This window comes from Pantherophis guttatus, chromosome 2 (genome assembly GCF_059756535.1).
Source record: "Pantherophis guttatus breed Tessera chromosome 2, ASM5975653v1, whole genome shotgun sequence".
NCBI lineage: Eukaryota > Metazoa > Chordata > Lepidosauria > Squamata > Colubridae > Pantherophis > Pantherophis guttatus.
This window is the reverse complement of record NC_142064.1, coordinates 287540266-287684444: the sequence shown is the minus strand read 5'-3', so window position 1 is coordinate 287684444 and position 144179 is coordinate 287540266. Positions and strand designations below refer to the sequence as shown.

The window sequence follows — 144179 nt, the reverse complement described above, 5'->3', positions numbered from 1 at the left end:
GCTGGGAAGAGATAGGAGTGTGTAAAAAACTGGGAAAGCTTTACTATTACCAGAGGAAATATCTCTTCTGCTTTTTAATTAGGATGTATCCTTCTACATTTATCTTTCTAGGAACATCTAAGTCAGGGGTGAAATCCAGCAAGTTCTGACAGGTTCTGGAGAACTGGTAGCGGAAATTTTGAGCAGTTCGCAGAACTGGTAACGGAAATTTCGAGTAGTTCAGAGAACCGGCATATGCCACCTCTGGCTGGCCCCGGAGTGGGGAGGGAAAGGAGATTTTGCAATATCCTTCTCCCAGGAGTGGGGAGGGAATGGGGATTTTGCATTATCCTTCCCCTGCCACCCCCACCAAGTCATGCCCACCAAGCCACGCCCACAGAATAGGTAGTAAAAAAAATTGGATTTCACACTGATCTGAGTGCTTTGAAACTTGAGGAATCATTTTAGGTCCACCTCCTGGGAAGATAGTTTAATGCATTCTACATGGTCTCCCCTTGAGGATCACTCAAAAGCTGTTACTGGTCCACAAGGAGGTAGTGTGGACAGTTAAGGTTGCATTTTGTTGCATCCTTATTACCACAGTTCCTAGTTGCCATTCCAAATTGTTTTGAGGACTAGCTTTCTCAGCCAGCCATCTTCACAAGATAGGTATCTTGTGAGTCCACTACAGTAAGAAGTACAATATGGCAGAACTCAGAATATTTGACTAGAAAGATAAATTGATTCATTATTCACCTCTAATAATGTAGGTTTCTATGAAGGTTCTGCACATTTCACAGAAAATCATCTGAGTCCTAGGATGTCACCCAATTTCATAGACCTTAGCTATATATATATATATAGTAGAAAAATCATATTATCATCTTTCTGTGGAGACATTAAGCAATGCATCCAGGAAAAAGCTCCTGGTATCAGCTTTTATTCTAAGAAGGTACTCCTTAAAAAATAAAAGGACAGAATGTTTTTTGTTTTTTTTTAATTATTAGTCATATTTCTATGCCGCCCACTCTCCGAGGACTCTGGGCGGTTACACCAAAGACAGTATACTAAATAGCATATTGCCTACAACAATCTGGGTCCTCATTTTACCCACCTTGGAAGGATGGAAGGCTGAGTCAACCTTGAGCCTTGTGAGATTTAATCTCCTTATCTGCTGAACTAGCAGTCAGCTGAAGTAGCTGCAGTACTGCACTCTAACCACTGCGCCACCTCCGCTCATAAAGAAATGTTGTTGTTTTTGTTTTCTCAGATACATCCAAATGCACCAAGTGTCCAGATGATAAATATCCAAATGAGGACCGAATTCAATGTAACCCAAAAGTTACAACCTTCCTGTTTTACAAAGAATATCTGGGCATCATCTTGGTCTCTTTTGCACTACTGTTGTTTCTAATCTCAGGCCTTGTTTTAATCCTATTCATCAAATACCTAGAAACTCCCATTGTTAAAGCCAACAATCGAGACCTGTCTTATATCCTCCTTGTCTGCCTCCTGCTTTGCTTCTTGTCTCCTTTTCTCTTCATTGGTCAACCAAGAAAAGCCACCTGCCTTCTCCGACAAATGGTTTTTGGCATCATCTTCTCAATTGCCATTTCTTCTCTCTTGGCAAAAACAATCACGGTGGTGTTGGCTTTCCTGGCCACAAAACCAGGAAACCGAGTGAAGAGATGGTTGGGGAAGAGCTTGGCCAACTCTATCATCCTTTCTTGTTCTGCTGTCCAAATTATCATCTGTTCCATCTGGCTGAAAGTTTCTCCTCCATTCCCTGACTCTGACCTCCACTCCCAGCATGGAGTGATCATCCTGCAATGCAACGAAGGATCAGTTGTCATGTTCTATATCACCCTCAGCTATTTGGGCTTTCTGGCTTCCATCTGCTTCATGGTGGCTTTCCTGGCCAGGAAATTGCCTGGGGCTTTTAATGAAGCCAAGCTGATCACCTTCAGCATGCTGGTCTTCTGCAGTGTCTGGGTGACTTTTGTGCCCACCTATCTGAGCACCAAAGGGAAATACATGGTGGCTGTGCAGGTCTTCTCTGTTTTGGCCTCCAATGCTGGTCTGCTGGTCTGCATCTTCATCCCCAAGTGCTACATTATCCTTCTGAGGCCAGACTTGAATACGAAGGAGCAGCTTATGATCAGGGCCAATGATTTTGCTTGAAATAATTAACGGGTAGCTGGAAAATAGTGTCTCCCATTCCAGTCCAGTAGATTCACAATTTGGCAACTGGTTTTTTTTTTTTTTTTTAATCAGTCTAGCCGTCATATCTGTCCTTTGCTGTCCTTAGTCTACCTGAGACCTAAAGTGCCCTACCCACTTATTTTAAACATGATAAACATGACTTGTGCAATAGGAATCTTGTTGATATGCCAGAAATAACAGTTGGGAGGAGGGGGAAGTCTAAAAATACTATGATTTTAGTTGTATTATACTTTATGTGCAATTGGTATCCTTTGCAGTACTAGACTCAAGATTTCAGCATCATCAGCACAATGAGAGTAGAGAGAGACTTTCCAGCCAAATTAGGAGGATAACAATCCGGATTATCCAACTGGTCAACTAAATTCTTACATAGAAGTTAAACAAGGGAAGATTTGGTTAACTAAATTATTATAGCCTGGCACAATGGTTAGAATGCAATATTGCAGGCTAACTCTGCCCTCAGTCAGGAATTTGACCCTGACCAGCTTACAGTTGACTCAGCCTTCCATCCTTCAAAATTCAGTAAAACAAGGGGCCAAATTGTTGGGGAAATATGCTGACAAAAAGTGATATAAAGCACTATGAAGCAGTATATAAGTCTAAATGCTACTGCTATTGATATGTAGAAGTTAAAGAAGAGAGGAGCTAAAATATAGCCTCGTAAATTTTCTAGAAAATAATTCCTACAGAATTATATCATTTACTGTCCTATTGATGTGGTGTTAGGGAGAGAGGTGAGATTGGGCCTTAAACATCTGGTCAGAGGTTTGTTTAACTCATACATGTCCATTTTTTGTTTGTGGACACTCCAGAAGTATGTGGGTGGTGACTGGGAGATGAGGATGGCTGTAGCCTGATCCAGAGGGTCATTGGAAGAGGAACTGCTGGTGGGGGGGGGCTGCATGGATTGGTTGAGAGTTGGTACTGTCTCTGGTTGGCTGTGTGGTGGATTTGGATTCTGAGAGGTTCGTAGGCTGGTTGTAGGTCAATGTGTCTGTTGATGGAATTGCTTCTGTAGTGCCAGGCTTCTATGAACTCACGAGCATGGCGGCTGGTAGCATGGCCAATTATTTTTGTATTGCTCCAATAGAACTGCGAACTTCTGACAAGCAAAGTCACTGGGGAAGAGAGATTCACTTAACAGCTGTGTTACTAACTTAATTACTACAATGATTCACTTAACAAATGTGGCAAGAAAAATGGGGCAAAACTCACTTAGCAATTTTCTCATTTAGCAACAAAAATTTTGGGCTCATTTGTGGACATAGGTCGAGGGCTACCCACGCTTTTTTATTCCTAAGCCTTGAGCACAATGGCTCAGTGATTAAAGATGCTGAGTGTCAGGGTTCCAAGTAACCCTGATATTTGGGGGGCCATCTGCCATCTGCAGCCAGCAACAGCTGCCCATCGCCCGGTGCATTCCCACAGAGAGGGCCTCCTCAGGGTGCCATCGGCCAGACAGTGTCAGCTGGCGACTTCCAGGGGGAGAGTTTTCTCTGTGGGCGCACCTACCCTTTGGAATCAACTGCCCCTGGAGCTCCGGGTGGCCCCCGACCTCCGCTCTTTCCATCGCGACCTGAAAACGTGACTATTTCGTTTGGCTGGCCTGGACTGATGGGGTTTTTAATTTTTAACTTGTTAGTCTTTTTTTTTTCCCTCCAATTTTTATTTATAAGTACAAACTAAACAGAACAATGAAACGTACAAAACATAAAAACATATAAACATCCATTTCAATACATGTCCAGTTTATCTCAACTATAATATACATTTCTCTTTGTATTTTGACTCTTCCTTATTTGGTCCTTCCCTTTTGTCTGTCTAATATTGATCTTTGTTGACCTATTTCTGTTCTTTGTTTCCATCATATTATATTTGGTCATTTTGTTTACTTCCTATTGCTTCATCTCTTTCCTATCTTTCAACCAACTATACCACTTTTCCCATACTAAGTAAAAGTCATGTTCTTCCCTATTTTGTAATTCCTTTGTGAGTCTATCTAATTCCGCACATTCCATAACTTGTTAGTCTTAATTGCACTTTTAACTGTTAAATAATGAGATTTGGATTTAAGTTCTTTTTAACTTTTTCATTAGATGTTTTTTTATGTTGTGAGCCACCCTGAGTCCGGCTGGAGATAGGGTGGCATATAAATCTCATTAATAAAAAAAATAATAAATAATAATAAATAAACACCCCCAACGAAAGAAGACTCCGAGGCTTGAGTTTGTTGTGGGTGTTACTTGGAACCCTGACACTGAGTTTGTCAACTGGAAAGCTGACAGCCCGGGTTTGAAACCTGAGCACAACAAATCAGAGCAAGCTTCTATTACTTTCCCCAGTTCCTGCCTGCCTAACAGTTCGAAAGCATACAAATCAGGGGTGAAATGCTCCCAGTTCAGACTGGATCGCCCGATCTGGTAATGATGGCAGTGGGTGGTTCGGAGAAACGGTAGCAAAAATCCCTGTGCCCCCACCCCCCATGCCCAGCTGAGCCACACAATCATCAGAGGCTGGTTTTTTTTTTTTTACTTTTAAAAGCATTTTTTTTCTACAACCTCTTTGGCCGAAAAAATGCTTTTAAAAGTAAAAAGCCTCTGATGATCACGTGGCTCAGCTGGGATCATCAGAGGCTGTTAAAAGCATTTTTTCTACAACCTCTTCAGCCGAAGACGTTGTAGGAAAAAAAATGCTTTTAAAAGCCTCTGATGATCCCAGCTGAGTTGCCTGATTGTCAGAGGCTTTTAAAAGCATTTTTTTACAACCTCTTTGACCGAAGAGGTTGTAGGAAAAAAATGCTTTTAAAAGCCTCTGATGATCCCAGCTGAGTTGCCTGATTGTCAGAGGCTTTTAAAAGCATTTTTTTTACAACCTCTTTGGCCGAAGACGTTGTAGAAAAAATGCTTTTAAAAGTAAAAAAAAAAAAAAAAAGTTGGCCACGCCGACCCAGTCACATTAACCACCCCAAGCCATGCCCACAAAACCAGTAGTAACAAAGTTTACATTTCACCACTAATACAAATGTGAGTAGATAAATAGGTACCATTTTGATAGGAAGGCTAACGGTGTTCCATGTGCCTTGGCAAATAGCTACATGACCATGGAAATGTCTTTGGACAATGCTGGTTCCTTCGGCTAAGAAACGGAGATGGGCACCATTCCCTAGAGTCAAATACAACGGAACAGTGGAAACCTTTACCTTTAACCCTCTTAAATATCTTTCAGACTTGCCCCCTTTTCAGGTTTATCTTTATTTTTTCCTACAAAAATATAGTCACCACTAGTAAGAGCTCATTTTAAGGGAGATTTTACCTTGATAGAATCCAAGATTTGATTTAGCAGGTTTGAAATCCATTGGGCTTGGGCATGGATTTTTTTTTTTAAATGTTGTACCATTGCCTCTTCCTTTTACTGAGTTTTTAAAATAAAGAATAAACACTAATTTTTATAAACCATGTTTGGATTAGGCCCTCTGGAATGGCATCTGTCAGCTGACAATTTATGCTTGCTGTGCTTTGCTGTTATGAGACGATAGACTGCCTTGAACTGTGGGGAAGGGAGATGAGTAGAGGGATGTTTGAAGAGTCAAAAGTAGAGAATGTACCTCCTTGAGACACTGCCCCAAGGTCATCTAGTGTTGTGGCCCCGCCCTCTGAGCCTGTCCCATCGGAGGAAGAAAGCTCCGAGCATGAGGAAGAGGAGTCAGCCAGGCCTCCCTCTCCAGGCCCCTCCCCTCTGGCATTGTCTCAAGTGCCGGTCGAGGGAGAGGAGACAGCTGATTCCAGTCAAAGTGATAATGAGACATCATTCCTGGACGCACGCCTCCGAAGGCGTGATAAACGTTTGCAGCAGTTTAGGAGGCGTGCTAGGGATTAGCACTGAGTCACTGGACCACACCCCAGAGACCACACCCCAGAGACTATATAATAGAGAGTGGTGGTCAAGGATCTTTTGTGACGAACAAAGCAAAACCTTGGAGTCACTAAAGCCTCGTCCGGAACTGCTGGGAGGAATATTATTTCTGTTTGGACTTTCTTGAACGTTCGTATTTTATCTGTCTGTTTGTGCAAATAAAGTCCCTTGGCAGACGGTGTGTCTATCGCTGCCAAGTCGGAGATAAGAACTGGGTGCGTTCCAAAGTGTTTCCTTAACCCTCGACTGGCTGTGTGTGTGTGTGTGGGTACGGGGACAGATCATCTTGTTCGTCACCCCATACTCCATCGTTAACCCACGATGGACCAACAGCTGCAGCAGCAGATACAGCAGATGCTGGAGGCCAATCAGCTTCTGCAACAGCAAGTAGCACAGCTAACTGCCCAACTTGCTTTGGGAAATGCTCCTGCAGCTCCACCTCCTCCCCCTCCCCGTCCGAGATGCCCAGTGAACGTGCCAGATAGGTTTTCTGGGCAGCAGGAGATGTTTCCGGCCTTCTTGGGACAATGCCAACTGTTTATGGCGATGAGGCCGGAGGATTTTCCGGATGACCGGGCTCGGGTGGCATTTGTTATCAGCTCCCTCTCTGGCACTGCCGCCCGATGGGCCACGCCCCTGTTGTTGCAAGATAGCCCCTTGCTCCTGGACTTTCAGGGCTTTTTACAACACCTGCGCACCATGTTTGAGGACCCCCTCCGGGTGCAGACGGCAGCGAGGCGCATCAAGGACCTCCGCCAAGGCAAGCGCCCCCTGCAGGACTATATTGCAGAGTTCCGACTGCTAGGCCAGGATTCGGCTTGGAATGAGGTGGCGCTGATGGACGCTTTCCAGGACGGCCTTTCCGACGAGATGCAGGACGAGCTGGTTCGTGTGGAGGCGCCACCGACCCTCGATGCGCTGGTGACCCAATGCCTGCGCATCGACGCCCGCCTGCAACAGCGACGGCCCCGTCGGGCTCTTCCGGAAGCACCGACAGCGTCGGCACCCCCGCGTTTCGCACCGACAGCGCTCCGGACCGCACAGCGTTTTGTGGCGACGGCTGAGGAGCCCATGGAGCTCGGAGCAGCCAGACCTCAACTGACGGCCCAGGAGCGGATGCGGAGACGTCAAGGGGGGTTGTGCCTCTATTGCGGCGAGGCGGGACATTTTGCCGCCTCGTGTCCCCGGAAGCGGAGTGGACCGCTCAAGCCTGTTCCGGAGTCTCGACGCGACCAGCCGGGAAACGGGCCAGGCCTGGCCTAGGGGAAACTCTGGGTCAGGCACGTGACCATGCCCCGCCGGAGTCGGCGGCTGTGGACTGTGAGCCCCCTCGGCACCTGATTTTGAACACCCGGGTGTTGTTGGCTAACCGGTCGGAGGGGCTCCAGGCGCACGCGCTGGTGGACTCGGGGGCCACCACGAACTTTATGGACCAGGCCTTTGTGGCCCATTACAAAGTCCCCTTGGTTCCAGTGGACCCTCCGTTGAGGGTCGAAACTATAGATGGGCGGGAACTCGTGGCGGGACCCATCAAAACCGCTACCCAGCCCTTGCGCCTCGCCATTGGAAACCACGAGGAGGCGATCCAGTTTTACGTAACGGCGGATCTGCACTTTCCCTTGGTCCTGGGGATGGCCTGGCTTCGGGCGCACGACCCTCAGGTGGCGTGGTCAAGAAACGCCATCTCGTTCCCGAGCCTGCAGTGTGTCGACCACCTTCGCCACACCTGCGCCGGCCAGGACGTCTCTGCCCCAAACGCCTCCTTGCCTCCGGAGCTGACGCCCTTCGCCGACGTGTTCAGCGAGAAGGAGGCGGATCGCTTGCCCCCGCACCGACCCTACGACTGTGCGGTGGACCTAATGCCCAATGCACCCCTGCCCTCGGGACGCCTGTACTCCATGTCGGAGCCCGAGCTGGCCGCCTTACGGGACTTTCTGGAAAAGAACCTGGCCCGTGGGTTCATCCGGCCTTCGACCTCCCCGCTCTCGGCCCCGGTCCTCTTCGTTAAAAAGAAGACGGGGGACTTGCGCCTGTGTTGCGACTACCGGCGCTTGAACGCCATCACAGTGCGAAATCGCTACCTCCTACCGCTGATCCCAGAGCTTATGGAGAGGTTGCGGGAGGCCTCGATCTTCACTAAGCTTGATCTCCGAGGGGCCTACAACCTGGTGCGCGTGAGAGAGGGGGACGAGTGGAAGACGGCGTTCGGCACTCGGTACGGACACTTCGAGTATACCGTCATGCCGTTCGGATTGACCAACGCCCCCGCGGTCTTCCAGCACTTGATGAACGATGTGTTCCGGGACATGCTGGATCGGTTCGTGGTGATCTACTTGGATGACATTTTGATCTATTCCCGGACCCCGGAAAGTCACCTCCAGCATGTCCGCCAGGTCCTGCAACGCCTGCGGGAGCACCAGCTCTATGCGAAGTTGGAGAAATGCTACTTCTTCCAGACTTCCATAGAGTTCCTCGGGCACATCATCACCCCCGAGGGCATCGCGATGGACCCGCGCAAGATGGAGGCCTTGCGCAGTTGGGAACCCCCGCGTCGGGTGAAGGACGTCCAGTGTCTGTTGGGATTCGCCAACTACTATCGGACCTTCATCCCGGGCTTCGCCACCCTGACCTTGCCGTTGACCCAGCTCCTTCGGAAGAAGGTCCCGTTCCAGTGGGGGCCCCCACAGCAGCAGGCCTTCGAGGTCCTCAAGCAGGCCTTCCTCACGGAGCCAGTCCTGAGGCACCCCAATCCACACCGTCCGTTCGTGGTGGAGACGGACGCGTCCAACGTGGCGATTGGGGCGGTGCTACTACAGGCTCCGGTGGATGGCGGCACTCTTTTTCCCTGCGCATACTACTCCCGGAAACTCAACCCTTCCGAGCGCAACTACACCATCTGGGAAAAGGAGTTGCTGGCCATCAAGGCCGCGTTCGAGGCTTGGCGACATCACCTCGAGGGGGCCCGACACCAGGTGGAGGTGCGGACGGACCATCGGAACCTGGAGCACCTCACCACGGCCAGGAAGTTGAACCAGCGGCAGATCCGGTGGTCGTTGTTTTTCGCCCGGTTCAACTTCCACGTCACATACATTCCGAGCAACCTCAACCAGAGGGCGGACGCGCTATCCCGTAAGCCGGAATACTTTTGCCCCAAGGACTCCCTTCCCCCCCGGACGGTGCTGCCAGCAGACTCCTTGGCCGCGGTCCAGGAACCGGTGGACCTGCGGGCTCAGGTGCTGGAAGCGCAGCGACAGGATGACTGGTCGCAGCAGCGGAGAGCGGACGTCGGTCCCGCGTCCCCATGGACCGTGGAGGAGGGCTTGCTCAGACACCGGGGTCGGCTGTACGTGCCCACGAGTCCGCTCCGAGCCCTCGTCATGAACCAGTGCCATGACAACCCCGCAGCGGGGCACTTCGGCTTCTTTAAGACTTTGAACTTGGTGACGCGGACTTTTTGGTGGCCTCGGGTACGGCACGACGTGCACGCCTACGTGACGTCCTGTGTGACGTGCCGACAGGCCAAAGCCGCGTCCGGTCCCCCTCCCGGACTCCTCCAGCCGCTGCCGACACCGGAGAGACCGTGGGGAGCCATCTCCATGGACTTCCTGACAGACCTGCCCCTGTCCGCTACGTACACGACCGTCCTCGTGGTGGTGGATGCGCTCACGAAGATGGCACATTTCATCCCGTGCCGCGGCCTGCCCTCGGCCCGCACCACGGCTCGCTTGTTCCTGCAACATATCTTCCGCCTCCACGGCCTGCCGGACCGGGTGGTTTCGGACCGCGGGGCCCAGTTCACGGCCCGCTTCTGGAAAAGCCTGATGGCTGCGCTGGAGGTGCAGGTGTGCCTGTCGTCGTCACATCATCCGGAGACTGACGGGGGCACGGAGAAGGTCATCGGCATACTGGAGCAGTACCTCCGCTGTTTTGTCAACCAGCAGCAGGACAACTGGGCCGAGTACCTTCCCCTGGCGGAGTTCGCTTTTAATAACTCCCAACACACCTCCACCCAGATGACCCCGTTCCATGCCAATGTCGGATACCATCCACGGCTTTTCCCGTTGACCATCATGGATTCCCCTGTTCCCGAGACCCGGGACTTCCTCTCAGAGCTGCAGGCGGTGCAGCAACTGGTGCGGCGGCAGCTGATCCGGGCGAAAGAGGATTATAAACGGTTCGCCGATCGCGCCCGCCGGGCGACACCACCGCTGGAAGTAGGAGATCGGGTGTGGTTGTCCACGAAACACCTCCCCACGGACCGGCCGGTACGGAAACTAGCCCAACGCTTTATCGGTCCCTTCCCTATCGAGGCGGTCATCAATCCGGTGGCCTACCGGTTGACTCTACCCCGCTCCATGCGACTCCACCCTGTTTTTCATCGGTCCCTCCTGGTCCCTGAGGCCCCCGCGAGCCATCTCCGCCGCCCGCCGACGCCTGCCCCCCCTGCCGCAGCCGACGAGGACGACGCCTCGACGTATGAGGTGGACAGTATCCGGGACTCCCGTTGGCTGAAGGGGCGCTTCCAATACCTCATCGCCTGGAAGGGGTACGGGCCCGAGGATTTCACCTGGGTGGACGCGTCTGCCGTTCAGGCCCCTGACCTGGTGCGGGCTTTCCACGAACAGTTCCCGTCCCGACCCCATCCCGACCGTCAGACCCGGGGGAAGGGCCCTGCGGTGGGGGATAGTGTTGTGGCCCCGCCCTCTGAGCCTGTCCCATCGGAGGAAGAAAGCTCCGAGCATGAGGAAGAGGAGTCAGCCAGGCCTCCCTCTCCAGGCCCCTCCCCTCTGGCATTGTCTCAAGTGCCGGTCGAGGGAGAGGAGACAGCTGATTCCAGTCAAAGTGATAATGAGACATCATTCCTGGACGCACGCCTCCGAAGGCGTGATAAACGTTTGCAGCAGTTTAGGAGGCGTGCTAGGGATTAGCACTGAGTCACTGGACCACACCCCAGAGACCACACCCCAGAGACTATATAATAGAGAGTGGTGGTCAAGGATCTTTTGTGACGAACAAAGCAAAACCTTGGAGTCACTAAAGCCTCGTCCGGAACTGCTGGGAGGAATATTATTTCTGTTTGGACTTTCTTGAACGTTCGTATTTTATCTGTCTGTTTGTGCAAATAAAGTCCCTTGGCAGACGGTGTGTCTATCGCTGCCAAGTCGGAGATAAGAACTGGGTGCGTTCCAAAGTGTTTCCTTAACCCTCGACTGGCTGTGTGTGTGTGTGTGGGTACGGGGACAGATCATCTAGCTCGAAGAAGCTAGCTGCTCTTGGACCAGTGGTGGATTGCTACCGGTTCACCCTGGATCAGGCGAACCAGTAATGGCGGCAATGGGAGGCTCCCCCCACCCGCTTGAACACTTCTGCACATGCACAGAAGTGTCACATATGCACGCAACTGCCCATGTGCTCATCCAAGACCAAGTGGCTGTGGTTTCCGACGTCCCCATATAGTCAGTTGGTGCCATCACTGACTATTGGGGGTGAATCATTGGCTCCCATGGAGAGGTCGTGCAACTTGGGCGTCCTCCTGAATTCACAGCTGTCTTTAGAAGAGCACTTGACGGCCGTGACCGGGAGGATTTTTCATCAAGTTTGCCTGATCCGCCAGTTGCGTCCCTTTCTGGATTGGGACTCCTTACATACGGTCACTCATGCTCTCGTCACCTCCCGCCTGAACTATTGTAACGCTCTCTACATGGGGCTCCCCTTGAGGAGCACCCGGAGGCTCCAACTGGCGCAGAGTGCGGCCGCGCAGGTGGTAATGGGAGCGACATGGCGTTCCCATGTATCACCCCTCCTGCATGAGCTGCACTGGCTCCCGGTGGTCTTCCGGGTGCGCTTCAAGGTTCTGGTTGCCACCTTTAAAGAGCTCCATGACTCAGGACCTGAGTACTTGCAGGACCGCCTACTACCACCAATAGCCTCCCACCGGCCGGTAGTCTCCCATAGAGAGGGGCTCCTCTGGGTGCTGTCGGCCAAACAATGCCGACTGACGGCCCCCAGGGGGAGAGCCTTCTCTGTGGGGGCACCTACTATCTGGAACAAGCTCCCACCAGAGATACGGAGGATCCCTCATCTGTGCACCTTCCTCCGCGCTCTAAAGACCTTATTATTTCACCAGGCGGGCCTGGCCTAATTTTCTCCCTCTTTTATAAAAGAATTTTTAATTTTTAATATTTTTTAGTATTTTATATATTCAAATTTTAAAATTGGTTTTAAATTGATTGGGGTTTTAATTTGTCTGGGCCAAAACTATTTAATTTGATTTTAATTCTGCTTTTTAAATTTTGTATGTATGTATTTTATTGTTTGGCTGTGCACCGCCCTGAGTCCTTCGGGAGTAGGGTGGTATAGAAATAAAATAAAATAAAATAAAATAAAATAAAATAAAATAAAATAAAATAAAATAAAATAAATAAAATAAAATAAAATAAAATAAAATAAAATAAAATAAAATAAAATAAAATAAAATAAAATAAAATAATGAGCAAACCAGTAGTGACAGGTTTTGAAACCTGCCCCTGGCTTGGACTGACCCTTATGAAAACATCTTGCATGGACTTGATTGGTTACTATGGAGTGAGGAGCATAAAAGAACTGGGTGGAAAGTAGAATTTTGCTGCACAATTCAATGCTGCTTGATCTCTAATAAAACAATATATTTCTCAACAAATGGAGCCAAGGATTGTTTCTGTTTATAGGCTTAAGTTATGGGCAGTCTGACAGCAGCTCTATTGTGTCACCCAAATTTAAGGGAATATCTTTAAAAATGGGTAACTTAATCTGGTTTTGGGTGGCAGCTCAGGTTGAGCTTGAACTACACGCCATCAGGATGGCTCACATCAAGAGATGGATCAAGATGGAACAATAAGAGGATTGTGAAGATGAAAACTCCACATGAGTTTTGCTGCTTTATTGAGGCAATTTCCCTCACCAAGTCCTGTCAACATGGAGGCAATTCCAGGCAAGGGAATGCATCATGTCCTGTTGGCTGTCAAGGTTCCAACTAAGAAACCCAAGCAAATCAGAACTCCGAGGCCACTTGCTTTCTCAATGAACTTCTTTATTGGGTACATCATATCGGCACACTTAATGGAAAACCAACTCGGAATCTTTCCCGCGGTTTCAGCATAATTAAAAAACAGTAATAACCCCTTTCCCCAGTGTCACTGGTGACCATTGGTCAATTAGATTAATTGGCAGACTCTTCAGGCACTCTTCTCCACCTTCCTCTATCACCTAGGAGATGACCTTGGATCCCACGAGAAAGATCTATGTTGTGTCTAGTAAAGCATTCTGATCTCCACCCCCCTCTCATACTGTGTGGCAACAATGAACTAGGAAAATGGTTTCTGCCAGGTTCAGTTCAGCGATGACATTGGCACTATCTCATAAGCACCCAGAGTTTTGCAACCTACATATGGCCGCTTTGGTGTGAGATGTGAACAAGGGCTGTGAATTGGGAGAGGAGGAAGCAAATTGGATACTCCGCCATTTGGAGCTTCCTTCAGAAGACCTTCCACCATAATTTTAATGCTGCTTGCCCTCTCTTTGATAAATAAGAAGGGTTCCTCAGGCAGGCCATGGAGATTATTTATTTTATTTTTATTTTTATTTTATTTTATATTGGATTTCTATACCGCCCTTCTCCCTGAGGACTCAGGGCGGTGTACAGCCAGATTAAAAAAACATGCAGAACAAATATTAAAAACAATTAAAAGATATATAAATTTGGCCCAATTAAAACTCATTTACCAATTAAAAACGTTTAAAACATTTAAAAACAGTTAAAAATTTCATCTTAAGCCAGCCCGGCTTGTTTAAATAAATGGGTTTTAAGGGCGCGACGGAAGGCACTGAGGTCTTGGATTCTCCTTATCTCTGGGGGGAGCTGATTCCAGAGGGTAGGTGCCCCCACAGAGAAGGCCCTCCCCCTGGGGGTCACCAGCCTGCATTGTTTGGCTGATGGCACCCCGAGGAGGCCCTCTCTGTGGGAGCGCACGGGTCGCTGGGAGGTCGTCGGTAGCAGCAGGCGGTCTCGCAGATAGCTAGGCCCTATGCCATGGAGCGCTTTAAAGGTGATAACCAACACCTTGAAGCGCACCCGGAAGACAACTGGGAGCCAGTGCAGCTCGCGCAGGAGCGGTGTTACATGGGAGCGCCATGCTGCTCCCGTCACTACCCGCGCTGCTGCGTTCTGGACCAGCTGGAGCCTCCGGGTGCTCCTCAAGGGGAGCCCCATGTAGAGAGCGTTGCAGTAGTCAAGGCGAGAGGTGACGAGGGCATGAGTGACTGTGCACAGGGAATCCCGATCAAGAAAGGGCCGCAACTGGCGAATCAGGCGAACCTGACAAAAGGTCCCCCTGGTTACAGCCGTCAGATGTTCCTCCAAGGACAGCTGCATATCCAGGAGGACTCCCAGATTGCGAGCCTTCTCTGTGGGGGCCAATGACTCGCCCCCAATAGTCAGTGATGGAGTCAACTGACTATATCGGGATGCCGGGAGCCACAGCCACTCAGTCTTGGAAGGGTTGAGCTTGAGCCTGTTCCTCCCCATCCAGACCCGTACAGCCTCCAGGCACTGGGACATCACTTCAAGGGCATCGTTGGGGTGGCCTGGGGTGGAGATGTACAGCTGGGTGTCATCAGCGTACTGGTGGTATCTCACCCCAAAGCCACGGATGATCTCACCCAGCGGCTTCACATAAATGTTGAACAGAAGGGGCGAGAGGACCGATCCCTGCGGCACTCCACAAATGAGAGGCCTCGAGGTCGACCTCTGCCCCCCTGCCAACACAAACTGCGACCGGTCGGAGAGAAAGGAGGAGAACCACCGCAACACGGTGCCTCCCACCCCCAACTCTTCCAGCCGGTGCAGCATGATACCATGGTCGATGGTATCAAAAGCCGCTGAGAGGTCTAACAGGACCAGAACAGAGGAACAACCCCTGTCCCGAGCCCTCCAGAGATCATCAACCAACGCGACCAATGCCGTTTCTGTGCTGTGCCCAGACCTGAAACCCGACTGGAACGGATCTAGATAAGATGTTTCCTCCAGGAATTGCGGAAACTGTCGTGCGACCACACTCTCAACAACCTTCGCCATAAAGCGAAGGTTGGAGACAGGACGATAGTTGGCCAATATTGCCGGATCCAGGGACGGCTTCTTGAGGAGAGGCCTCACCACCGCCTCTTTCAAGGCGGTGGGGAAGTAACCCTCACTCAACGAAGCGTTGATAACACCCTGGAGCCAGCCTCGTGTAACCTCCCGGGAAGCCAGTACCAACCAGGAGGGACACGGGTCCAGTAAACATGTGGCCGCACTAAGTCTCCCCAAAATCCTGTCCACATCATCAGGAGTCACAGCATCAAACTCCTCCCAGATAACATTCTCAAGACTATTCCTCGTCACCCTGCCCTGATCTACCCAGTCAGAGTCCAAATCCCCCCGGATCTGGGCGATTTTGTCATACAGGTATTGTCCGAAATCCTCCGCCCTGCCTTCTAAGGGATCCTCCCGCACTCCTGGATGGAGCAGGGCGCGGGTCACCCTAAACAGGGCAGCCGGACGATTCCCTGATGACGCAATAGAGGCGGAAAAGTAGTTAGACTTTGCCGTCTCTATCGCCACTAGGTAGGCCTTAATATGCGACCTTACCAGTGTTCGATCAGATTCAGCGAGACTGGCCCTCCAACCGCTCTCCAGGCGTCTTTTCCGGCGCTTCATTTCCCTCAGCTCCTCAGTAAACCAAGGAGCCGCACGGGATCGGCATCGGGTCAGAGGCCGCAAAGGCACAACTCGGTCCAAGGCCCCACCAGCCGCCCGATCCCAGGCGGCTACCAGGTCCTCGGCCGAGTCATGTGCTAGATCCTCAGGAAATGGCCCAAGCTCCGTCTGGAACCTATCAGGATCCATCAGGCGCCTGGGGCGGATCCATCTAATTGGATCCACCTCCCTGCGGCGAGGGGTCGCGGTTCGAAGATCTAGGCGAAGGAGTGAGTGGTCAGACCATGACAAGGGTTCCATGTCTATATCCCCTATAACAAGACCACTCAACCACTGGCCAGAGACAAAAATCAGATCCAGAGTGTGACCTCCCCTGTGAGTAGGGCCATGAACTAACTGGGTCAGGTCCATGGCCGTCATGGAAGCCATGAACTCCCGAGCCACCTCAGACGTTTCACCGACGGATGGCAAGTTGAAATCACCCATGACTAAAAGCCTGGGTGTATCTACTGCCACCGTGGCTATCACGTCGAGTAGCTCAGGTAGGGCTGTTGCCACGCGGCAGGGAGCCAGGTACGTAAGCAACAAGCCCATCTGAACCCCACGGCCCCACCTCACAAGGAGGGACTCACATCCGGCTATCTGAGGCACAGTGGTCTCCCTCGGACCCAGATTTGTGTTAAGAAACATAAAAATAACATATGCAGCCCACCCCCTCAAAGAACAATTTTGGATTGTTTGAATGAGTACTTTAGGACCATTTAAATGAGAATTTTCACTTTGGACCATTTGAAGGGGAATTACATTTGATAGGGAATTGGGGAGAGTAGGAATCTTCAGTCTCCTTTGGAGAACGTCTGGGTGGAGGGAAGAGTTGAGTCTCTCCCAAAATCTTCCATAGGCTACTTTGTCTATTTGTCTATGGTTTTGTTGCACCAAACCATTAACCACTGCTGGAACCATTCATATAACACACCTGAAGCCAAGATCTAATGAGCTGGTGGCTGAGCTCACAATCCAAAGGACCCTGTCTGCTTCCTGAAGCCCAATAGGTTCAAGTTGTTCCCAGATGACCAAACAAGATGCCTCCACAGGCATCTCCTCTGGCCTTGCAACAAAGCTGGCATCCAAATGTGAACAGGTCTAAGCAACTTTGTCCAACAGATGCTGAACAAATTCCTCCACACAAACCTGCAAGTGATTCTCTGAGACCCTCTACCCAAAAGGGCTTGTATCAACTAAAAAAAGGGTCTTGGGGCAAATATCAAAGGACACAATAAGGGTGGAGAAGTACTGGTGCTTTGACTCCCTTACCACCACAAGATAGCTCCTAAAAGCAACTCTAACGTATCTTTGGTTGAATTTGTATTTTGTTGACACCAACAATATTCCAGACATTTTTTTCTCTCATTTCATTTCTCTGAATGGTCCTCAATGATCCACAGAGAGTGATGAGTTTTCCTAGAGGAGAGAGTCACATGGACATGATCTAATCTAATCTAATGCCTCATCTGTCCCCCTTATTCAAATGTTTCAGATAGATCATCCATCAGTAGAGCTCAGTGTCATCAGCATATAACAATACCAAACAACAAGGATGGGGGATGACCTTGTCCTATCAGGGGCCTGTTAATATTGAAAAGGACAGAAGGGAAGACACTATCCAGAAGGACATCAAAAGTTTTTCACCTGGGCTTAAACTCTCATTTTCCAATGATAATTTCCTAACATATCCCAGTAGGAAAAGCCAGAATAACTACGGAACAATGCCCCAGGTGTTTTATCTATGATTTTTCACTAACATACTGTTCTCCATCTGCCCCTTTGCACATTGAGCCCCAAATGTCTATGGAGATTCTTAGTCATCCAGGTCATGGTTGTCCCAAAGGTACTTTTTCAAGAAGCAACTGGACTTTTTTTGTTTTTCTTTGAAGACGTTTCGCTTCTCATCCAAGAAGCATCTTGGATGAGCTTCTTGGATGAGAAGCTACTGTAAATGTTTTCAAAGAAAAACAAGAAAGTCCAATTGCCTCTTGAAAAAGCACCTTTGGGACATTGAGCTCCAAAGTGCCGTGCTTGGCTATCATAATATTTTCAACTCACTTATCAGCCTATTAATCACTGCCTTATAACAGGAATCCCAGAATTCCACATTTTATGTGGAAAATGTCCCCACAGAAGTTACTTTATAAGAACAGAACAACTCGTCCTCAACAATCTATACATTTCAACAATCTATACATTTACGGAGTTTCTCTCCAGAGTAAATTCTTCTACAACTAAGGCATCAGCTCAGCCTGAAGCTCTTTCCAACACTCCAAGTGTTGGCAGTTTCTGCTCCATTGTCGATGCTTCTATAAGTTGCCTTGTGTTCAATGAAATTTTCTGGTTATCCATGCATTGATGTGTTTTTTGCTCTGTGTGGATTTTTTCATGGTAATAAATAGAACATGTAGCAGGATCCAATCTGGGTCGATAACTGGGACCAGAGATTTCGTCTTCTGAGCTTTTGGAGTTATGCTGGAGGTCATCTTTAGGGAATTTCTCTCCAGCAGAGTGCGTGCTTTGGGCTATTCTGTGTATGGTATTTATATGGTGTCCAGGAAAGAATGACCCAAACTCCATTGTTTATAGAGAAAGGTACTTTTACTAGAAAATGAAGTGAACCCAACCAAAGGAAAGCAGAATCTAAGGCAATAAGTGCAAAAATTGCATATAGAAAGCATCCCCTCCCACTGTCCACCGTAAATCATCCAATCCAAAGGTCTCCCAGGGGTCAGGTGGAAGCACACATCTGGCAGCGTCATCAATCAGGAATGCCACGACCATTGGCCTGATGGCAGCTTCAAAGATACAGTCCGGTGGTTTAACTATCGCTTTCGATTCCTCCAGCACGCTTTCCCCCCCATGCTACCTAGCTCTCCCCCCTCCCATTACTATGGCAGCCAAAGCAGTAAAGGCGGAGGCTGACATATGGTATATGTTGTATGTGGCTTTTTAATGGTTGATTGGGGTGTTGATGGCTAGCAATTAAGTTGTTGGCTGTTGTTTCCTTGTGTCACCAAGCCCTCATCTCCTAAGTACTTGATAAATTTGTGGTAAATCAGCACTCCTGTTGACTGACAAGGGCTCATATCCCAGGCTTCAATCACTTCCTTGGCTGTGTTTGTGCCTGCTCATTCAACAATCTTAGTAGCTGCAAAATTGAATGTATGTCCTTGTTCATTCATCCCATTCTATAGAAATTCTTTTCTAAAAATCTAATGGGGCAGTATGTTACCATCTCTCTTCTTTAACTTTTTTGATGCTGTGACTTTGTGTCCAACACTGCAAAGAACCTTAATTGTAGATACACTAAAATAATAGCATTTTTGGAGCCCCAAAAATAATCTCTGGCATACCCATAAAATTCCCATTGTACAAGTGTTATGTTTCAAATATCTGGGAGTGGTATTTTAGGCCTCACATAGAGTAAGGACAAAGGAAATATATGATGCCTTTCCTTCTCAGAAGAGTTCAGTGGCTGTCTTGTGATTCTATTATTCAAGGATGAGGGACAATACCTTCCAGCTGCCCTTTAATCATTAATAGTTAGCTCACTTATGTATGGAGAACAGCTTGAATTAATATCTAGGATTGGCCTACTGGAGCATGTTGAATAATGAAATTCCTTACATTTTTACATTTCTTTTGGTTGTAAGTTGCTCCTTGGTATTCATGCCTGGCCTTAGAATAATAATGAAGCATTTGGGGATGAAGATGCATACCAGCAGACCGGCACTGGAACCTAAGATGGAGAAGACCTGCACAGCCACCATGTATTTCCCTTTGGTGCTCAGATAGGTGGGCACAAAGGAGACCCAGACACTGCAGAAGACCAGCATGCTGAAGGTGATCAGCTTGGCTTCATTGAAGGCCCCAGGGAGATTCCTGGCCAGGAAAGCCACTGTGAAGCAGATGGCAGCCAGGAAGCCCATGTAGCTGAGGGTGATATAGAACATGACAACGGATCCTTCGTTGCATTGCAGGATGATCACTCCATGCTGGGAGTGGAGGTCAGAGTCAGGGAATGGAGGAGAAACTCCCAGCCAGATGGAACAGATGATAATTTGGATAGCAGAACAAGAAAGTATGATGGAGTTGGCCAAGCTCTTCCCCAGCCATCTTTTCACTTGGTTTCCTGGTTTTGTGGCCAGGAAAGCCATCACCACTGTGATGGTTTTGGCCAAGAGAGAAGAAATACCAACTGAGAAGATGATGCTGAAAACAGTTTGTCGGAGAAGGCAGGTGGCTTTCCTTGGTTGACCAATGAAGAGAAAAGGAGACAAGAAGCAAAGCAGGAGGGAGACCAGGAAGATGTAGGAGAGATCCCGATTGTTGGCTTTGACAATGGGAGTGTCTCGATATTTAATGAATAGGATTAAAACAAAGGCTGTGGTTAGGAACAGGAATAGGGCAAAGGCGACGAGGATAATTCCCAGATGTTCTTCATAGGATAGGAAGATTATTCTTTTGGGGATACATTGGACTCTGTTCTCAGTTGGATACTGATCTTCTGGGCACTTGGTGCATTTTTCAGTATCTGAGAAAACAAAAAATAATTATATTTTTATCATTCCTCAAGTTTCAAAGAATTCAGGTGTTCCTAAGAAAGGCAAAATCAAAGGACACTTCAAAACTGACAAGTAGAAAAGAGATTTCCTTTGATAGAAGTAAGCTTGCCCAATCCACAACATCCTTCTATTATCTTGCCTTCTCATCCTTCAAGATATTTTTGTTATTTCTTTTTTTTTTTTTAATTTGATTTATATGGTGCCCTTCTCTGGAGACTCAGGGCGGTTTACAATGCATTAAGCAATAGCCTTCATACTTTTGTATATATTCATACAAAGTCAGTTTATTGCCCCCACAAACCGGGTCCTCATTTTACCTACCTCGAAAGGATGGAAGGCTGAGTCAACCTTGAGCCTGGTGAGATTTGAACTTGCAGTAATTGCAGGCAGCTGGTGTTAATAACAGTGCTTTAGTCTCCTGCACCACCAGGGCTCTATTTCTACCATTATGGCATCATGTTGAAAATTAAGTACAACCAAATAGTCAAGTTTAGATGTGTCTCTTTTAACATGCACATTGATCAAAATACTCTGGAAGAATCCAGCACCCTTTCCTCTGGGGTCACTCACCTTCCTGAGTGGAGAAGGTCCCCTCTGGACAAGGAACACAGTCATAACAGCAAACTGGCTCTCCTTCCCGAACTTGTTTGACAAATCCAGGATGACAATTTTCTACACATTGGGACTGAGGAAAAGACTAAGCAGAAAACCAAGGATCATCAAAGAAAACAAGACAAATCATTAATGGAAAATGGTAGTTGACATAAACATTAACAAAATAGTCTCTGGGTTTCACTTTAGGTAAACATGACTCTCTAAAAGTTTAAGCTACTGATGTATTACATTACAACATAGGACTTTTCTTCTTAATAAAATATGGTAGGATGGAATTGAGAAAATATTTAACCATTAAGTGACAACCAGTGAGTTCCTCTTATGGCCACATTAACATGCATTCCTCCGTTCTTTATGTATCCATGTTTAATTAATATTAAATTTTAGAATAAATGTTATTTATTACATTTATTAACTTCTTATTCTGTTAGAGTAGGGGTGTCAAACCTGATTTCATTGAGGGCCGCATCAGGATTGTGTTTGACCACAGAGGGCGGGGGGGTATGGGGCTTGGCCAGGGGGTGTGGCCAGGGTGGGCATGATATGGAACTCATGTGGGGGGCACCTGTGGTGGTCAAGTACTAATGGAGGACTTCACTGAGACCCTCACTCACTCTCATTATACAGGTAATCCTCGAGTTACGAATGTAAATAGAGCCTGCCAATTACATTTGTAACCCAAGTATTTGTTTGATTGAATCATGTTAAATGAACGTGATCACTCCCTGCTTTCCCCAATGCATTTGTTACTCGATTGCATAGGGGAGGGAAGAGCATGCGGGGCCTAGTGCTAAAGCAGGCCATCCAAGGCCTCCCCCCAATCTACTGAGATATTTTATGTTCCTCTGGAGCTCCAAAAGAGGCTAACCCACTGGCAGAGAAGCCAAAGTGTCTGTCAGGTTTCGATGTCATCTCAAATAAATTGCACTCAATTTATTATTCAGATCAGGGGTGGGTTCTACTTACCTTTACTACCGGTTCGCAGTGGGGCTGCACGCAGAAGCATTTTGATGACATCAGGGACAGTGGGCGGAACCTCCCGCCAGTTTTACTACTGGTTCTATAGAACCGGTGCGAACTGAGGGCAACCCACCACTGATTCAGATGATGACGAAACTGTAAGAATGTGAAATCTAAGGAAAACATTTTTGCCAGCTTTGTGATAAAAGACTTCAGCTTGGGGCCATGTGGCTAGCAGGCTCTGGTAGTAGAAAAGGCCTGGGCGAGGCTACAGCAGCCTCCTGCTTCAGGACAGCTTCAGGGATTGAGGCAGCAGTGGCAGCGGCAACCAATCAATGAGGAGCTTGTTTTCTTTGTATCATCAGGCTGAACTGCAAGACCTTGTTGATTGGCTGCCACACCCCACTCCTTGAAGCTCCTCATTCGAACTAGCCAGTCAGCAGCAAGCAGTAGGTGGCCCGTTGCCGGCTAGACTGTGCCCAAACTAAGCCTGCAGGCCCTCATGGCAGAGAAGCCGGTCTTTTAGTCAGAAAGCTGTTTTCCTTACATCTCACATTCTTACAGCTTCTTTACAATGTGGGTCAGCCTCTTCTGGAGCTCTTCGAAAAGTAAGTACATGTGAAATGAGGTGGGGAGGAATAAGTGGAATCTGGGATGCTAGCAAAGGGGGCACAGTCTGTGGAGAGGGCTGAATGGAGACTCAGAAGTCCATGCCCAGCACACGGGGGCTCCATTTATTTATTTATTTATTTATTTATTTATTTTAATTTGTATACCATCCTTCTCCTGTTGGACTTAGGGCGGTACACAGCCAAAACTAAAAAAAACATTCCAATACAAAATTTAAAATTTTTTAAAAGAATTACACAACTTTGGCCCAAAATTTAAAACTTCTCAACTAAAACCCATAGACAATTAAAAATCTAACATCTCAAAAGGGGAGGGGGGGTGACACCAGCCCTGCTTGGTGGAAAAGGAAAGTTTTTAGGGCACGGCGAAAAGCCCGGAGATCTGGTATCATGCGTATCTCTGGGGGCAAATCGTTCCAGAGGGCAGAAGCTGCTACAGAGAAGGTCCTCCCCCTGGGAGTTGCCAGCCGACACTGCCTGGCTGATGACACCCTGAGGAGTCCCTCTTTATGGGAGCATACTGGCCGGTGGGAGTCTATCGGCGGCAGAAGGCGGTCCCGCAAATATTTGTTCCTATTTCTATACCCAAATACCCAAGTCCTATGGCATGGAGCGCTTTAAAGGTGGTAAGCAACACCTTGAAGCACACCTGGAAGACCACTGGAAGCCAATGCAGCTCATGCAGGAGAGCCGTCACATGGGAGCGCCCCCTCACTCCCATAATCCCCTGCACGGCTGCATTCTGCACCAGTTGGAGACTCCAGGTGCTCCTCAAGGGGAGCCCCATGTAGAGAGCATTGCAGTAGTCCAGGCAGGAAGTGACGAGTGCCTGAGTGACTGTGTGTAACGAGTCCCGATCCAGAAAGAGACGCAACTGGCGAATCAGGTGAACCTGATGAAAAGCCCCCCCTGGCCACAGCCGTCATATGCTCTTCTAAAGACAGCTGTGCATCCAGGAGGACACCCAAGTTGCGAGCCCTCTCCATTTTGGCCTCTAATGGGCCAGGGAAGGCCTCTGGAGGCCCTATGCCCCATTTTGGCTGCCAGAGTGATGCAGGAGGCTGTCCACAGTGAACATGGGGCACAGTGGGACTGCATTCGGTCCCTTGTGCCCCATTTTCACTAGCGGAGGCACAGCAGACCGATCCTTTGCTATTTCCAGGCCAGCCCTGTGGGCCAGATCTAAGCATCCCACAGGCCGGATCTGGCCTCTGGGCCTTGAGTTTAATACTCCTGTATTAGAGTGATTGACATAGAATAAAATTGTGAGGAAGAAAGAAACCTCTGACAGGTAGTTCTGGAAAGGTTTCCTCTAGACTGCATGTCATATCTGGTATCTTCAGCTCTGCGCTTTGCTGGCATCCTGTCATAAAATGTTAAGGGGGAGGGGGCAATTGGAATATAGAGATTAGAGATGAGAGGAAAGAGGGGTGATAGGTTTGATGGAAACCAGAAGTGTGAGAACCAGCCTGTTCCAGTCTTCAAGGACACCTAACTTGGAACAGAATGTGAAATTGCACCAAGTGGCGCCAAACATCCAAGCTGTTCCCAAAATACCTAAACAGCATGCTAGTGGACAGAGATGGACCAGTCGATGGGGGAAAGCTGGGGAAAGAGGGGGAAATGTAATGTTTTGCATGGGAACTTCAGATCTAGCCTTGCTTTTGCTGCAACCACTAATCCTTAGTAAAACAACCTATCACTTCAACTAAATGGGGTTGAGGTTCCTTCTTTCCTAGGCAGATCTGACACTACATAAAACATTGCAAAACTATTCCCCTTTGAAATGCAGTACATTGGCTTTTTAGAATTATAAGTGTTCTGCTCCCCACGTTCAATTCTTTGGGAAGGTTATCCACCTTGGTGACTAGGGTTAGCCCACTTAAAATGGGATCTAAGGCTTTGGAAAACAAAGAAAAGATGTCAATATTTCATGCACCTCATTGAGCATCTTTAGCTGTGAAAGAACAACTTGGTTGATAATAAGTCTCTGCCTTTTAAATCTCCCCAGTTGCAGTGTGATGGGATCTTTCTTGGGGAGAACCACGATGCTCTGGATGTCCAGATCTGCTGCTATGCCTCCATTTTTGTCCAAGTAACATTTGAATGTGGAAACATTGCAAAACTCATTCTTCTTCAGGAAGGGATGGAACTAGAATTGAAACATACAGGAATTTTAAAAGCAGAAACCTTGGCTTCTTATCCCACCCGGTCTTGTCACATTTGATTGTTCTACAATTGCTAACTTGCAAATATTCTTAATTGGGAGAACAACAGTATCTTCAGAAATGAAAACCAGAGATTTAGCAAACTTTGTCAGTCATATTTTCACAAAATATATATTGACAAAGTATCATTTACAAAATCTCTTAGTCACCAGGAATATTCTAGAGAAAATAGACTCATAAATGCTTTCAGAACAAAGGGGAAAGAATGAGAAAGAATGGATTTATTAAGGAAAAAATTGCCAGGCAAATCCTCTCCAGATTGATCAGGCAGGAATCAAGAACAGATGAGCTAATTCAACTTCATTGTAAAGCTACATTAAGAGAATCTTGCAAGTACAAATGTCTACGGAGATTCTCAGTCATTTAGATCATGGTTGTCCCAAAGGTGCTTTGATTGTCCCAAAGATGCTTTTTCAAACTTGCCAGTGTTTATGAAGTGGTTGTTTTGTTTCCCCAATGTACAGATCTGCACATAGCTCGTTCCATTGTACTGCATATACCACATTGCTTATTTTGTGTCTGGATGTTCTATCCTTGGAGTGAACAAGCTTCTGCCTTAGTGTATTCTTGGGTTTGAAGTGTACACATATGTTATGTTGGCTGAAGATCCTCCTGAGCTTTTCTGATATTCCTGCTATGTATAGAATGACAACATTGCTTCATTTATTGTTCTCTTCGTTGTCTGTTATGGAGGAGCTCCTGTGGGGTCTTTTTTGAGATTTGATGAAGGCCCATTTGGGATAGCTACATGTTCTGAGGGCTGCCTTGATTGTTTTTGTTCTTTTTCTTTCCCATCATTGCTGGTAGGTAGGTCTTCAGCTCAGTAGTGTAGAGTTCTGATGACTCCCATTTTGTGCTCCAATGGTGGTGGGAATGCAATACTGCATTCTAGCCACTGTGCCACCACAGCTCTTATATATAATAATAGATAATAGATAATAAAAACTTCCTTTCAAATGTACCCAAATAATTTTTCATTTTTCTCAATTAATTAGGCATATAGATAACAATTAGTCATTATCATCTATTCTTCTATGTTGTCATTAATACAAACAGGTACAGTTGATAGTCATGCTACTGTGATGGAAGATGTGTACCCTAAGACAAAGCAATTTTGACTTCTTTTTTTAAAAAAAATACCGAGCTCCAAGAAAAAATATTTATGATTTCCTGATACAAAGAGATCTTCTTCTGTCATATCTGTCATCGGACGTTGGCAATAATGTTGGCGATTCTATTTTTATCAACAACTGCATAAAAAATTGCTGTTGAGTTTTGTCCAAACCAGTCCCTTAGATTTTGAAGCCATGATGTTCTTCTGCCTGGACCTCATTTGCCTTTAATCTTTCCTTGGAGGATTAAGTGAAGATGCATAAGTAAAGTCCAGTAGATAAATAACTGAGTTTTAGAAACTTGGACTTGATAAAATATGATATCTCAGATAAGAAAAATGAAATGGCTCCTACAATGTAGATCTTTCTTTAAGATGTCATTTATATTTTTTTTCATATATTATATATGTATACTGGTCATTAATTATAATAAATTAGTAGTAGTAGTAGTAGTAGTAGTAGTAGTAGTAGTAGTAGTAGTAGTTTAAATATTTGGTAATAATTATATAAATTATGATAATGTCATTAAAATTTTGGATGAAAGGCAATTTCATGATATCATAATAGTTGAATGTGTAACACAGAATCAGATATAAAATTTAGAAAATATCTTGATGGTTTATTAAAATGGCTAAAACAAAGAGAAAGAAATCTAAGAGAGAGAAAGAAGTAAAAGTTCTCCACTAAAGGAACAAGAAAACAGAAGAAACACAAGAGACACCAAATGTGATAATATTTGCAAGAATGGTCTCAAAAGAATAGTTGGTTGCAATTTGAATGTGAGGTGGCAATGTGATGCTCATGGAAAGAAGGTAAATACAACCATGGGACTCTCTAGAAATGAATGCTCTGGTTTGAGAAGATCCCAGCTCAAAGCAGGTCCCCTTGGAAGTACCACTCTTGGGGAAGAAAGCTAGATCAGTTTTAGGGAAGGGCAATGAAGCTAAGGAAGGGATGAAAGGAGCTGTTTATAACTTTGAGTAAAGATAACAAGATGTTTGATGTTGATCTATGGAATCTGACAGTTATAGGAATTCTGGGAACACCTTTTCCAACTAACACAATCTCTTGGTTGGAGAAGGGAGGATATATATAAGAGCCTTGGTGGCGCTGCAGACTGTTAAGTAACACCAGCTGCCTGCAATTACTGCAAGTTCAAATCTCACTGGGCTCAAGGTTGACTCAGCCTTCCATCCTTTCGAGGTAGGTAAAATGAGGACCCGGTTTGTGGGGGCAATAAGCTGACTTGTATAAAAAAGAACACCCCTTGTGGGGGCCCCCGAAAGCCCTACTAAGCAGGTATATACAAAAAGTATGAAGGCTATTGCTTAACGCATTGTAAGCCGCCCTGATTCTCCGGAGAAGGGCGGCATATAAATCGAACTAATAAATAAATAAATAAATAGCACTCTTCCAATAACTGAAAGATGTTACAAAGAAGCTTGAGCTCTGTTTGCTGTTTTCCCAGAGTGTCAGTTGTGGAAAAATGAGTCCAGTCACAAGAGACTGAGCATCCTAAAGGGATGCTAAAAATCCTAAAAGGAGGAGCAGTTTTAGAACTGAGCCAGGGAATCAAAGTTCCGTTTCCTCTTCCCTGATTGTCTTAATTCAATTATTGAGTAGCCATCAGTCAAAACAGCTTCAACTGGGATTTGTGCAAAATAAAGATGAGCCAGCAATGTGCTTCAGCTGCCAAAAAAGCCAACACAGTTCTAGGCTGCATAAACAGAGGGATAAATCAAGATCACATGAAGTGTTAATACCACTTTATAATGCCTTGGTAAGGCCACACTTGGAATACTGCATCCAGTTTTGGTCACCACGATGTAAAAAAGGTGTTGAGACTTTAGAAAGAGTGCAGAGAAGAGCAACAAAGAGGATTAGGGGACTGGAGGCTAAAACATATAAAGAACGGTTGCTGGAATTGGATATGTCTACTTTGATGGAAAGAAGAATTAGGGGTGACATGATAACAGTGTTCTAATATCTCAGGGGTTGCCACAAAGAAGAAGGAGTCAAGCTATTTCCCCAAAGCACATGAGGGCAGGACAAGAAGCAATGGGTGGAAACTAATCAAGGAGAGAAGCAACCTAGAACTAAGAAGAAATTTCCTGAAAGTTAGAACAATTAATCAGTGGAACAACTTGACTTCAGAAGTTGTGAATGCTCCAACACTGGAAGTTTTTAAGACGAGATTGGATAACTATTTGTCTGCAATGGTATAGGGTTTCCTGCCTAAGAAGGGAATTGGACTAGAAGACTTCTAAGGTCCCTTCCATTTCTGTTATACTATTCTAATCCTAAATGGGTTCATTTAGGTGTCATTCAAATTTATAAATGTAGAATTGTATGGTGCTAATCACAGACTTCTACGTACAAGAATTTATTTAAACAACATGAATCTTTTTTCTAAAATTACTACTGTTTAATATAAAAATATATCTATCATGGTGCCATGTCTTTGTAACTTTATGGCTTGAGCAATTAGATTGGTCAAAACTTATGTCCTATTGTAGCACAAGTAGGTTGTCAAGGTTATCCTTCTGTGTTGGATTCCACCAGTGGTGAAATCTGAACTGGTTTGTTACCAGTTCGCTGGCCATGCATGCACAGTACTTGCCCAAAAAAGGCTTGAGAAGGTAAGTAGAAACAGTAAGTAGATCAGCTGTGGCACATGATTTAGCTTTGCTAGAAAGCAGGATTTCCTGCTTTCTAGCAAAGTTAAACCCCATTGCACAGCTGATCAGAAATACCAGTTTGGAGGAACCGGTAGCTTTTTTTAACTACCAGTTTGCCCAAGCAGGTAGCTAACTACTGCTTCACCCGAACCGGTAGTTTTTATCACTATCGGGTTATTTATTTATTTATTTATTTATTTATTTATTCAATTTATATGCTGCCCCTCTCCGAAGACCCAGGGCGGTTCACCCGAACCGGAGCGAACTGGTAGCATTTCTGCCCTGGATTCCACCTGTAAGGGAACTAAATATAATGGGATCCCATACCTGCCATGGATGCAGTCTTGGGGTTCCCAATCTCTCTTCACCCCGCTTTCTTCTCCTCCTGGATCTGGACGAATATGCAGTATGCAAGGCATGGGCCAGAGTCTTAATGACACTGTAAAAATGGTGGTAGCTTATGATCTTGATCGTGTTCCTTTTCTGTCGTGTCTCCAGTGGTGCTTTCTGGCTGCATCTTCTCCGGCCTTTGACAGAGAAGACATGCTTTATAAAAGAACAGTGAAAAGACTGGTCTCCAAATGGTGGTTCCACAAAGAATTTGGGTTCAAAGGTATCATCTTTTAGCCTTTGTTTTCCTGAAAAAGAAAAAGTCCAGACACTATGGATGTACTTGAGAAGTTTGTGTTTTTTCATTCTTTGTGCTCCGACCATTGTCATGATCCAGACTTTCCTTTCAATGTATCCGGGCAAAAGTTCAAATGTTAAATGGACAGGAAGAATTATGTCCAAAAATGAATCAAGTTCGATGAATAGAAAAAAGACATTGACTTGTCTCCAGTTAGAGATGGCATCCATGAGAGATGCTGTGTGTCTAGTTTTTGAGAATCTTTGTACTATCACAACACAGATTCCATTCCTGAAAAGCAAAGGAGTCAAAGTCCTCATGAAATTGTCTCCTATTTCTGTGTCTGGAGCAAACAGACCAATCAAATTCCATCCGAAATGGAGAAGCAATTGAATCGTTGCTGGGTAGAGGATCCCATTTTTGGGGAAAAATGGGTGGTAAAAGGGCAATTGACTTTTATCATGCAGAGACTCTGAAAAAAATTCAAAAGAGACCTGGAAAAGCAATGAAAAATGCTGTATCATATTTCCAGTCAGTTCAATTCCAAAATATTAGTTTTTAATAAATCCAACTTGGATCTCATGAACATTTTAGAATAGGTTATTGTTGATTAGTCTTTAGGCCATATTAAAATACAATATATAACAACAAAGAACATTAACAATATCATACATAAAAATAGAATAAAATAAGTTAAGTAAAAGAGAATAAGAATGATCATATTTCTGTATCACCCTACAATTCACCAGAATCACAGGAGATATGCAAATCTGAACTGACATTAAAACAATAGATGTGCTATGTCTTATACCTCTGGAGTTCCACAAATACAAGTCTGTTCATTGTAAGGGATTTGGTTAATTTTCCATATTTAACCATTGTGTCCAGCTTCTCAAATATTTCTTGAGTAAATACTGCTCTAAAATATTTAGGCATTTCTGCATTTCAGAACTTGGCAATTTGGAAGCTCTGATTGTAGCAGCTCCTCCATTTCAATGCCCCAACCTTAATTGAGTATATTAGAGTAAAAATAAATGATATGGTCACTAATATGTTTGTAATTTTCTAAATAAGCTGGTTAATTAATGATAGCAGCCCACTATGATTTCATAAAACAAATGTGGGCCTAATGGTGAAGATGCTTGCTTCCCACCCAGAAGGTTGAGAGTTCAATCCTAAGTCGTGGCAGATATTTCTCTCCTAGGAAAAGCAAAAAAAAAATAAAAAATAAAAAAATCTGCCGTGAACTCCACATGATGTCGGGAAGGGAATCCAGCCAGTAAATTTATTTGTATTTTTATTTTTATATTCTCAGCTCCATGCAGTCACCCTCAAGTGTACCACAAATTAATGGATTAGAGAACCATAGAAAGGGAGTTTAAGGGGTCCATGCCAGAATGCAGGAATAACACTAGGAAGAAAAGAGGTAGGAATTGGAATTCTTTACATAAATCTGGGATTTGTTCACCATTCACAATATCATTATTCTGGCTCATATGATGTACAAAGTATGTGTCATCTGCTTATTTGGACCAATATAAACAATATCATCAACATAAACAAGAACTATCTCATATATATTATCAGATCTTTTTGTAAACATGCATTCATCAGTTTCATGTGTTCAGTTTTCAGTGTTCACTTTATCGTTCAGTTATTGGGTCACTGTTGTATATTAGTAGTTGGACTAGACCCGACATTGCACTTAGTGTTAATCTCTTGTCCCGACACATGGGTAAGGCAAGACAGTTTCATTTGACATGTGTTAAGAAATTATTGAAATACCTAAAGCACACTAAAAATATGAGGTTATTGTTAGAACCAACACATACTGATTATGCAGAATTATGTTGTTATGCAGATTCTGATTGGGCGAGTGATAAGAAATCACGTAAAAGTACTTCAGGTTATATGATGTTCTTAAATGGATGTCCTGTTTACTGGCATGTGCGAAAACAGAATTTTGTTTCTTGTTCATCTACTGAGGCTGAATATGCTTGTGTTTCAGATGCATGTAATTTTCTAACGTGGTTTGATGCTTTGGTCACAGATATCTGGACACACCTGAACCGACTGATCACTGTGATGGAAGACAATGAATCTGTGGTTTATATTTCTGAATCACGTTTCGCAGGTTCTAGATCCAGACACATTGACATCCGTTATAAAAATATAAAACAATTAGTGAAACAAGGTTTTGTAAAATTGCACTATGTACCTACACATGATCAGATTGCTGATATGCTCAACAAACCACTTCCAGCAGCTCAGCACAAGTATCTGCATAAGAAGATGTGCCTTACCTGATGGCTATACCTGATGTATGCTCAACTGACAAAGAAGGGGTTGTCACTGCATTATGTATTTGTCAGCTGAGCTTCCATCCTAAGACTTACGGTAGTCTGGCCAAGAACTTTATCACGTCTCTGTAGCAACAGAGATAAGACTGTCTTGTGATTTCTGAGCTACTGCGCATGTCCAGGTTTAAGGAAGAAACTTCCTGCTTTCTTTTTCCTTTGTCCATCTATGTTGTAAAACTGCCGGTATCAATGTAGTTAGTAAGTTTGTTTTATTTCTTTATAATAAAATGTTTCTTAGAATATATTTCGGGGTTTCTTTCTTTAAAGTACACAGCATGGAAAAACAAGATCCATCCATCTCTAATCAAGTGCAATTACCCCAGGGGGGAGTATCGAAGCTTATTTACGCTCCGACAGTATGTGCCTTCCTTTGATGCCGGAGACCTTTTGATTAGACACAAATCTCTCTTCATCTTCACCTGTGTGCAACAGAAGCCCCTCAAAGCAGTGAAGATTTGATATGGATGCTTTTATCCTTGCTCCCTTCACACTGTAGAATGCAATCCCTAGCCATGGCTAGGGATTAAATGCTCATAGGGAAAAGCAGTTCTTGAATTCTACAGGGAAGATATAGTTGAATCCATTACTCAGCTGCCACCACCCTGTTCACTTTACCTATAGAGAAACACAAACCTGAGGTACTTTGTAGGTGCCTACTAATGTTGACATCTGAATGGAGATGTCACTGGCAGCTCCATCAATAAGAGTCAAAAGGTTGTCCTTCCTTCCACAGCTGTAATTGGGAACATTGGCTTCTCCAGTAGAGAGCATGTCCAGCAAAGCATCTGAAGTTCCAAATGTGTTCAAATAGTTGTCATGAATGTTGTAGCCAAGTGTGAAATTGTGCAGGAGTCGGTGATCCTTGTTGATGACTTGAATAGCAAAAATGTAACGTAGTATTCTTAGCTTGTCTGAAGGTAAACTATTGCAAAAATGTGTTCATCTTATTATCATCATCATTAACAGCAATAACAAAACACTTATTCAATTTAATCCTCTGTCTCCAAAAGACCTCAGTGTTAAAACAAAAAATGATCCAATACCAGAGACAAAGGATATTCACCCATCCCCATTTCATTTCAAGAAGATGAGACGAAAGTTAAGAATAATATATGCCCCATTATATATAGCAGTACTATTTTTCATCTTCCCAGGAACCAGGATTCCAAATCATTCAATCATTAAAGTAGAACCATCATAAAAGAAGGAGACTGTTTCATATTTGACCCAGAATAGCAATTCTAGAAATAAGTCTTCCTTTATTTGCTACAATGATCAGGTATTGAATATAAACGAGCTGTTGTAAAAATATTGAGAAGTCTGGATAGAGGCAACTATAACCCTTTCAACCACTACTTTAGACAAATGTTAGCATTCAACTGATAAACTGAGGATTGGATGTAATCTGACTTCTTTCATGTTTTTTTCCCAAATCCATCTTTGGATTTGAGTCTCTTTCTCAAAATGAGACAAAAGAGGGAAGTTGTGGAAATGAAAACAATTCAAGAAATTTGACAGGTCATGCAATTTAGAAGTACATAAATTAGAAGAAAAGAAGAAGAGTGTTACAAGTGGAGGGGATGCAATTCCATCACACTGAAAGACTTACAATTGTATCTGATTGTAAGGAACCATGTTGAAAGGCAACATTACACGCAATATTTTTGTGGCAGAGAGGACTACATTAATGAGATGGTCTCCTGGTCTGTAATAGCTCCATGGCCTTTCTCCATCCTGGTGCTCCAAATGCAGCAGGCACTTCGTTTTATGTCTCCCAGAGATTGGCAGAGACATCAACAGCATTAGAAGCAGGAGCAGAAGCTCCATAATCCATAGGACACTGAATCAATCCGTTTCTAAACAAATACAAGGTTTAGAAGAATCCAAAGCACTCTTGCAAGATGGAAAAGCCAGTGAGTTTCCTAATTGAGACGTAGAGAAACTCAGCTTCACATGGAAAGGAGAGAAAGATACATTCAAGAGCACAGCCCCTGCCTGTCTCAAAATGTGTGCCACACAGAGTTCATATAGCCTTTGGTGATGCAAGATCCTCTGCACATTGCTTCAATCTGATGTTTACATCAAAGGAAGTCACTGGAGCAGTGGCAGAAGATGTCTCAAAGATCAGAATGGTGATCATTGTAATAAGAAGCAATTTCTTCTCTGGGGATCCTGAAGTACTTTTGGGGCCCTGTGTGCAGACGTTACATGGAAGTTCTCATTCATCCAGGTCCTGGTTGTGCCAATGGTGCTTTTATTTTAAAGGCACTTGGATGTTCTGATTTTTCTTTAAGATGTTTCGCTTCTCATCCAAGAAGCTTCTTCAGTGCAAGGCAGCTCCCTCCCTGGAGGCAGCCAGCAAGCAAACAAACAAATGTGGCACTCTGGCTGGGAGGTGGCAGCAGAGACCCCACCTCTGGTTGGTGAGAGCAGAGCAGAGCAGGCAGGACACGCACCTTCCCTGCCACCGCCCAGCCAGAGGCGGTAGCTAACATCTACATTGATTGTTAGTGTTAAATATTTTTTAACACTAGGAGGAGGTGCCTAAAATGGCCACCACGGTTTTTTGAGCTCCGCTGGGGATGGGGATGGGGCGTCCTGATGGAATGTAGAGGCTTTAGGGGGGCTTTGGTTATGTCCCCCGATATGGACTGGTAAGGGGAGCATTTGAGGCTTGGTAGGTCCAAGTTTTACCTTTGGAGGTTCCCAGGAGACGCCAAGCATCCCAGAGTTGCTGCCCCATGAGGCTACCCGGACAGTGGGTTTTTTTCACCGCAGTCTTCGCCGCGAGTCAGCTGGGTGATGGTGCGGCGCTGTGATGGTGGGGTGCGGCGAGGTAGAGACCCCCGTGGACCCCAATTCAATGTCGTCTGGCTGTATGGCTGGGGAACCGCTCGGCGACGGCCTCCCTGGAGTCAGCTGGCACCCGCCGAATGGGAGGAGGTTGCTGGTGGCGTGTGTGGAGGACAGTCAATGGCGGAGCGACCCCATCCCAGGTGCGGCTTAGTGGAGAAGAGGCCAAGCCAAGAGAGACGAGGGGAGCTGTGCACCGAGGTCAGGCTCCGTTTGCCTGAACTTAGGGGAGTCTCCCCCCCCTTCGCTGTGGACCATAGCGTCTTGGGGCCTGTGGAGCCGCGAACTGGAATTTGCTGGTCCACCTGTGGAGGGAAGGTATTCAGGGGGCCTGCTTATACCATCCAAGCTGGTTGGGCTGGGCTGGGGGTCACAGGCGGTTGAAGGCTTTGCCTGGATGTTCCATTTCTGCTGCTTTGACCCCCCGGATTGTCTCTGCTACAACCGCCTGGACTGGTTATGGCATCAAGAGCCCTTGACCTTCTTTTCTCCAGCCCTATAATGGTCAGTTCTTTGGGTGTGCTTGCCCGCTGCCATGAGAGGGCGGCTGTGGACTTATTGTATGACCAAGTCATGTTGCGTTGGGAGAGCATCAACGACGTATGGATCCTACCCGGATGATTCCTACCTGGCCTAGGAACCTTGCTGAGGTGAGAGAGCGGTGAGGATTACCATCGCCTGTCATTTTCCTACTGCTGTGAGAGGGCTTCTGGGAATGCAGGCTCCTATTCCTATTGCTAGGGCAGACTTTGGACTTTAGACCTTGAACTACTGACCTGTGATCTTGATAGGCCACGCTACCATGGACATTCCCATCTCTGCGTTTGAGGATGACTCTACGAACTTATACAATCGTGGACGTGGTCGCCCTGAGAAATTCCCCCCATTCTTGAGTGTGGCCAGTGGGCCTTGCAAAGACTTACCTTAATGATAGGTCCTGGGACCCCGAGAGGGGGCACAAGGGTTTTAAGGGTTTTAGAGGACATAAATTGAAGAGTTTTTTAACAAAATTTTTAACGAAAATTTTAAGGGGACCCGGGAGGGGGGAGGGGGTTGTAGAGAGGGACCTGGGGGGTTCATATAGCTACTGTACGGGATGGTGGGTTGGATGGGCGCAGCAGAGGGTTTGAGGAGAGTAGTTTGACTGGGGAGCTGGGGGGTTAAAGGAAGGGCAATTCAATTGAAATAATAAGTGGGAGGGGCAGGTATGGCAGGTGCAGGGGGCCATATCATGTTCCGGGGGTGCGCATGCGCTGTCTACGAGCGATTGTGCACTCCGGCCCCCAAAGCGCAGCTCGTGTCCTGGGTTGCACAGAGTCTCAGGCCCTGGGTCCTCGGCTGATGTTATGTAATGCCAGGTTGGTAGTTAATAAAGCCCCCCTCATTTGTGATCTTATTATGGAGGGAGGTGCGGACTTGGCAGGAATCACGGAGACCTGGTTGGGCCAGGAGGGGGGGGTTCCCCTCATTGAAATGTGCCCTCCAGGTTTCCGTGCATTTCATCAGCTGAGGGCTCAGGGGAGGGGTGGGGGAGTAGTGGCAATTATAAGAGAAAGTCTTTGTCTGAGGGAGGACACTGTTCCTCAGATAGCTGGATGTGAGTCTCTTTTTGTGAAGTGGGGTCGTGGGGTGCAGATGGGTTTGCTGACTGCATACCTGTCTCCTTGCCATGTAGCGGCGACCCTGCCTGAGCTACTTGATGTGATTGCCGGGGTGGCAGTGGACACCCCCAGACTTATTGTCATGGGGGATTTCAACCTGCCATCCGCCGGTGAGGCATCAGAGATGGCTCGGGAGTTCATGGCTGCCATGACGGCCATGGACCTGACCCAGTTAGTTCAAGGCCCCACTCACATAGGGGGACACAATCTGGACTTGATTTTCATCTCTGGTCAGTGGTTGAATGATCTAGGTAGAGGGCACTTAGACATCAAACCCTTGTCATGGACAGATCATTCCCTCCTTCATTTGGACTTTCGAGCCGCTCCCCCTTGCCGCAGGGAGATGGAACCAATCAGATGGTTCTGTCCCAGGCACCTGATGGACCCTGAAAGGTTCCTGATGGAGCTTGGGCCGTTTCCTGAGACCCTGGCACATGACTCAACTGAAGACATGGTAGCCGCCTGGGATAGTACGGCCACCGGAGTTTTGGATCGTGTCGTGCCTTTGTGGCCTCTGACCCGATGTCGATCTCAATTGGCTCCTTGGTTCTCTGAGGAACTGAGAGAGATGAAGCATCGGAAAAGATGCCTAGAGAGCGTCTGGAGGACTAGTCAATCCGAACCTGATCAAACACAGGTGAGGTCTTATATCAAGACCTACATAGTGGCGATAAAAGTGGCAAAATCTAATTATTTTTCCGCTCTTATCACATCTGCAGAGAACCACCCAGCCGCTCTGTTTAGGGTGATCCACTCCCTTCTGCCAGGGGGGCAGGTGGAGTGCGGGAAGATCCCTTGCAGGGTCGAGCTGAGGATTTTGTGCAATTCCTGCATGATAAAGTCATTCAGATTCGGGAAGGCTTGGACTCCGATTGGGTGAGTCTGGGGAGGGAGACAGGGATTGGTCTTGAGAATGTTATCTGGGAAGAGTTTGACCCTGTGGTTCCTGAGGACATGGACAGGATTCTGGTTAGGCTTAGTGCTACCACATGTTTATTGGACCCGTGTCCTTCCTGGTTGGTACTGGCCTCCCGGGAGGTTACACAAGGCTGGCTCCAGGGGGTTATAAATGCTTCTTTGAGTGAGAGTGCCTTTCCTGCTGCCTTGAAAGAGGTGGTGGTGAGGCCCCTCCTCAAGAAGCCTTCCCTGGACCCGGCTGTATTAGCAAACTACCGTCCAGTCTACAACCTTTGTTTTGTTGCGAAGGTTGTTGAGAGTGTGGTGACACGACAGCTACCCCGGTACCTGGAGGAAGCTGTCTATCTGGACCCATACCAGTCGGGTTTCAGACAGGGGTACAGCATGGAAACGGCATTGGTCAAATTGGTTGATGATCTCTGGAGGGCTCAGGACAGGGGTTGCTCCTCTGTCCTGGTCCTATTAGATCTCTCAGTGGCTTTTGATACCATTGACCATGGTATCATGCTGCAGTGGTTGAGGGGGTTAGGAATAGGAGGCACCGTGCTATGGTGGTTCTTCTCCTTCCTCTCCGACCATTTGCAGTTTGTATTGGCAGGGGGGCAGAGGTTGACCTCGAGGCACCTTGCTTGGGGGGTGCCACAGGGGTCGGTCCTCTCGCCCCTTCTGTTCAACATTTATGTGAAACCACTGGGTGAGATCATCCGTGGTTTTGGGGTGAGAGTCCATCAGTACGCTGATGACACTCAGCTGTACATCTCCACCACAGACAACCCCAATGATGCCCTTGATGTGATGTCCCACTGCCTGGAGGCCATGCGGGTCTGGATGGGGAGAAATAGGCTGAAACTCAACCCTTCCAAGACCAAGTGTCTGTGGCTTCTGGTGTCCTGGTATAGTCAGCTGGTGCCATCGCTGACTATTGGGGGTGAATCCTTGCCCCTCACAGAGAGGGCTTGCAATCTGGGTGTCCTCCTGGACACACGGCTGTCTTTAGAAGAGCATATGACAGCCGTGGCCAGGGTTTATTTTTATCAGGTTCGCATGATATGCCAGTTGCGCCCCTTTCTGGATTGAGACTCCTTATGCACAGTCACAGTCATGCTCTCGTCACTTCTCGATGGACTACTGTAACGCTCTACATGGGGCTCCCCTTGAGGAGCACCCAGAGGCTCCAACTGGTCCAGAATGCGGCCGCGTGGGTGATTATGGGAGCGACATGGTGCTCCCATGTAATACCTCTCCTGTGTGAGCTGCACTGGCTTCCGGTGGTCTTCCGGGTACACTTCAAGGTATTGGTTCTCACCTTTAAAGCGCTCCATGGTTTAGGACCGGGTTATTTACGAGACCGCCTTCTGCCACTGATAACCTCCCACTGGCCAATATGCTCTCACAGAGAGGGCCTCCTCAGGGTGCCGTTGGTCAGGTAATGTCAGCTGGCGGCCCCAGGGGGAGAGCCTTCTCTGTGGGGGCACCCGCCCTCTGGAATGAGCTACCCCCAGGAATATGACTGATCCCGGGTCTCTGTACTTTCCGCAAGGCCCTGAAGACTTTTTTATTTCAGTAAGCCGGGCTGGCCTAAAAGAATTTTAATGGGTTAGTTTTAAATTTTATAGATGAGGGGTTTTAAATTGGGAGGCCAAATGATTTAATTATATTTTAAACTATCTTAACTTTTATATTGCATGTATTTTAATCTTGACTGTCCATCGCCTTGAGTCCTTTGGGAGAAGCGCGGTATACAAATTTAATAAATAAATAAATAAATAAATAAATAAATAAATAAATAAATAAATAAATAAATAAATTTGCTCTACTTAGGTGATCCTGAGGGCAGAGATCAAAGTGGCCTCAATGACTCTCTAAAACAGGGTTGTCAAACTCGCGGCCCGTGAACCTGATGTGTTACGTGCTGGCCCTGCTCCCACCTGGTTTAGCAAAGGGGAAAAAAGTCACAATATGTTATGTGTTGCCACTGTGACGACATGAGTTTGACACTCCTGATCTAAAAGGATGCAAATGACCAGATGTCTGCAAGGAGTATAAATCCTTACATTCCCCACCATTCAGTCAGAGCTGAAGAAGCTTCTTGCATGAGTAGTGAAATGTCTTCAAAGAAAAAGGAACAGTCCAATTATCTTATTTATTTATTTATTTATTTATTTATTTATTTATTTATTTATTTATCAACTTTATATACCGCCCTACTCCCGAAGGACTCAGGGCGGTGAACAGCCAAGATAAAATACAGACAATACAAACATTAAAAACCCATTAAAAATTTTAAACGTTTTGGCCCAAGAACAGATTTAAAAACACCCAATTTATAAAACAGATTAAAACAATTTAAAATTTAAAAATTTAAAACGGAACATTAGGCCAGGCCAGCCTGCTGGAACAAAAATGTTTTGAGAGCACGACAAAAAGTGCACAGATCCAGGATCCTCCGTATCTCCGGGGGGAGCTCATTCCAGATGGTAGGTCCCCCACAGAGAAGGCTCTCCCCCTGGGGGCCACCAGTCGATACTGTTTGGCCGACGGCACCTTGAGAAGCCCTTCTCTATGGGAGCGTACTGGTCAGTGAGAGGTTATTGGTGGCAGAAGGCGGTTTTGTAGATACCCCAGTCCGATGCCATGGAGTGCTCTAAAGGTGATGACCAAAACCTTGAAGTGCACCCGGAAGACCACCGGGAGCCAGTGCAGGTCGCATAGTAGGGGGGTCACATGGGAGTGCCACGTCACTCCCATAACCACCCACGCGGCCGCATTCTGGACCAGCTGGAGCCTCCGGGTGCTCCTCAAGGGGAGCCCCATGTAGAGAGCATTGCAGTAGTCCAGGCAGGAAGTAATGAGAGCATGAGTGACCGTACTTAATGAGTCCCAATCCAGAAAAGGATGCAACTGGCAAATCAGGCGAACCAGATAGAAAGTCCTCCTGGCCACAGCCATCAAGTGCTCTTCCAAAAACAGCCGTGAGTCCAGGAGGACTCCCAAGTTGCGAGCCCTCTCCGTGGGGGCCAATAACTCGCCTCCAATAGTCAGTGATGGCTCCAACTGACTATATCAGGATGTCGGAAACCACAGCCACTCGGTCTTGGATGGGTTGAGCCTGAGTCTGTTTCTCTCCATCCAGATCTGCACAGCCTCCAGACACTGGGACATCACTTCAAGGGCATCATTGGGTGGTCTGGGGTGGAGATGTGCAGCTAAGTGTCATCAGTGTACTGGTGATACTTCACCACAAAACCACCAATGATCTCACCCAGCGGCTTCACATAAATGTTGAACAGAAGGGGTGAGAGGACTGACCTCTCAGGTTTTCAGGCCATCTTCAAATAAATTGCGTCTCAAACAAAGTCTTTTTTGAAACAAACTTCCATTTTATTTAGCACGGCAACTTTTACACTGACTCCATGCAGCCAGCACTGACGTGCTGACCCCAAATCCCTCCTCTTCCTTCCCCCACTCCACTGCATTCATTGGCCATCTTCCCAATCATTCACCCCTAATCTACTGCTCCAATTCAAAGAATTTCCCCCCTCCCATCCATCTCCTAGGGGACATTGTCTCCAGCTAAAATAAGTAGGTGAAAGGCAACCGTCCCGTTGCAGACACTTGCGTTCTCCTTCTTATGTCAGCACTAGGATAAATGCATCTTGACGTGCTGACACGACCCTTGTGGCACCCCACATACAAGGGGCCTCGGGGCAGACCTCTGCTCCCCTGTCAACACAGACTGCAACCGGTCAGAGAGAAAGGAAGAGAACCCCCACCCCTAACTCCTCTAACCGGTGCAGCATTATACCATGGTCGATGGTATCAAAAGCTGCTGAGATGTCTAATAAAACCAGGTCAGAGGAACAACCCCTGTCCCAAGCCCTCCAGAGATCATCAACCAATGCGACCAATGCCGTTTCCATGCTGTACCCAGGCCTGAAGCCCGACTGGAATGGATCCAGATACGACGATTCATCCGGGTACTGGGGGAGCTGTCACGCTACCACACTCTCAACAACCTTCGCAACAAAGCAAAGGTTGGAGACTGGACGATAATTTGCCAACACTGCCGCATCCAGGGAAGGCTTCTTGAGGAGGGGCCTCACCACCGCCTCTTTCAAGGTGGCGGGGAAGACACCCTCACTCAAAGAAGCATTTATAATCCCCTGGAGCCAGCCTCGCGTCACCTCCCGAGAGACCAGCACCAGCCAGGAGGGACACGGGTCCAATAAACATGTGTCTGTGCTCAGTCTACCCAGTATCCTGTCCACGTCTTCGTGTGTCACAGAATCAAACTCTTCACAGATAATACTCACAAGTCCTGCCTCCGTCCTCCCCCCTGAATCTACCCAGTCAGAGTCCAGGTGTTCCCGAATCTGAGTGATTTTCTCATACAGATACTGTACAAAGTCCTCGGCTCTACCTTCCAAGGGGTCCTTCTGTGATTCCTGGTGGAGCAGGGAGCAGGTCACCCTAAACAGGGCGGCCGGGTGATCATCTGATGATGCAATAAGAGTGGCAAAATAGTTATATTTCACCGCTTTTATCGCCACCAGGTAGGTCTTAATATGAGACCTTACCAGTGTTCGGTCAGATTCAGAACGGCTGGCCCTCCAACCGCTCTCCAGGCATCTTTTCTGGCACTTCATCTCCCTCAGCTCCTCAGTGAACCAAGAAGCCAGGCGAGACCAGTGCCAGGTCAGAGGCCGCAACGGCACGACCCGATCCAAAGCTCCAGCAGCCGCGCTATCCCAGGCGGCCACCAGGTCCTCAGCTGAGCCATGAGCCAGAGCCTCAGGAAATGGCCCAAGCTCCATCTGGAACCTATCCGGATCCATCAGGTGTCTGGGGCGGAACCACCTCATCGGTTCCGCCTCCCTGCGGTGGGGTGCGGCGGTTCAAAGATCTAATCAAAGGAGGGAGTGATCCGACCATGACAAGGGCTCAATCACTATATCCCCTATCTCAAGATCACTCAACCACTGACCAGAGTGTTGTGGCTCCATCCTCCGAGCCCATCTTATCAGAGGAAGAAGGCTCCGAACATGAAGGAGAGGAGACAGCCAGGCCTACCTCTCCAGGGCCCTCCTCTCTGGCAATGCCTCAGGTATCTATATATTTATATTTATATTTATTGAATATCTATACCTCCCTACTCCTGAAGGACTCAGGGCGGTGAACAGCCATGGAATAAAACACATACATATACAAAATTTAAAATTGAATAAAATGAATTAAATAAATTTGGCTGAATTAATACCCATAATTTAAAATACCCATATTTTAAAACACATTAAAATTTAAAATTTGCGCTTAAAAGGGAGAAGACTTAGGCGAGGCCAGCTTGATGAAATAAAAGAGTCTTCAGCTCGCGGCGGAAGGTGCGCAGATCCAGAATCCTCCGTATCTCTGGGGGGAGCTCGTTCCAGATCGTCGGTGCCCCCACAGAGAAGGCTCTCCCCCTAGGGGCCGACAGCCGACATTGTTTGGCCGACAGCACCTGGAGGAGCCCCTCTCTGTGGGAGCGTACTGGACGGTGGGAGGCTATTGATGGTAGTAGGCGGTCCCGTAAGTAACCAGGTCCTAAGCCATGGAGCGCTTTAAAGACGGTAACCAGAACCTTGAAGCGCACCCGGAAGACCACCGGGAGCCAGTGCAGCTCGTGCAGGAGAGTTGTTACATGGGAGCTCCACGCCGCTCCCATAACCACCCGCGCGGCCGCACTCTGCGCCAGTTGGAGCCTCTGGGTGCACCTCAAGGGGAGCCCCATGTAGAGAGCGTTACAATAGTCCAGACGAGAAGTGACGAGGGCATGAGTGACTGTGCGTAGCGAGTCCCGATCTAGAAAGGGACGCAACTGGCGAATCAGGCGAACCTGATGAAAAATCCTCCCAGTCACGGCCGTCAAGTGCTCTTCTAAAGACAGCCGTGAATCCAGGAGGATGCCCAAGTTATGAACCCTTTCCGTGGGGGCCAATGATTCGCCCCCAATAGCCAGCGATGGCGCCAGCTGACTATATTGGGACGTCGGAAACCACAGCCACTCGGTCTTGGATGGGTTGAGCCTGAGCCCGTTTCTCCCCATCCAGATCCGTACGGCCTCCAGGCACTGGGACATCACTTCAAGGGCATCGTTGGGGTGGTCCAGGGTGGAGATGTACAGCTGGGTGTCGTCAGTGTACAGATGGTACTTCACCCCGAAACCACGGATGATCTCGCCCAGCGGCTTCACATAAATGTTGAACAAAAGGGGCAAGAGAACCAATCCCTATGGCACCCCACATATAAGGGGCCTCGGGGTCGATCTCTGCCCCCCTGTCAACACAGACTACGACCGGCCAGAGAGAAAGGAGGAGAACCACCGTAAAACGGTGCCTCCCACCCCCAACCCTTCCAGCCGGTGAAGCATGATACCATGGTCGATGGTATCAAAAGCCGCTGAGAGATCTAACAGGACCAGGTCAGAGGAGGAAGGAGAAGAGATTGGCCAGGAGCCAGGTGTTTCCGAGCCGTCGGATAATGATGAAGAAACATTGTGATATGATTAAGATTGATTAATAGAAATAAAAATGAGTGAGTTAATTTGAAATTAAAACTTTATTGATATAATAGATTTGTTTAGATGATGATGTTAGAATTTATCTTAAAACTTGTTCTTACAGGTTTCGAACTTTTACTGTAGAGCTTTGACTAAATATTCTTCTATGTTTTGATTTTTAATTTTAAAAGATATAATGGGAAATTGTGAATGGAGCCTTTTTAAAATGTAAGCAATTGTACCTATTCATGACCGGATCGAGACTTCGCTCTCGAAAGAGATGTATTTTAAGTGTTATGTTGGGAAAAATAAAAAATATTTTGGGGAAAAAAAAAAGAAACATTGTGGTTGGACCCACGCCAGCGTTGGAGAGACAAGCGTGCGCAGCAGAAAAGGAGGCGTGCCAGAGATTAAGCTGAGTGGTGGTGGCCATTCGGACTCTGTGATGGACAAAGCTAATCTCTGGCGAGGCACTTTGCACCTTTGGACACAACGCCTATTTGCTGTGGATTTAATTACAAACTGGACTATTCAAACTGTGTGTATTTTTGTCTGTATGATCGGAGTAAAAGTTCTTGGCAGGCAGCAACGGGGTTGCTGCCAAGTTCCTTATCACTGACGTTGAGTGTTTTGAAGAGTTTATTTAACCCTCGGCTGGCTGGTTGGGTGTGCAGGTTAAAATCCCCCATGACCATAAGCCTGGGGGTGTCAACTGCCACCGCGGCTATAACGTTGAGCAGCTCAGGCAGGGCCGCCGCCATGTGGCAGGGAGCCAGTATGTAACCAGCAATCCCATCTGCACCCCATGACCCCACTTCACAAGGAGGGACTCACATCCAGCCATCTGAGGAACAGTGGCCTCCCTCGGACCAAGACCTTCTCTAATAACAACCGCCACCCCGCCCCTCCCCTGTGCCCTATCTCTTGGAAAAAGCACCTTTAGGACATCACCATACTTCAAATCTACACTTCATCTGTAGTCTCAAATGATGATGAAATTGAACAAAACGAAACAAAATAAAGGGCTAGTAGACAGGCCTTCGTTGAAAGGGGTGGAACTTCCATTTCACTGGGGACAGAACATTTAAAAGCATTTTTTTCAGCTGAAGAGGTTGTAGAAAAAAAATGCTTTTAAAAATAATTAAAAAAGCTTCTGACGATCAGGCAACTCATCTGGAATTATCATAGGCTTTTAAAAGCATTTTTTTTTGGCCGAAGAGGTTGTAGAAAAAATGGTTTTAAAAGTAAAAAAAAAAAGGTTGGCCATGCCCACTCAGTCACATTACCCCCACCAAGCCACGCCCACAGAACCGGTACTAACAAATTTTACATTTCACCACTGCCGAGAACCTTTATACTTTGAAGTGTCTTTGTCTCTGATCGCACGGCTTAGCTGGACATGGGGCTGCGGGGGGGGGGGCAGGAATTTTTGCTACCGGTTCTCTGAACCACCCGCCAACATTGCTACAGGATCAGGCAATCCGGTCTGAACCGGGAGCATTTCACCCTTGATTCTCGGTGTCTAACATGAATACTGAAGGGCAAGTATAAAGAAAAAAAAGTCTATCCCAATGATCCAGTTGGCCAATTATCTATTTCCAGACCCTTTGTCTCAAATATCACCCCAAAGTTGATATTTCTAAGGCAAATGAAATTTCACTATCGCATGAGCAATTTTAAAATCATTTCCAATTTGTGATTAATATATGGAAATCTAATAGAAAAGTAAATTACAAACAGATCCTATTCGTAACATTAGGCACTGTTCACAGTTACAGATTTTTTCCTTAAAATTAGAAGACAGGTAGTATTAGAATTAAGCGTCATCAACCTAAGTGTCAGGGTTCCAAGTAACAGCCCCAACGAAAGAAGACTCCGAAGCTTGAATTTCCTAAAAGTTCCATTTTATTAGAGATGTCATATTGGCACATCTGGGAAAACCCAAATCAAAAAGTTTCCAGGTTTTCCCCACCCAAAAGGAGGTTCAAGTCCCTGCCCAGCACCCATCTTTCAATCACATGATCCAATCAGGCACCATCCAAAACTGGAGATGCCACCCAGTCACCTCATTGCAGCTGCAGGGCAAGGTGGCCTTCACTCTCTGAGAAAAGAATGTTATTTTGACTACATATTTCCTGTACTCTATGCAATCCCCCCCCCTTTTCCCACAATAGAAATTGTGGTGGGCCTGAAGGCCAAATGTAAAAGATGGCTTCCACGTATGACACTAAGGTGGAACCACACTCTATAGTTCTGGGTGACCTTCCCCACGAGTCTCTGGAGACAAGAGACTACATTGAAGGACAACACCCAATTTCCTGGATGTCAACTATCTTTCTTCAGCATTACTTTCTAGACATGTTCAGAAAGGAAGGACCACAACCACTCCAAACCAGTGTTCTCTAGGGGTACATCTATGATTTTTCACTATGCTTTTCTCCAGCTTCTCCTCTGCACACAGAGGCCCAGAAGTAGTTCAGGATTCACAGAGGAGATGTTGCTTCATACGGTATTATTAAAATCCTGGTCTGTGAGATCTCTCCTGATATTTCTCCAGTGATCACCTTTGATGTAAACATCAGACTGAAGCAACTTGAAAGCGATTTTGCATCAGAAAAGGATAAACGTCTCAGGTCACACTCTGTGTGGCACAAATTTTGGGACATTCAGGGACTGTGCTTCTTGAATGTACCTTTCCTTTCTCTCCTTTCCAGGTGAAGTTCTGTTTATCTCTCTCTCAGTCAAGAAAGTCACTCTCATTTCCATCTTTGAATGGGGGTGCTTTCAATTCTTTGAGCTCTTGTTCTTCCTTAGAAACAGGAAGGGGATTAATTCATCCCCATGAATTATGGACCTCCTCGTTCTGCCTCTGCTGCTGCTGATGTCCCAGCCAGTCTCTGGGAAGCTGAGAAAGAAGTGCCTGCTGAATTTGGAGGAACATGAGGGAAGAAAACTACGGAGCTATTACAGGCCAGGAGACCACCTCATTGGTATAGTCACCATTGCCACAATAATATCCCATATAACATTGTCTTTCAACACAGCTCCTTATACTCAAGCTCCCTCGTAAGTCATTCAGTGTGATGAAATTCCCTTCATTCCATTTGCAGTCCTAACACTCTTCTTCATTTCTTTCAGTTACTCCTATATTGCAGGACCTGTTTAATTTCTTGAATCATTTGGATTTCCATAGCTTCTCTCTTATGTCTTATTTTAAGAGACCCAAATCCAAAGATGAAACAGCCCCGCCCTCCAAAGTTCAAATTATTCTCCCCTCTCATAAAATCCTGACTTAATCACAACTAGCTTATTGAAAAGTTTGTAGTTGCCTCTGCCCCACCCATTCCCCTATTTTTATAACCATTCATTGATATTCAGTGCCTGACCCTGGTATGGAATAGAGGATGGCTTGTTTTTCGAATTGCTTTTCTGGATCATTTATAAGTCCTCTTTGCTGATGATTCTATTTTAATGATTGAATGATTTTGAATCTTGGTCATTGCATAAATTAAAAATGAGCACTATTACAAATAATGATATATTTTAAATATTAAATCTCTATCTCGCCTTCTCAGCACTCATAACAATTAAATGGTGATGGGTGACTATAATTTTATTCTTATTTTGGACACTTTTGGCTTAAGACTGAATGGGTTTGTGGAGAAAAAGAGGAATAAATGAAAATATATTTTGTTGTTGTTGTTAGAGATGATGTTATCATGAACATTTTTTTACAGTCATTCAATTACTGATCCAGCAACAATCCTACGCTTCATTTTTGCCATTCAACAAGTCAACAAGAAATCTCAGCTTTTGTACAATCTCACACTTGGCTACAACATCCATGACAATTATTTGAGCACCCTTGGGACTTCAGATGCCTTGCTTGACATACTTTCTACTGGAGAAGCCAATATTCCCAACTACAGCTGTGGAAAGAAGGACAACCTGATGGTTGTTCTTGATGGATCTCCTGATGACATCTCCATTCAGATGTCAACATTAGTAGGCCCCTACAAAGTCCCACAGGTTTATTTGTTTGTTTGTTTGTTTGTTTTTGTTTCTCTATGTGTCAAAGTGAGCAGGTTGTTGGTGGGTGGGTAATAGATTCAATCATATCTTTTCTATGGAATTCATGAACTGCTTTTCTCATGGTCTTTGTCATGGGTAGGGACTGGGTTCCAGAGTGGGGAGGAGGTCTAAACAATTACTCAAGCAAAACTTGAGCAGCTGGACACAATGTTAAATATGGAACATTTAAGCAAATCTCTAAAATGAACTGATTTCCATTTGCAGTGCTCTAGAGATAGAAGACATAGCATGTCTATTATCTGGATGTCAATTTTATTAGAAAAGAGAAAGAGCAGTATCTTAGACCTCAGATTAGACAAATGATTATATTCAATCTTGCTAATATTCTGCATTTTGTATTCTTTATCTTGATATGGCTTAAGGGTTAAGAACAATAGACTGTTCCAGTGGACACCAACCTTTCTGAACTCAGGGACCACCAAATTCATAATTTTAAATCCTGTGGACCACTAAGATGAATTTTTAAAAAAATGATATTTAGTGCAATATAAAAAGGCAAATAATTTTTCGGCAGACCACCAAAATTTTCTTGCAGACCACCAGTGGTCCATAGACCACCAGTTGGTGACTGCTGGACTATTCTAATATGTTTGTGAGAACCACACTGGATATGTTAAAAGCTTACATTTTGGACTTGATCAGATCTAAACGTAACACACCATTCTTCATTTCTTCTTCAGATCAGTTATGGAATTGTTTCAGATGCTTTGACTGACAAAAGTCAAATGCCTTTATTCCATCAGATGCTTCCCAAAAATGGGATCCAGTATCCAGGAATTGTCCAACTCCTCCTCCATTTCAGATGGACTTTGATTGGTCTCTTTGCACCAGACACAAAGGAGGGAGAGAATTTCATGAGAACTTTCACTCCTATGCTTGTCAGAAATGGAATCTGTGTAGTTATCTCACAACAATTCTCAATGAGTAGACCTACAGAACCCCTCAGAAATGCCATCTCTAAGTGGAGAAAAGTCAATGTCTTTGTTCACTCCATAGAATTTGCTTCCATTGTGGATAGAATTCACGACATTAATTTAGCAATTGAAGGTTTGCCAGGACCCATTGAATGGAAAGTCTGGATCACCACAAATGTGCAGAAATTGACAATTAAAAGGGATAAACGGTTTAAATATATCCATAGCATTTGGGACTTTCCTTTTCAAGAAAGAAAATGGTCAAATGACGATGCCTTTCAACCCAATCTTTTTAAGGATTCCAAATTTGAAGTCCAGTCTTTTCGCTGTTATTTTTCAAAGCATGTCCTTTCTGTCAAGGGCCGGAGACGGTGCACCCAGATAGCACCACTGGACATGCAAGAGAAAAAGAATAGAATTCAGATACAAAATTACCACCGTTTTTATACTGTTGCTAAAACTCTGGCTCATGTCTTGAATGTTGCATATTCCTCAATATCTAGGAGGACAAAAACAGAAAAGAAGGAGAGATTGGGGGCTGCAAGGCTAGAGCCATGGCAGGTATGGGCTCCTGACAAGGATCCATCAAACCTACTAATCCAATGCTGATGTAGGGGAACCATTGTTCTACAAAAACGTAACAGGTTTGGCCAAGCTGTGGCCAAATTTAGTTCACAGGATTATGTTCTAAAGAGCAGGCACTGTGACAATTATATTTTGATATTAAACACTGCTATTATAAAATTATTTAAAATGTATACATTGTAAATAGATTCCTGTACTTATGTGTTTGTAATTAGTATGATAGAATTTTATATTCATAAATTTCAGCTAAACCTGGGAGCATTTCGCTTAACCCCTCCTCACTGCAGGAATCCAATTAAAGCTTTCCAGAATGATAGCTACTCGGTCTTTACATTTAGCTATGCCATTTATGTGAATGCTAACGCTAACGCTAACCCTAACTCACTGCTCACTGCCAGGAGTTCGATCCTGACCAGCCAAAGTTTGACTCAGCCTTCCCTCCTTCCAAGTTTGGTAAAATGGGAACCTAGATTGTTGGGGGCAATATACTGATTCCATAAACCACTTAGAGAGGTCTGTAATAGCACTGTGAAGTAGTTTATAAGTCCAAGTGCTGTTGGTATTCAGGCAAATAGTAAAGAGGGGACTGAACATCTCTTATTCACTAGTTCAGCTTTAAAATGGCTCCTCCTTTTAGGATGTTTCAAGTTGCTTTCAATATTCCTGGATGTTTCAATTCTAGTTCCATCCCTTTCTGGAGAAGAATGAGTTTTGCAATTTTTCCTTGGAGAAACTGTACTTGGACCAAACTGGAAATGTAGCAGCAGATCTGGATATCATAAGTTGGTTATTTTTCCCCGAGGAGGATCCCATCCAAGAGCAACTGGGGAGTTTTGAAAGACAGAGGCTTATTATCGACCAAGATGCTCTTTCACGGCTAAAGTTGCTCAACAAGGTGGTTGAAAATATTGGCAATTTTTCTCTGTCTGTATGTTTGGTGTTAGGGTCCCATGAAAGAGCAGGCTCAGATATTTTTTAATAGCTCATATCTGACCACAGTTATTCATGCTTTTGTTTCACCCCTCTGGGATAGACCTCCTGCTGCTAGGAAGGTCATCCAAGGTGTTCAATCAAAATGGAACCACTATGACTTGTCCGATATGAGATAATGCCTTAAACTAGAAAAATGAAGGACTGAAAATTACCTTGACTGTTCCCCCCCCCCAAGTCTTTCTTGACACTTGTAATAATGAAGGTAAATTTGTAATAAAATGCTACTTAGATTTTATCTTTGGCTTGTAAGCCATCTAAAAACCCATTTAATGGAATTTATTTATCTTGATTGTCAGCTACCTTAAGTCTTCCACTGAAACAAAGATTTCTCCAAATTTAAGGAATAAATAAATGTGGATCTGTCTTTCCATGTCATCTAATTGTAGTTCTAATTTTGGGAGGCAGTGGAGGACAGGGAGTCCTGGAGTGTTATGGTTCTTGGGGGATGAAAGAGTTGGAAACAAGTAGCGACTTACAACAAAACTGTAATTCTTCAATGGAAACGACCTTGTCTTGAATCCTTCAGTTGCAGAGGTTGGTTGCTATCAGTTTGTGAGAACTGTTAGTGGAAATTTGGTGTGGTTCCCCGAACAGGTAGTGACCTCTGTCTGGCCACACCCCCGAACCGGTCCCTGCTTGCTCACCCCACCCACCTGATGCTCGCTCACCCTGCCTGCCCACCCGCTCTGCCCAACCACTACTTGCAGAATCTAGCAGCATACTTCTGCTCACCGCTGTTGGCAAAGGTAAGGCCGAAGGGCATTGGCCAGTGGGTGAGCAGGGGAGGGAGAGCTGGTGGAGGGGAGACATCAACAGTGGGTGGTGGACCAATGCACGTGGGGAGGGAGGAGAGCATGTGGGAGATCATGGCACCAGAGTTCTTCCTGTGTGTTTCCAACAGCCCAGTCTGGCCTGTGAGGGAAGCACGTGGGAGATCCTAGCTGAAGTTTACTTGTGAGCAATATTGGCCGGGAGAGGAAGGGAGAAAGGCCAATGATGCTCACAAATAAATTGAGGCTCATAAGGGGGGGTTTGAGCCTTCCCACCCACAACATGTTCACCTGAGGGCATTGCTGGCAGCCACTTCCTGCACCTCCCGTCCTGTGCTCTTCCCGCTGCTGCTTGGCCTCCTCGATGCACAGAGGCAGGAGGCGGCAGTTTCTTTCACTGCCTGCGAGCTGCTGGCTGTGAGCAGCAGATTGAGTAAACCAGCGATTTGCCGACTGCCTCTATTCTGCAGTTTACTTGTGAGCAAGTTTACTCATGAACATGGTGCTCTCAAGTAAACTGCAGATTACAGGAAGCCGGCAGATTCCTTGCTCTGCTGCTCACCTGGCAGAGCGCAGACTGGCAGCTCTGGGTTGTCTCTCAGGCATTGTGTGCAGGGAAAAACCTTGCAAATTAAAGAAAAATTTCTCTTGAGTGTGAGAAGTTAATTGCCTTGCAGTCACAAGAAGTTTTTCTTTACTGTGGCAAAGTGTTTCCCTGCACGCAACGGCTGAGAGATGACCTGGAGCTGTCACTCTCTTGTAAAATCCACGTCTCGCAGTAGGGCGCTATTTGGGGTGGCAGGGGGGTGGGGGATGGGGGGAGCTCTGCAAGTTTTGCAGCTGCATGGCTACAAAGGATGCCCGGCCGGCTCCCATCTCCCTGCCGGCCAGTGCCTCCTGAAGCCGCCAGTGTTGCATGCAGCTGTTGTGCTGGGACTGATAGGAGCAGCAGCAGCCCTCTCCTGTCTTTCTCCAGCTGGGTGGGAAAAAATGGAGGAGGACTTCACAAGCAAAAGATAATTCTTCTCTTTCGGCACCAGAGCCAAAGCTAAAAGAAACTGGAGGGGAGAAAAAGAGGGAGGGGAGAAACAGGGGAAGAGCAATTTTTTCATTGTTTTAATTCCATAGCAACTTCTACTTAGTTGTTGGTTCTATAACAACCAACTACTGTCAAGATTCAGTGCAAGTATTCCAAACTAACGAGTCTTAATGTCTGGTTAAAATGGGTAGTACTTCCATTTCAAGAAGAAAAGCATAGCTCAGACAATTGCTTTGATTTTTTGCTCCTATATTCTGTTGTTTAGGTATAAATTTTGTTAATGTAGAAATTTTACTTACAGCCTATTAAACAACGGAGCTAGCTGTCTGCTTGCAATCATGTGTATCTATTAGGAGTAAATCCCACTGAAAGGAAGTAGCCTTACTGCCAATTAAACATGCATAGGCTTTACGTAGTTGAGAGATAGGGTATTGATTAGTATCAGGTGTATTATAGAGAGAAATTAGAACTTCTGTAACAACAGATACTTTGTGCCCAGACCAGGTGTGTGTCTGTGTGTGTGTGTGTGTGTGTGTGTGTGTGTGTGTGTGTGAGAGAGAGAGAGAGAGAGAGAGAGAGAGAGAGAGAGAGAGAGAGAAGAAAGAAAAAAAGAAAGAAAGAGAAAGAAAGAAAAAGAAAGAAAGAGAAATTGTGTGTGAGAGAGAGAGAAGAGGGAGAGACAAAGAAAGACAGAGAGGAAGGGAGAAAGAGACAAGACAGAAAAAAAGAAAGAAAGAAAGAAAGAAAGAAAGAAAGGGAGGGAGATAGAGAAATGAGACAGAGAAAGAAAAAGAAAAAGAAAGAAAGGAAGGGGGAGAGAGAGAGACAAGAAAGAAAAAGAGACAAAGAAAGAAAAAAGAAAGAGGAAGAAAGAAAGAGGAAGGAAGGAAGGGGGAGAGATACAAGAAAGAAAGAGGAAGAGGAAGAAAAAGAAAGGACGGGAGATTGTATGTTTGTGTGTATGAGAGAGACGGATTGTAGGGACAATAAACTGACTTTGTATAAAAAAGAACACCGCTTTTGGGGGGGGGGGGCAAAGGCCCTACTAAGCAGGTATGTACAAAAGTATGAAGGCTATTGCTTAACACATTATAAGCCGCCCTGAGTCTCCGGAGAATGGTGGCATATAAATCGAACTAATAAATGAATGAATGAATGAATGAATGAATGAATGAATGAATGAATGAATGAAAGAAGAAGAAGAAGAAGAAGAAGAAGAAGAAGAAGAAGAAGAAGAAGGAGGAAGAGGAGGAAGAGGAGGAGGAGGAGGAGGAGGAGGAGGAGGAGGAGGAGGAGGAGGAGGAGGAAGGGAGAGAGAGAGAGAGAAAACGCTGTGCTTTTATTTTTAATTGTTCCATTATTTATCATGTGTTAATATTTTACACCGTCCCTACACCTAGAGTAATTTTATTGCCTTTCTTTTGCCCAGGACTACCACATATTTTTCAGGGATTTACATGCATTCAATGTCTATAGTCCAGAGCATGAATATGTGTGTGTTTATTTTGTACATCAGGTGGCATAAGTCCATCTTAATATGCTATTCCTGGTATGTGATGCTTTGTATACATACAGAGAAAGAAGCACTCTTGTGATCTTTGACTTTTAGGCTTCAGCCATAAACATCAGCCATAATACTAATGACTGTTTTGAACAATATGCACAAATGGCTATTTTATATGTGAAATTATGACTGAACTATTTCTGCACCTATATTGGTTCTCACTGTCAGAAAGTTTCTCCTTAGTTTCAGGTTCCTTCTCTCTTTGTTCAGTTTCCATCCATTGCTTCTTGTTTTGCCTTCTGGGGCTTTGGAAAATACATTGCCCCCACTTCTTTCTGGCAGCCCCTTAAAAGCCTGTTGCCTCTCACACTCTTGGGCAAAGCATGTGAGCCATTTCTTCCTTTCAGTGGCCCATGAAAGTACATCTATAATATGTAGATAATAAAGTTGAAAAAAGGTGAACAACATTTTTACAGAACTATAGATACGTTGAGGCTGGGTGTGATAAGGAATGGCTGGGAGGGGAGGGGCCAGGCGAGGCACCGCTTGACGTGAGTGACATTGAGTTGGCCACACCCACACAGTCACATGACCATCAAACCACACCCAGTGTCACATGGCCAGCAAGCCATGCCCACAAAATAAGCCACACCCACAGAACCTGTAGTAAAAAATTTTACAACCCATCCCTGCTCACTTGGCCTTAGAAATATCTCTTTCCCACACAGGGTTCATACTCATGTCCCATGTGCTGCACAAAAACATGCCTGGCTCACCCTTTTTAAGTGATATGTTCTCATGATTTCATCCCCACCCATCCTCACTATAGTTCTAGAAATTAGGTAGTAATGTTTAGTCTTATTTCACCAGCATGGCAGCTGTATGAATTGAAAATATAAGTGTACAGATATAACTCAATAATACCTCATTTGAGGTTGACTGCCCTAGTTGGTGAAGATTTTTTTCTTCATATCTTAACTGGAACAAAGATTTGGGTGATTTTCAAAGGGGAGAGGCTTTGCAATATTTTACTTAGTCCAGGAGAAACCTTTTCTTGATCTACTGCTCAGAGTTTCTTTCTTAAGCACAGTTTCATTTTATTTTAGTAAATCAATCTAATAAATAAACATTTGGCAGATATTTTAGAATGAATGTTGTTTTTCTGCTTAGTCTCTGCCTGAGTCCAAATGTGTGGACAATTGTCACCCTGGATTTGTAAAACGGGCTCGGAAAGAAGAACCCATTTGCTGCTACGATTGTATTCCTTGTCCGGAGGGGACCATCTCCACACAGGAAGGTGGGTGACACGAGAGGAACTCTGGCTTTCCTGTCTCTCGGTATCAGCTGTCATTCAAAGAAGGTCTTTCTTGGAATGTGAAATGAGAGACGATAACAATAATATTACTTATTGTTTTCTCAGATACTGAAAAATGCACCAAGTGCCCAGATGACAAATATCCAACTGATGACAGAATCCAATGTATCCCCAAAAGAATAACCTTCCTGTCCTATGAAGAACTTCTGGGCATCATCCTGGTCTCCTTTGCTGTACTCTTGTTTCTAACAACAGGCCTTGTTTTAGTCATATTCCTTAAAAACCTAGAAACTCCCATTGTCAAAGCTAACAACCGTGACCTGTCCTACATCCTCCTGGTTTCCCTCTTGCTTTGCTTCTTGTCCTCCTTTTTCTTCATTGGCCGACCAAGGAAAGCCACCTGCCTTCTCCGACAAACAATGTTCAGCATCATCTTCTCAGTAGCTGTGTCTTGTGTGTTAGCCAAAACAATCATGGTAGTGCTGGCCTTCCTGGCCACGAAACCAGGGAACAGGGTGAGGAGATGGTTGGGGAAGAGCTTGGCCAACTCCATCATCCTTTCTGGTTCTGCTGGAAAAATTGTCATTTGTGCAATCTGGCTAGGAGTTTCTCCTCCGTTTCCTGATTTTGACCTGCACTCCCAATCAGGAGTGATCATCCTTCAGTGCAATGAAGGCTCTGTGACCATGTTTTATGTGGTTCTCTGCTACATGGGTTTCCTTGCTGCCATTTGCTTCACAGTAGCTTTCCTGGCCAGGAACCTGCCTGGGGCCTTCAACGAAGCCAAACTGATCACCTTCAGCATGCTGGTCTTCTGCAGTGTCTGGATCTCCTTCCTGCCCACCTACTTGAGCACCAAAGGGAAATACATGGTGGCCGTGCAGGTTTTCTCCATCTTGGCTTCTGGTGCTGGCCTGCTGGGCTGCATCTTCTTCCCCAAGTGCTACATTATCATCCTGAGACCAGATCTAAATACTAAGGAACATTTAATGATAAAAGTCGGTATCTGATCACGAAGTAGTTTCTTAAGCTCATAACACTTAATTATTTATTGCAGTTATTACTGAGTTTGTATGGTTGTTTTGACAATTAAGGTTATTTAAAATCAAAAGAAATAAACATACAAAGAATGTAAAACTAATTTAAGATAATTATTAAAGTGTAAAATGAATTAATTAATAATTTAAATTGTCATGAAACTAGGGAAGGGCAAAATAATAAATGAGTTAGTTATGTTAATATAATGCATCTGCAGAGGAGACAAGACTTCCCAGATTGGGGTGAGGGGGAGGGATACGACATCACCTATCTCCAGTCCTCAGCACAGTCCTCTCAGCAGTTCCAAGAAGGCTCCACACCCACTTGCACTACTTAAGTGACCCCGAGGACACAGCTCAACCTCCAAGTGGCCTCAATGACCCTCTAAAACATGGGTGTCATACTCGTGGCCTGTGGGCCAGATGTGTCAAGTGCATCGTGTTGCCACCGAGACGACAGGAGTTTGACACTCCTGCTTTAAAAGGATGCAAATGACCAGCTGTCTGCAAGGAGTATATATCCTTCCATTCTCCACCCTCCAGTCAGAGCTAAAGAAGCTTCTTGGATGAGAAGTGAAATGTCTTCAAAGAAAAGCAAAACAGTCCAGTTACCTCTTGAAAAAAGCACTTTTGGGACATCACCATACTAGAAAACTGCACTTCAACTGTAGTCCCAAATGATGGTGAAATTGAACAAAATAAAACAAAATTAAGGGTGAGTAGAAAGGCCTTCGTTGCAAGGGGAGGAACTTCCATTTCACTGGGGACAGAACTTTACCTCAAATTTTGGATATTATGGGCATCAAATAAAATACCATCTTTTGTTCCTTAAGCTTTAAGACCTGATTCTGTAGATAGCTTCAGATCCCAATGATGGAGCATCACAATGGAGATGGTTGATGAACTAAGAGGCAATCCCACCCCCCACATATCCAGCTCCTTCCCTCCCTATTGCTTAACTATAATTCTATTTTGATTCTAGTTTCCATTTTAATTATTTTATTTTTCTTTTATGATTTTAATGGTATAAGTTTCCCAGAGTTGTTTCGAAAGAAGATGGGTGGCAAATAAACTGAATGAACAAAGAAACAAATATACATTTGAAACAAGTTTACCAGTAAGTGGGTGGAATTCTCTTCAGTCCATTTACCATATTTTTTGGAGTATAAGACGCACCTTTCCCCACCAAAAAAAGAGGGTGAAAAACTGGGTGCATCTTATACTGCGAATGTAGCCCTGCCCAGCTTCTCAAATGGAGGTTTCAGAGGCTGAAAATAGCATGAGAAAAGAAGTTTCAGAAAAAAAAGCCCCCAAACAGAGCTTCAGAGGCTTTGTGAAATTTGAAAAAACAGCAAACCTCATAAAAAGTGAAACAGAGACCATGAACAAGTAAAAAGCAGATTTATTGTAAGGATATATGTATCCAATAAACTTTTGCAAAAGGATTCTCCCATGAAGGAGAGAGAATGTCTTATCACTCAGGTTACATGGTTTAAATACAGTTTCAGACAATCAGACGCCCCCACCAGATATTGTTTTCAGTTGTTATAATGTTTTGGCTTTCTTCACATGTTCCGCCCTGGAGTTCCCCTCCAAAATTACCCTCTAAAAATGCCCTCTAAATATGTATTCATAATTGTTTGTTATTGTTCTTATTAATTGGGCACTTAGTCTCTTCCTCCTTTTTCAATGGAACTTGGGTCAGCCTGACCAAACAGGTTTTGCTGAGATGAGCCTAGATTTCGTTCACAGGATTATGTTCCAAAGATCAGGCACTGTGACAATTATATTTTGATGTTAAATACTGCTATTATAAAAATATTTAAAATGTATACATTGTAAATAAATTCCTGTACTTATGAGTTTTAATTAGCATGATAGAAATGTATATTCATGAATTTCAGCTAAACCTGGGAGCATTTCGCCTAATCCCTGCTCACTACAGGAATCCAATTAAAGCATTTCAGACTGATGGCTGCTCAGTCTTTGCATTTAGCCATGGTGGTGCAGAGGTTACAAGGCAAATATTGCTGGCTAACTCACTCCTCACTGCCAGGAGTTCGATCCTGACCATCTTAAGGTTAGTTTACAAGATTATGTTCCAAAGAGCAGGCACTGTGACAATTATATTTTTTATATTATAAAAACTGCTATGATATAAATTCCTGTACATATGGGTTTGTAATTATGGGTTTGTCATTATATATTCATAAATTTCAGGCAAACCTGTGAGCATTTAGCATAATCCCTGCTCCCTGCAGGAATCTAATTAAAACTTTTCAGACTGATGGCTACTCAGTCTTTTCATTTAGCCGTGGCATTTATGCTAATGCTAATGCTAAAGCTAATGCTAACGCTAACGCTAACGCTAACCCTAACCCTAACTCTAACCCTAACTCTAATTCACTGCTCACTGCCAGGAGTTCGATCCTGTCCAGCTCAAGGTGGACTTAGCTTTCCATCCTTCCAAGGTTGGTAAAATGGGTACCCAGATTGTTGCTGATTCTATAAACCACTTAGACATGGCTGTAAAAGCACTGTGAAGTGGTATACAAATCCAAGTGTTATTGCTATTTAGGCAAATAGTGACGTGGGGACTGAACATCTCTTATTCACTAGTTCAGCTTTAAAATGGCTCCTCCTTTTAGGATGTTTCAAGTTGCTTTGAAAATTCCTGGATGTTTCAATTCTAGTTCCATCCCTTTCTGGAGAAGAATGAGTTTTGCAATTTTTCCTGGGAGAAACTATACTTGGACCAAAGTGGAAATGTAGCAGCAGATCTGAATATCATAAGTTGGTTATTTTTCCCCGAGGAGGATCCCATCAAAGAGCAACTGGGGAGATTTGAAAGACAGAGGCTTATTATCGACCAAGATGCTCTTTCACAGCTAAAGTTGCTCAACAAGGTGGTTGAAAATATTGGCAACTTTTCTTTCTGTATATTTCTGTCTGTTAGTATCCTCTGAAAGAGCAGGCTCAGATATTTTTTAACAGCCCATATCTGATCAAAGTTATCCATGCCTTTTTTTCACCCCACTGGGATAGGCCTCCTGCTGCTAGCAAAGTCATTAAATCAATGTGGAACCACAATGACTTATCCGGATATGAGATAACGCCTTAAATTTCAAAAACGATGGAATGATAATGACTTTGACCCCCCCAGAAACTTTCTTGACTCTTGAAATAATGAGATAATATGGGTTAATTTGTGATGAAATGCTACTTAGATTTGATCTTGGCTTGTAATCCATCTAAAAACCGCTTGAATGGAATTATTTATCTTGATTGTCAGCTACCTTAAGTCTTCCACTGAAACAAAGATTTCTCCAAATTTAAGTAATAAATAAATGTGGGTCTGTCTTTCCATGTCATCTAATTGTAGTTCTAATTTTGGGAGGCAATGTAGGACAGGGAGTCCTGGAGTGCTATGGTTCTTGGGGGCTCAAAGAGTTGGACACAAGTAGCGACGTAACAACAAAACTGTAATTCTTCAATGGAAACGACCTTGTTTTAAATTCCTCACTTGGCCTTAGAAATATTCCTTTCCCACACAGGGTTCATGTTCGTGTCCCATGGGCTGCAGGAAAACATGCCTGGCTCACCCTTTTTAAGTGACATGTTCCCATGATTTCACCTCCACTCATCCTCACTATAGTTCTAGAAACTAGGCAGTAATGTTTAGCCTTATTTCACCAGCATAGCAGCTGTATGAATTGAAAATATAAATGTACAGATATTACTAGATAATACCTCATTTGAAGTTGACAGCCCTAGTCTGTGAGGAATTTTTCTTTCTTTCTTTTTTTTTAAATTTTTTTTATTGAGTTTTAAACAGAGATATAAAGACAATACAAAAAATACAAAGACATTACAAAGACAAACGAGTTCCCACCACCAACCTACCCACACCATACTTTACATATATGTTTTGATCATCATCAGAATATATATTGCTTTATAAGTTAATATATAAATGACACATTGTCAATTCAGGTGTTTTAGATTAGAAATAATCTTGCATCTCCTCTTTATTTATTTATTTCCGATTTTAGTTTTTCTACCCTATTTTCTTTCATCTATATTTGTACTGATTTTCTTTTCCAGCCATTGATACCACTGGTGCCACACAAGATAGAATTCACTTTCTTCTTTATCTTGGAGTTCTAGTGTCAGTCTATCCATTTCGGCACATTCTGTTATCTTTGAGATTAGTTTGTCTTTGGTTGGGAGTTGATCTGATTTCCAATTTTGCGCGAACAGTAACCGTGCTGCTGTCAAAATGTGTATGATGAAGTATTTTGTCTCTTTGTTGTGTTGTGTTGTTATCAATCCAAATAAAAAAAATTCTGGAGTGTTTTCTACTTGTTGATTTATTATTTCTTCAATAATTTCCTTTGTGTCCTTCCAGTATTGTTGGGCCTTTGTACATTTCCACCAGGCATGGTAGTATGTCCCCTTTTTTGTTTTGCACTTCCAACAGTGTGGGGAGGTGTTCGGGTATATTTTAGCTAATCTGGCTGGTGCTAGGTGCCATCTGTAAAACATTTTTATGAGGTTTTCTTTGTAGGGTATGGCTCTTGTCATTTTGATGTTCTGTTTCCACAATTTCTCCCAGTTTGCCAATTGAATGTTGTGCCCTATGTCCCTGGCCCATCTTATCATATTTTCTTTTACTGTTTCTTCCAATAATTTATATCTAAGTAAGTAGTTATATAATTTGGTTATCATTTTTTGTTCTGGGCCTTGTAAAATCTTGTCCAATTCGTTCAAATTATTCGAGATTCCATATTGCTTTTTGTCTGCTATGTGTCTTGAGTGTATTTGAGTATAGGGCCACCAATCGATATTTGTGCCGGAGTTTTGGAGTTGCTTTCTTGAGATAAGTTCGCCTTCATGATTCAATAAGTCTTGGTACCGCATCATTTTTCCTATTTCGAGAGTGTTCGGGTATATCAATGCTTCCATCGGGGACCACCATTTTGGTATTTTAGTATAGTGAGTTCTCTTAATATCCTGCCAGATCTTGAATAATGAAGCTCGAATTATATGACATTGGAAGTACATGTGTCGTTTATCCGATCCGTCCCATAGGAAAGCGTGCCATCCTCTTATTAAGTCAAAGCCTTCTAAATATAAAATTCTTTTGTTGTCCAGTTCCATCCATTCTTTAATCCAGGTCAATCCTGATGCCTTATAGTAGAATTCCCAATCTGGTGTTGCTAGACCTCCTTTGTCCCGTGAATCCTGTAGGGCTTTGATTTTAATTCTGGCCTTCTTTCCCTGCCATATGTAATTCATTGTTGTTTTGTTGAGGTTCTTAAAGAAATCTCTTCCGGGGTGTATTGGTATCACTTGATATAAATATAGTACTCTTGGTAATATATTCATTTTTATTGAGGCAATTCTGCCCATCAATGAGAGTTGTAATCTACTCCAAATTTCCAAGTCTTTTTTGATTTGTTTTAACAATTTGGTATAATTATCTTCTTTGATTGTAGTTGCTTTTGCTGTCAACCAAATACCTAGGTATTTTATTTTCTTTACTATTTGAAGTCCTAATTCTTGTTCTAATTTCAACTGTTGTGTTTGGGTCATATTTTTCATCAATACTTTCGTCTTCTGCTTATTTATTTTTCTTCATATCTTTACTGGAATAAGGATTTGGATTATTTTCAAAGGGGAGTGGCTTTACAATGTTTTATGTTTTCCTGATCTATTGATCAGAAGTGTCTTTCTTAAGCACTGTTTCATTTTAATTATTAATCAATCTAATAAATAAAAATTTGGCAGATATTTTAGAATGAATTTTATTTTTCTGCTTAGTCTCTGCCTCAGTCCAAATGTGTGGACAATTGTCACTCTGGATTTGTAAAACGGGCTCGGAAAGAAGAACCAATTTGCTGCTACGATTGTATTCCTTGTCCGGAGGGGACCATCTCCACACAGGAAGGTGAGTAACACAAGAGGAACTCTGACTTTCCTGTCTCTCGGTATCAGCTGCCATTGAAAGAAGGTTTTTCTTGGAATGTGAAAGGAGGGACTATAGAAATAATATTACTTACTGTTTTCTCAGATACTGAAAAATGCACAAAGTGTCCAGATGACAAATATCCCACTGATGACAGAATCAAATGTATCTCCAAAAGAATAACCTTCCTGTCCTATGAAGAACTTCTGGGCATCATCCTGGTCTCCTTTGCTGTACTCTTGTTTCTAACAACCGGCTTTGTTTTAGTCATATTCCTTAAATACCTAGAAACTCCCATTGTCAAAGCTAACAATCGTGACCTGTCCTACATCCTCCTGGTTTCCCTCTTGCTTTGCTTCTTGTCCTCCTTTCTCTTCATTGGCCGACCAAGGAAAGCCACCTGCCTTCTCCGACAAACAATGTTCAGCATCATCTTCTCAGTAGCTGTGTCTTGTGTGTTAGCCAAAACAATCATGGTAGTGCTGGCCTTCCTGGCCACGAAACCAGGGAACAGGGTGAGGAGATGGTTGGGGAAGAGCTTGGCCAACTCCATCATCCTTTCGGGTTCTGCTGGAAAAATTGTCATTTGTACAATCTGGCTGGGAGTTTCTCCTCCGTTTCCTGATTTTGACCTGCACTTCCAATCAGGAGTGATCATCCTTCAGTGCAATGAAGGCTCTGTGACCATGTTTTATGTGGTTCTCTGCTACATGGGTTTCCTTGCTGCCATTTGCTTCATAGTGGCTTTCCTGGCCAGGAACCTGCCTGGGGCCTTCAACGAAGCCAAACTGATCACCTTCAGCATGCTGGTCTTCTGCAGCATCTGGATCTCCTTCCTGCCCACCTACTTGAGCACCAAAGGGAAATACATGGTGGCCGTGCAGGTTTTCTCCATCTTGGCTTCTGGGGCTGGCCTGCTGGGCTGCATCTTCTTCCCCAAGTGCTACATTATCATCCTGAGACCAGATCTAAATACTAAGGAACATTTAATGATAAAAGTCGGTATCTGATCATGAAGTAGTTTCTTAGGCTTATAACACTTAATTATTTATTATACTTATTATTGAGTTTGTATGCTTGTTTTTTTTCAATTAAGGTTATTTAAAATCAAAAGAAATAAACATACAAAGAATGTAAGGCTAACTTAAGATAATCATCAAAGTGTAAAATAAATTAATTAATAATTTAAATGGTCATGAAACTAGGGAAGGACAAGAGAAGAAATGAGATTTTATTATCGTATAGGACTGACTGACTGAATAAATAAACAGACATATGTTTGAAACAAGTTTACCAGTCAGTGGGTGGGATCCTCTTCAGTGCATTTAAAAAGAAAGAACATAACATCTTTTCCACTTCATAAAATCTTTATTTTTTGTAATTTTTTGGAATATAGAGCAAAGAGGTGATTTTAAAGTCGTTTTTGGAAAACTTTCCCCAGCTGATACTAGGGAAAGTCTAAAACTCTTTTGGCCAGATGTTCAGAGCCATTAATGAACCCAGTTCCTGATGTGCCAGGAATGAGCTCATCCTCCCTTGAGCTGACTTCTGAGGAGGAATCTGGGGAGTTGTCCAAGGGGGACATCATATTGCCTGCTGGTTGTTTAGTAAACAAAGACCCTTCAAAGTATAAAGGTTCTCGGTGTCTTACATGAATACTGAAGTACAAGTAGAAAGAAAAAAAGTCTATCCCCATAATGTATTCCATATTTATCCAATGATACAGTTGGCCAATTATCTATTTCCAGACCCTTTGTCTCAAATATCACCCCAAAGTTAATATTTCTAGGGTAAATGATAATATAATATAATATAATATATTAGCACATTGTAAGCCGCCCTGAGTCTCCGGAGAAGGGCGGCATATAAATCAAATTAAAAAAAAAAAACTTAAGATAATCATTAAACTGTAAAATAAATTATTTAATAATTAAATTGTGATGAAACTAGGGAAGGACAAAATAAGAAATGAGTTAGTTATGTTAATATAATGCATTTGCAGAGGAGACAAGACTTCCCAGATTGGGGTAAGGGGGAGGGATACGACATCATCTTTCTCCAGTCCTCAACACAGTCCTCTCAACAGTTCCAAAAAGGCTCCACATCCATTTGCACTACTTAGGTGACCCCGATGACACAGATCAACTTCCAAGTGGCCTCCATGACTCTCTAAAACAGGGGTGTCAAACTCGTGGCCTGCGGGCCGGATGCGTCAAGTGCTGTCCCTGCTCCCACCTGGTTTAGTGAAGGGGAAAAAAGTCTCGATACGTCACATGTTGCCACTGTGACGACATGAGTTTGACACTCCTGCTCTAAAAGGATGCAAATGACCAGATGTCTGCAAGGAGTATAAATCCTTCCATTCCCCACCCTCCAGTCAGAGCTGAAGAAGCTTCTTGGATGAGAAGTGAAATGTCTTCAAAGAAAAACAAAACAGTCCAGTTACCTCTTGAAAAAAGCACATTTGGGACATCACCATACTAGAAAACTGCACTTCAACTGTAGTCCCAAATGATGGTGAAATTGAACAAAACAAAACAAAATAAAGGGTGAGTAGAGAGGCCTTCGTTGCAAGGGGTGGAACTTCCATTTCACTGGGGACAGAACTTTACCTCAAATTTTGGATATTATGGGCATCAAATAAAATACCATCTTTTGTTCCTTAAGCTTTAAGACCTGATTCTGTAGATAGCTTCAGATCCCAATGATGGAGCATCACAATGGAGATGGTTGATGAACTAAGAGGCCATCCCGGCCCCCATATATCCAGCTCCTTCCCTCCCTATTGTTTAACTATAATTCTATTTTGATTGTAGTTTCCATTTTAATTATTTTAGAAATATTTCTCATTTATGATTTTAATGCTATAGGTTTCCCAGAGTTGTTTCAAAACAGGATAGGTGGCAAATAAACTGAATGAACAAACAAACAAACAAAAAAATGTCTGAAAAAAGTTTACCAGTCAGTGGGTGGAATCCTCTTCAGTCCATTTACCACATTTTTTGGAATATAAGACTCACCTTTCTCCCCCCCCCAAAAAAAGAGGGTGAAAATCTGGGTGCGTCTTATTCTCCGAATGTAGCCCTGCCCAGCTTCTCAAATGGAGGTTTCAGAGGCTGAAAAAAGAATCAGAAAAGAAGTTTCAGAAAAAAAAGCCCCCAAACAGCTTCAGAGGCTTTGTGAGATTTAAAAAAACAGCAAACCTCATAAAAAGTGAAACAGAGACCATGAACAGGTAAAAAGCAGATTTATTGTAAGGATATATGTATCCCATTAACTTTTGCAAAAGGATTCTCCCATGAAAGAGAGAGAACGTCTTATCACTCTGGTTACATGGTTTAAATACAGTTTCTGTCAAGTATTGGCTATCAACAAAACAATTAGAACCCCTCCACCATATATTGTTTTCAGTTTTTATATAATGTTTTGGCTTTCTTCACATGTTCCATCCTGGAGTTCCCCTCCAAAATTACCCTCTAAAAATACCCTCTAAATATGTATTCATAATTGTTTGTTATTGTTCTTATTAATTGGACACTTAGTCTCTTCCTCCTTTTTCAATGGAGCTTGGGTCAGCCTGACCCAACTTAGAATGTACCAAAACATCTGTTTCCTCAAAACAGGCATTTCTATATATCTTACTCAGATTAATAGCTGAAGGTTAGCTCAGGTTATGTAAAGGGTAAATATGGAGTCACTTAGGCTGTATTCTTTATTATTCTTTACAGGAATAATTCTTCTTCTCTCAGGCTTTTATTCTGAAGCTGTTTCAGAGGCTTTCAGAGCAGAAAAAAAAGCAAGGCACAGAACTCACAACCAAGGAACCTGTTGCTAAAATTCACCTCTGGGAACAGCTGATTGGGAGTATTCCGGGAGGCCGATCCACCTGCCAATCAGCTTTTTTCTTATTTTCCTCCCCAAAACCTAAGATGCGTCTTATACTCTGAAAAATACGGCAAAAAGAAAGAACATTGCATGTTTTTAACTTTGTAAAATCTTTATTTTTTGCAGCCTTTTGTAAGAGGTTATTTTAGAGTTGTTTTTGGAAAACTTTCCCTAGCTGAGACTAGGGAAGGTCTAAAACTTTTTTGGCCAGGTGTTCAGAGCCATTAATGAACCCAGTTCCTGACGTGCCAGGAAAGAACTCATCCTCCCTTGAGCTGATTTCTGAGGAGGAATCTGGCGAGTTGTCCAAGGGGGACATCATACTGCCTGCTGTTTATTTAGTAAACAAAGACCCTTCAAAGTATAAAGGTTCTCGGTGTCTTACATGAATACTGAAGGGCAAGTAGAAAGAAAAAAATGTCTATCCCCCTAACATATTCCATATTTATCCAATGATACATTTGGCCAATTGCCTATTTCCATAACCTTTGTCTCAAATATCACCCCAAAGTTGATATTTCTAGGGAAAATGAAATTTCACTATCGCATGAGCAATTTTAAAATCAGTTCCAATTTGTGATTAATACATGGAGATCCAGATTTCTTCCTTAAAATTAGAAGACAGCAGGGGTGGGTTCTAAATTTTTTTACTATCAGTTCTGTGGGAGTGGCTTATTTTGTGGGCATGGCTTGATGGTTATGTGACAATTATTTAGGATTTAGCAAAGGTACTGGTCTACCAGGCTTTTAACTGCTTGCAGAGCTGTACTGATCTACCCATTTATTTTTTGCGGGCACTGGTCTACCGATTTATTTTTGCAGGCACCGATCCACTCATGTATTTTTGCTGGCACTGGCCTACTCATTTGTTTTTGGGAGTAGGGCGGTATATAAATCCAAAGTAAAGTAAAGTAAAGTAAAGTTTTCTTTTAACACTGATCAGCTGTAGGGCGGCCCTTTGAAGCCCCGCGGCAAGAGTTTAAACAGTTTTTTTCCCGCTAGCCATCAGCTGGGACTCAGGAGGCAGCAATTGATTGGGGGTGGGGCCAAATAAAAGGAAAGAATGACGCAGGGGCGTGGGGGGGCACGGGGGGCAAACTGGTTCGGTGACGTCATATAGTCACTGCTACCGGCTCGGGAGAACTGGACCGAACCGGGAGGAACCCACCACTGGAAGACAGGCAGTATTAGAATTAAGCGTCATCAACCTAAGTGTCAAGGTTCCAAGTAACAGCCCCAAAGAAAGAAGACTCCGAAGCTTGAATTTCCTCAATGTTCCATTTTATTGGAGATGTCATATGGGCACATCTGGGAAAACCGAAATCTGAAAGTTTCCAGGTTTTCCCCACCCAAAAGGAAGTTCAAGTCCCTGCTCAGCACCCACATGTATCATCACATGATCCAATCAGGCACCATCCAAAACTGGAGATGCCTCTCAGTCACCTCATTGTAGCTGCAGGGCAAGGTGGCCGTGACTCTCTGAGTTATTTTGATTACATATCACATGTACTCTATGCCAGGAGTCCCCAACCTTTTGGACCTCAAGGACAACCAATTTCATAATTTTAAATCCCGCAGACCACTAATATGAATCCAGTCTGCCACTTTCTGAAGCGCCTGGACTCCCAGTGATGGGTTGGTGTCCTTCAGGCACTCTCCCTACTCTCTCTCTCTCTCTCTCTCTCTCTCATTCTCTCTCTCTCTCTCTCTGTCTCTCTCTATCTCTCTATCTCTATCTCTCTCCCTCTCCCTCCCTCTTTCTCTTTCTCTCTCTCCCACTCTTTCTCTCTCATTCTCTCATTCTCTTTCTCTCTCCCCCTCTCTTTCTCTCTCTCCCACTCATTCTCTCTCTCTTTCATTCAGTCTCTTTCTTTCTCTTTCTTTCATTCTCTGTCTCTTTCTCTTTCATTATCTGTCTCTCTCTGTCTTTCTCTTTCTCTCTTCATTCTGTCTCTTTCTCTCATTCTCTTTTGCTCTCATTCTCTCTCTCATTCTCTCTCATTATTTATATGTCTCTCTCTCTCATTCTCTCTTTCTTTCATTCTGCCTCTCTCTCTCTTTGTCTCTCTATCATTCTCTCTCTCTCTTTCTCTCTCCCCTTCTCTCTTTCTCTCTGTCTCATCTCTCTTCCCCCAGTTCCCCTCTCTTATCTCTCTCCCCCTTTCTTTCTCCCTCTCTCTCCCACTCTTTCTCATTCTCTCTCTCTTTCATTCTCTCTCTGATTCTCTCTGTCTCTTTCTTTCTCTCTTTCTCTCTCATTCTTTCTCTTTCCTTCTCTCTCTGATTCTCTTTCTCTCTCTCATCTCATGGGCCAGCCAGTGTCTTGGGGCTGATAGGAAGTCAAGCATCTCCCTGAGAGACCGAGGTGCGCAGAGCACCAACAAGGGCTGGAAGAAACGGCTGCGAGATCCAGCAAGAGACAAAACTTCACTCTTACTCTGGAATATGGAGTGAATCTCCATCCTCTGCCCTTCCCTACCCAGGCGAGGAGTGACTGGGAAGGGAGGACGAGGGGTGGGGACAGCTACTGGTGGGTTCAGCTGACAGGAAGCTAAAGCAGGGGGAAGAAACAGCCCGGGGTTCCTGCCACCCATTGCTTCGGCCCACCTGCATGGCCACCACCACCCCTTGCACCATTATCTCCTTCTGGCCAGTGGGGGCTGTGCTACAAAGTTACAAGTTGCATGAACCTCCCTCGACAGCGGAGATTTACAGCCCCACTATGAGCTGTCTGGCCAGTTCCATATCCCAGAGCTCTAGTCACAGGACTGTCCATTGTCATACCGGAGCAGCTCCTCCACCAGGGTGCACTGTGGACCACCAAAATTTTATTGTAGAACACCACTACGCCACGGGCCACCGGTTGGTGACCACTGGCAAGGTGGCCTTGACTCTATGAGAAAAGAATGTTTTTTTGACTACCTATTACCCCTACTCTATGCAATCGTCTTTACATTTCCCCTTCAGCCTGCCACATAGAAAATGTGGCAGGCTGAAGCCCAAATGTAAAAGATGGCTTCCAGGTCTGACACTAAAGTGGAACCAAACTCTATAGTTCTGGGTGATCTTCTCCAGGAGTCTCTGGAGACAAGAGAGTACATTGAAGGAAAACACCCAATTTCCTGGGTGTTGAACTATCTTTCTTTACCATCACTTTCTAGACATGTCCAGAAAGGAAGGACCACAACCAGTTCAGACCAGTGCCCTCTAAGGGTATATTTATGATTTTTCACTATGCTTTTCTCCAGCTTCTCCTCCGCATGTGGAGGCCCAGAAGTAGTTCAGGACTCCCAAAGGAAATGTTGCTTCTTACAGTAATTATTAAAATCCTGGTCTGTGAGATCTCTCCTGATATTTCTCCAGTAATCGCCTTTGACGTAAACATCAGACTGAAGCAACTTGAAAGGGATCTTGCATCAGAAAAGCATAAATGACTCAGGTCACACTCTGTGTGGCACAAATTTGGGGTCATTCAGGGACTTCTTGAATGTACTTTTCCTTTCTTTCCTTTCCCAGTGAAGTTCTGTTAATCTCTCTCTCAGTCAAGAAAGTCACTCTCATTTCCATTTTTGAATGGTGCTTTGAATTTTTCGAATGCTCTTGTTCTTCCTTAGAAAGAGGAAGGAGATTGATTCAGCCCCATGAATTATGGACCTCCTCCTTCTGCTTCTGCTGCTGCTGATGTCCCAGCCAGTCTCTGGGAAGCTGAGAATGAAGTGCCTGCTGAGGTTGGAGGAACATGAGGGAAAAAACCTACGGAGCTATTATAGGCCAGGAGACCACCTCATTGGTATAGTCACCATTGCCACAGTAATATCCCATATAATGCTTTCTTTCAACACAGCTCCTTATACTCAAGCTCCCTCGTAAGTCATTCAGTGTGATGGAGTTGCTTTCCTTCCATTTGCAGTCCTAACACTCTTCTTCGTTTCTTTCAGTTACTCTTATATTGCAGGAACTGTTTAATTTCTTGAATCATTTGGATTTCCATGGCTTCTCTCTTACGTCTTATTTTAAGAGACCCATATCCAAAGATGGACAACCCCAGCCCCCAAAGTCCAAATTATTTTCTCCTCTTGTACAATCCTGAGTTAATCACAACTAGCTTATTGAAAAGTTTGTAGTTTCCTCTGCCCCACTCATTTCTCTATTTTTATAACCATTCATTGATATTCAGTGCCTGACCCTAGTATGGAATAGAGGATGGCTTGTTTTTAGAATTGCTTTTCTGGATCATTTATTAGTCTTCTTTGCTGATGATTCTATTTTAATGATTGAATGACTTTGCATCTTGATCATTGCACAAATTAAAAATGAGCACTATTACAAATACTGATTATATATATATATATATATATATATATATATATATATATATATATATAATATAAATTTATAAACTTTATTAAAACACATATAAAATACATATAAAAAACATTTACAAAACATACAACGTATAAGTAAATTTTCTTCTTAAAGCAATATTTCGTAGTGGTTCTTCAATTAATACAGTTGTGATTTTCCCCTTATGTTTCGCCTAGTAGTTTTTCCCATTCTATTTTCTCCCCCCACTTCTCTTTTTTCCCCTCCCGTTGGGATTTCTTAACAGTCTTTATATTTGAATTATACTTTTGTTTTGAAACCCCTGTTCATGTTTACTTGTCCATAGGAAATTATTAATATATCTGTTTACATCTTTATTCTATTTTTCTTGCACCTATATTTCTTTATTAGCGACGTTATACCATTTGTCCCATATTCTATAGTACTCTGTCTCTTCTTTTTCCTTGATCTCTTTTGTTAATCTATCCATTTCAGCACACTGTGCGATTTTATCTGTTAACTCTTCTTCCATTAGGATTTTTTCTTGTTTCCAATTCTTTGCGTATGTTATTCGAGCTGCCGTTAGAATATGTATTAATACTGATATATTTGAAATATTAAATCTCCATCCCACCTTCTCAACACTCATAACAATTAAATGGTGATGGGTGATTATAATTTTATTCTTATTTTCCACACTTTTGGCTTAAGTCTGATTGGGTTGTGGAGAGAAAGAGGAACAAATAAAAAATATATTTTGTTGTTGTTGTTAGAGATGATGTTATCATGAACATTTTTTACAGTAGTTCACATACTGATTCAGAAAGACTCCTAAGCTTCATTTTTGCCATTCAACAAGTCAACAAGAATTCTCAGCTTTTGTACAATCTCACACTTGGCTACAACATCCATGACAATTATTTCAACACCCTTGGCACTTCAGATGCCTTGCTGGACATGCTCTCGACTGGAGAAGCCAATGTTCCCAACTACAGCTGTGGAAAAAAGGACAACCTGATGGCTGTTCTTGATGGATCTTTTGATGACATCTCCATTCAGATGTCAACATTAGTAGGCACCTACAAAGTCCCACAGGTTTGTTTTTTTTGTTTCTCTATCTGGCAAAGTGAGCAGGTTGTTGGTGGTTGGGTAATAGATTCAATCATATCTTTTCTATGGAAATCATGAACTGCTTTTCTCATGGCCATTGTCATGGGTAGGGATTGGGATCCAGAGTGGGGAGGAGGCATAAACATTTACTCGAGCAAGACTTCAGCAGCTGAACACAATGTTAAATATGGAACCTTTAAGTAAATCTCTAAAATGAACTGATTTGCACTTGCAGTGCTCTACAGATAGAAGACATAGCACATCTCTTATCTGAATGTCAATTTTATTAGAAAAGAGAAAGAGCAGTAACTTAGACCCCAGGTTAGAGAAATGATTATATTCAATCTTGTTAATATTCTGCACTTTGTATTCTTTATCTTGATATGGCTTAAGGGTTAAGAACAATCGACTATCCTAATATATTCTTGAGAAACACACTGGATGTGTTAAAAGCTTACATTTTGGACTTGATCTGATCTAACCATAATACACCATTTTTCGTTTTTTCTTCAGATCAGTTATGGAATTGTTTCAGAGGCTCTGAGTGATAAAAGACACATTCCTTTTTTCCATCAGATGCTTCCAAAAAATGGGATCCAGTATCCAGGAATTGTTCAACTCCTCCTCCATTTCAGATGGACTTTGATTGGTCTCTTTTCAACAGACACAGAGGAGGGAGAGAATTTCATGAGAACTTTCACTCCTACGCTTGTCAGAAATGGAATTTGTGTAGTTATCTCACAACAATTCTCAATGACTCGACCTACAGAACCTCTCAGAAATGCCATCTCTAAGTGGAGAAAAGTCAATGTCTTTGTTCATTTCATAGAATTTGCTTCCATTGTGGATAGAGTTCGCCACATCCATTTAACAATTGAAAGTTTGCCAGGACCCATTGAAGGGAAAGTCTGGATCACCACAATTGTGGAGAAATTGACAATTACAAGGCATAGACTTTTCAAACATATACATAGCATTTGGAACTTAGCTTTTCAGGAAAAAAAATGGCCAAATGATGAAGCCTTTCAACCCAGTCTTTTTAAGGATTCCAAATTTGAAGACCAGTCTTTTCGCTGTTCTTTTTCAAAGCATGTCCTTTCTGTCAAGGGCCGGAGACGATGCACCCAGATAGCACCACTGGACATGCAAGAGAAAAAGAATAGAATTCAGATAAAAAATGAGCACCGTTTTTATACTGTTGCTAAGACTCTGGCCCATGTTTTGAATGTTGCATATTCCTCAATATCTACGAGTAGAAAAACAGAGAAGAAAGAGAGATTGGGGGCTGCAAGGCTAAAGCCATGGCAGGTATGGGGTCCTGACAAGGATTCATCATACCTAGTTCCTATTTAGAAAAAAATCCAATGCTGATGTAGGGGAACCATTCTTCTCCAAAAAACCAACAGGTTTGGCCAAGCGGAGGCCAGATTTAGTTCACAGGATTATCACCTTCTGCTACCGATAGCCTCCCACCGACCAATACACTTCCACAGAGAGGGACTCCTCAGTGTGTCCGTCGGTCCAACAATGTCAACTGTCGACCCCCAGGGGGAGAGCCTTCTCTGTGGGGGCAGCTGCCCTCTTGAATGAATTGCCCCCGGAGATACGGGTGATCCCTGACCTACGCACCTTTTGCCGTGCCCTCAACATGGTATTGTTCCAACAAGCTGGGCTGGCCTAAACACGATTTTTAATGATTTTTAAGGGTTGTTTTCAGTTTTTTAATAATATCCGGGCCAAACTATTTAATATATTTTAAACTGTTTTTTAATTTTATGTATATGTGTGTTTTATTGTTGGCTGTGGACCGCCCTGAGTCCTTCGGGAGAAGGGCGGTATAAAATTTTAAATAATAAATAAATAAATAAATAATGTTCCAAAGAGCAGGCACTGTGGCAATTATATTTTGATATTAAAAACTGCTTTTATAAAATTATTTAAAATGTATACATTGTAAATAAATTCCTGTATTTATGGGTTTGCAATTAGCATGATAGAATTTTATATTCATAAATTTCAGCTAAACCTGGGAGCATTTCGCCTAATCCCTGCTCACTGCAAGAATCCAGTTAAAGCATTTCAGACTGATGGCTACTCAGTCTTTGCATTTAACCATGCCATTTATGCTAATGCTAATGCTAATGCTAATGCTAATGCTAATGCTAATGCTAATGCTAATGCTAATGTTAATGCTAATGCTAATGCTAATGCTAATGCTAATGCTAATGCTTATGCTACCCCTACCCCTACCCCTAACACTAAACCTAACTCACTGCTCACTGCCAAGACTTCGATCCTGTCCAGCTCAAGGTTGACTCAGCCTTCCATCCTTTCCAGGTTGGTAAAATGGGTGCCCAGATTGTTGCTGATTCTATAAATCACTTAGAGAGGGCTGTAAATGCACTGTGAAGTGGTATATAAGTCTTTGTGCTATTGCTATTCAGGCAAATACTGTAGAGGGGACTGAATATCTCTTATTCACTAGCTCAGCTTTAAAATGGCTCCTCCTTTTAGGGTGTTTCAAGTTGCTTTCAAAATTCCTGGATGTTTCAATTCTAGTTCCATCCCTTTCTGGAGAAGAATGAGTTTTGCAATTTTTCCTGGGAGAAACTGTACTTGGACCAAAGTGGAAATGTAGCTGCAGATCTGAATATCATAAGTTGGTTATTTCTCTCCAAGGAGGATTCCATCAAAGAGCAACTGGGGAGTTTTGAAAGACAGAGGCTTATTATCAACCAAGATGCTCTTTCACGGCTAAAGTGGCTCAACAAGGTGGTTGAAAATATTGGCAACTTTTCTCTGTCTGTATGGTTGGTGTTAGGGTTCCCTGAAAGAGCAGGCTCTGATATTTTTAACAGCCCTTATCTGACCACAATTATTCATGCCTTTGTTTCACCCCACTGGGATAGGCCTCCTGCTGCTAGGAAGGTCATCCAAGGTGTTCAATCAATATGGAACTACAAGGACTTGTCCAATATGTGATAATGACTTAAACCAGAAAAATGAAGGATGGAAAATGACTTTGACCCTCCCAAAAAACTTTCTTGACTCTTGAAATCATGAGACAATGAGGATCCATTTGTAATGAAATCCTACCTAGATTTGATCTTTGGCTTGTAATCCATCTAAAAACCCCTTGAATGCAATTGTTTATCTTGATTGCCAGCTTCCTTAAGTCTTCCACTGAAACAAAGATTTCTCCAAATTTAAGGAATAAATAAACGTGGGTCTGTCTTTCCATGTCATCTAATTGTAGTTCTAATTTTGAGAGGCAATATAGGACAGTGGGTCCTGGAGTGCTTTGGTTCTTGGGGGCTGAAAAAGTTGGAAACAAGTAGCGACTAACAACAAAACTGTAATTCTTCAATGGAAAGGACCTTGTCTTAAATCCCTCACTTGACCTTAGAAATATCTCTTTCCCACACAGGGTTCATATTCATGTCCCATGGGCTGCAGGAAAACATGCCTCACTTACCCTTTTTAACTGACATTTTCTCATGATTTAATCTCCACTCATTCTCATTATAATTCTATTATTTATTTATTTATTCATTTATTTATTTATTATTGCGATTCATATGCCGCCTTTCTCCCTGGGGACTCAAGGTGGCTTACAAAATGACAAATTCTAATACAAATCACAATGAAATAAAATTAAAATCAGCGACCCTATTAAAACAGTTTAAAATTATGACAGTGTACCCCCAAACGGATCAGTTGAGTTGATGGAAGAGCCACGTCTTCAGCTTGTGATGGAAGGAAAGAAGGTCGGGGACTGTCCTGAGCTCAGTGGGCAATCCATTCCAGGGCGTCGGGGCTCCCACAGAGAACGCTCTCCTCCTGGGGGCCGTCAGCCAACATTGTTTGGCTGACAGCACCTTGAGGAGGCCGACTCTGTGAGAGCGCACAGGATGGTGGGAGAGCGGCTGGAGATGGTCCTGGAAGTACCCCGGGCCTAAGCCATGAAGGGCTTTATAGGTGAGCACCAGCACCTTGAAATGTATCCGGAGCGCCACCGGCAGCCTGTGCAGCTCACGCAGGAGAGATGTTACACGGGAGCATCTAGACGCCCCCGTAACTACCCACGCGGCTGCATTCTGGACTAGCTGGAGCCTCCGGACGCATCCCAAGGACAACCCCATGTAGAGGGTGTTACAGTAGTCCAACTTAGTGGTAATGAGTACATGAGTGACCGTGGCGAGGGCATCCCGGTCTAGAAAAGGGCGCAACTGGTGCACAACATGCACCTGTGCGAAGGCCCCCCTGGTTACGGCCGTCAGATAGTCCTCTAAGGACAGCCGCGAATCCAGAAGGACACCCAAGTTGCTGACCCTATCAGAGGGAGCAAGAAATTCTCCCCCAATCATTAAAGATGGAACCTCCAGATCCCGGGATGCCGGCATCCACAGCCACTCAGTCTTGGAAGGGTTGAGTCTAAGTCTGTTCCTCCCCATCCAAACCCGCACCGCTTCCAGGCAGTGGGACATCACGGAAAGGGCATCCCTAGAGTGGTCAGGGGTGGAGAAACTACGCAGTAATGTTTAGTCTTATTTCACCAGCATGGCAGCTGTATGAATTAAAAATATAAATGTACAGATATAACTCAATAATACCTCATTTGAGGTTGACAGTCCTAGTTGGTGAGGAATTTTTTCTTTATATCTTAACTGGAACAAAGATTTTGATTATTTTGAAAGGGGAGAGGCTTTGCAATATTTTACGTAGTTCAAAAGAAACCTTTTCCTGATCTATTGCTCAGAAGTTTTTTTCTTAAGCACAGTTTCATTTTATTTTAATCAATCATTATAATAAATAAAAATTTGGCAGATATTTTGGAATGAATTTTGTTTTTATGCTTAGTCTCTGCCTCAGTCCAAATGTGTAGATAATTGTCAACCTGGATTTCTAAAACGGGCTCGGAAAGAAGAACCAATTTGCTGCTCTGATTGTATTCCTTGTCCGGAGGGGACCATCTCCACAGAGGAAGGTGAGTGACACCAGAGGAACTCTGGCTTTCCTGTCTCTCAGTATCAGCTGCCATTGAAAGAAGGTCTTTCTTGGAATGTGAATGGAGGGACTATAAAAATAATATTACTTACTGTTTTCTCAGATACTGAAAAATGCACCAAGTGCCCAGATGATAAATATCCCACTGATGACAGAATCCAATGTATCCCCAAAAGAATAACCTTCCTGTCCTATGAAGAACATCTGGGCATCATCCTAGTCTCCTTTGCTGTACTCTTGTTTCTAACAACAGGCCTTGTTTTAGTCATATTCCTTAAATACCTAGAAACTCCCATTGTCAAAGCTAACAACCGTGACCTGTCCTACATCCTCCTGGTTTCCCTCTTGCTTTGCTTCTTGTCCTCCTTTTTCTTCATTGGCCGACCAAGGAAAGTCACCTGCCTTCTCCGACAAACAATGTTCAGCATCATCTTCTCAGTAGCTGTGTCTTGTGTGTTAGCCAAAACAATCATGGTAGTGCTGGCCTTCCTGGCCACGAAACCAGGGAACAGGGTGAGGAGATGGTTGGGGAAGAGCTTGGCCAACTCCATCATCCTTTCTGGTTCTGCTGGAAAAATTGTCATTTGTGCAATCTGGCTGGGAGTTTCTCCTCCATTTCCTGATTTTGACCTGCACTCCCAATCAGGAGTGATCATCCTTCAGTGCAATGAAGGCTCTGTGACCATGTTTTATGTGGTTCTCTGCTACATGGGTTTCCTTGCTGCCATTTGCTTCACAGTGGCTTTCCTGGCCAGGAACCTGCCTGGGGCCTTCAACGAAGCCAAACTGATCACCTTCAGCATGCTGGTCTTCTGCAGCGTCTGGATCTCCTTCCTGCCCACCTACTTGAGCACCAAAGGGAAATACATGGTGGCCGTGCAGGTTTTCTCCATCTTGGCTTCTGGGGCTGGCCTGCTGGGCTGCATCTTCTTCCCCAAGTGCTACATTATCATCCTGAGACCAGACCTAAATACTAAGGAACATTTAATGATAAAAGTCAGTATCTGATCATGAAGTAGTTTCTTAGGCTCATAACACTTAATTATTTATTGCAGTTATTATTGCGTTTGTATGCTTCTTTTGACAATTATGGTTATTTAAAATCAAAAGAAATAAACATACAAAGAATGTAAGACTAACTTAAGATAATCATCAAAGTATAAATAAATTATTTAATGATTTAAATTGTAATGAAACTAGGGAAGGACAAGATAACAAATGAGTTAGTTATGTTAATATAATGCATCTGCAGAGGAGACAAGACTTCCCAGATTGGGGTGAGGGGGAGGGATACGACATCATCTATCTCCAGTCCTCAACACAGTCCTCTCAGCAGTTCCAAGAAGGCTCCACACCTACTTGCCCTACTTAGGTGACCCCAAGGACACAGATCAACCTCCAAGTGGCCTCAATGACTCTTTAAACAGGGGTGTCAAACTCGTGGCCTGCAGGCCAGATGCGTCAAGTGCTGGCCCTGCTCCCACCTGGTTTAGTGAAGAGGAAAAAAGTCTGGATACGTCATGAGTTGCCACTGTTATGACACGAGTTTGACACTCCTGCTCTAAGAGAATGCAAATGACCAGATGTCTGCAAGGAGTATAAATCCTTCCATTCCCCACCCTCTGAAGAAGCTGAAGAAGCTGAAGAAGCTTCTTGGATGAAAAGTGAAATGTCTTCAAAGAAAAACAAAACAGTGCAGATACCTCTTGAAAATGCATCTTTGGGACATCACCATACTAGAAAACTGCACTTCAACTGTAGTCTCAAATGATGGTGAAATTGAAGAAAAGAAAACAAAATAAAGGGTGAGTAGACAGGCCTTCATTACAAGGGGTAGAACTTCCATTTCACTGGGGACAGAACTTTACCTAAAATTTTGGATATTATGGGCATCAAATAAAATACCATCTTTTGTTCCTTAAGCTTTAAGTCCTGATTCTTTAGATAGCTTCAGATCCCAATGATGGAGCATCACAATGGAGATGGTTGATGAAGAGGCAATCCTGCCTCCCACATATCTCGCTCCTTCCCTCCCTATTTTTTAACTATAATTCTATTTTGATTGTAGTTTCCATTTTTGCATGCACTGATCTACTCATGTTTTTTTGCTGGCACTGGTCTACTCATTTGTTTTATTTTAACACTGATCATCTGTAGGGCGGCCCTTTGAAGCCCCGCAGCAAGAGTTTAAACAGCTTTTTTCACTCTAGCCATCAGCTGGGACTCAGGAGGCAGCAATAGATTGGGGGTGGGGCCAAATAAAAGGCAAGAATAACGTGCGGGAGTGGGGGGGCTTGGGGGGCATGGGGGGAGGGCCAGAACTGGTTCGGTGACATCATATCGTCACCGCTACCAGCTCGGGAGAACTGGGCCTAACCGGGAGAAACCCACCACTGGAAGTCAGGCAGTATTAGAATTAAGTGTCATCAACCTAAGTGTCCAATTAACAGCCCCAAGGAAAGAAAACTCCAAAGCTTGAATTTCCTCAATGTTCCATTTTATTGGAGATGTCATATTGGCACATCTGGGAAAAACCAAATCCGAAAGTTTCCAGGTTTTCCCCACACAAAAGAAAGTTCAAATGCCTGCCCAGCACCCACATGTCCATCACATGATCCAATCAGGCACCATCCAAAACTGGAGATGCCTCCCAGTCACCTCATTGCAGCTGCAGGGCAAGGTGGCCTTGACTCTCTGAGAAAAGAATGTTATTTTGTTTACATATCACATGAACTCTATGCCAGGGGTCCCCAACCTTTTGGACCTCAAGGACCACCAAGTTCATAATTTTAAATCCCGCAGACCACTAATATGAATCCAGTGCGCCACTTGCTGAAGCGCCTAGACTCCAAGTGACGGGTTGGTGTCCTTCAGGCACTCTCCCTACTCTCCCTCTCTCTCTCTCTCCCTCTCCCTCTCCCTTTCTCCCTCTCTCCTCTCTCTTTCTCTCTCTCCCACTCATTCTCTCTCATTCTCTCTCTGAATCCCTCTCTGTCTCTTTCTTTCTCTCTCTCTCTCATTCTCTCTCTCTTTCATTCAGTCTCTTTCTTTATCTATCTTTCATTCTCTGTCTCTTTCTCTTTCATTCTCTTTCTCTGTCTTTGTCTCTCTCTCTCATTCTCTCTCTTTCATTCTGTCTCTTTTTCTCTCTCATTCTCTTTCACTTTTATTCTCGCTCTCATTTTCTCTGTCTCTCTCTCTCTCTCTCTCTCTCTCATTCTCTCTTTCTTTCATTCTGTCTCTTTCTCTCTCATTCTCTCTCTCTCATTCTCTGTCTCTGTTTTCTCACTCTCATTCTCTCTCTCATTCTGTCTTTTTCTCTGTCTCTTTCTCTTTCATTCTCTGTTTGTCTGTCTGTCTCTCTCTGTCTTATTCTGCTTCTCTCTGCTTCTCTCCTTCATTCTCTCTCTCTCTCTGATTCTCTCACTGTCTCTTTCATTCTCTGTTTGTCTGTCTGTCTGTGTGTCTTTTTGATTTTAATTCTCTCTGATTCTCTCCTTCATTCTCTCTCTCTCTGATTTTCTCTCTGTATCTTTTTTTCTCTCTCTCTCTCATTCTCTCTTTCTTTCATTCTGCCTCTCTCTCTCTTTCTCTCTCTCTTTCTCCCTCTCTCTTTCTCTCTCTCCCTCTCCCTTTCTCTCTGTCATCTCTCTTCCCCCTCTTTCCCTCTCTTATCACTCTCTCCCTTTCTCTCTCTCTCTCCCCCACTCTTTCTCATTCTCTCTCTCTTTCATTCTCTCTCTGATTCTCTCTGTCTCTGATTCTCTTTCTCTCTCTCATCTCATGGGCCAGCCAGTGTCTTGGGGCTGAGAGGAAGTCAAGCATCTCCCTGAGAGCCTGAGATGCGCAGAGCACCAACAAGGGCCAGAAGAAACGGCTGCAAGATCCAGCAAGAGACAAAACTTCACTCTTATTCTGGAATATGGAATGAATCTCCATCCTCTGCCCTTCCCTCGCCAGGCGAGGAGTGACTGGGAAGGGAGGGTGAGGGGTGGGGAAAGCTACTGGTGGGTTCAGCTGACAGGAAGCTACAACAGGAGGAAGAAACAGCCCTGCACTGCTACCCCCCCCCCCTTGCACCATTATCTCATTCCGGCCAGCGAGGGCTGTGCTCCCTCTACAGTTGAGATTTACAGCCCCACCATGAGCTGCCTGGCCAGTTCCATATTCCAGAGCTCTAGTCACAGGACTGTCCATTGCTCATACCGGAGCAGGTCCTCCACCTGGGTGCATGTGCACTGCGGACCACCAAAATTTTCTTGAAGAACACCACTGCACCACGGACCACCAGTTGGTGACCATTGCTCTATGCAATCCCCCCTCCCATCTTCCCACAGTAGAAAATGTGGCAGGCCTGAAGGCCCAAATGTAAAAAATGGCTTCCAGGTCTGACACTAAGGTGGAACCAAACTCTATAGTTCTGGGTGACGTTCCCCAGGAGTCTCTGGGGACAAGATAGTAGATTGAAGGACAATAACCAATTTCCTGGGTGTTGAACTATCTTTCATCAGCATCACTTTGTACCCATGTCCAGAAAGGAAGGACCACAACCACTTCAGACCAGTGCCCTCTAGGGGTATATCTATGATTTTTTCACTATGCTTTTCTCCAGCTTCTCCTCCGCACATGGAGGCCCAGAGGTAGTTCAGGATCCCCAGAGGAGATGTTGCTTCTTACAGTAATTATTAAAATCCTGGTTTGTGAGATCTCTCCTGATATTTCTCCAGTGATCGCCTTTGATGTAAACATCAGACTGAAGCAACTTGAAAGGGATCTTACATTAGAAAAGGATAAATGTCTCAGGTCACACTTCGGGTGGCACAAATTTTGGGACATTCAGGGACTGTGCTTCTTGAATGTACCTTTCCTTTCTCTCCTTTCCAGGTGAATTTCTGTTAATCTCTCTCTCAATCAAGAAAGTCACTCTCATTTCCATCTTTGAATGGTGCTTTGAATTCTTCGAATGCAATTGTTCTTCCTTAGAAACAGGAAGGGGATTGATTCAGCCCCATGAATTATGGACCTCCTCCTTCTGCTTCTGCTGCTGCTGATGTCTCAGCCAGTTTCTGGGAAACTGAGAATGAAGTGCCTGCTGAGTTTGGAGGAACATGAGGGAAGAAAACTACGGAGCTATTACAGGCCAGGAGACCACCTCATTAGTATAATCTCCACTGCCACAATAATATCCCATATAATGCTTTCTTTCAACACAGCTCCTTATACTCAAGCTCCCTCGTAAGTCATTGAGTGTGATGGAGTTGCATTCCTTCCATTTGCAGTCCTAACACTCTTCTTCGTTTCTTTCAGTTACTTCTATATTGCAGGAGCTGTTTAAATTCTTGAATCATTTGGATTTCCATGGCTTCTCTCTTATGTCTTATTTTAAGAGACCCAAATCCAAAAATAGAACAACCCCACCCCCCAAAGTCCAAATTATTTCCCCCTCCCGTACGATTCTGAGTTAATCACAACTAGCTTATTGCAAAGTTTGTAGTTGCCTCTGCCCCACCCATTTCTCTATTTTTAGGAAAATAGAGGATGGCTTGTTTTTCGAATTGCTTTTCTGGATCATTTATAAGTCCCCTGTGCTGATGATTCTATTTTAAATATTGAATAATTTTGTATCTTGGTGGTTTCACAAATTAAAAATGAGCACTACTACAAATAGTGATATATTTTGAATATTAAATCTCCATCCCACCTTCTCAACACCCATAACAATTAAATGGTGATGGGTGACTATAATTGTATTCTTATTTTGGACACTTTTGGCTTAAGACTTTTGGCTTGTGGAGAGAAAGAGGAAGAAATGAAAATATATTTTGTTGTTGTTGTTAGAGGTGATGCTATGATGAATATTTTTTATAGTAGTTCATTTAATGAGCCAGCAAGAATCCTACGCTTCATTTTTGCCATTCAACAAGTCAACAAGAATTCTCAGCTTTTGTACAATCTCACACTTGGCTACAACATCCATGACAATTATTTGAGCACCCTTGGGACTTCAGATGCCTTGCTGGACATGCTCTCAACTGGAGAAGCCAATGTTCCCAACTACAGCTGTGGAAAGAAGAACAACCTGATGGCTGTTCTTGATGGATCTGTTGATGATATCTCCATTCAGATGTCAACATTAGTAGGCACCTACAAAGTCCCACAGGTTTGATTTTTTGTTTCTCTATCTGGCAAAGTGAGCAGGTTGTTGGGGGTGGGTAATAGATTCAATCATTTCTATGGAAATCATGAACTGCTTTTCTAATGGCCATTGTCATGGGTAGGGATTGGGATCCACAGTGGGGAGAAGGCATAAACATTTCCTCAAGCAAGACTTGAGCAGCTGAACACAATGTTAAATATGGAACATTTAAGTAAATCTCTAAAATGAACTGATTTGCATTTGCAGTGCTCTAGAGATAGAAGACATAGGACGTCTTTATCTGAATGTCAATTTTATTAGAAAAGAGAAAGAGCAGTATCTTAGACTTCAGATTAGACAAATGATTATATTCAATCTTGTTAATATTCTGCATTTTGAATTCTTTATGTTGATATGGCTTAAGGGTTAAGAACAATAGACTATTCCAGGGGTCACCAATCTTTCGGAACTCAGGGACTACCAAATTCATAATTTTAAATCTTGTGGACCACTAATATGATTTTTTTAAAAAAAGATAAATAGTATTTAGTGCAATATAAAAATGCAATTAATTTTTCTGCACACCAACAAAATTTTCTCGTAGACCACCAGTGGTTCGTGGACTGCCAGTTGGTGACTGCTGGACTATTCTAGTATGTTCGTGAGAACCACACTGGATGTGTTAAATGCTTACATTTTGGACTTGATCAGATCTAACCATAATACACCATTCTTCATTGCTTCTTCAGATCAGTAATGGAATTGTTTCAGAGGCTCTGAGTGATAAAAGTCAAATGCCTTTTTTCCATAAGATGCTTCCAAAAAATGGGATCCAGTATCCAGTAATTGTCCAACTCCTCCTCCATTTCAGATGGACTTTGATTGGTCTCTTTGCACCAGACACAGAAGAGGGAGAGAATTTCATGAGAACTTTCACTCCTATGCTTGTCAGAAATGGAATTTGTGTGGTTATCTCACAACAATTCTCAATGGCTAGAGCTTCAGAACCTCTTAGACGTGCCATCTCTAAGTGGAGAAAAGTCAATGTCTTTGTTCACTTCATAGAATTTGCTTCATTTCTGGATAGAATTCGCCATATCCATTTATCAATTGAAGGTTTGCCAGAAGCCATTGAAGGGAAAGTCTGGATCACCACAATAGTGGAGAAATTGACAATTACAAGGCGTACAGATTACAAATATATCCATAGCATTTTGAACTTTGTTTTTCAGGAAAGAAAATGGCCAAATGATGAAGCCTTTCAACCCAATCTTTTTAGGGATTCCAAAATAGAAGACCAGTCTTTTCGCTGTTCTTTTTCAAAGCATGTCCTCTCTGTCAAGGGCCGGAGACGATGCACCCAGATAGCACCACTGGACATGCAAGAGAAAAAAAATAGAACTGAGATAAAAAATGGACACCGTTTTTATACTGTTGTTAAGACTCTGGCCCATGTCTTGAATGTGGCATATTCCTCACTATCTAGGAGGAGAAAAATGGAGAAGAAAGAGAGATTGGGGGCTGCAAGGCTAGAGCCATGGCAGGTATGGGGTCCTGACAAGGATCCATCATACCTAGTTCCTATTTAGAAAAAAAATCAAAAGCTGATGTAGGGGAACCATTGTTCTCCAAAAACTCAACAGGTTTGGCCAAGATGAGGCCAGATTTAGTTCACAAGATTATGTTCCAAAGAGCAGGCACTGTGACAATTATATTTTGATATTAAACACTGCTATTATAAAAATATTTAAAATGTATACATTGTAAATAAATTCCTGTACTTATGTGTTTATAATTAGCATGATAGAATTTTATATTCATGAATTTCAGCTAAACCTGGGAGCATTTCGCCTAATCCCTGCTCACTGCAGGAATCCAATTAAACCATTTCAGACTGATGGCTGCTCAGTCTTTGCATTTAGCCATGATTGTACAGAGGTTACAAGGCAAATATTGCTGGCTAACTCACTCCTCACTGCCAGGAGTTCGATCCTGACCAGTTTAAGGTTAGCTTACAAGGTTATGTTCCAAAGAGCAGGCACTGTGACAATTATATTTTGATATTAAAAACTGCTATTATGAAATTCCTGTACATATGGGTTTGTAATTATGGGTTTGTCATTATATATTCATAAATTTGAGGCAAACTTGTGAGCATTTAGCCTAATCCCTGCTCACTGCAGGAATCTAATTAAAACTTTTGAGACTGATAGCTACTCGGTCTTTGCATTTAGCCGTGGCATTTATGCTAACGCTAACCCTAACCCTAACCCTAACTCACTGCTCACTGCCAGGAGTTTGATCCTGACCAGCTCAAGGTTGACTCAGCCTTCCATCCTTCCAAGGTTGGCAAAATGGGAAACCAGATTTGTATGGGTTTATAATTAGAATGACAAAATTTTATATTCATAAATTGTAGCTAAAACTGGGAGAATTTCGCCTAACCCTCCTCACTGCAAGAATCCAGTTAAAGCCTTTCAGACTGATGGATATTCAGTCTTTGCATTGACCCTAACCCTAACCCTAACCCTAACCCTAACCCTAACCCTAACCCTAACTCACTGCTCACTGCCAGGAGTTCGATCCTGACCAGCTCAAGGTTGACTCAGCCTTCCTTTCTATCAATGTTGGTAAAATGGGTACCTAGATTGTTGGGGGCAATATACTGATTCTATAAACCACTTACAGAGGGCTGTAAAAGCACTGTGAAGTGGTATATAAGTCTAAGTGTTATTGCTATTCAGGCAAATAGTGAAGAGAGGACTCAACATCTCTTATTCACTAGCTCAGCTTTAAAATTGCTCCTCCTTTTAGGATGTTTCAAGTTGCTTTCAAAATTCCTGGATGTTTCAATTCTAGTTCCATCCCTTTCTGGAGAAGAATGAGTTTTGCAATTTTTCCTGGGAGAAACTGTACTTGGACCAAAGTGGAAATGTAGCAGCAGATCTGAATATCATAAGTTGGTTACTTTTCCCCAAGGAGGATCCTATCGAAGAGCAACTGGGGAGTTTTGAAAGACAGAGGCTTATTATCAACCAAGATGCTCTTTCACGGCTAAAGTTGCTCAACAAGGTGGTTGAAAATATTGGTAACTTTTCTCTGTCTGTATGGTTGGTGTTAGGGTCCCCTGAAAGAGCAGGCTCCGATATTTTTAAAGAGCTGATATCTGACCACAGTTATTCATGTCTTTGTTTCACCCCACTGGGATAGGCCTCCTGCTGCTTGGAAGGTCATCCAAGGTGTTTAATCAAAATAGAACCACAATGACTTGTCCAATTTGAGATAATGCCTTAATTTAGAAAAATGAAAGACTTAAATTTGCCTTGACTGCCCACCTCCCAAGTCCTTCTTGATATTTGTAATAATGAGGGTCAATTTGTAATATAATGCTACTTATATTTGGTCTTTGGCTTGTAAGCCATCTCAAAACCCTTTGAATGCAATTTTTTATCTTGATTGTCTTACATTAAAACAAAGAATTATCCAAGAGTTGGACACAACTAGCAATTAACAACAAAACTGTAATTCTTCAAAGGAAAGGGCCTTGTCTTGAATACATCACTTGGCCTTAGAAATATCCCTTTCCCACACAGGGCTCAGACTCATGTCCCATGTGCTGCAGCAAAAGATGCCTGACTTAACCTTTTTGAGTGACATGTTCTCATGATTTCATCTCTACTCGTCCTCACTATAATTCTAGAAACTAGGCAGTAATCTTTAATCTTATTTCATCAGCATGGCAGCTGTACGAATTGAAAATATATATGTACAGATATAACTTAATAATACCTCATTTGAATTTGGCAGCCGTAGTTTGTGAGGGATTTTTTCTTTATATCTTAACTGGAACAAGGATTTGGATTATTTTCAAAGGAGAGGGGCTTTACAATATTTTATGTTTTCCTGATCTATTGCTCAGAAGTGTCTTTCTTAAGCACAGTTTCATTTTAATCAGTCAATCTAAGAAATAAAAAATTATTTATTTATTTATTATTTATTTATTTGTTCAACTTGTATGCCGCCTTTCTCCAAAGTCTCAAGGCGGCTCACAATGCGGCTTAAGAGCCTTGATAGTACAGGGGTTTAGTGCACCCTGTAATTAACACAGCTGCCTGCAATTTCTGCTGGTTCGAATCTCTCCAAGGCTCAAGGTTGACTCAGCCTTCCATCCTTTCTAAGGTAGGTGAAATGAGGACCCAGTTTGTGGGGGCAATAAGCTGACTTTGTATAAAACATACAAAAGAATGAAGGCTATTGCTTAACGCATTGTAAGCCGCCCTGAGTCTCCGGAGAAGGGCGGCATATAAATCAAATAAAAAAATAAATAAAAAAAAATAAAAAAAAATGCATTTAAAAACCATATATAAAAACATTAAAAATTAAAACATTAAAAACAATTAAAACCCATTCACACCATTCATGGAGGGATCTCACCAGATCGCAACAGTGAGATCAACGGCCTAGGCCTGCCGGAAAAGCCAGGTCTTCACCGCTTTTCGGAAGGCCAATAGGGTGGGGATGGTCCGGATCTCAGTATGTAACTGGTTCCAGAGAGCTGGGGCAGCCACAGAGAAGGCCCTCTCCCGCGGGCCCGCCAGCCGGCATTGTTTAGCTTACGGGACCTGGAGGAAACCAACTCTGTGGGTTCTTATCGGTAATTGGGAGCTATGCGGTAGAAGGCGGATTTGGCAGATATTTCGGAATGAATTTTGTTTTTGTGCTTAGTCTCTGCCTCAGTCCAAATGTGTGGACAAGTGTCACCCTGGATTTGTAAAACGGGCTCGGAAAGAAGAACCAATTTGCTGCTATGATTGTATTCCTTGTCCAGAGGGGACAATCTCCACACAGGAAGGTGGGTGACACCAGAGGAATTCTGGCTTTCCTGTCTCTCAGTATCAGCTGTCATCCAAAGAATTTCTTGGAATGTGAAAGGAGGGACTATAAAAATAATAATACTTACTATTTTCTCAGATACTGAAAAATGCACCAAGTGCCCAGATGACAAATATCCCACTGATGACAGAATCCAATGTATCCCCAAAAGAATAACCTTCCTGTCCTATGAAGAACATCTGGGCATCATCCTGATCTCCTTTGCTGTACTCTTGTTTCTAACAACAGGCCTTGTTTTAGTCATATTCCTTAAATACCTAGAAACTCCCATTGTCAAAGCTAACAACCGTGACCTGTCCTACATCCTCCTGGTTTCCCTCTTGCTTTGCTTCTTGTCCTCCTTTTTCTTCATTGGCCGACCAAGGAAAGCCACCTGCCTTCTCCGACAAACAATGTTCAGCATCATCTTCTCAGTAGCTGTGTCTTGTGTGTTAGCCAAAACAATCATGGTAGTGCTGGCCTTCCTGGCCACGAAACCAGGGAACAGGGTGAGGAGATGGTTGGGGAAGAGCTTGGCCAACTCCATCATCCTTTCTGGTTCTGCTGGAAAAATGGTCATTTGTGCAATCTGGCTGGGAGTTTCTCCTCCGTTTCCTGATTTTGACCTGCACTCCCAATCAGGAGTGATCATCCTTCAGTGCAATGAAGGCTCTGTGACCATGTTTTATGTTGTTCTCTGCTACATGGGTTTCCTTGCTGCCGTTTGCTTCACAGTGGCTTTCCTGGCCAGGAACCTGCCTGGGGCCTTCAACGAAGCCAAACTGATCACCTTCAGCATGCTGGTCTTCTGCAGCGTCTGGATCTCCTTCCTGCCCACCTACTTGAGCACCAAAGGGAAATCCATGGTGGCCGTGCAGGTTTTCTCCATCTTGGCTTCTGGGGCTGGCCTGCTGGGCTGCATCTTCTTCCCCAAGTGCTACATTATCATCCTGAGACCAGATCTAAATACTAAGGAACATTTAATGATAAAAGTCGGTATCTGATCATGAAGTAGTTTCTTAAGCTCATAACACTTAATTATTTATTGCAGTTATTATTGAGTTTGTATGCTTGTTTTGACAATTAAGGCAGGGATGAAATCTAAAGTTTTTCCCTACCGGTTCTGTGGGTGTGGCTTGGTGGGGGGGGTGTCTGTGACTGAGTGGGTGTGGCCAACTCGATGTCACTCATAGCCATGCCCACTTAGTCAGAAGACCCCCTCCCACAAAGCCATGCCCACAGAACCCGGTAGGAAAACTTTGAATTTCTATTCTGCCGGTGTGTCCTTACCTTTCTCCTGTGGTTCCGCCAATCCGCCCCATTCCCCAGAGTCAGGGAATGCACCATTCCCTGACTTCTACTGCTCACCTTTCTCCTGCAGCTGGCTGTCAAGGAAGGCAAGCACTCGAAAGGTACCAGAGTCACTCACTCTCCTTCTTGAATGAGCCGCTCTGGTCCCCGCACCGGCTGTGCAAGCACACATCCAACCTGCCACTGAATTAAATAAATGGTGTGTACTTGCACAGCCGGTGAATGGACCAGAATGGCTCATTCAAGAAGGAGAGTGAATGACTCCGGTACCTTTTGGGCGCTTGCCTTCCCTTACAGCCAGCTGCGGGAGAAATGTGACTCCGGGGAATGGGGTGGGTAGGTGGGCGGGCGGGCGGAGCCTTCAGCTGCCATTGCTACCGGTTCTCTGAACCACTGGCCATCATCGCTACTGTTCTATCCCCGTCCCACACATGCACCCAAACCATCCAGCCAAGGGTTAAATAAAGTCTTCAAACACTCAACGTCAGTGATAAGGAACTTGGCAGCAACTCCATAGCTGCCTGCCAAGAACTTTTACTCCGATAACACAGACAAAAATACACACAGTTTGAATAGTTCAGTTTGTAATTAAATCCACAGCAAATAGGCGTTGTGTCCAAAGGTGCAAAGTGACTTGCCAGAGATTTAGCTTTGTCCGTCACAGAGTCCGAATGGCCACCACTCTCCTTTTTATAGCCTGTGGAGTGTGGTCCAGTGACTCAGCTTAATCTCTGGCATGCCTCCTTTTCTGCTACGCACACTTGTCTCTCCGATGCTGGCGTGGGTCCAACCACAATGTTTCATCGTCACTATCCAATGGCTCGGAAACACCTGGCTCCTAGCCAATCTCTTCTCCTTAGGGAGACACCTGAGGCATTGCCAGAGAAGAGGGTCCTGGAGAGGGAGGCCTGGCCGTCTCCTCTCCTTCATGTTCGGAGCCTTCTTCCTCCGATAAGATAGGCTCAGAGGACGGAGCCACAACAGCTACCTACTGTCCCGAGCCAGTCCGAACTGGGAGCATTTCACCCCTGAATTAAGGTTATTTAAAATCAAAAGAAATAAACATACAAAAAATTTAAGATTAATTTAAGATAATTATCAAAGTGTAAAATAAATTAATTAATAATTTAAACTAGTTTCACTGGGGACAGAACTTTACCTCAAATTTTGGATATTATGGGGATCAAATAAAATACCATATTTTCCTTAAGCTTTAAGACCTAATTCTGTAGATAGCAATGATGAAGCATCACAATGGAGATGGTTGATGAACTTAGAGGCAGTCCCACCCCCCACATATCCAGCTCCTTCCCTCCCTATTGTTTAACTATAATTCTATTTTGATTGTAGTTTCCATTTGAATTATTTAATTTTTCTTTTATGATTTTAATGGTATAAGTTTCCCAGAGTTGTTTTGAAACAAGATGGATGGCAAATAACCTGAATGAATGAATGAACGAACAAACAAAGAAACAAACAAAGAATGTTTGTTATTTAGGTTATTTAGGTTGTTAATAAGGTTATTTAGAATCAAAAGAAATAAACATACAAAGAATATAAGACTAACTTAAGATAATCATCAAAGTGTAAATAAATTATTTAATGATTTAAATTGTCATGAAACTAGTGAAGGACAAGATAAGAAATGAAATAGTTATATTAACATCATGCATCTTCAGAGGAGACAAGACTTCCCAGATTGGGGTGAGGGGGAGGGATACGACATCATCTTTCTCCAGTCCTCAACACAGTCCTCTCAGCAGTTCCAAAAAGGCTCCACCCCCATTTGCACCACTCAGGTGACCCCGAGGACACAGATAAACCTCCAGATGACTTTCATGACTCTCTAAAAGGATGCAAATGACCAGCTATCAGCAAGGAATATAAATCCTTCCATTCCCCACCCTCCAGTCAGAGCTGAAGAAGCTTCTTGGATGAGTAGTGAAATGTCTTCAAAGAAAAATAAAACAGTCCAGTTACCTCTTGAAAAAAGCACCTTTGGGACATCACCTTACTACATATTTACACTTCAACTGTAGTCTCAAATGATGGTGAAATTGAACAAAATAAAACAAAATAAAGGGTGAGTACACAGGCCTTCATTGCAACGGGTGGAACTTCCATTTCACTGGGGACAGAAATTTACCTCAAATTTTGGATATTATGGGTATCAAATAAAATACCATATTTTGTTCCTTAAGCTTTAAGACCTGATTCTGTAGATAGCTTCCAGCTCCTTCCCTCCCTATTGCTTAACTATAATTTCTATTTTGATACCTGTGTTACATATAAATGCCTAACACTAATCCCCCATGGCAGGGTAGGAGTTAACCTCATCCACCCACCAAACCTTTCCCTTGACCCCTCCTTACCTTGGCTCCGCCTCGCAGGTATATAAGGTATTGTCCAGGAGTCCAGCCAGCACTCCAGATGTTCACCTGTAAGAGTAAATATGATGTAAATAAAGATCCTTTGAATTAATCTTATCCTGCATTGGAGTTATTGGGTTGGATCCTTGGAAACACGTAACAACCTGATTCTGTAGATAACTTCAGATCCCAATGATGGAGCATCACAATGGAGATGGTTGATGAACTAAGAGGCCATCCCAGCCCCCACATATCCAGGTCCTTCCCTCACTATTTTTTAACTATAATTCTATTTTGATTGTAGTTTCCATTTTAATTATTTTATTTTTCTTTTATGATTTTAATGGTATAAGGTTCCCCGAGTTGTTTCAAAACAAGATGGGTGGCAAATAAGCTGAATGAATGAATGAATGAATGAACGAACAAACAAACAAAGAAACAAGCAAGCAAGCAAGCAAGCAAGCAAGCAAGCAAGCAAGCAAGCAAACAAACAAACAAACTAACTAACTAACAAGCAAACAAACAAATGTTTGAAGCAAGTATACCAGTCAGTGGGTGGGATCCTCTTCAGTCCATTTAAAAAGATAGAACACCACATCTTTCAAACTTTGTAAAATCTTTATTTTTTGTAATGTTTTGTAATATACCGCAAAGAGGTGATTTTAGAGTCGTTTTTGGAAAACTTTCCCCAGCTGAAACTGGGGAAAGTCTAATACTCTTTTGGCCAGGTGTTCAGAGCCATTAATGAACCCAGTTCCTGACGTGCCAGGAATGGGGCTCATCCTCCCTTGAGCTGACCTCTTTTTCTTTTGGTAAATTTTTTTTTATTTTTTAAACACACAAACAAACATACAATACATCTTTTCTGAACAGAATATTGGCCCGGTCTTAAATTTGTACAGATTTTTGTTCATCTTTAACACAATTTTATATGTTCAATTTTTCTCATAGCATTTATTCTCTCTAATTTTAAGAAACCAATATTACCCTTCATCATAACGTCCCATCCTATTATAGCTCAATTTTTCTTTTCTTTCCTTAAAATTTGAACCCCTAAATTTATTTCCATATAACTTTGTACAATCCCCAATTATATCCTTAAATTCTCTTATTCTAATCACCAATGATTCTTTTATCAGCTATTCCAAATAATACAATTCAAGATATTAGTAGAAACCAATTAAATAAATAGAGAAACCAGCAATCCAAAATGAATAGGGCTATCAGTGCATGTAACATAGATGTCGGTGCGAGTAAAATTATCGCTCCTGGTGTCAACCAAAACCAAGCATTTAATAGCGAGTGCCATACCATATGCATTAATCAAACAGGTGGCAAGAAAGTAGGGGCAGTCATGCATGACACAAGTTATGTAGAGAGTAAACACAGGGTCAATCAAAATGGACTCAAATGTCTATACACCAATGCAGAGAGTATGAGGAATAAACCGGGTGAATTAGAAATTCCAGTAAATGAGGGCAGATATGATATTGTTGCCATTACGGAAACTTGGTGGGATGAAACCACAAATGGAACATACAGCTAGAGGGATACAAACTATTTAAAAGAAATAGACTAAAAGAGGAAGTGGAGTTGCACTATATATAAGAAATAACTACATCTCTACAGAAATAGAGCACAAAAATGATGAAAATTATCTTGAATGCATTTGGGTCAATATTAAAGGGGGGAGGGGGGAAATGATTTTCCCATAGGTCTATACTATAGGCCACCCAACCAAACAGAGGAAGTAGATGAACTTTTTGCTAGTCAGCTAACTAAGGTATGTAGGAAGCACATCACAATAGTAGTGGGGGATTTTAACTACCCTGACATCAACTGGGAGACAAACTCTGCACCAAGTGGAAGATCGAACAGATCTCAAAGATCACCCCAAAGTTGATATCTCTAAGGCAAATGAAATTTCACTATTCCCTGAGCAATTTTAAAATCACTTCCAATTTGTGATTCAGACCAGTGACTATCTATGATTTTTCACTATACTTTTCTCCAGTTTCTCCTCTGCACATGGAAGTCCAGAGGTAGTTCAGGATCCCCAGAGGAGATGTCTTCTTACTTATTATTATTATTAACATCGTGGTTTGTGAGATCTCTCATGATATTCCTCCAGTGATTGCCTTTGATGTAAACAACAGACTGAAGCAACTTGAAAGGAATCTTACATGAAATAAGAATAAATGTCTCAGGTCAAACTCCATGTGGCACAAATTTTGGGACATTCATTGACTGTGTTTCTTGAATGTACTTTCCTTTTTCTCCTTTCCAGGTACAGTTCTGTTTATCTCTCTCTCAGTCAAGAAAGTTAATCTCATTTTCATCTTGTGACAGTGCTTTGAATTCTTCGAACTCTCTTGTTCTTCCTTAGAAACAGGAAGGGGATTGATTCAGCCCCATGAATTATGGTCCTCCTCCTTCTGCTTCTGCTGCTGCTGATGTCCCAGCCAGTCTCTGGGAAGCCGAGAATGAAGTGCCTGCTGAGTTTGGAGGAACATGAGGGAAAAAACCTATGGAGCTATTACAGGCCAGGAGACCACCTCATTAGTATCGTCTCCTTTGCCACATTAATATCCCATATAATGCTGTCTTTCAACACAGCTCCTTATACTCAAGCTGCCTCGTAAGTCATTCAGTGTGATGGAGTTGCAATCCTTCCATTTGCAGTCCTAACAGTCTTCTTCTTTTCTTTCAGTTACTCTTATATTGCAGGACCTGTTTAATTTCTTGAATCATTTGGAATTCCATGGATTCTCTCTTATGTCTTATTTTAAGAGACCAAAATCCAAAGATGGAACAACCCCGCCCCCCCAAGTCCAAATTATTTCCCCCTCTCGTAGAATCCTGAGTTAATCACAACTAGCTGATTGAAAAGTTTGTAGTTTCCTCTGCCCCACCCATTTTCCTATTTTTATAACCATTCATTGATATTCAGTGCCTGACCCTGGTATGGAATGGAGGATCGCTTGTTTTTAGAATTGCTTTTCTGGATCATTTATAAGTCCTCTTTGCTGATGGTTCTATTTTAATGATTGAATAATTTTGAATCTTGGTCATTGTACAAATTAAAAATAATTACAAATAATGTAATTACAAATTAGATTACAAATAATGATATATTTTAAATATTAAAATTCCATCCTACGTTCTCAACACTCATAACAATTAAACGGTGATGGGTGACGATCATTTGATTCTTGTTTTGGACACTTTTGTCTTAAGACTGAATGGTCTTGTGGAGAGAAAGAGGAACAAATGAAAATATGTTTTGTTGTTGTTGTTAGAGATGATGCTATGATGAACATTTTTTTACAGTAGGTTATTTACAGGTCCAGGAAGACTCCTAAGCTTCATTTTTGCCATTCAGCAAGTCAATAAGAAACCTCAGCTTTTGTACAATCTCACACTTGGCTACAACATCCATGACAATTATTTCAACACCCTTGGCACTTCAGATGCCTTGCTGGACATTCTATCAACTGGAGAAGCCAATGTTCCCAACTACAGCTGTGGAAGGAAAGACAACCTGATGGCAGTTCTTGATGGATCTGTTGATGACATTTCCATTCAGATGTCAACATTAGTAGGCACCTACAAAGTCCCACAGGTGTGTTTGTGTGTTTCTCTACCTGGCAAAGTGAGCAGGTATTTGGTGGGTGGGTAATAGATTCAATCATACCTTTTCTATGGAAATCATGAACTGCTTTTCTCATGGCCATTGTCATGGCTAGGGATTGGGATCCACAGCAGGCCTAAACATTTAATTGAGCAAGACTTTAAATATTTTAAATATGGAACATTTAAGCAAATCTCTAAAATGAACTGAGTTGCATTTGCAGTGCTCTAGAGATAGAAGACATAGCACATCTTTTATCTGAATGTCAATTTTATTAGAAAAGAGAAAGACCAGTATCTTAGACCGCAGATTAGACAAATGATTATATTCGATCTTGTTAATATTCTGCATTTTGTATTCTTTATGTTGATATGGCTTAAGGGTTAAGAACAATAGACTATTCCAGAGATCACTAATCTTTGAGAACTCAGGGACCACCAAATTCATTATTTTAAATCCTGTGGACCACTAAAATGATTTTTTTTTCAAAAGATAAATAGTATTTAGTGCAATATAAAAATGCAAATAATTTTTCTACAGACCACCAAAATTTTCTCGCAGACCACCAGTGGTCCTTGGACCACCAGTTGGTGACTCCTGGATTATTCTAATATGTTTGTGAGAACCACATTGGATGTGTTAAAATCTTACATTTTGCACTTGATCTGATCTAACCATAATACACGATTCTTCATTGCTTCTTCAGATCAGTTATGGAATTGTTTCAGAGGCTCTGAGTGATAAAAGTCAAATGCCTTTTTTCCATCAGATGCTCCCCCAAAATGGGATCCAGTATCCAGGAATTGTCCAACTCCTCCTCCATTTCAGATGGACTTTGATTGGTCTCTTTGCACCAGACACAGAGGAGGGAGAGAATTTCATGAGAACTTTCACTCCTCTGCTTGTCAGAAATGGAATTTGTGTGGTTATCTCAATGACTAGACATACAGAACCTCTCAGAAATGCCATCTCTAAGTGGAGAAGAGTCAATGTCTTTGTTCACTTCAGAGAATTTGCTTCCCTTGTGGATAGAATTCGCCACATCCATTTAGCAATTGAAGGTTTGACAGGACCCATTGAAGGGAAAGTCTGGATCACCACAATTGTGGAGAAATTGCCAATGAGAAGGCATACACTTTTCACATATATTCATAGCATTTGGAACTTTGCTTTTCAGGAAAGAAAATGGCCAAGTGATGATGCCTTTCAACCCAATCTTTTCAAGGATTCCAAATTTGAAGACCAGTCTTTTCGCTGTTCTTTTTCAAAGCATGTCCTTTCTGTCAAGGGCCGGAGACGATGCACCCAGATAGCACCACTGGACATGCAAGAGAAAAAGAATAGAATTCAGATACAAAATGACGGCCGTTTTTATAGTGTTGCTAAGACTCTGGCTCATGTCTTGAATGTTGCATATTCCTCAATATCTAGAAGGAGAAAAGTGGAGAAGAAAGAGAGTTTGGGGACTCTAAGGTTAGAGCCATGGCAGGTATGGGGTTGTGACAAGGATCCATCATACATAGTTCCTATTTAGAAAAAGTCCAATGCTGATGTAGGGGAACCATTGTTCTCCAAAAAACAAACAGGTTTGGCCAAGCAAAGGCCAGATTTAGTTCACAGGATTATGTTCCAAAGAGCAGGCATAGTGACAATTATATTTTTATATTAAACACTGCTATTATAAAATTATTTAAAATGTATACATTGTAAATAAATTCCTGTACTTATGGGTTTGTTATTAGCATGATATAATTTTATACTCATAACTGTCAGCTAAACCTGGGAGCATTTAGCTTAATCCCTCCTCACTGCAGGAATGCAATTAAAGCTTTTCAGACTAATGGCTCCTCAGTCTTGGCATTTAGCCGCGGCATTTACCCTAACCCTAACCCTCACCCTAACCCTAACCCTCACCCTCACTCTACCCGTAACTCACTACTCACTTCCAGGAGTCCGATCCTGACCAGATCAAGGTTGACTTAGCCTTCCATCCTTCCAAGTTTGGCAAAATGGGTACCTAGATTGTTGGGGGCAATATGCTGATTCTATAAACCACTTATGAGCGCTGTAAAAGCACTGTGAAGTGTTATATAAGTCTAGGTGTTATTGCTATTCAGGCAAATAGTGAAGAGGGGATTGAATTTCTCTTATTCACAAGCTCAGCTTTAAAATTGCTCCTCCTTTTAGGATGTTTCAAGTTGCTTTCAAAATTCCTGGATGTTTCAATTCTAGTTCCATCCCTTTTTGGAGAAGAATGAGTTTTGTAATTTTTCCTCGGAGAAACTGTACTTGGACCAAAGTGGAAATGTAGCAGCAGATCTGAATATCATAAGTTGGTTGCTTTTCCCCAAGGAGGATCCTATTGAAGAGCAACTGGGGAGTTTTGAAAGACAGAGGCTTATTATCAACCAAGATGCTCTTTCACGGCTAAAGTTGCTCAACAAGGTGGTTGAAAATATTGGCAATTTTTCTCTGTCTGTATGGTTGGTGTTAGGGTCCCTGAAAGAGCAGGCTTAGATAGTTCTAATTTTGGGAGGCAGTGGAGGACAGGGTGTCCTGGAGTGCTATGGTTCTTGGGGGATGAAAGAGTTTGAAACAAGTAGTGACTAACAACAAAACTAATTCTTCAATGGAAACAACCTTGTATCAAATACCTGCTTGCAGAGGTGGGTTGCTACCAGTTTGTACCGGTTTGGGAGAACTGTTAGTGGAAATTTGGTGTGGTTCCCCAAACAGATAGTGACCTCTGACTGGCCCCGCCCCCAAACCGGTTCCTCTTGTTCTCCTTGTCTACCCGATGCACGCTCGCCCTGCCTGTCCACCAGCTCTGCCCACTCACTACTTGCAGAATCTAGCCACGTACTTCTGCTCACCGCTGCTGCCAAAGGTAAGGCCGAAGGGCATGGGCCAGTGGGTGAGCAGGGGAGGGAGAGCTGGTGGAGGGGTGATATCAGCAGTAGTTGGTGGACCGATGCGCGTGGGGAGGGAGGGGAGCATGCGGGAGATCGTGGCACCAGAGTTCTTCCTGTGCGTTTCCAACAGCCAGTCTGGCCTGTGAGGGAAGCACATGGGAGATCCTACTTGAAGTTTACTTGTGAGCAATAATGGCTAGGAGAGAAAGGGAGAAAGGCCAATGGTGCTCATGAATAAATTGAGGCACCTAAGGGGGAGGGTCGAGCCTCCCCACCCACAACATGTTCACTTGAGGGCATTGCTGGCAGCCACTTCCTGCACCCCCCGTCCTGTGCTCTTTCCACTGCTGCTCGGTCTCCTCGATGCAAAGAGGCAGGAGGCGATGGTTTCTTTCACTGCCTGCGATCTGCCGGCTGCCTCTATTCTGTAATTTACTTGTGAGCAAGTTTACTCATGAACATAGTGCTCTCAAGTAAACTGCAGATTACAGGAAGCTGGCAGATCCCTTGCTCTGCTGCTCGCCTGGCAGAGCGCAGACTGGCAGCTCTGGGTTGTCTCTCAGCCATTGTGTGCAGGGAAAAACCTTGCAAAGTAAAGAAAAATTTCTCCTGTATGGGAGAAGTTAATTGCCTTGCAGTCACAAGAAGTTTTTCTTTACTGTGGCAAAGTGTTTCCCTGCATACAATGGCTGAGAATTGTCACTCTCTTGTAAAATGCACGTCTCACAGTGGGGCACAGTTTGGGGTGGCAGGTGGGGTAGGGGATGGGGGGGATCTCGGCAAGCTTTGCAGCTGCATGGCTACAAAGATTGCTGGGCCAGCTCCCATCTCCCTGCCGGCCAGTGCCTCCTGAAGCTGCCAGTGTTGCATGCAGCTGTTGTGCTGGGACTGATAGGAGCAGCAGCAGCCCTCTCCTGTCTTTCTCCAGCTGGGTGGGAAAAATTGGAGGAGGACTTCACAAGCAAAAGAGAATTCTCTCTTTCGGCACCAGAGCCAAAGCTAAAAGAAACTGGAGGGGAGAAAAGGAGGGAGGGTAGGAACAGGGGAAGGGCATTTTTTTCATTGTTTTATCTCCATAGCAACTTCCTTCCCAGCTACTTCTTTCTCTGCTCAGCAACAGGGCCTTTTATTTAAAAGAAAGATTGGCCACCATTTTCTCGGGAGAGAGAAGAGCGGAGGTGGGGAGAGAAAAAGAAGGCAGCATGGGATTTTTATTTTATTTTTTATTTTATATTGGATTTCTATACCGCCCTTCTCCCTGAGGACTCAGGGCGGTGTACAGCCAGATTAAAAAACATGCAGAACAAATATTAAAAACAATTAAAAGATATATAAATTTGGCCCAATTAAAACTCATTTGCCAATTAAAAACGTTTAAAACATTTAAAAACAGTTAAAAATTTCATCTTAAGCCAGCCCGGCTTGTTTAAATAAATGGGTTTTAAGGGCGCGACGGAAGGCACTGAGGTCTTGGATTCTCCTTATCTCTGGGGGGAGCTGATTCCAGAGGGTGGGAGCCCCCACAGAGAAGGCTCTCCCCCTGGGGGTCACCAGCCTACATTGTCTGGCTGATGGCACCCCGAGGAGGCCCTCTCTGTGGGAGCGCACGGGTCGATGGGAGGTCGTTGGTAGCAGCAGGCAGTCTCGAAGATAGCTTGGCCCTATGCCATGGAGCGCTTTAAAGGTGATAACCAACACCTTGAAACGCACCCGGAAGACAACTGGGAGCCAGTGCAGCTCGCGCAGGAGCGGTGTTACATGGGAGCGCCATGCTGCTCCCGTCACTACCCGCGCTGCTGCGTTCTGGACCAGCTGGAGCCTCCGGGTGCTCCTCAAGGGGAGCCCCATGTAGAGAGCGTTGCAATAGTCAAGGCAAGAGGTGACGAGGGCGTGAGTGACTGTGCACAGGGAATCCCGATCAAGAAAGGGCCGCAACTGGCGAATCAGGCGAACCTGATAAAAGGTCCCCCTGGTTACAGCCGTCAGATGTTCCTCCAAGGGCAGCTGCATATCCAGGAGGACTCCCAGATTGCGAGCCCTCTCTGTGGGGGCCAATGACTCGCCCCCAATAGTCAGTGATGGAGTCAACTGACTATATCGGGATGCCGGGAGCCACAGCCACTCAGTCTTGGAAGGGTTGAGCTTGAGCCTGTTCCTCCCCATCCAGATGGTTTGGTTTGGGGTGGGAGTGGAGGTCATGTTAGTCCTGGACAGGACTAACTCCCCATCCAGATGGGATGGTTTGGGGTGGGAGTGGAGGTCATGTTAGTCCTGGACAGTTGCTGCTTCATTGGGTCCCCTCAACTTTTCCCCTCAACTTTTCAGTCCCAGAAAATGGCTGAAAAATGCCCTCCTCCTGTTTTGCAGCCATGCACCATTTTCTGTCCTTGCCTCCTTCCTGTTTTTATTTGGTTTTCCCTCCCACCCTGAAAGGAGTTTCAAGCAAAAGGAAGCCAGTGGGGGGAAAAGGGGGAAGAAGGATCCGGAAGTGGGAAAGGAAGGAATTGGGAGAATGAGAACAAAGAAGGCTTCCCTGCTCAGGGAAGGTTCGGAGTCTGGAATCCAGAGTGTGCCTTTCCCCTTTTCCCTTGCTGCCCTTTTATTTCCAAAGCCATCCTCCAGTCCACTCTCTTTCCCTAAAAATGGAGCTCTTGGTCCAAAGATTTAAAGGAAACAAAGTTGAGCTAGTTTGTAAGGAAACCAACTACTGTCAAGGTTCAGTGCAGGTATTCCAAACTAACGAGTCTTAATGTCTGGTTAAAATGGGTAGTACTTCCATTGAAAGAAGAAAAGCATAGCTCAGACAATTGCTATGATTTTTTGCTCCTATATTCTATTGTTTAGGTATAAATTTTGTTAATGTAGAAATTTTACTTACAGCCTATTAAACAATGGAGCTAGCTGTCTGCCTGCAATCATGTGTATCTATTAGGAGTAAATCTGACTGAAAGGGAGTAGCCTTACTGCCAAGTAAACATGCATAGGCTTTACGTAGTTGAGAGATAGGGTATTGATTAGCATCAGGTGTATTATAGAGAGAAATAAGAACTTCTGTAACAACAGATACTTTGTGCCCAGACTGTGTGTGTGTGTGTGTGTGTGTGTGTGTGTGTGAGAGAGAGAGAGAGAGAGAGAGAGAGAGAGAGAGAGAGAGAGAGAGAGAGAAGAAAGAAAGAGACAAAGAAAGAGAAAGAAAGAAAAAGAAAGAAAGAGAAAGTGTGTGTCAGAGAGAGAGAAGAGGGAGAGACAAAGAAAGACAGAGGGGAAGGGAGAAAGAGATAAGAAAGAAAAAAGAAGGAAAGAAAGAAAGAAAGAGGAAGAGGAAGGGAGATAGAGAGATGAGACAGAGAAAGAAAAAGAAAGAGAAAGAGGAAGGGGGAGAGAGAGAGACAAGAAAGAAAAAGAGACAAAGAAAGAAAAAAGAGAAAGAAAGATAGAGGGAGGAAGGGAGGGAGAGAGACACAAGAAAGAAAGAAAGAAAGAAAGAAAGAAAGAAAGAAAGAAAGAAAGAAAGAAAGAAAGAGAAAGAAAAAAGGAAGGGAGAGTGTGTGTGTCTGTGTGTATGAGAGAGAGAGAAGAAAGAAATAAAGAAAGAGGTAGGAAGGGAGGGAGGGAGAGAGAAAACTCTGTGCTATTATTTTTAATTGTTCCATTATTTATCATGTGTTAATATTTTACACTGTCCCTACACCTAGAGTGATTTTATTGCCTTTCTTTTGCCCAGGGCTACCACATATTTTTCAGGGATTTACATGCATTCAATGTCTATAGTACAAAGCATAAATATGTATGTGTTTATTTTGTACATCAGGTTGCATAAATCCATTTTAATATGCTATTCCTGGTATGTGATGCTCTGAATACATACAGAGAAAGAAGCACTCTTGTGATCTTTGATTTTTAGGCTTGCTGTCAAACATTAGCCATAATACTAATGACTGTTTTGAACAATATGCACGAATGGCTATTTTATATGTGACATTGGCCACACCCACCCAGTCACATGACCATTAAACCACACCCAGTGTCACATGACCATTAAGCCATGCCCACAAAATAAGCCACGCCCACAGAACCAGTAGTAAAAAATTTTACAACCCATCCCTGCTCACTTGGCTTTAGAAATATCTCTTTCCCACACAGGGTTCATACTCATGTCCCATGTGCTGCACAAAAACATGCCTGGCTCACCCTTTTTAAGTGACATGTTCTCATGATTTCATCCCCACTCATCCTCACTATAGTTCTAGAAACTAGGCAGTAATTGTTAGTCTGATTTCACCAGCATGGCAGCTGTTTGAATTGAAAATATAAATGTATTATTATTATTATTATTTTTATTAATTAAATTTCTATACCGCCCTTCTCCAAATAGGACTCAGGGCGGTGCACAGCCAAGGTAAAAACAGAGCATACAAAATTTAAAAACAGTATTAAAATAATTAAATATTTGGCCGTAAATTAAAACAACCCAATTTAAAATCAATTTAAAATTTAACTCAAGCCAGCCCAGCTAGTTGAAATAAATAGGTTTTCAGGGCCCAACGAAAAATCCAGAGGTCTTTTATTGTACGTAACTCTGGGGGAAGGTTGTTCCAGAGGGTGGGCGCCGCCCCAGAGAAGGCTCTTCCCCTGGGGGTCGCCAGCCGACATTGTCTGGCGGACGGCACCCTGAGGAGGCCCACTCTGTGCGAGTGTACTGGCCGGTGGGAGGCTATTGGTGGCAGAAGGCGGTCTCGTAAGTACCCCGGCCCTAAGCCATGGAGCGCTTTAAAGTTCACCAACACCGTGAAGCGCACCTGGAAAACCACCGGAAGCCAGTGCAGCTCACGCAGGAGAGGTGTCACATGGGAGTGCCTCGTTGCCTCCATAATCCCCCGCATGGCCGCGTTCTGGACCATCTGGAGCCTCCGGGTGCACACCAGGGGGAGCCCCATGTAGAGAGCGTTGCAGTAGTCCAGGCGGGAAGTGACTAGTGCCTGAGTGACTGTGCGTAGAGAGTCCCGATCTAGAAAGGGACGTAACTGGCGTATCAGGCGAACCTGATAAAAAGCCCCCCTGGCCACGGCTGTCAAATGATCTTCTAAAGACAGCCGTGCGTCCAGGAGGACGCCCAAGTTACGAGCCCTGTAATGTAGAGATATAACTCAATAATACCTCATTTGAGGTTGACAGCACTAGTTGGTGAAGATTTTTGTCTTCATATCTTAACTGGAACAAAGATTTGGGTGATTTTCAAAGGGGACTGGCTTGGCAATATTTTACACAGTCCAAAAGAAACCTTTTCCTGATCTATTGCTCAGAAGTTTCTTTCTTAAGCACAGTTTCATTTTATTTTAATCAATCAATCTAATAAATAAACATTTGGCAGATATTTTAGAATGAATTTTGTTTTTCTGCTTAGTCTCTGCCTGAGTCCAAATGTGTGGACAAGTGTCACCCTGGATTTGTGAAACGGGCTCGGAAAGAAGAACCAATTTGCTGCTACGATTGTATTCCTTGTCCGAAGGGGACCATCTCCATACAGGAAGGTGGGTGACACCAGAGGAACTCTGGCTTTCTTGTCTCTCGGTATCAGCTGTCATCCAAAGAAGGTCTTTCTTGGAATGTGAATGGAGGGACTATAGAAATAATATTACTTACTGTTTTCTCAGATACTGAAATATGCACCAGGTGCCCAGATGACAAATATCCCACTGATGACAGAATCCAATGTATCCCCAAAAGAATAACCTTCCTGTCCTATGAAGAACTTCTGGGCATCATCCTGGTCTCCTTTGCTGTACTCTTGTTTCTAACAACAGGCTTTGTTTTACTCATATTCCTTAAATACCTAGAAACTCCCATTGTCAAAGCTAACAACCGTGACCTGTCCTACATCCTCCTGGTTTCCCTCTTGCTTTGCTTCTTGTCCTCCTTTTTCTTCATTGGCCGACCAAGGAAAGCCACCTGCCTTCTCCGACAAACAATGTTCAGCATCATCTTCTCAGTAGCTGTGTCTTGTGTGTTAGCCAAAACAATCATGGTAGTGCTGGCCTTCCTGGCCACGAAACCAGGGAACAGGGTGAGGAGATGGTTGGGGAAGAGCTTGGCCAACTCCATCATCCTTTCTGGTTCTGCTGGAACAATTGTAATTTGTGCAATCTGGCTGGGAGTTTCTCCTCCATTTCTTGATTTTGACCTGCACTCCCAATCGGGAGTGATCATCCTTCAGTGCAATGAAGGCTCTGTGACCATGTTTTATGTGGTTCTCTGCTACATGGGTTTCCTTGCTGCCATTTGCTTCACAGTGGCTTTCCTGGCCAGGAACCTGCCTGGGGCCTTCAACGAAGCCAAACTGATCACCTTCAGCATGCTGGTCTTCTGCAGCGTCTGGATCTCCTTCCTGCCCACCTACTTGAGCACCAAAGGGAAATACATGGTGGCCGTGCAGGTTTTCTCCATCTTGGCTTCTGGGGCTGGCCTGCTGGGCTGCATCTTCTTCCCCAAGTGCTACATTATCATCCTGAGACCAGATCTAAATACTAAGGAACATTTAATGATAAAAGTCGGTATCTGATCATGAAGTAGTTTCTTACGCTCATAACACTTAATTATTTATTGCAGTTATTATTGAGTTTGTTTGCTTGTTTTGACAAGTTATTTAAAATCAAAGGAAATAAACATACAAAGAATGTAAGACTAATTTAAGATAATTATCAAAGTGTAAATTAAATTAATTAATAATATAAATTGTCATGAAACTAGTGAAGGACAAGATAAGAAATGATATAGTTATATTAACATAATGCATCTGCAGAGGAGACAAGACTTCCCAGATTGGGGTGAGGGGGAGGGATACAACATCATCTATCTCCAGTCCTCAACACAGTCCTCTCAGATGTTCCAAAAAGACTCCACACCCATTTGCACTACTTAGGTGATCCTGAGAACACAGATCAACCTCCAAGTGGCCTCAGTGACTCTCTAAAACAGGGGTGTCAAACTCGTGGCCTGCGGGCCGGATGTGTTAAGTGCTGGTCTTGCTCCCACCTGGTTTAGTGAAGGGGAAAAAAGTCCCAATATGTTACGTGTTGCCACCATGACAACAGGAGTTTGACACTCCTGCTCTAAAAGAATGCAAATGACCAGATGTCTGCAAGGAGTATAAATCCTTCCATTCCCCACCATCCAGTCAGAGCTGAAGAAGCTTCTTGGATGAGAAGTGAAATGTCTTCAAAGAAAAACAAAACAGTCCAGTTACCTCTTGAAAAAAGCACCTTTGGGACATCACCATACTAGAAAACTACACTTCAACTGTAGTCTCAAATGATGGTGAAATTGAACAAAATAAAACAAAATAAAGGGTGAGTAGACAAGACTTTGCTGCAATGGGTGGAACTTCCATTTCACTGGGGACAGAACTTTACCTCAAATTTTGGATATTATGGACATCAAATAAAATACCATCTTTTGTTCCTTAAGCTTTAAGACCTGATTCTGTAGATAGCTTCAAATCCCAATGAGGGAGCATCACAATGGAGATGGTTGATGAACTAAGAGGCAATCCCACCCCCCACATATCCAGCTCCTTCCCTCCCTATTGTTTAACTATAATTCTATTTTGATTGTAGTTTCCATTTTAATTATTTTAGAAATATTTCTCTTTTTATGATTTTAATGGTAAAAGTTTTCCAGAGTTGTTTCAAAACAAGACGGGTGGCAAGTAAGCTGAATGAATGAATGAATGAATGAATGAATGAATGAATGAATGAACGAACAAACGTTTGAAAGAAGCTTACCAGTGAGTGGGTGGGATCCTCTTCAGTCCATTTAAAAAGTAAGAACATCACATCTTTCCAATGTTGTAAAAACTTTATTTTTTTTGCAATCTTTTGTAATATACAGCAAAGATGTGATTTTAGAGTTGTGGTTGGAAAACTTTATAAATGCTTTGTGAAAGTGATTTAAAGCAGGGGTCACCAAACTTTCAGACCTCAGGGACCACTTAATTCATAATTTTAAATCCTGCAGACGACTAATATGATCTGCCTAATGACTGGCTGGGTGGGCATGGCTAGCTGGTCATGTGACTGGGTGGACATGGCCAACTTAATGTCACTCACGTTGAGGGGTGCCTAGCCGGCCTCTATTACCCTCCCCTCCCAGTCACTCCTCACTTGCCTGCCTGGGCTCCTTAGGGCCCTAACAGGAAGCAGTTGTTGGAGCTAAGCAGCCACCATAAGAAAGAGTTGGCAAAACGGCTGGCTCAGTTCAAATTGGATCTGGCCAAGAAGGAGGATCAGCAGAAGCACCTCACTGAGGACTACGAGCATAAGCTTTCCAAGCAGAGGGAAGACCTGCAGGAGTTCAAGGCCAGGTACTGAGGCCTGGAGGCTCAGCAGGCTGACATGGTCAGCCAGTTCCAGGCCATGATCCACTCCCACTGGAACAAGGCCCTCCGGCTCTTTACCACCAGTGGCACTTCCCTCCAGCCTTCACCCAAAGCCCTGCACCAGGAGACTGAAGCAGACCCCAAGTCAGAATTTCTGCCCCCCTCTGCCCCACACAAGTGGACCCTGAAGGGGGAGACACTCTCTGCAGCAACACAAGCGTTCATTGCATGTATCCGGTCCAGGGGCCATAGTTTGAGGACCCCTGATTTAGTGCAATATAACAACCGCAAATAATTTTTCTGCGGACCACCAAAATTTTCTCACGGACCACCAGTTGGTGACTGCTGATTTAAAGACTATGAAATTAATTACAAAGAATCTTTGGTATGGGGAAAATCTGTCTTGGTTGCTAATCAATTGAAAAACAAAACCTTGAAAGTTGATTACCAGAATACAAGATGACTACTTGAAAGGAATTGTGTGTTTTATGGGCCGGTAAAGTGCTTGAAGTTTTTAACATTTTACTTCAACCAGAAATTACTAGTGAAAGCAAACAAATCCTTTAGGAGACAACCGAAATGGATTTACTGGAGTTAGAAATGCACTTGGATGACCATTTAAAAATTGAGCAAGACATTGTGGATTACCCTTACAAACTGGAATATATACAGATTTTTTGGGAGTTATTCCATGGAAACTACAAGTGGACTTAAAGATAATAAGAATTTGGAAAAGAAGAAAAGATGATAGAAGAAAACAGGAGTCAGAATTATTTATTTATTTATTTATTTATTTGATTTAAGAATGGTTGGGAGAAAAAAAAGGAATATAACATACAGTATATACAATATATACACATATACATATACATACACAAACACGCACACACAAACATATATATATATGTATCTATATACATATACATATATACATACATATATACATACACACACACATACATACATACCCACACAAACGTATATGTGTGTGTGTGTATCTGTCTTCTTAAGTTTTCGCGGGTGTGTATATCCAAAAAATTAAAATCTCGGGTGTTTTCCCACGTCATTGTAAATAAGTTAGTTAAAATGTTTAAAATTCTGGTTAAAATCCTAGCTTAAAATGTTCTAAAAATCCTCACAGAACACTCTGCAAGATCCTCTAAAACCTTAGCTAAAATCCTACCAGTACCTTAAAAGTTTTTTCTTTCTAGCAACATTTCGACAGGCTCACAACCCTGTCATCTTCAGGCTCTTGTTCAGTTTAGAAGCTATGGGTGTGTTGCGAGGTCGGAGCTGTCGCTTTTCTATGTTTGCTGCTGCTAACGTATGCTGGCTAGCCTGTAACTCTGTGTCCTGATTGGAGGACAGCAGTTTTTCTTCCTGCTTCCTCATCCTAGCTGTTTGGCTACGTGTTACAGGCCCAGCTTTCTCAGGTTCCCTATTATTATCTGTCTGCTGTAGAGGGGAAAGGATTCTGGTAGGCATCCCAGCACCTTTGATTGTTAGTTGAGATCTCAGCCTGTCTTCTGGCTCGATCTTCTCTCTCTCCCTATTGCTAGTCACCCTCTGCAAAGAGGGAAGAATTCTGGCAGGCCTTACAACACCACTGGTTGCTTGTTGGAATCTCTGCCTCTCTTCTGATGTTAACACTCGAGTTTCTCTCAGTGCAGGTCCCCAAATACTTGATAACCTAGAGGCGTCGTCTCGTCTGTTCATATTCTGCGGCCTCTTTTCAATTTCAATAGCCTCCCTGATTATTTTTTTGTTGAGATGTTCCTCTTTTGCCACTGTTCTGGTTTTATTAAAATCAATATTGTGTCCCGTGGCCTTCATGTGTTGTACCAAAGAAGAAGTTTGCTCTTCTTTCCTCACTGCATTTTTATGTTCTTCTAAACATACACTTATTCGTCTTATTTGTCTGTCCAATATAAGATGACTGACAGGAGGCACAAGGCACTTCGTATATCCCCTGGTTTTCCAACTCAATTTTGTCCTTAAAACCAGGGGATATACGAAGTGCCATGTGCCTCCTGTCAGTCATCTTATATTGGACAGACATATATATATATATATATATATATATATATATATATATATATATATATATATATATATATATATATATATATATATATATATATATATATATATATATATATATATATATATATATATATATATATATATATATATATATATATATATATATATATATATATATATATATATATATATATATATATATATATATAGGTCTTTGGTTATTTGGATTTTCTCCCGCATAAAATTGGAAGTGTCTTGGCGACGTTTCGACGAAGTCTCAGGCTGGTGTTTTCACCAGCCTGAGACACCAGCCTGAAGATGACGAATGAGACTTCGTCAAAACGTCACCAAGACACTTCCAATTTTACGCGGGAGAAAACCCGAATAACCAAAGACATAACCAAAACACCCGCGAAAACCTCAGAAAACATATAGATATATAGATATAGATATAGATATAGATATAGATATAGATATAGATATAGATATAGATATAGATATAGATATAGATATAGATAGATATATAGACATATAGATATGCATATATATATACATTTGGGGCAAAATTCTCCAGTTTCCCACATTGTCCCATCTTCAAAGTTTGGAGCCACAACTTTGAGTTCTCCCTTTGAGCACCTCCTATTGACTCATTCAGGGCTCAGATGTTTCTCTTCCTTGCAATTGTCCAAATTATAGTGATTTTGTTGTTTTTATGTTAGGACCGTAGAGACCTTTCTGCAAACTTTCAGAACATTTTATGCAAACATGTCAGAAATTGGTTTGCTATCCATACCAGTCTCAAAGCAAAGTCTGGTGGGGTCTATATTATCAATACTACATGCATAAATGACTCTGGAGACAGAAAGGGAATCTGGAGCTGGAATTCAGGGCTGGCAGGTGCTGTGTTTATGTCTCTTGGATGGGCTCTGACTGGATCTGAAGCTACTTTCCTGGAAGAGGTTTTGGTTTCTTCCCCCTCTTCATCTCATCCATTGTTAAAAACCGGGTGCCACTGAGAAGGCTCAAATCATGTTGCTACTGCTTCAACTTCTCCTGCTTCTGTGGCCAAGGGGAGCCTGTGAGATACGCAAAGCCAAATGCCTCCTGACTCTGGAGCAGGGTGAAGTGGATCCAGACAATCACTACAAGTCAGGAGATTATTTCATTAGCGGCATAATCTCTGCAAGGGACACTAGGTTTGAATCATTAAGCTTTGAGCAAAGTCCTTCAATCAAGCTCCTTGAGTAAGTCGTGCACTGCATTAGAGCCACTCCATTTCCAATGAATGTCTACAGTTCCAGTTCTCCAAAAACACCAGGTGCTTTCTCTCCTTGATCTGCTCCTTTTACTTAGTTACTTTCTAATTCTGTCTTCTATTGCACACTGCAAGTGATGAAGTTCATTGTGAGAAGTAAAATTTTAGAAACCCAATCACAATGTTTGCCCCATTCCATTTCCTTTCTGTCCTATGAGCAGAGCTAGAGTGTAGACAGAGAGGAACAAAAGGGCATCTCCCTTCCACCTCAACCCTCAGCTGAGCTGGACTCCGAGGAGGCCTGATCCAACCACAGAAGACTGCTGTATTTTCTCTTTGCATCAGATATGCGATAGCGCCATTCTTGTTTATCCACACCAAAATTTACTCCTAGTTTCCAAGCATCCCAATTAAGAACATAGTCATTCAGAGAGTTTGCAAGTATCTCTGATTCTCATTCAAGAGTTCATGCCAGGGATCTAACAATGAAACATTTTAAGGAAATCAAAACATCTCTATTATATTGGTTGGTTTGTTGGAATTCATAGACTCTGTGACTCTAGATAGCTTACAATTAAAAGAAAAAAAAAGACAAAACAGGAAAAGACAAAAAACCAAACCAAATTCAGAAACAACAACAATAACAACAAATCCAACAAATGTCCATCCAATGTGGCTCAATTTTCACTCTGCCTCAGAGGTTGGCAGAATAATCTGGTCTTTACAAGCTTCTAAACATCATCCAGGTTGAGCCATTCTCAGTAAGTTTGGTCCAACTCCACAAATATTTATCATATGAAAAGGTACAAGAGTGAATAATAAAGGTTTTTTAAAGCCATTCAGTATCTTAGAATTTATTTTTTAGATTAGATTAGATTAACAGAGTTGCATCTTCACTCAGAAAGAGGAAATAGTCCACCCAATATGGATTAAAATGCTTGAAGACCAATAAATGAATTTGAGGTGATGCTAGGGTAAGAATAGTTCCTAAAACTAGTATTGGATTCAAAAAAAATTTCTGCTTTTATTTCCCTTCCTCCCCCAGTGTAATAGTTTCAAAGTTTGCAAATTGTTTCAAGGAATAATTGTAACGAGTGGATGAAAAGTACAGTATTATCAGGAAAGAAAGTTGTATGTTATTTTCATCTCTCTTTTTTTGCATCTGCAGACCATCATCCAATCATTGTTGGAAATTTCTGCCCTTCCTTTTTGCCACTGAGGAGATCAACAAGAATGTCCACCTCTTGCCTAATATCACTCTGGGTTACAATATTTATCAAGTTTTCTTCAAGGTAGAAATGACTTCAGATCCGTTGCTGGATCTGCTTTCGGACGGGGAGGCCAATGTTCCCAACTACAGATGTGGATGGCAGAGAAACACGGTGGCTGTTCTGGAAGGGGCTGAGACTGGCATCTCCATCCAAATTTCAACCTTGTTGGGCACCTACAAAATCCCTCAGGTATGTCTTTCTTGGAGGAACTGCTAGAAGATCAATCAGAATAGAGCTGGAAGGGACATTGGAATTATTCTGGTTCAACTCCCTTCTCAAGCAGGAGACTCTATGCCATTTCAGATAGGTAGCTGTCCAGTCTTTTCTTAAAAACCTCTAGTGATGAAGCACCCACCACTTCTGGAGGCAACTTCTGTTCCACTGGTTAATTGTCCTCACTGTTAGAATAGAATAGAATAGAATAGAATAGAATAGAATAGAATAGAATAGAATAGAATAGAATAGAATAGAATAGAATAGAATAGAATAGAATAGAATAGAATAGAATAGAATTCTTTATTGGCCAAGTGTGATTGGACACACAAGGAATTTGTTTTGGTGCATATGCTATCGGAGTACATAAAAGAAAAGATACATTCGTCAAGAATCATAAGGTACAACACTTAATGATAATCATAGGGAAACAGTCAATATAAATCATAAGGATACCAGCAACAAGGCTACAGTCATACTGTCATAAGTGGGAGGAGATGGGTGATAGGAACGATGAGTAGATTAATAGTAATGCAGATTTAGTAACTAGTTCGACAGTGTTGAGAGAATTATTTTTTTAGCGGAGTGATGGCGTTCAGGAAAAAAATGTTCTTGTGTCTACTTGTTCCGGTGTGCAGTGCTCTATAGTGTCGTTTTGAGGGTAGGATTTGAAACAATTTATTTATTTATTTATTTATTTATTTATTTATTTATTTATTTATTTATTTATTTATTTATTTCATGTATTTATATGCCGCCCTTCTCCAGAAGGACTCAGGGCGGCGAACACAAGTTAAAAACATGTACAACAAAATCCCATTTTAAACCAAATTAACTAATAAATAATAAATAATAAAACCCAGAATCAGAGTCAGCCTATTTGATTGAACAAAGCAAATGTCCAGGATGCGGGGGGTCTGTAGATAATCATAATCATAAGTTTATTTGTCAAGTATATATAAGATAACAGGTAAAAGTATAAACATAATTTGAATACATGAAAAGAGTAAGTAAAATGGAATATTAGGACAGGGACGGTAGGCACGCTGGTGCACTTATGCACGCCCCTTACAGACCTCTTAGGAATGGGGTGAGGTCAACAGTAGACAGTTTTAGGTTAAAGTTTTGGGGGTTTGGGGAAGAAACTACAGAGTCAGGTAATGTATTCCAGGCATTGACCACTCTGTTACTGAAGTCATATTTTCTGCAATTGAGTTTGAAACTTTTTACCTAGAGTTTGTATCTATTATTTGCTTGTGTATTGTTGTGGTTGAAGCTGAAATAGTCATTGACAGGAAGGACATTGTGGCAGATAATTTTATGTACTATGCTTAGATCAACCTGAAGTCGGCGTAGTTCTAAGTTGTCTAAGCCCAAAATTTGGAGTCTGGTGGCGGTTAGAGGAATGGAGGACTCTTTTCATAAAATATCTCTGGACTCTCTTGATTGTATTTATGTCCGATATGCAGTGCGGGTTCCAGACAGATGAGATGTATTCAAGAATTGGTCTAGCAAATGTTTTGGCAATGTTGTTACAGTGGGTTCGGGCACTTAGATCTTTAGAAATGAGTACTCTAAGAACCTTGACAGAGTGAGGGTCATCTACAAGGTCATGTCCATCTAATTTGTATTTTATGTTTTGATTTTTTTTTTTTTTGCCAATGTGCAAGACAGAGCATTTGTTGGTTGAGATTTGAAGTTGCCACTTGTTAGATCAATCTGACACATAGTCAAGGTCTTTTAGAAGAGTAGTTGCATTGTCGGTGGTGTTGAACATCATCAGCGAAGGGAACCCAGTTGCTTTTAATATGATCACAAAGGTCATTTATGTAAAGTATGAAGAGTGTTGGTCCTAAGACACTGCCTTGGGGATCACTGCTATTAACATGTACAGGATTTGATAGAGCGCTTCCTATTTTGACTACTTGTTGTCTGTTTGACAGGAAGACAGCTATCCATTTATGTAGGAGTCCAGAAATGCCATTAGATTTTAGTTTTAGAAGTAATTTGTCATGTACCACTGAATCAAAAGCTTTACAGAAATCTACGTAAACTGCATCTATTGCTTTGCCCTGATCGAGATGTGCAGTCCATATGTTTTTGCAATGTAGTACTTGTAGATTACAGGAGAATTGTTTTCTGAAACCGAATTGTTTGTTAGAAAGTAGGTTGTTTGTCTCTAGGTGTAGGGTAATAGATTGGTTAATGATTGATTCCATGACTTTGCAGGTGATGCAACATAAAGTGATTGGTCTGTAATTTTCAACTAGGCTAGGGTCTCCCTTTTTGAAGATAGGGATGACCCTGGCTTGTGACCATTGGTAGGGCAAGGTGCTGGTACTGAAAGATTTTTCAAAAATTACGCTTAGAGGTTTTGCAACTGCACATAGTCCATCAGGTTCAATAGATAGAAATGGTTTTAGATTGCGTAGTCCCTTTTCAACATTGTCTTCTGTAAAATCAATATGTATAAGATCATCGTAATTGTTGTAATTTTCTGTAGTATGACTGGGAAATATTGCGTATGTGTTGTTGCTGTTTACAAAGACTGAGCCGAAGAACGTGTTAAAGAGATTGGCTTTAACTGTTTCATCAATACAGTATTCATTGTTTGGTCCTTTTAGGGTGGGATGGATCTCGAGTCTTTAAGTTTGTTGTTTACAAAATTATAGAAGGCATGGGTGGATTTTATGCGTAGACGGTTTTCTTCTTGCTTGATGTGATAATTGGTGCATTCAATCTTTATTTGTTGGCATAAGTTTTTGTAGCGATTTTTGAAGTTAGCTACGTAGTTTGTTTTGTTTTTTCGCCAAAGAGATTTTTTTCTGGATTGTAATTTCCTTATTGTTATTGGCAGTTTATTTTTTTCTGGTTTTGTGGGGTATTACTGGTATGTAAAATTTAATGATTCTTTTGGCTTCATGCAAGAAAATGTTGTAATGGTCGTCAGCAGTATTATAGGTGAGAATAGATTTTGCCAATCTATTTTATAGATTCATTTATGGTCCAATTAATAAGTGGTAAGTTAAGGTTAGGGTTAGAGTCAAAAAGAGGTCAGCCCTCTTTTTGACTTGTGCAGTATACAGATCCTCAATGGAAGGCAGGTTGGTAGTAATTGTTTTTTCTGCAGTTCTAATTATCCTCTGAAGTCTGTGTCTGTCTTGTTGGGTTAGGAAGTTAGGAAGTTTCCCCTTAATTCGAGGTTGCTTCTCTCCTTGATTAGTTTCCATCCATTGTTTCTCGTCTTGCCTTCTGGTGCTTTAGTAGATAAGTTGACCCCCTCTTCTTTGTTTATGTGCAATTTTGAATCAAACACCGTCTGCTTGCCTCCAGAAGTTGTGAATGCTCCAACACTGGAAGTTTTTAAGAAGAGGTTGGACAACCATTTGTCTGAAATGGTAGAAGGTTTTCTGCCTGAGCAGAGGGTTGGAGTAGAAGACTTCCAAGGTCCCTTCCAACTTTGACATTCTGTTAATTCTTTTCAGATCAGTTACAATTTGGCTTCCCAGATTCTGAGGGATAAAACTCTGTTTCCTTTCTTCTACCCGATGCTCCCTGCGGAAGGAGTCCAGTACCCAGGGATGGTCCAGCTTCTCCTCCATTTCAAGTGGACCATGGTTGGTCTTGTTGCTCCAGAAACTAACCAGGGGGAGAGGTTCATGAGGACAATGTCTTCTTTGATGTTAAGGAATGGCATTTGTGCAATTATCTATCAAAGCTTTCCACTAAATCTGTATCGGATAGTTTTAACCCTTAGCAAATATTACAAGTGGAGAGAAGTCAATGTCGCCGTTTATGGTTCGGAGATAATTTCCTTCCAGCTTGGAATGTTTATTCTACAATGCATACTTCAACATTTTCAGGGACCTATTGTAGAGAAAGTCTGGATCACCACAGCACACTGGGACCTGAGTCTTGAGTTGATGTTTCCTAAAGCTTCCTTTAAATACATTGGTGGGCTCTTTTCCTTCCTAATACAGAAAACGAAATGGGCGAACTATGATGCTTTTAGTCTCTTTGTTCACTCAGTATTAAACTTTTCAAAGAAAACCTTTACATGTTCCTCCACTAAGGATGACTTTTCGGTGAAAGTCTGGAGGCGGTGCAGACAGAAAGAAGAACTGGTGGCTCTGAGGGAAGAGGAGATGGATCGGATCCTGGCTATGGACAGTTATCTCACTTACAGCACCATCTGGGCTGTGGGCAGGGCCTTAAATTCAGCTCATATCTCCACATTCAAGAGATCTGTGAGGCACAGAGGCATAAAGGTAGAAGCTCCAAGACTGACGGCTTGGCAGGTATTTCTATTTAATTCTGAAAAATTAAATTGTCCTGAAACTCAGATCCAACCCAACTGCAACCCAAAAAGTAGAAACAAAACTAGATTTTTTTTTTACTAAAACAGTTAATTTGACCCAACAGATCCATCTGTTTTTCCATCTGTTCTTCCATTGGGATGATTAATATATATTTCCATTTTTGTGCATTTTACAGCAGTCCATGTTTTTTTTTTTTCAATTTCCTTGTCCAGAAGTCCTTAAAGAAAAGTCTTGGTTTCAGTTTTATATTCATGTTACAATCTTCTGTATTAAAATTTGAGTCTGGCCACTTTATCACAAGTCCACCAAAGAAGATAAAAACTTTCTCCCTTACAATTGCATTTCAAATATACATTATTTTCCAAAGCACCTGAAGGCAGGAGAAGAAGCAATGGATGGAAACTTATCAAGGAGAGAAGCAACCTAGAATTAAAGAGGAATTTCCTGAAAACAACTAATCAGTGGAAGGATTTGCCTCTAGACGTTGTAGATGCTCCATTGCTGGAGATTTTCAAGAAGAGGTTGGACAACCATTTGTCTGAAACGGTATAGGGTTTCTTGCTTGAGCAGAGAGTTCAACTAGAAGACCTCTACAGTCCCTCCCAACTCTGTTTTATTCATACATTTGAAATTCCTATATACATCTTCGACAACTTATCAGGTGTTAAATACTAAATATACATCATTTTACAAAAGTTCTCTTTTAAATTAAAATGAAGGTACAAAATGTGCCTGTAAAAGGAAGGTATGAAATGTAAAGCTACCTCAGAAACATGAGCGTATGTCAAAACTCTAATCTTTTACAATCATTGATCTGATCTACATCTTTAAACATGATTAGACTTAGACTAACTTTTATTGTCACTTTGAATGTACACTAATCGGCATACATTAAAATGAAATTTCGTTGCATACAGCTCTCAAAGGGTCACCACCTCCAATATAGACTACATAAACATGACCAAATAAATAAATAAATATGTATATATCCACCTATATTATATGACACACAGAAACAACACAGTCTACTTTGGATGTATACATGTTCATGGCAAGAAAAACGAATCTTGCAAATTTACCAGACAGATGGCATAGGGAACAAAGCTGTTACAGAATCCGGTAGTCCTGCTAGAAATACTTTGAAACCTCCTCCCAGAGGGGAGCAACAGAAACAGACCATAAAATGGGTGTGTGGAGTCTCTAACAATGCTTTGAGCTCTAAGCACATAGCGCTTATAAGTAAGCAGTATCCTGAATAACAGGAAGCAAGCTTCCTATAATCTTCTCGACTGTCCTTACCACTCTCTGTATGGGCTTTCTATCTGAGGCACTGCTGCCATCAAACTAAACAGTGTTGCAGTTTGTTAAAGTGCTCTCAATCATTCCTCTGTAAAAAGTGTTCAGGACAGAAGAAGAAAGATGCGCTCTCCTCATCCAACGCTGGAAATGCAGATGCTGGTTTGCACACTTCACTAAGGATGATATGTGGAGAGACCAGTTCAGATTGTTAATTATCTGCATCCCCAGATGCTTAGTATCTGATGATATAAGCAACTGTTATTATTCTTATGTTTATTGATACTCTCCTAACCAAGTTTGAAACTGAAAATAAAATCTGGTTTTTGGAAGAGAGAGAGAGAAATGTTCAGATACTCCCCAACATAGACCAAAAGGTTCCACTCCCAGCTTAGCTACGAAAACCGGCTTGCTGTCCTTGGGTCAGTCACTCTCTCTCAGCCCAACTCACCTCACAGGGATGTTGTTGTGGGGAAAGTAGGAGGAGGAAGGTGTGTTGCATAAATTGGCCACCTTGAATTATCTGTAAATGTAATAAAAGCAGGATACATACATATAAACAAACAAACAAATGTCCTTTCTAAACTTTTCTTTCCCTTTCCTTTCCAGCTTCACCCTTTCCTTCAAAGCCCTCAGTTTCACAATAATTCCATAGCTGGGATATATTTGGATGAGAAAGGAGATCTGACAGCTGACCTGGACATTTTGAACTGGATTGTTTTTCCAAACAAATCTGTTAAGAGAATGAAAACTGGAAGTCTAGAAAAACAGACAACGCAGGATTTTAAAGTTACCATTGACCAGAGGAACATTGGACAAGTAGAAATGCTGACACTGGGATTAATATTTATTTTATTCTACTAAATGTGGCAAAAACGGGATTACAATTTTGGGAAGTGTGTGAGTTTTCTTTCGTTGCTTTTGAGTTTTCATGTCAGCTGATCAGGTTCTCAACACTCCAAATATCATGTTTATGAGATATTCAGTTGGTCTACATGTTGATTTTTCTGGATGTACTTCCTTTCATTCCTCAGACCCTACCGACTTCCAGGTGTGTGGAAAGCTGTCATCCTGGATTCATGAAGGTGGTTTTGGAAGGGAAACCCATCTGTTGCTACCATTGTCTCCCTTGTCCAGAAGGAACCATCTCCACCATGGAAGGTGAGTGATAGCAGGAAAAAGAGGCACACTTTTGGGAAGACCATGGCCTCTGACTTGCTCATGAAAGCATGTTTTGAAAGGCATTTTTAAAGTTGACTTTAAAAAAAGAATTTCTTTTAATATGTATAATTTATAGGGAGTTACAAGAAATAGTCTGGTAATTTAAATAGGGAGCAGGATATCAAAAACAGCAGATCAATCAAGAATTGGAATTAGAAGAGAAATGGCATTTTTTTTTCTTTTTCTTATTTATTGGTGAACCTCTGGCATTTTTTCTTCGTGTCTCTACAGAAAGATGCTCTCCTCTCCTCTCCTCTCCTCTCCTCTCCTCTCCTCTCCTCTCCTCTCCTCTCCTCTCCTCTCCTCTCCTCTCCTCTGCAATAGATTGCTTAAACTTGCTAGCTACTGCTGCATACTTCCTTTCTCTACACACTGTCAGGGTTCCACACTCAATGGAATCAAAACTCCCAGGCAGGCAAGTTCCTCAAAGTATAGATTTATTAGGCATGTCATATTCCTAATATACTATACTAATATGCCATCCCCCAGCTATCTCTACCTCCCCCCTCCTGTTCCCACAGCTTGACTCATCTCCGTTGTGGCAGCCCTGAAGGTGGAGGGGGGAAATGGCTCCAGGGCTGACACACACATTCTTCGACATTATCGTTAGTTTTCTTCCAACTCTGCATGTGAGGGAAGAATCTGCTTTATGGTAGATGTTAATCTTGTTCTTTTCAGATGCTGAAAAATGCACGAAATGCCCAGTGGGTCAGCATCCAAGCATCAACCGAGATGGATGTATTCCTAAGATTGAAACTTTCCTATCCTACCAAGAAATACTGGGGATCATCCTAGCTTCCCTTGCCTTGTTACTGGTTTTTGCAACAGGTTTCATCTTCGTAGTATTCATTAAATTTCAAGAAACTCCCATGGTCAAAGCCAGCAATCGTGATCTCTCCTGCATCCTCCTCATCTCCCTCCTGTTTTCATTCTTGACCTCATTCTTATTCATTGGCCAGCCAAGAGTAACCACGTGCCTTGTCCAGCAAACAGCATTCAGCAACATTTTTACAGTTGCCATTTCTACTATCTTGGCCAAAACTGTCATGGTGGTGTTAGCCTTCTTGGCCACAAAACCAGGGAGTAAAGTGCAAAGATGGCTGGGGAAGAGCTTGGCCAACTCTATCATACTTTCTTGCTCTGGGGTCCAAGTTGTCATCTGCAGCATCTGGTTGTGCACCTCTCCCCCATTCCCAGAGTCGGACATGTACTCAGAGTCTTCTCAGGTCATCCTGCAATGTAATGAAGGCTCTGTTGCCATGTTCTACCTTGCTCTTGGCTACATGGGTTTCCTGTCTGTCATCTGCTTCACAATGGCCTTCCTGGCCAGGAATCTCCCGGGGGCCTTCAACGAAGCTAAACTGATCACCTTCAGCATGATGGTCTTCTGCAGTGTCTGGATATCCTTCATACCCACCTACCTGAGTACCAAGGGGAAGTATATGGTAGCCGTGCAAGTCTTCTCCATGTTGGCTTCCAGTGCCAGCCTGTTGTTATTAATTTTTCTCCCCAAATGTTACATTATTTTCCTAAGACCAGATCTGAATACAAAAGAACGTATGATGTCAAAATAAAACAGAAAATTGAGTTCTGTATATGTGTTTCCCAGAAACCATCATCCTCTTCATTTAACGACCCCATAATCCCTTGCGAGGTGGAGTCTGGGCAAGTGAATGGAGCTAGCAGAGTGTTTACTGGCCGGATGCCCTTCCAGACGCCAATTCGGAGATTTGTTCAGCAGATCTATTCTCGTTGTGCCCAGAGAGAGAAATATCTGCCTCTACCTAGGATCGAACTCACAGCCTCTTGATTGTGAGGCGAAAGCTCCACCTCCAGGCCACCGCACCACTCATGTGTTTCCCAGAAATCTCAGTTAATAAATGTACTAAATGGTGTTTGATACTTTAATTTTTTTTGAATTAAATTTTAAAAAAATGAGTCATTTCTTTATGTGGTAGAAATGGACTCCCAGTCATAATAGATGTGTTTTCCCCCTTTCCTTTTGCTGTCCAGTGTATGGGAAAGCGTGTGGGTATGCATGGATGCTATGGTTGTGGGTGTGTGGATTTTCTAAAGATACATTTGAACCAGAGACCAGGAGACCTTTCTGTCGAAGCACATTTTTTTCTTATTGATATTCAGAGCAAAAGGATGGGCCTAAAGAAGGGAGGATTCCCTCCTTTTTATATTATGTAAATGTATGCATACAAGGGATTGAGAACAGAAGCAAGTGAAATGATTAGGCCTGGGCAACAGCAAGTGTGTGATTGGGTACAGGACATCAAGAGCTAGTGAGGTCCACGAGGCAATTAGTTCATAAATAAATGCAGTAATGACTCCACATCCCCCCAAAACTTACTCTGCCTCTGATGAAGCTCCTTGGATGAGAAGCAAAATGTCTTAAAGAAAAATTAGAAAGTCCAGATGCCTTTGAAATAAAAGCACCTTTGGGACAACCATGACCTGGATGAATGAGAAACTCCATAGACCTCTGCACATAGGGCCCTAAAAAACTCAGGAACCCCAGAGAAGAAATTACTAGATTAGTAAAGGACTATATGGTTTCATGCAGTGGTGAAATCCTACCAGTTTGCACCCGTTCGGGCTAACAGGTAGTAATAAAATCTACTGGTTCGGCGAACCGATAGTAGAAAAAAGCTACCAGTTTGGTCCGAACTGGTATTTCCGACGATCAGCTGTGCCGAGCGATTTATATTTGCCTTCTAGTGAATCTACAGTAAATAGCACGGCACACCTCTTCCACCCTTGCTGTTCTACTTACCTTGTTAAGCATCCTTTTTCTGCGGAAAGCATGCATTTGGTGTGCACTGTGCATGTGTGTGCACACAGCGAACTGGTGGAAAACTGCAGAGGATTTCACCACTGGTTTCATGCCTTTCACCTATATTTGACTCATTACAGTTTGCCTATTCGATGAAGCGCTCTATAGTTGATGCACTTTCCTGCATGTTTCATCTTAGCTTGGCGCACCTGGAGGAGAAGAATACTCATGTGAGAATGTCTCTTTGTTGATTTTAGCTTGGCGTTCAACACAATAATTCCTCAGCAGTTGGTGAACAAAACGGGCCTATTAGGATTTAACACACCTTTGTGTAATTGGGTATTGGATTTTCTTATTGATAGGCTCCAGTGTGTGCGAGTTGGAAGAAAAGTGCAATCTGGCTGGGAATTTCTCCTCCATTTCCTGATTTTGACCTGCACTCCCAATCAGGAGTGATCATCCTTCAGTGCAATGAAGGCTCTGTGACCATGTTTTATGTGGTTCTCTGCTACATGGGTTTCCTTGCTGCCATTTGCTTCACAGTGGCTTTCCTGGCCAGGAACCTGCCTGGGGCCTTCAACAAAGCCAAACTGATCACCTTCAGCATGCTGGTCTTCTGCAGCGTCTGGATCTCCTTCCTGCCCACCTACTTGAGCACCAAAGGGAAATACATGGTGGCCGTGCAGGTTTTCTCCATCTTGGCTTCTGGTACTGGACTGCTGGGCTGCATCTTCTTCCCCAAGTGCTTCTTTCTTTCTTTCTTTCTTTCTTTCTTTCTTTCTTTCTTTCTTTCTTTCTTTCTTTCTTTCTTTCTTTCTTTCTTTCTTTTTGCAATTTATATGCTGCCATTCTCCCAAAGGACTCAGGGTGGCTTACAACAACAATTAATAATACAAATCACAAAATCACAAAATAAGTTAAAAAACCCCTTAAAAACCATATTTAAAATTATTACAATTTGTTCAACCCCTAGCAGATCAATTTATTTGATGGAAGAGCCACGTCTTCAGTTCACGGTGAAAGGAGAGGAGGTCCGGGGCTATCCTGAGCTCGGTGGGCAAATCATTCCAGAGGGCCGGCGCTCTGACAGAGAATGCGGTCCCCCTGGAGGCCGCCAGTCAACATTGTTTGGCCGACAGCACCCTGAGGAGGCCTGCTCTGTGGGAGCGCATGGGACGGTGGGAGGAAGGCAGAAGATGGTCCTGCAAGTACCCCGGGCCTAAGCCATGTAGGGCTTTATAGGTAAGTACCAGCACCTTGAAATGGACCTGAAGAGCAACCGGCAGCCAGTGCAGCTCGCGCAGGAGAGGTGTTTCATGGGAGTAACAAGGAACTCCCGTAACTACCCGCATAACTCCTTCATTCTCTCTCTCTCTCTCTCTGATTCTCTCACTGTCTCTTTCATTCTCTGTTTGTCTGTCTGTCTGTCTCTGTCTCATTCTGATTCTCTCTGATTCTCTCCTTCATTCTCTCTCTCTCTGATTTTCTCTCTGTCTTTCTTTCTCTCTCTCTCATTCTCTCTTTCTTTCATTCTGCCTCTCTCTCTCTTACTCTCTCTTTCATTTTCTCTCTCTTTCATTCTCTCTTTCTCTCTCTCTTTCTCTCTCTCTTTCTCTCTCCCCCTCCCCCTCTCTCTTTCTCTCTGTCTCATCTCTCTTCCCCCTCTTTCCCTCTCTTATCTCTCTCCCCCTTTCTTTCTCTCTCTCTCTCCCACTCTTTCTCATTCTCTCTCTCTTTCATTCTCTCTCTGATTCTCTCTGTCTCTCTCTCTCTCTCTCTCTCTCAATCTTTCTCTTTCATTCTCTCTCTGATTCTCTCTCTCTCTGATTCTCTTTCTCTCTCTCTCTCTCTCTTTCTCTCTTTCTCTTTCTCTCCCTCTCTCTCTCTTTCTCTCTTTCTCTTTCTCTCTCTCTTTCTCTCTCTCCATCTCTCTTTCTCTCTGTCTCATCTCTCTTCCCCCTCTTTCCCTCTCTCATCCCTCCCCCCTTTCTTTCTCTCTCTCCCACTCTTTCTCATTCTCTCTCTCTTTCATTCTCTCTCTGATTCTCTCTCTCTCTGATTTTCTCTCTCTCTCTCATCTCATGGGCCAGCCAGTGTCTTGGGGCTGATAGGAAGTCAAGCATCTCCCTGAGAGACCGAGGTGCGCAGAGCACCAAAAAGGGCCGGAAGAAATGGCTGCGAGATCAGCAAGAGACAAAACTTCACTCTTATTCTGGAATATGGAGTGAATCTCCATCCTCTGCCCTTCCCTCGCCAGGCGAGGAGTGACTGAGAAGGGAGAACGAGGGGTGGGGACAGCTACTGGTGGGTTCAGCTGACAGGAAGCTACAGCAGGAGGGAGAAACAGTCCAGGGTTCCCGCCACCCATTGCTTCGGCCCACCTGCACTGCCACCCCCCTTTGCACCATTATCTCATTCTGGCCAGCGAGGGCTGTGCTACAAAGATGCAAGTTGCATGAACCTCCCTCTACAGTGGAGATTTACAGCCCCACCATGAGCTGCCTGGCCAGTTCCATATTCCAGAGCTCTAGTCACAGGACTCATACCGGAGGAGCTCCTCCACCCTGGTGCACTGCAGATCACCAAAATTTTCTTGTAGAACACCACTGCACCACGGACCACCGGTTGGTGACCACTGCTCTATACAATCCCACCTCCCATCTTTCCACAGTAGAAAATGTGGCAGGCCTGAAGGCCCAAATGTAAAAGATGGCTTCCACGTCTGACACTAAGGTGTAACCAAACTCTATAGTTCTGGGTGACCTTCCCCAGGAGTCTCTGGAGACAAGAGAGTACATTGAAGGACAACACCCAGTTTTCTGGGTGTTGAAGTATCTTTCTTTAGCATCATTTTCTAGACATGTCCAGAAAGGAAGGACCACAACCACTTCAGAACAGTTCCCTCTAGGGGTATATCTATGATTTTTCACTAAGCTTTTCTCCATCTTCTCCTCCGCACATGGAGGCCCAGAAGTAGTTCAGGATTCCCAGAGGAGATATTGCTTCTTACAGTAATTATTAAAATCCTGGTCTCTGAGATCTCTCCTGATATTCCTCCAGTGATCACCTTTGATGTAAACCACAGACTGAAGCAACTTGAAAGGGATCTTGCATCAGAAAAGGATAAATGACTCAGGTCACACTTCAGATGGCACAAATTTTGGGACATTCAGGGACTGTGCTTCCTGAATGTATCTTTCCTTTCTCTCCTTTCCAGGTGAAGTTCTGTTAATCTCTCTCTCAGTCAAGGAAGCTACTCTCGTTTTCATCTTTGAATGGTGCTTTGAATTCTTCGAATGCTCTTGTTCTTCCTTAGAAACAGGAAGGGGATTGATTTAGCCCCATGAATTATGGACCTCCTCCTTCTGCTTCTGCTGCTGCTGATGTCCCATCCAGTCTCTGGGAAGCTGAGAATGAAGTGTCTGCTAAGTTTGGAGGAACATGAGGGAAAAAACCTACGGAACTATTACAGGCCAGGAGATCACCTCGTTAATATAATCTCCACTGCCATAATAATATCCCAAATAATGCTGTCTTTCAACACAGCTCCTTATACACAAGCTCCCTCGTAAGTCATTCAGTGTGATGGAGATGTATTCCTTCCATTTGCAGCCCTAACACTCTTCTTCTTTGCTTTCAGTTACTCCTATATTGCAGGACTGTTTAATTTCTTGAATCATTTGGATTTCCATGGATTCTCTCTTATGTCTTATTTTAAGAGACCCAAATCCAAAAATGGAACAACCCCGCCCCCCCAAAGTCCAAATTATTTTCCCTTCTTGTACAATCCTGAGTTAATCACAACTAGTTTATTGAAAAGTTTGTAGTTGCCTCTGCCCCACCCATTTCTTTATTTTATAACCATTCATTGATATTCAATGCCTGATCCTGGTATGGAATAGAGGATGGCTTGTTTTTAGAATGGCTTTTCTGGATCATTTATGACTCCTCTTTGCTGATAATTCTATTTTAATGATTCAATGACTTTGAATCTTGGTCATTGCACAAATTAAAAATGAGCATTATTACAAATAATGATATATTTTAAATATTAAATCTCCATCCCACCTTCTCAAAACTCATAACAATTAAACGGTGATAGGTGACTATAACTTTATTCTTTTGTTGGACACTTTTGGCTTAAGACTGAATGGGCTTGTGGAGAGAAAGAGGAACAAATGAAAATATATTTTATTGTTGTTGTTAGAGATGATGTTATCATGACCATTTTTTACAGTAGTTCATTTATTGATCCAGCAAGAATCCTAAGCTTCATTTTTGCCATTCAACAAGTCAATAAGAAATCTCAGCATTTGTACAATCTCACACTTGGCTACAACATCCATGACAACTATTTCAACACCCTGGACACTTCAGATGCCTTGCTGGACATGCTCTCAACTGGAGAAGCCAATGTTCCCAACTACAGCTGTGGAAGGAAGGACAACCTGATGGCTGTTCTTGATGGATCTCTTGATGACATCTCCATTCAGATGTCAACATTAGTAGGCACATACAAAGTCCCACAGGTTTGTGTTTTTGTTTCTCTATCTGGCAAAGTGAGCAGGTTGTTGGTGGGTGGGTAATAGATTCAATCAAATCTTTTCTATGGAATTCATGAACTGCTTTTCTCATGGCCATTGTCATGGGTAGGGATTAGGATCCAGAGTGGGGAGGAGGCATAAACATTTACTCAAGCAAGATTTGAGCAGCTGGACACAATGTTAAATAGGGAACATTTAAGTAAATTTCTAAAATGAACTGATTTGATATCTGAATTTCAATTTTATTAGAAAAGAGAAAGAGCAGTATTTTAGACCCCAGATTAGACAAATGATTATATTTAATCTTGCTAGTATTCTGCATTTTGTATTCTTTATCTTGATATGGCTAAAGGGTTAAGAACAAAAGACTGTTCCAGGGACCACCAAATTCATAATTTTAAACCCCGTGGACCACTAATATGTTTTTTTTTTCAAAAGATAAATCGTATTTAGTGCAATATAAAAAAGGCAAATAATTTTTCTGCAGACCACCAAAATTTTCTTGCAAACCACCAGTGGTCCATGGACCACCAGTTGGTGACTGCAGGACTATTCTAATATGTTTGTGAGAACCACACTGGATGTGTTAAAAGCTTACATTTTGGACTTGATCTGATATAAACATAATACACCATTCTTCATTGCTTCTTCAGATCCGTTATGGAATTGTTTCAGAGGCTCTGAGCGATAAAAGTCAAATGCCTTTTTTCCATCAGATGCTTCCAAAAAATGGGATCCAGTATCCAGGAATTGTCCAACTCCTCCTCCATTTCAGTTGGACTTTGATTGGTCTCTTTCCACCGGACACAGAGGAGGGAGAGAATTTCATGAGAACTTTCACTTCTATGCTTGTCAGAAATGGAATTTGTGTAGTTATCTCACAACAATTCTCATTGACTAGACCTACAGAACCTCTCAGAAATGCCATCTCTAAGTGGAGAAAAGTCAATGTCTTTGTTCACTTCATAGAATTTGCTTCCATTGTGGATAGAATTCGCCACATCCATTTAGCAATTGAAGGTTTGTCAGGACCCATTGAAGGGAAAGTCTGGATCACAACAATTGTGGAGAAATTGACAATTACAAGGCATACACTTTTCAAATATATCCATAGTATTTGGGTCTTTGCTTTTCAGGAAAGAAAATGGCTAAATGATGATGCCTTTCAACCCAGTCTTTTTAAGGATTCCAAATTTGAAGACCAATCTTTTCGCTGTTCTTTTTCAAAGCATGTTCTTTCTGTCAAGGGCCGGAGACAATGCACCCAGATAGCACCACTGGACATGCAAGAGAAAAAGAATAGAATTCAGATACAAAATGACCACCGTTTTTACAGTGTTGTTAAGACTCTGGCCCATGTCTTGAATGTTGCATATTCCTCAATATCTAGGAGGAGAAAAACGGAGAAGAAAGAGAGATTGAGGGCTCCAAGGCTAGAGCCATGGCAGGTATGGGGTCGTGACAAGGATCCATTAATCCTATTTCCTATTTAGAAAAAAAATTCAGTGCTGATGTAGGGGAACAATTGTTCTCCAAAAAACCAGCAGGTTTGGCCAAGCGGAGGCCAGATTTAGTTCACAGGATTATGTTCCAAAGAGCAGGCACTGTGACAATTATATTTTTATATTAAACACTGTTATTATAAAATTGTTTAAAATGTATACATTGTAAATACATTCTTGTACTTATGTGTTTGTAATTAGCATGATAGAATTTTATACTCATAACTGTCAGCTAAACCTGGGAGCATTTCGCCTAATCCCTCCTCACTGCAGGAATCCAGTTAAAGCCTTTCAGACTGATGGCTACTCAGTCTTTGCATTTTGCTGTGGCATTTATGCTAATCCTAACCCTAACCCCCAATCCTGTTCAATCCTGACCAGCTCAAGGTTGCCTCAGCCTTCCATCCTTTCCAGGTTGGTAAAATGGGTACCCAAATTGTTGCTGATTCTATAAACCACTTAGAGAGGGCTGTAATAGCACTGTGAAGTGGTATATAAGTCTAAATGTTATTGCTATTCAGGCAAATACTGTAGAGGGGACTGAATATCTCTTATTCACTAGTTAAGCTTTAAAATGTCTCCTCCTTTTAGGATGTTTCAAGTTGCTTTTAAAATTCCTGGATGTTTCAATTCTAGTTCCATCCCTTTCTGGAGAAGAATGAGTTTTGCCATTTTTCCTGGGAGAAACTGTACTTGGACCAAAGTGGAAATGTAGCAGCAGATCTGAATATCATAAGTTGGTTGCTTTTCCCCGAGGAGGATACCATCAAAGAGCAACTGGGGAGTTTTGAAAGACAGAGGCTTATTATCGACCAAGATGCTCTTTCACGGCTAAAGTTGCTCAACAAGGTGGTTGAAAATATTGGCAATTTTTCTCGGTCTATATGGTTGCTGTTAGGATCCCCTGAAAGATCAGGCTCAGATATTTTTTAACAGCCCATATCTGACCAGAGTTATTCATGCCTCTGTTTCACCCCACTGGGATAGGCCTCCTGCTGCTAGGAAGGTCATCCAAGGTGTTCAATCAATGTTGAACCACAATGACTTGTCCGATATGAGATAATGGCTTAAACTAGAAAAATGAAGGACTGAAAATGACTTTGACTCCCCCCCAAAAAATTTTTGATTCTTGAAATAATGTGACAATAAGGGTCAATCTGTAATGAAATGCTACTTAGATTTGGTATTTGGCTTCTAATCCATCTAAAAATCCCTTGAATGCAATTGTTCATCTTGATTGTCAGCTACCTTAAGTCTTCCACTGAAACAAAGAATTCTCCAAATTTAAGCAATAAATAAATGTGGGTCTGTCTTTCCATGCCATCTAATTGTAATTCTAATTTTGGGAGGCAGTGGAGGACAGGGAGTCCTGGAGTGTTATGGTTCTTGGGGGCTGAAAGAGTTGGACACAAGTAGCGACTAACAACAAAACTGTAATTCTTCAAAGGATACGACCTTGTCTTGAATCCCTCACTTGGCCTTAGAAATATTCCTTTCCCACACAGGGTTCAATCTCATGTCCCATGGGCTGCAGGAAAACATGCCTGGCTTACCCTTTTTTTTTAAAAAAAATTTTTTTATTTTATAAACAAACAAACAAACAATACATAATCAATCATTCAATATATCTTCTGAATACATCTTTTAAGTCTTCTTTTTGCTCCTCCAATATTTATCATATCTTAATATTGTAAAGAAACAAATAATGCATAATCAATCATTCAATATATCTCCTGGATACATCTTGTAAATCTTCTTTTTACTCCTCCAATATTTATCATATCTTAATATTGTCATTCCCTTTATTATAACATTTCCCCCATTTTTCTTACTTCTCTATTAATACCTTAATCTATCTTTTAATTATATTAAAAATTAGACAACCATTTTATCCCCACACAACCTTCAACCCCCCCTCCCCACCCCCAACCCCGACTTCCCAGAGCAAAAACAGGGTATAGCATTAAACTAAACATAACCTAAAATATACTAACTTACTACAAGATTCAAAACTCCCTCACCCTCTTTAACTCCTCTTTTAAAAATTGTTCATCAGCCTCCCCTTTTAAAATTCTAATTTAAACATTTTAAACTTTCTTTAAAGCATATCTCTTTAAGAAAATGAAAAAAAAGAAAATATTATTTTGCATCCATTCAATTTTAAATTAACCATTTTAGTACTTCATTAAGTTCTTTTTTTTTCTTTTCTCTCAAAAAAATACTTCAATAAAATATTCTTCAGAATATAACCTCAAAGATACTATTAATCCATTGAGTTTAGTTATTTCTAACTCTTAAATTTATTCTTCAAAATATCAATTTCAAAACTTTCAGAAAACTATCCATTAACTTTAAAGTTAACCATTTTAATACCACAGTCATTTTTTTAAAAAAAGCTATCCATTTTTAGTTAAACATTTTTACTTAAACTTAAAAAAAAAAATGCTAATTTCAATAGACTTTTCAAATTTATTATTAAGATCCTCCCCAAAAGAAATTAATCTTCAATTCTTCCTTTCTTTCTATATTTTTTCCAATCCTTCTTCTTCAATAATACTTTCTCCTTCAGCATTGCTCCTCCCCCTGCTTTTATTTTCGAAAATTTTTGAATGTAGATTTGAGACTGATGCATTTTTGAAGATCGCTCTCTCCTAAAAGTTATCTCCTTCATTTTGAAACCTCCATTTCAACTCTTCCTGCTTATATAATCAGTCACTTCCTCTCTTAAAAATGGATTCTCTCTATAAAACCAAGAATTGTCTTGATAAAGTTTATCAGTCTGCAGGAAAGAGTCTATTTGCTGCTTTTCAATTAACTTCATAGAAGCCACTGCAAAAACCTCTGTTTTCAATGTGGTAACTTCCATCGTGTTTTAAGTGACATGTTTTCATGATTTCACCTCCACTCATCTTCACTATAGTTCTAGAAATTAGGCAGTAATGTTTAGTCTTATTTCACCAGCATGGCAGCTGTATGAATTGAAAATATAAGTATACAGATATAACTAAATAATACCTCATTTGAAGTTGACAGCCCTAGTCTGTGAGGAATTTATTCTTTATATCTTAAAAAGGATTTGGATTATTTTCAAAGCAGAGTGGCTTTGCAATGTTTTGTTTTCCTGATCTATCGCTCAGAAGTGTCATTCTTAAGCACATTTTCATTTTATTTTAATCAATCAATCTAATAAATAAAAATTTGGCAGATATTTTGGAATGAATGTTGTTTTTCTGCTTAGTCTCTGCCTCAGTCCAAATGTGTGGAGAAGTGTCACCTTGGATTTGTAAAACGGGCTCGGAAAGAAGAACCCATTTGCTGCTATGATTGTATTCCTTGTCCGGAGGGGACCATCTCCACACAGGAAGGTGAGTGACACAACAGGAACTCTGGCTTTCCTGTCTCTCAGTATCAGCTGTCATCCAAAAAAGGTCTTTCTTGGAATGGGAAAGGAGAAACTAAAAATATAATAATACTTATTGTTTTCTCAGATACTGAAAAATGCACCAAGTGCCCAGATGATAAATATCCCACTGATGACAGAATCCAATGTATCCCCAAAAGAATAGCTTTCCTGTCCTATGAAGAACTTCTGGGCATCATCCTGGTCTCCTTTGCTGTACTCTTGTTTCTAACAACAGGCTTTGTTTTAGTCATATTTGTTAAATACCTAGAAACTCCCATTGTCAAAGCTAACAACCGTGACCTGTCCTACATCCTCCTGGTTTCCCTCTTACTTTGTTTCTTGTCCTCCTTTTTCTTCATTGGCCGACCAAGGAAAGCCACCTGCCTTCTCCGACAAACAATGTTCAGCATCATCTTCTCAGTAGCTGTGTCTTGTGTGTTAGCCAAAACAATCATGGTAGTGCTGGCCTTCCTGGCCACGAAACCAGGGAACAGGGTGAGGAGATGGTTGGGGAAGAGCTTGGCCAACTCCATCATCCTTTCTGGCTCTGCTGGAAAAATTGTAATTTGTGGAATCTGGCTGGGAGTTTCTCCTCCGTTTCCTGATTTTGACCTGCACTCCCAATCAGGAGTGATCATCCTTCAGTGCAATGAAGGCTCTGTGACCATGTTTTATGTGGTTCTCTGCTACATGGGTTTCCTTGCTGCCATTTGCTTCACAGTGGCTTTCCTGGCCAGGAACCTGCCTGGGGCCTTCAACGAAGCCAAACTGATCACCTTCAGCATGCTGGTCTTCTGCAGCGTCTGGATCTCCTTCCTGCCCACCTACTTGAGCACCAAAGGGAAATACATGGTGGCCGTGCAGGTTTTCTCCATCTTGGCTTCTGGGGCTGGCCTGCTGGGCTGCATCTTCTTCCCCAAGTGCTACATTATCATCCTGAGACCAGATCTAAATACTAAGGAACATTTAATGATAAAAGTCGGCATCTGATCGTGAAGTAGTTTCTTAGGGTCATAACACTTAATTATTTATTGCAGTTATTATTGAGTTTGTATGCTTCTTTTGACAATTAAGGTTATTTAAAATCAAAAGAAATAAACATACAAAAAATGTAAGACTAACATAAGATAATCATCAAAGTGTAAAATAAATGAATTAATAATTTAAATTGTCATGAAATTAGGAAAGGACAAGATAAGAAAGGAGATTTTATTATTGTATAGGACTGACTGACTGAATAAATAAACAGACAAATGTTTGAAACAAGTTTACCAATCAGTGGGTTTTTTAGGAATATGACTATTACCTAATTTGTTGGGTTGGCAATATATAAACCATCAATGTATGTTTGAAGTGTATTCTATTGTATTGTATAGCTTTAAGACTGCTGTATTGCATCATACTTTGTCCTGGTTAGCTCTGTTGCCAATGTCCTTAAGAGAGAGCTAGAAACATGGTTTCAAGTTTCGAGGTCGTCTCAAATAAATTGCATTTCAGACAAAGTCTTTGAAGGAAAACTCCTATTTATTAAGCACAACATTCTAAAATCTGACTCCATTGAATCCAACACTGGCTTCCACACCTAAAACCCTCCCTTTCCATTCCCCACTCCCCTGCACTCATTGGCCATCTTCCAAGTCATTCTACCGTAATCTACCGCTCCAGCTCAAAGGAATTTCCCCCCTCCCATCCCATATCCTAGGGGATATTATCTCCAGGGAAAATAAGTAGGTGAAAAGTCAAACGTCCCTTTCCAGGTGCCTCCGCTTCTCCTTCTTATGTCAGCACTAGAGTAAATGCAGCTTGAAGTGCTGACACATGGCTTGTTCTTTTTGCTGTTCTTCCTCTCTGATATCTCTGTATGGTACTGTTTGCAAATCCAGAAGAACTGTTTATTGGTAACTGTTAATTGTGTATGACTATGACAACTGGTGAGAAGACTTTGTTATTCACTATTGCCTGATTTATATGTGTATGACCTAGACTGTTTATTGGACTATGCTTTACTTTTTCCTGAAAGTAAACTATAACACAACTCAGTGTATCTGTGTGGTGACTGTGCTTATTCATAACTACTCTCAACCAAGAGAGTAGTTTTTCATGTGCACACCCTTGCTATTCAAGGGTTACTCTGCAAATTCCTTAACACTGGTTATGGGCCCAGGATACTGAGAGTTAGTGTGGATACACAGTACCGTATTCAGACAGCTGTTTTTGTGGTTTATTGTTCACGTGAAGATGGCACAAGAACAGTCAACCAGCATATTCCTGATAACCCGGTTGGATGGAACTAACAATGTTTCCTGGTCTATGCAGCCTACTTCTGCCTAAAGAAGGGCTATGGGCTGTAGTTCATGATCCACTGGATGTAACTGCTTGGGATCCAGCAGACGATGAAGATGCAATGGAAATATCCAAATTTAACCGGGACAATGAAAGGGCTCTTTGTATAATTGGACTGACCCTGAGTGACCAGTGGCTAGTCCATATTCGTGGTGAGGAGTGTGCTGCCAGGTGTTGGGACACTTTGAAGAGGATTTATGTTCGTGATAGTGTGGGTGCACACATACACCTTACACGTAATCTGTTTAGAGCACATCTTCTGAAAGGTGGAGATATGTTAGCTCATCTGGAGTTTATGAAGGGAACTTTAGAAGAGCTACATGAAAAGGAGCTGATTTTCTCAGAGCTGCATCAGGTTCATATTATTCTTTCTTCTTTGGATGGAAGTTATGATGATTATGTGTCTTCACTCGAAGTCCTGACCAGAGATGGACTGACATTGACTGGCATAACTGGAAGATTGTTAGAAGAGTCCAGAAGAAGGCAAGAAAGAGACCAACTGAGAGAGAGACAACCACAGAAAGAAAACCTGTCTTCAACTGCCTATACTGTTAGGAAATGTTTTTCTTGTAGGGCTAAGGGTCATATAGCTAGATTCTGTAAAAAGGGCAAGAAACTGAATACTGGTAGTCAACAGAGAGGTAAAAAGAATGTTAGTTTAGCTATATCCAGCTCAACGACAACTGTAAACCATGATTTGTGGGTAGTTGACAGTGGAGCATCACAGTCTATAACTAGGAGTAAAGAGAGGTTTGTTAACATGACCAAGAGTAAACAACATATATCATTAGCCAATGGATGGAAAATGAAAGCATCTGGAGAAGGTACTGCATATTATTCGTGTATAAATGAGCATTTACCTATGTTGTATGTACCTAAACTACAATTTAACTTGCTATCTGTAAAAAGCATTGTTAAAATCTGGGTTTGTAGTAACATTTAGGGGAGATAAATGTTTGATAGAAAAGGATGGTACAAGTGTTACTGCAAAGTTAGAAAACGATTTGTTTGTTCTGAATGATGATCCATTAATCATGGCTAATGCTAACTCAGTTTACAATTACACGAAGCCACATGATGAATGCATTCACTTGCTTAATAGGCATTTGGGACATGTAAATTTTAAGATGTTAAAGAAAACGGTGGAATTATCTGATGGGATAAAACTAAAACCTTGTAAAAAATATTTAAACTACAATGCTTGTAGCCAAGAAAAGAGTAAGGTAACCCCTGCAAAAAGAGATAATGGGTTTACAACCAATGAACCTTTGGAGGTAGTGTTTGCAGATATCATTGTACTTCAAAAACCTAGTTTAGGTGGAGCCTGTTATATATTGAGCATAATAGACCATTTTTCCCGTTATGGTTTCTGTTACCTTATGAAAACCAAAGCAGAAACATTTCAGCATTTTTCAAACTGGCTGAAGGTTGCTGAGAGGAAAAAGAAACGCAAGGTTCTTTGCCTGGTAACTGACAGTGGTACTGAGTTTACCAATAAAAGTTTTGAAACTATGTTACAGAAAGCTGGCATTGAACACAAGCCTTCCGCCCCTTATAGACCGCAACATAATGGGTATATTGAATGCAGAAGGCAAACGTTGCAGGCTATGGCTCGAACCATGATATCTGATTCTGGTTTGCCTGAGTCACTTTGGGGTGAGGCAATAATGTATGCTAACCATGTCTTGAATAATGTAGTCAATTCAACAACTAGTGAACTACCATTCACACGTTGGCATGGTAGAAGACCAGAATTAAGTTATTTGCACACATTTGGAGCCCCAGCATGGGTTCATATTCCCTTGAAATTGAGGCGAAAGGGTCAACATAGAGCAAAGAAGCTATTTTTTGTTGGTTATGAATCCAACTACAGGTCATATACATAGATTTTGGGTGCCAGGTACCACTAGTGTGTTTTGCAGTGCTAGTGCCAAGTTCCTGAAGCATGTTGGTTGGAGTAAGCTTGAACAGGAATCCGACAAGGTAAATGGTAGTGTTGTTGTTGATAATCGCATATTTAGTGATACTCTTGATGATGAGAAAGTTGAGGAAGAACCTGCTATTACTGTAAAGGAGGGGGAGGTTATAGGGGAGGTAGAAGAGGAGATACCAACATCGAGTCCTGAGCTACCTAGACGTTCAACTCAAGATAGACATCCACCTGATAGGTATCAAGCCAGTGTAGTATGTCATGTGAACACAGAGCCTTCTAACTTTGATGAAATTAAACTGTATCCTCCAAAGGATCAGGTAGCTTGGAAGAAAGCGATGGATAAAGAGCTGAAATTATTCAAGGAGTTAGATGTTTACAAGAATGTTAGGCTACCACCAGGTGAACATGCAATTGGTTGCTAGTGGGTTTACAAACTGAAAACTGGTGTGGATGGGATTGTTACCCATAAGGCAAGGTTAGTTGCTCAAGGATTTGCTCAGTCAGATAAGGACTATGATGAAATGTTTGCACCTAATCAGAGGGCGACTACGTTGCGAGCATCATTAGTATGGGCTAGGAAGAATAGATATATGATAAACCATATAGATGTTGAAACTATATATCTGCATGTGCCATTACAACATACAATCTATAAGAAGAAGTCACTAGGTTTGAAAACTGATGGGAAGACTGATTGCTGGAGACTGAAGAAAAGTCTTTATGGCTTGAAACAGTCAGGTTACGAGTGGAATAAAAGCATTGTCAATGAGTTAGTTGCTATGGGTTTTGTAGCTGGCATAGCTGATCCAAGTTTGTATAAGAGAGAGAAAGAGGGAAAATTTATATAGGGGGAGGGATGGGTTCAGGTATATATATCAGTATTATTAGTTATGAGTACATAATAGGGAAGTCTGGGGGGGAGGGTTAGGGAGGGTTAGGGAGGACGGGAAGTTTGGGGAGGGAGGTGGGGGGTGAAAAAAGGGGTGAAAATGTAATTGTAAAACTTTTGCAATAAAAAAAAAAGAGAGAGAGAAAGATGGTTTAGTTTCACTATTATTGCTATTCACTGATGATATAGCAATTATTACCAAATCTGAACATGAAACAACCGAAATTGTTTCTGTATTGCAAAAGAAATTCAGAATTAGGAATTTGGTTGAAATTAAGCATTATCTGGGTCTTGACATAGTTAAAACTAGTAAAGGTTACAAAATTTCGCAAGCCAAGAAAGTTAGCCAATTGCTGAAATGTTACAACATGGAACTCTGTAAGCCTGCTAAGACACCAATGAGTCAGGATTTTAAGCATAGTAATATTCAAAGTCCTGTATTCGATAAGGAAATATATCAATCCTTAATAGGCAGTCTGTCATATCTGAGTAATTGGTCTAGGCTAGATATATCTTACAGTGTAAATCAACTGGCTAGATATAACGCTGAACCTACTGAAAGGCACTGGAAAGCCTCTAAGCGAATACTTAGGTATCTGAAGCAAACAATACATTATTTGTTATATTTGGACCCTAGTAATGACCTAGTTTTAATGGCATACGCTGATGCAAGGATCCTGTTCAGTACATTTAAAAAGAAAGAACGCTACATCTTTTCCACTTTGTAAAACCTTTATTTTTTGTAATGTTTTGTAATATACAGCAAAGAGGTGATTTTAGAGTCGTTTTTGATGATCAGGCAACTCAGCTGGGATAGTTAGAGACTTTTAAAGTATTTTTTCTTCAACATCGTCAGTTGAAGAGATTGTAAAAAATGCTTTTAAAAGTCTCTGACAATCCCAGCTGAATTGCCTGATTGTCAGAGGCTTTTTTTTCTTTTAAAAGCCTCTGACGACCCCAGCTGAGCTGTGCGATCATCAGAAGCTTTTTTTTTTTCAATTAAAGGCATTTTTTCAGCCGAAGAGGTTGTAGAAAAAAAATGCTTTTAAAAATGAAAAAAAAGCTTCTGACGTTAAGGCAACTCACCTGGGATTATCATAGGCTTTTAAAAGCATTTTTTTTTGGCCGAAGAAGTTGTAGAAAAAATGGTTTTAAAAGTAAAAAAAAAATGTTGGCCATGCCCACTCAGTCACATTACCCCCACCAAGCCATGCCCACAGAACCAGTAGTAACAAATTTTACATTTCACCACTGCTGAGAACCTTTATACTTTGAAGTGTCTTTGTCTCTGATTGCGCGGCTTAGCTGGACATGGGGCAGGGGGGCCCAGGAATTTTTGCTACCGGTTCTCCGAACCACCCGCCAACATTGCTACTGGATCGGACACTCCGGTCCAAACCGGGAGCATTTCACCCCTGGTTCTCGATGTCTAACATGAATAATGAAGGGCAAGTATAAAGAAAAAAAAGTCTATCCCCATAACATACTCCATATTTACCCCATGATACAGATGGCCAATTATCAATTTCCAAACCCTTTGTCTCAAATATCACCCCAAAGTTGATATTTCTAAGGCAAATGAAATTTCACTATTGTATGAGCAATTTTAAAATCACTTCCAATTTGTGATTAATATATGGAGATCTAATAGAAAAATAAATTACAAAAAGATCCTATTGGTAACATTAGGCAGGGTTCACGGTTACAGATTTCTTCCTTAACATTAGAAGACAGGCAGTATTAGAATTAAGCATCATCGACCTAAGTGTCAGGGTTCCAAGTAACACTCCCAACGAAAGAAGACTCCGAAGCTTGAATTTCCTAAAAGTTCCATTTTATTAGAGATGTCATATTGGCACATCTGAGAAAACCCGAATCAAAAAGTTTCCAGGTTTCCCCCCCACCAAAAGTAAGTTCAAGTCCAAGTTCAAGTTCAAGCACCCATCTTTCCATCACATGATCCAATCAGGTACCATCCAAAACTGGAGATGCCTCCCAGTCACCTCATTGCAGCTGCAGGGCAAGGTGGCCTTGACTCTCTGAGAAAAGAATGTTATTTTGATTACATATCACACTTACTCTATGCCAGGAGTCCCCAAATCACCTCTACTCTATGCAATCCCCCCTCCCATTTTCCCACAGTAGAAAATGTGGCAAGTCTGAAGGCCCAAATGTAAAAGATGGCTTCCATGTCTGACACTAAGGTGGAACCAAACTCTATAGTTCTGGGTGACCTTCACCAGGAGTCTCTGGAGACAAGAGATTACATTGAAGGACAACACCCAATTTCCTGGGTGTCGAACTATCTTTCTTCAGCATCACTTTCTAGACATGTTCAGAAAGGAAGGACCACAACCACATCAAACCAGTGCTCTCTAGGGGTATTTCTATGATTTTTCACTACGCTTTTCTCCAGCTTCTCCTCCGCACAAGGAGGCCCAGAAGTAGTTCAGGATTCCCAGAGGAGATGTTGCTCTGGGAGATCTCTATTGATATTTCTCCAGTGATCGCCTTTGATGTAAACATCAAACTGAAGCTACTTGAAAAAGATCTTGCATCAGAAAAGGATAAATGACTCAGTTCACACTTTGGGTGGCACAAATTTTGGGTCATTCAGGGACTGTGCTTCTTGAATGTATCGTTCCTTTCTCTCCTTTCCAGGTGAAGTTCTGTTAATATCTCTCTCATTCAAGAAAGTCACTCTCATTTCCATTTTTGAATGGTGCTTTGAATTCTTCGAATGCTCTTGTTCTTCTTTAGAAACAGGAAGGGGATTGATTCAGCCCCTTGAATTATGGACCTCCTCCTTCTGCTTCTGCTGATGATGATGTCCCAGCCAGTCTCTGGGAAGCTGACAATGAAGTGCCTGCTGAGTTTGGAGGAACATGAGGGAAGAAAACTACAGAGCTATTACAGGCCAGGAGACCACCTCATTGGTATAGTCTCCTTTGCCACATTAATATCCCAAATAATGCTGTCTTTCAACACAGCTCCTTATACTCAAGCGCCCTCGTAAGTCATTCAGTGTGATGGAATTGCATTCCTTCCATTTGCAGTCCTAACACTCTTCTTTTTTTTCAGTTACTCCTATATTGCAGGACCTGTTTAATTTCTTGAATCATTTAGATTTCCATAGCTTCTCTCCTATGTCTTATTTTAAGAGACCAAAATCCAAAGATGGAACAACACCGCCCACCAAAGACCAAATTATTTTCCCTTCTTGTAGAATCCTGAGTTAATCACAACTAGCTTATTGAAAAGTTTGTAGTTGCCTCTGCCCCACCCATTTCCCTATTTTTATAACCATTCATTGATATTCAATGCGTGACCCTGGTATGGAATAGAGGATGGCTTGTTTTTAGAATTGCTTTTCTGGATCATTTATTAGTCCTCTTTGCTGATGATTCTATTTTAATGATTGAATGATTTTGAATTTTGGTCGTTTCACAAATTAAAAATGAGCACTATCACAAATAATGATATATTTTAAATATTAAATCTCCATCCCACCTTCTCAACACTCATAACAATTAAATGGTGATGGGTGACTATAACTTTATTCTTATATTGGACACTTTTGTCTTATGACTGAATGGGTTTGTGGAGAGAAAGAGGAACAAACTAGAATATATTTTGTTGTTTTTGTTCTTAGAGATGATATTATCATGAACATTTTTTACAGTAGTTCATTTACTGATCCAGCAATAATCCTAAACTTCATTTTTGCCATTCAACAAGTCAATAAGAAATCTCAGCTTTTGTACAATGTCACACTTGGCTACAACATCCATGACAACTATTTCAACACCCTTGGCACTTCAGATGCCTTACTGGACATGCTCTCAACTGGAGAAGCCAATGTTCCCAACTACAGCTGTGGAAGGAAGGACAACTTGGTGGCTGTTCTTGATGGATGTCTTGATGACATCTCCATTCAGATGTCAACATTAGTAGGCACCTACAAAGTCCCACAGGTTTGTTTTTTTGTTTCTCTATCTGGCAAAGTGAGCAAGTTGTTGGTGGGTAGGTAATAGATTCAATCATATCTTTCCTATGGAAATCATGAACTGCTTTTCTCATGGCCTTTGTCATGGGTAGGGATTGGGATCCAGAGTGGGGGGGAGGCCTAAATATTTACTTGAGGAAGACTGGGCAGCTGGACACAATGTCAAATATGGAACATTTAAGCAAATCTCTAAAATGAACTGATTTGCATTTGCAGTGCTCTAGAGATAGAGGACATAACATGTCTATTATCTGAATGTCAATTTTATTAGAAAAGAGAAAGAACAGTATCGTAGACCTCAGATTAGACAAATGATTATATTCAATCTTGGTAATATTCTGCATTTTGAATTTTTTATGTTGATATGGCTTAAGGGTTAAGAACAATAGACTATTCCAGGGGTCACCAAATTCATAATTTTAAATCCCGTGGACCACTAATATGATTTTTTTCAAAAGATAAATAGTATTTAGTGCAATATAAAAATGCAAATAACCACCAACATTTTCTCGCAGACCACCATTGGTCTGTGGACAACCAGTTGGTGACTGCTGGACTACTCCAATATGTTTGTGAGAACCACACTGGATGTGTTAAAAGCTTACAGTTTGCACTTGATCTGATCTAAAAATAATACACCATTCTTCATTGCTTCTTCAGATCAGTTATGGAATTGTTTCAGAGGCTCTGAGTGATAAAAGTCAAATGCCTTTTTTCCATCAGACGCTCCCCCAAAATGGGATCCAGTATCCAGGAATTGTCCAACTCCTCCTCCATTTCAGATGGACTTTGATTGGTCTCTTTGCACCAGACACAGAGGAGGGAGAGAATTTCATGAGAACTTTCACTCCTATGCTTGTCAGAAATGGAATTTGTGTGGTTATCTCAATGACTAGACATACAGAACGTCTCAAAAATGCCATCTCTAAGTGGAGAAAAGTCAATGTCTTTGTTCACTTCAGAGAATTTGCTTCCCTTGTGGATATAATTCAGCGCATCCATTTAGCAATTGAAGGTTTGTCAGGACCCATTGAAGGGAAAGTCTGTATCACAACAATTGTGGAGAAAATGACAATTCCAAGGCATAAACATTTCAAATATATCCATAGCATTTGGAACTTTCCTTTTCAGGAAAGAAAATGGCCAAATGATGACGCCTTTCAACCCAGTCTTTTTAAGGATTCCAAATTTGAAGACCAATCTTTTCGCTGTTCTTTTTCAAAGCATGTTCTTTCTGTCAAGGGTCGGAGACGATGCACCCAGATAGCACCACTGGACATGCAAGAGAAAAAGAATAGAATTCAGATACAAAATGACGGCCGTTTTTATAGTATTGTTAAGACTCTGGCCCATGTCTTGATTGTTGCATATTCCTCAATATCTAAGAGGAGAAAAACGGAGAAGAAAGAGAGATTGGGGGCTCCAAGGCTAGAGCCATGGCAGGTATGTGGTCCTGACAAGGATCCATCAAACCTAGTTCCTATTTAGAAAAAAATCCAATGCTGATGTAGGGGAACCATTTTTCTCCAAAAACCCAACAGGTTTGGCCAAGCGGAGGCCAGATTTAGTTCACAGGATTATGTTCCAAAGAGCAGGCACTGTGACAATTATATTTTGATATTAAACACTGCTATTATAAAATTATTTAAAATGTATGCAGTGTAAATAAATTCCTGTACTTATGGGTTTGTAATTAGCATGATAGAGTTTTATATTCATAAATTTCAGCTAAACCTGGGAGCATTTCGCTTAACCCCTCCTCACTGCAGGAATCCAATTAAAGCTTTCCAGAATGATAGCTACTCGGTCTTTGCATTTAGCTATGCCATTTATGTGAATGCTAACGCTAACACTAACCTTAATTCACTGCTCACTGCCAGGAGTTCGATCCTGACCAGCCCAAGTTTGACTCAGCCTTCCATCCTTCCAAGTATGGTAAAATGGGAACCCAGACTGTTGGAGGCAATATGCTGATTCCATAAACCATTTAGAGAGCGCTGTAAAAGCACTGTGAAGTAGTTGATAAGTCTAAATGTTATTGCTATTCAGGCAAATAGTAAAGAGGGGACTGAACATCTCTTGTTCACTGGCTCAGCTTTAAAATGGCTCCTCCTTTTAGGATGTTTCAAGTTGCTTTCAAAATTCCTGGATGTTTCAATTCTAGTTCCATCCCTTTCTGGAGAAAAATGAGTTTTGCAATTTTTCCTTGGAGAAACTGTACTTGGACCAAAGTGGAAATGTAGCAGCAGATCTGAATATCATAAGTTGGTTGCTTTTCCCCAATGAGGATCCCATCAAAGAGCAACTGGGGAGTTTTGAAAGACAGAGGCTTATTATCGACCAAGATGCCCTTTCACGGCTAAAGTTGCTCAACAAGGTGGTTGAAAATATTGGCAATTTTTCTTTGTCTGTATGGTTGGTGTTAGGGTCCCCTGAAAGAGCAGGCTCAGATATATTTTAATAGCTCATATCTGACCACAGTTATTCATGCCTCTGTTTCATCCCACTGGGATAGACCTCCTGCTGCTAGGTGTTCAAGCAAAATGGAACCACTATGACTTGTCCGATATGAGATAATGCCTTAAACTAGAAAAATGAAGGACTGAAAATTACCATGACTGTTACCCCCCCAAGTCTTTCTTGACACTTGTAATAATGAATTTAAATTTGTAATAAAATGCTACTTAGATTTGATCTTTGGCTTGTAAGCCATCTAAAAACCCATTTAATGGAATTTATTTATCTTGATTGTCAGCTACCTTAAGTCTTCCACTGAAACAAAGATTTCTCCAAATTTAAGGAATAAATAAATGTGGGTCTGTCTTTCCATGTCATCTAATTGTAGTTCTAATTTTGGGAGGCAATGGAGGACAGGGAGTCCTGGAGTGCTATGGTTCTTGGGGGCTGAAAGAATTGGACACAAGTAGCGACTAACAACAAAACTGTAATTCTTCAATGGAAAGGACCTTGTCTCAAATACCTGAATTGCAGAGGTGGGTTGCTACCAGTTTGGACCGGTTCGGGAGAACTGTTAGTGGAAATTTGGCATGGTTCCCCGAACAGGTAGTGACCTCTGGATGGCCACGCCCCTTAACCGGTTCCTCTTGTTCTCCTTGCCTACCCAATGCTCGCTCGCCCTGCCTGCCCACCTGCTCTGCCCAAGCACTAATTGCAGAATCTAGCCGTGTACTTCTGCTCACTGCTGCTGGCAAAGGTAAGGCCGAAGGGCATGGGCCAGTGGGTGGGCAGGGGAGGGAAAGCTGGTGGAGGGGTGATATCAGCAGTGGGTGGTGGACTGATGTGCGTGGGCAGGGAGGGGAACATGCGGGAGATCGTGGCACTGGAGTTCTTCCTGTGCATTTTCCCCAGCCGGCCTGGCCTGCGAGGGAAGCACGTGGGAGATCCTAGCTGAAGTTTACTCATGAGCAATATTGGCTGGGAGTGGAAGGGAGAAAGGCCAATGGTGCTCACAAGTAAGCTGAGGCTCCTAAGGGGGGGTTGAGCCTCCCCACCCACAAGATGTTCACCTGAGGGCATTGCTGGCAGCCAATTTCTGCAACTCCCATCCTGTGCTCTTCCCGCTGCTGCTCGGCCTCCTTGATGCACAGAGGCAGGAGGCAGCAGTTTCTTTCATTGCCTGCAAGCTGCTGGCTGTGAGCAGCAGATTGAGTAAGGCAGCGATCTGCCGGCTGCCTCTATTCAGCAGTTTACTTGTGAGCAAGTTTACTGGTTAACATGATGCTCTCAAGTAAACTGCAGATTACAGGAAGCTGGCAGATCCCTGGCAGACCGCAGTATGGCAGCTCTGGGTTGTCTCTCAGCCATTGTGTGCAGGGAAAAACCTTGCAAAGTAAAGAAAAACTTCCCCTGAGTGTGAGAGGTTAATTGCCTTGCAGTCACAAGAAATTTTTCTTTACTGTGACAAAGTGTTTCCCTGCACACAACTTCTGTAACAACAGATACATTGTGTCCAGACCAGTTGTGTGTGTGTGTGTGTGTGTGTGTGTGTGTGTGTGTGTGTGTGTGTATGTGTGTGTGTGTGTGCGCGCGTGCGTGAGAGAGAGAGAGAGAGAGAGAGAAAGAAGAAAGAAAGAAAGAGACTAAGAAAGAGAAAGAAAGAAAAAGAAAGAAAGAGGAAGTGTGTGTGTGAGAGAGAGAGAAGAGAGAGAGACAAAGAAAGACAGAGAGAAAGAGATAGAGATAGAGAGAGAGAGAGAGAGAGAAAGAAAGAAAGAAAGGAAAAGAAAAAGAGGAAGAGAGATAGTCGAGACAGAGAAAGAAAAAGAAAAGGAAAAAAAGAGGAAGGAAGGGGGAGAGAGAGAGAGACACAAGAAAGAAAACGAGACAAAGAAAGAGAATGAAAGAAAGAGGAAGGAAGGGAGAGAGAGACTAGAAAGAAAGAAAGAAAGAAAGAAAGAAAGGAAGGAAGAAAGAAAGAAAGAAAGAAAAAGAAAGAAAGAAAAAGAAAAAGAAAGGAAGGGAGAGAAAGTGTGTGTGTGAAAGAGAGAAAGAGAAGAAAGAAAGAAAGAAAGAAAGAAAGAAAGAAAGAAAGAAAGAAAGAAAGAGGAAGAAAAGAAGGGAGAGAGAGAGATAGAAAACTCTATGCTATTATTTTTAATTGTTCCATTATTTATCATGTGTTAATATTTTACACTGTCCCTACACCTAGAGTAATTTTATTTCCTTTCTTTTGCCCAGGGCTACCACATAGTTTTCAGGGATTTACATGCATTCAATGTCTATAGTCCAGAGCATAAATATGTGTGTGTTTATTTTGTACATCAGGTTGCATAAGTCCATCTTAATATGCTATTCCTGGTATGTGATGTTTTATATACATGCAGAGAAAGAAGCACTCTTGTGATCTTTGACTTTTAGGCTTGTTGTCAAACATGAGTCATAATACTAATGATTGTTTTGAACAATATGCACGAATGGCTATTTTATATGTGAAATTTATGACTCAAATATTTCGGCACCTATATTGGTTCTCACTGTCAGGAAGATTCTCCTTAGTTTTAGGTTGCTTCTCTCTTTGTTCAGTTTCCATCCATTGCTTCTTGTTTTGCCTTCTTGTGGTTTGGAAAATACATTGCAACCCCTTCTTTCTGGCAGCCCCTTAAAAGCCTGTTGCCTATCACACTCTTGGGCAAACCATGTGACCCATTTCCTACTTTAAGTGGCCCATGAAAGTACATCTATAGTATGTAGATAATAAAGTTGAAAAAAGGTGAACAACATTTTTACAGAACTATAGATACGTTGAGGCTGGGTGTGACAAGGAATGGCTGGGAGGGGAGGGGCCAGGCGAGGCACCGCTTGACGTGAGTGACATTGAGTTGGCCACACCCACCTAGTCACATGACCATCAAACC

The 144179-nt window shown here is 42.6% G+C and overlaps 1 protein-coding gene and 1 long non-coding RNA gene across 2 annotated transcripts; one reads left to right on the top strand and one right to left on the bottom strand.

Moving 5' to 3' along the window:
- Positions 1-20206: 20206 nt before the first annotated feature.
- On the bottom strand, positions 20207-21302 carry LOC132710780 (uncharacterized). Its single transcript, XR_009621500.2, has 2 exons — positions 21031-21302; positions 20207-20429 (listed from the first exon to the last, which is right to left on the bottom strand). It is a non-coding gene; the product is annotated as an uncharacterized LOC132710780 (long non-coding RNA).
- A 14562-nt stretch (positions 21303-35864) lies between these two features.
- LOC132710929 (uncharacterized) lies at positions 35865-117045 on the top strand. The gene is made up of 4 exons (XM_087885378.1): positions 35865-36964; positions 110251-110542; positions 114640-114864; positions 116791-117045. Exons 1-4 carry the CDS (start codon positions 35865-35867, stop codon positions 117043-117045), a joined length of 1872 nt encoding a protein of 623 aa, XP_087741504.1.
- The last annotated feature ends 27134 nt before the right edge of the window (positions 117046-144179 follow it).

Excerpts from the sequence above, each read along its gene's own strand:
- LOC132710929 (XM_087885378.1), top strand. The coding sequence starts at position 35,865 with ATGTTATGTAATGCCAGGTTGGTAGTTAATAAAGCCCCCCTCATTTGT. Across the intron at positions 36,965-110,250 it reads CTGCCAGGGGGGCAGGTGGA|ACCATCATCCAATCATTGTT; the intron begins GTGCGGGAAGAT and ends TTGCATCTGCAG. Across the intron at positions 110,543-114,639 it reads GCACCTACAAAATCCCTCAG|GATGACTTTTCGGTGAAAGT; the intron begins GTATGTCTTTCT and ends TCCTCCACTAAG.